The sequence below is a fragment of the Lutjanus erythropterus genome, unplaced genomic scaffold, assembly GCF_056507025.1.
Source record: "Lutjanus erythropterus isolate fLutEry1 unplaced genomic scaffold, fLutEry1.hap2 Scaffold_158, whole genome shotgun sequence".
Lineage (NCBI taxonomy): Eukaryota > Metazoa > Chordata > Actinopteri > Lutjaniformes > Lutjanidae > Lutjanus > Lutjanus erythropterus.
In genome coordinates this window covers 33,434-177,612 of record NW_028146635.1, presented here as the reverse complement: position 1 = coordinate 177,612, position 144,179 = coordinate 33,434, and the positions used below count along the sequence as shown (strand labels likewise).

The 144,179-nt window shown below is 38.8% G+C and overlaps 1 protein-coding gene across 1 annotated transcript; it reads right to left on the bottom strand.

Moving 5' to 3' along the window:
• Positions 1–96,952: 96,952 nt before the first annotated feature.
• Positions 96,953–99,141, bottom strand: LOC146304286 (zinc finger BED domain-containing protein 4-like). Its single transcript, XM_084714227.1, has 2 exons — positions 97,723–99,141; positions 96,953–97,460 (listed from the first exon to the last, which is right to left on the bottom strand). Exons 1-2 carry the CDS (start codon positions 99,054–99,056, stop codon positions 96,953–96,955), a joined length of 1,842 nt encoding a protein of 613 aa, XP_084570353.1. The 5' UTR covers positions 99,057–99,141.
• Between the last annotated feature and the right edge of the window lie 45,038 nt (positions 99,142–144,179).

Here is a 144,179-nt window from a genome sequence, read left to right as displayed (position 1 = left end):
GGGATTTTCCAACAGCCAATTACAATACAGGGGGATTTTCCAACAGCCAATCACAATGCAGGGGGATTTTACAACAACCAATCACAGTGCAGTGGGATTTTCCAACAGCCAATCACAATGCAGGGGGATTTTACATCAACCAATCACATTACAGTGGGATTTTCAAACAGCCAATCAGAATGCAGGGGGATTTTGCAACAGCCAATCAGAATACAGAGGGACTTTCAAACAGCCAATCAGAATACAGGGGGATTTTCCAGTAACCAATCAGAATAAAGAGGTATTTCTCAACAGCCAATCACATTACAGAGTGATTTTACAACAGCCAATCAGAATACAGGGGGGTTTTCCAATAGCCAATCAGAATACAGGAGGATTTTACAACAGCCAATCACAAAACAGGGTGATTTTCAAACAGCCAATCAGAATACAGGGGAATTTTACAACAGCCAATCACAATGCAGTGGGATTTTCCAACAGCCAATCACAGCACAGGAGGATTTTCCAACAGCCAATCAGAATACAGGGGAATTTTACAACAGCCAATCACAATACAGGGGGATTTTAAAACAGCCAATCACAGCACAGATGTCTTTCATGACAGCCAATCACAATACAGGGTTATTTTCAAACAGCCAATCAGAATATAGGGGGATTTTCTAGCAACCAATCAGAATAAAGAGGTATTTCTCAACAGCCAGTCACATTACAGTGGGATTTTACAACAGCCAATCACAATACAGGGGGAATTTCCAGTAACCAATCAGAATAAAGAGGTACTTCTCAACAGCCAATCACATTACAGTGGTATTTTACAACAGCCAATCACAATACAGGGGCAATTTCCAGTAACCAATCAGAATAAAGAGGTACTTCTCAACAGTCAATCACATTACAGTGGTATTTTACAACAGCCAATCACAATACAGGGGGATTTTCCAGCAACCAATCAGAATAAAGAGGTATTTCTCAACAGCCAATCACATTACAGTGGGATTTTACAACACCCAATCACAATACAGGGTGATTTTACGATAGCCAATCACAGCACAGATGTTTTTCACGACAGCCAATCACAATACGGGGTCATTTTCAAACAACCAATCAGAATGCAGGGGTTTTTGCAACGGCCAATCAGAATACAGGGGGATTTTGCAACAGCCAATCACAATACTGGGGATTTTCCAGCAACCAATCAGAATGAAGAGGTACTTCTCAACAGCCAAAAACATTACAGGGGGATTTTACAACAGCCAATCACAATACAGGGTGATTTTACAATAGCCAATCACAGCACAGATGTTTTTCATGACATCCAATCACAATACAAGGTCATTTTCAAACAGCCAATCTGAATAAAGGGGGATTTTGCAACAGCTAATCACAGCACAGATGTTCTTCATGACAGCCAATCATAACAGAGGGGTATTTTCAAACAAACACTCACAACACAGGGAGATTTTACAATATATACAATTTTACAATATATGATTATCAAAGTTCATAGACTGTTTAATGTGTATGTTATTTAGGAGGTGTGTCAAAAAGTAACAGGACTTAGTGTGCTGTGTGAGCTATGAGTCGGGTAGGGATTAGCGGGTTGTGTCAGTTTGTGACAGATTTTTCCTCAGCCGGACCAGAAACTTCAGGTTGGTCCATTGCTCGGTGCCCATCACTTGACGGCCTGAAATTAAAGAAAAAAGGTCATATATTTGTATACAATATAATTGATATGAGTATGCAGTTATCAGTATGACTATTTCTATTATTGTACATGATGGGATATTAGAATGTCAGTATCAATATATAAAAATGCACAGTAACAAAAATCAAGTAGGGCAAGAACATCCTCTGAATTAAAATTGAATTCAAATATAAAAAATAATTCAGAGGATTATCTTCTGCCTCCTCAAACCTAATGTACCCCAGTGTGGGGGCTGGATTTGTTTTTAGAGTGGCAGTGTGAAAATATTTTAAATGTATGGCAAACAGGTTCTGGTAAGGATGGAATGTAAGGTTTATGCCACAGGTATCCTAAATTAACAGCATTGGGAAATACCCAAATCATTTTTTTATGTTTCTGTAATGGTTAATACACCAGTATGTAGAGGGAATTTAACCAAAATATTTCTAATGCTAAAATGTAATTATTATTGTTATCCATGAATTTTCAAATTTACTGTTTACAAAAAAACCCCAGAAAACATAGTAAAGCACATTATTATTTCTTGATTAAGATGTCAAATTATAGTTATTTACTTGCATTCCTGAACAGAAAAAAATGTTTTAGTGGTTGAATGCTATGCTTGATTAATTTCTGACTTCTCAGAGAAGCCCAGTGAGCCAGCTCAAATTTGGGTACAAAAAGGTGAATTCAGTTTGAAATTCCTCATTCCTGTTCACAATGGTAAAACGTCGAGAGTGCAGTGAAAATCAAAGAGTACACATTAAAACACTTCATGATGCTGGATGATCTCTGAGACAAATAGGGAAAGACATGGACTCAATTGCTTATGTGCTCAAAAAGTTACATTCAGTCACCCAAAAATGTATCTGTTTCACAAATGAATCACCATAGTTCACGTTCATGTAATTTATGTTTGGAGCAGACAAATCCACATTATCCTGTTTATTTATTTATTTATTTTTTTTTGTTTGACTTTTGCTGTTACAAATACCCATTTTTGGTAAACTGAAGAATAACGACACAAAAACAAAAAACACAACAAAAAATTAGAAGATAGTTGTGTCCTCAACTTATTTCCACGATCCAATACAAAAGTATCAGAACTGATCAATATTAGTATGCTCATAATAATATAATTGATTTCAATGCATTGCTGTTTCTTATTAAATTCTCTCACCCCTGTTTTTTCTTTTTCTCACAAGATAATCAAAATTAATTAGTACAGAGGAATTCTCTACTCTTCTACGCATGCTTTTTGGAGTCTTACTTCACACAATATAATTATTACCCAGTAATGATTTTTCCATACACTATTGTGGATTTAGTAAACACTGAGTCGTACTTTGCACAATACGACAATTAACCAGTGATAATTTTTCCCATACAGTATTGTGGTCTTAGTAAACTCTTTTAAGTTGGACTCGTCAGTGCACCTCCAGGTTTCTACTAAACCTTGGTTAAAAACTGTCGGGACTCTTTCCCATCTCAACTCTTACATCTTGACATCTTTAGTAACCTGGTTTTTCCCCGTTTTTTATTTTTCTAAAAATCAATTAAATAAATTTTCAGATTCTCACCAATCAGAATTGTTGAATCGCAGCGCTGAGTGAGTCTGGTCTCGGGTCTAAGGCCCTCCTTCTCACCCGTCTTTGTGGGGAGGTTGAGGTTGAAGGAAATATCTCCTCAGGGTGTGCACTACCACCGTCGACCCTGAGTCCAGAAACCCTCACACAGGCGATCCCACTTCTGACACCAAATTGTAAATTGAAAATCTGAAAATTAAGACCATGACCCCATGACCAAGATTGTCTTTCTGGTGTTTTAATCGAGCTTTGCAAAGGATCAGTACACAGTCACACACAAAGTGAAAAAGGAACTGATAATGAGTCAAGAATGTAAATCTGTTTTACAGGGTTAGGAGATGAAGGAGGTTGGGTCAGGATGGACCTGAAGTGCTTATCGGGAGAGTCGGGATGTGATTGTGTTATCAGAAGTTGTTCTTCCAAAGAGAGAACAACTGTGTGTTCAAGGACCAGTAACCAGTTAGTGCCTGACAGAACATCAGAAATAACTAAGAGGAACAACAGTGACCAGTTTGGTGAATAATTTTCCCACCACAGTGATTACACAGCGTTGACTAATTTCTCTATCATCCCTGGACACATCAAGACCATAAATACTGGGCAACAGGTCCCACTTGTTACAACACAGACATTCTTCCTCTGTGGGCATAGAGTCACAGCATTCACAGGAGCACAACCAGTCTTCACAGATTCACAGACATGCAGCAGCTGCTTCACCCTCGTCTGCCCGTTGCCCCTCTCTCTCTATCCTCATCCGCTCTTTCTTTGTAGGAACTCAAACTCCTCATCCGTATACTCGGGCTCAAATAAGTACTGGCAGCCACTGAAATCAAAGGTCTCATCTACATTCTCCAAATCAGGTAAATATTTAGCCATGACACTTCAATCGGCCTAGTGAACTCTCACCTGTACTATGGGACAACCAACTGACTTTTACAAGTCATGGCTCCTCTGTTTTTTTCTGGTAACAAGCAAAGATCCCGTGAGATTTTGTTACACACAGCCCGGAGCAAGTGAAGGGTAAGACAGACGCTTCGCATGCTGTTGACAGAGATAAAACTGGCGATCTGAGCAGGTCTGTGGTGAAAAAAAGCACTTTCAATGCAACGGGGCGCATTTGTCCAATGTATACTGTTGTACTTATTTTGCAGCTGCCAGCTGCATCTGCCTCCCTCAATACTGGAATACTGGAAAAGTTGTCCTTTAATACTCACTTGTAATTACACCATATCTAGATGGAGACTTCTAGATATGGTGAAATTTACTGACCATTCTATGGCCATTATCACTAAAGGCTAAAACACACCGGGCCACGCTGCATCACTCTCGTCCAAGACACTGTGCTTGGAATATAGCTCGACCTCAGCATCTCTGACCCCCCATCTTTGCCCTCAAGCTAGCGTGTGTTGTCAGACTGAGCTCCTGTCTGTGCAGGAGAGCAGAGACAGTGGTCTGAAGAAGTGTGTGTGTTAAAGTGATAGTTCACCCAAAAATGAAATTTCACTCATGCCATTTACACCATGTTTTTAGCCTAAATGTCATCTGTAGCCTCTCAGCCCGGAACTGTGCACACACCTGAAGCAGGTACACAAGCTCTTGCCCAAGTGGTGTAGCTGCAGCAAAGAAATGATGTTCCTCTTCTACATCAGTCCTTGGACATTTTCTTCTTGGTTGAGAGTTTGCAAAGTCAACTGTACGCATAACAAGTAACTATTTCTGAGAAGATCTCGCTCTGTCTGAGTTGCTTCCAGGTAGCATGTAAACACAGGTATGAAAGTATCGCAAGACCTTGTATATCTCATGTTGCGCCGCTTGGGCAAGAGCTTCTGTACCCACTTTAGGCGTGTGCAAGCAACTCCGGTCTGAGAGGTTACAGTTGACATTTAGTCTAAAAATATGGCGTCTTTTTGGGTCAAATTTTAAGGTTGCAGCTTACAGACACTTGGGTTACACCACACAAAGAGTATGGAGACATTTTGTGGGGTTTTTTGTGTTCTTTTTCTACATTTTAAAACTGGTCACCATTCACTACAATTGTACTAAGTTTGGCCGCAACACTGTTTTCCACTGAAGCTCCAGGAGTGTTTTGTGAACTGGAGATCTTCACCCATCCTCACATCAGCACAGGGATGAGTAGATATCAGGAGAAATTTAATTTGTGGGTAAACTATCACCTTAGGCTCTCAATACTTTCTAACCTCTAAATGAATGACTGTGGATTCAAGTTTAGTTTCTCACCTGTGATGCTGTTTATACTTTTAGGTCACTGCTTTATTTTACCATTTCTTTATATTCGCTTAAGAAGTAATGGCAATGCTTCAATTTGTGTTCAACATTGTAGAGAAAGGCTATGTAGCAGTAGGTTTGGGCCAAAAATACACATATGTGTAAAGCCATTGATGGAATTGTACTTTTGGAATTGGTTCTTAAGTGGGTTAACAGGGTGTCAAGGCCCATCCCTTATCTTGGGGCTCTCGAGTTGCTTACCTGGTAGTGCACATGCCCCATATGCAACACTAAAGTCCTTACTGCATAGCCCCTGGTGCATAGCCCCCTCTTCTGTGCTTTGTTCTTGCTACATGCCACAGCTTGTCCTGTTATTGAAAAAAAAGAAAATTATCATATTACATATGTGAGAGTGCTGTTTGTGGACTACAGTTCAGGGTGTAACACCATAGGGCCCTTCAGGCTCATCAGCAAGTTAAAGAATCTGGGCCTGAACAGGTGATGGGTACCTCCCTCACCCGCTATGTGGTGTGTGTGCGTGAGTGTGTGTACATGTGTGCATCTTTGTAGGGGTAAAACTATATGAGTTAGTGGTCCTCATTGCATGTTTGCATTCACTCTGCTTCATGTGGATGTGAACCACAGAAATACAATGTGAGCTTAATGCTGATGTAGGTAAGTTCAAAGCCACTCGATAACATCAATCACACGTGCACTCCGTGTAATGCATACATGTGTATCAAGGACCCAGGTGCAGAGAAAACAAAAACCAAGTCGAGAAAAGTTTGAGTCTGTGACTTCAGACGCATTAAATTTGCACATGGGAATCAATAGTGGAATTGGAAATCTCAATTCTTAATGATTCTGGAGTAATCGTAATTTTGGAACTGGTTCTAAAGTAAAACCAGGTCTTGATGCCCATCCCTAATAGCTACTGCTATATTTTGTAAGCTACTTTTACAGTATGGCTTACAATTTATTCAAAAGATATTATCTTAACCCTTGTGCATTCCTTAATAAGTACAGCACATATTAGGGATGCACCAATCGACCAGAACCGGCCGGTTTTCAGCATGACCTGCCCTGACCGGTGACCGGCCGGTCAGCGTCACATATCTGATTCTGTGCCCGTCATTGTCACACACGAGTTCTGCACGATGGTCACGTCATGTGCGCAGCAGACAAACTGACCGCTGATAACAGCTACATACACAGAGACAGTCAGAGAGACAGAGAGAGAGAGAGAGAGAGAGAGAGAGAGAGACAGAGAGAGAGAGAGAGAGAGACTTTGTGTGTGTGTAAACTCATGGACTCTCAGACTTTGTGTTTTTCTGTTTTTCTTGCACCTGTGTCCTTCATGCAGCTGTCTGTTTACATGAATGAGATGAATGAGTGAATGTTTGACTGTGGATTATTGAGGGACTTTGAACTTTACTACAAGTAAAGCTCAAAGCTCACATTTAATTTCTCTAAGTCCACATTCACATCAAGTATAGTTTACAGCAGACATACAAAAACAACTTTGAAGACTGCAGGATGAGAGCCAAAAAAACCCCCAAACATGCTTTTATGCTCCAATGGCAATGGGATCAAAAATCGCAGTTTTGCCACTAGTCAAGGGGACAAAAATATCTTCTGGATGTAAATTGGGGAGCATTTTCATTACACAGTTTATTTTAGAGATATCATAGCATATGAAGTTTAAGTGTCTAAATTAACACAAAAATACACAACATGACCAAAGTGTATGCAATATGCTTTAACACAGCCAAAATGATGGAAAAATTATAATCCAAAAGGACAAAAATGTCCATGGGTGTTATTGAGGGTTAAATAGTGTTCATAATTACACCATGTCTTAATAGGGGCTAGGGCTGAACAAATTTTAAGAAATATCTAGTTGCAATTATTTTGATTGATTTTGCTATTGCAATAGGATTTGTAATATTGGAGGAAAGGATATTTTTTACATTTTTTACAATTATTATTAATTGTTCAGCCCTAATAGAGACTAAATTCTATCTGTCCTATTTTTTTGGATCAACCAATCACACCTTTTAAAAGAATAAGTCATACCCAGCAACAGCGTCAACCACACCTCCTCACCAAGATAAAAATTTCTGTCCCTCCTCCTTTTTTTTCATTTTTTAGAATGTTTGTGAGTACCGCTCCAGATATTCAGAGGAGAGATACATGGCTTTCACTGAGATGTTGCAAAGGTCAGACTTTAAATAGAGTGGAATTGGCCATGGACACTGCAATCGACACAATTCTAATCATACAGTTGGTCTAATAATGTTGGTTGGTTAATGGTTTAATAATTTGTGTATCAATTACTTTGTGGCTGATCAGGTTAATTATCAGCTAATTATTGTCAGTTTCTAACTGCAGTATGCAATAAATGGTTGCCCTTTGTGTGTGTTTACCTGTCACTCACTACTGAAGGTACACAACACAACAAAAAGAACTGATACTTTTATACTAGTGAAACATAAAATTAGCTTTTAAATTGTCTGATTGACTGCATTTATTCATTGGTTTGATTAATGGTTTACAGTCTAATAATGGGTGTTTGTGTTGGTTATTTACAGTAGCTCATCTAGCTAATTATCAGCTAAAACTGTTTCATCTATATACAGTGTAATTACCACCTACTGTTTGTGCACTTTTGTGCCCTACAATGTGGCCAGAAAGCCCCAATAAATTTGAATTCATCATAGGCCAAAGTGACTTCTCCTAAAAATGACCTCATTCTAGGCCTGAGTATATGTTGCCAATAGCCTGTTCTGACAAAGAAAGAACCAGTATTTTTATAGTCACACTTAAGCTACATCACATGGAAGCAGCTTACCTTAATGGTGATAACACACTTGCCACTCTGTATTTTACACGCAGCAGTAAACTCCTGGAACATAAGTATGCACACAAAGTGTTAAAGTAAAAAACACGGTGACACAAAACATTGCGTGGCAAAAACATAATATAGGACAAGCAAATGTATAATTCCTCTGGGATGAAAAAAAAGAAACGTTCCAAAAACACAGAAATAACCTGATAGTTTAGTCTCACTGGCAAATTTGGCATGAATGCAACAAGTTGTGGCAAAGGACAAGCCCATCGTTACTTTGTGATCATCTCATGAAATCTTTGAATTGATACAGCTAAGTACGTAGTAATTTGTGTGTTACTGTATCTTCTGTTTGTTCTGTTTTGTCACGTGCTTCTGTCTTTTATGTGATACAGAACAGGATTTAGCTGTAAACCAGTTTTAAATGAATCAGGGCTGTTTAATTTGAACTGTAAACAGTAAAGGTGAACAGTAGAGTACAGATGGACGTTACTATGCTCAATGAAATAATGAAATATAGCAATATGTGGATTGTATAATTTGTCGTGTGATTACTGCTGTTCTCTCAAGGAGACTTTAAAAAGTTTTACATGGCTCATGTATCAAAATAAATGTTTTTATTCTTCAGTGCTTGTTGTCAAGGTTTATTGCACGAATGCAATAATATGTTTTCCTTTCTTCGTTAAGGACATGTTTTCATTATGAAGACTTGTTCAGTCAGTCTGTCAAAATATGTATCCCCCATTATGTGGGGACACACATTCTGTCAGGCTGTATTTTCAGTCTGCCAAAATATGTATCCCCTGTCTACAAAGCCAGTCTTTACCATATCATCAAGTGGTTTTATTTTACAGTTTCTTACCCAGCAAAAAATAGAAAAAATTATACGTCACATGAAAATAAATATCAGTCTAATTTAATTACATACAGCATTCTGAAAAGAACAAATGATCAACATAACATTACATTCTCAAATTATTAACTAGGTAGACACAAAAAATGAATGCTCTATCCTGTCTAGATTACAGTCAATTGTCTACTCATATACAGCATGCTAGCCACGTTCATAGCCACACCTCACTGTGTCACAAACTCACTCACAAACTGTTAAAAACACGGCCAATTATCACTGAAACACATGGCGGACTTTCACCCAACATGTACACATGAACCAGTGAACAGGATGGGTGGTTTTAGTGCTAACGTTTAGACATAATGTAGGATACTGATCCAATGCTTACCTTGCGGAGCAAGCGAAAATAAACTTTGAAAAACATGGCGTCCTACATGGAGCAAATCCCAACACTACGGTGCCCTGGAAGGGATAAACAGAGCGAATCACCAGATCAACTGCAGAACAGGCAGCGCAACAGTACCACCCTGTGACGTAAATAGGCAACTGCCCAACATCAAGTAACTGTCTGACAAAAGGAATTGAGAACCGTAACACCAGTAATAGCATTTTAATTATTTTCAGTGTGATAAAATAAGATCAACAAAATATTTAAAAAGTATCAATGCCATTTTTTATGATTGAACAACACAGGGCTACACACACATACAGCATATATACACAAATATAAAGAAATATAATCGAAGGAGTATTTTCACAAATGTCTGACATTTCATATATGATTAACCAAATCATTTCAGCTCTTAGTGTGAGGGCCTGTACTTAAATTCTGTCATGATATAACACTTTAGAAATACCAATTTGAAGTAGTTAGATTCAGAAAAAGTATTCCATCCATCCACAACCGCTTGTCCTGACAGGTGGTGGTGGTGGTGGGGTCCACCTGACAAATATCACTTTGTATTCACTTTATTTGTGTTTTGGTCTGCACCAAATTTCTGCTGTTTGGTGCTAGGTAGGAAGTGTACAGTGAATTTATCACAGCCTTTTCACTGAAAACTGAATAGCTGCCTGCTGTTGCTAGAACCTGGGTTGATGACACTGAGGGTGAGATCTGAGTTTGCCATCTAGAAAATCAGAACAATCAGTTAAAAGAAGGTTAAAAAGTGTTGATTAATTAAGTGGTGATAATTTTTTACTTTGTAATAATTCACTAATATGGATTACTGCACTTTTAACAAACGAGAAATTGTTATGTAAGCGGCAGTTTTTTAAAGAGTGATTATATATATATATATACACACAGCTTATAAAATTTTATAAATTTTATTCTTTTTCTATTTTTACCTGTTATAATGAAGGAAAACCCCAAACAGAAGTTTAGTGTGCATGTGTAGGCCTACTTTAAAATGAATTAAACACTGAACTATGCGTGCCTATTTGTGTAAAATTAATAAAATAAAAACTAGCCCACTTTAATATAAATAAAACATAGTGAAGTCCATTTCAGTGTGCTGTCATAGTTTTCTGTTTTTGTTTTCCTCAGCCACGTATAGCAATCAGCACCAAAGCACCTGAACATACAAACAAAACTACATCAGCTCCGGGTCTAAAATAAATGTTTTTCTGAAAAGCAATAACCTATTAAATGCTAGTGTTCTCACCTATTTAATGTGACTTGATTTTCATCTGTGAGGCGGGAGCGATATTTGGAATTTATGAAGTTCATGCTTCATGCTCACATAAGTATGTTGAGCCAAAGATGGACAGGACTTCAAATGGTTTTTCATGTTCATATAAGTGTCAGGAATGGCATTTCATGTTTCAAAAACAAGTTTGTCGGGTTTGGGGGGGGTTTCAATATCACTCCATTAGTGCTCTTTAGCGAGAACGGCCTTCTGACAGATGACTTTTTCAAGATCCGCTGTCAGGCTTTTGAACTTGGACACCCATAAGTCTTTATCCGCTATGTCGGCCAGTTCAATTTCAAGATCGGGCTGAATTACTCTTGCGAATGCAGAAATGTTCAGCAGGGATGGGTCCATGTCCAGGGGTGTGACAGGGAAGGACAGAGTGTTTTTTTCCCTTTCTGAACTCGCTGAATCTTTCCCCAAATGCTGTTTGAGCACACAGTGCTTCTGGGTGCAAGATGCAGTGAAACGTCAGCAGCTTTCGATCCAGTGACTTCTGAAGTAAATTCACAAAGCCCTTCTGTGCTCCTCTCATACTACTGTCAGTTGCCACTGACACCAGGTGAGTGGTTTTTTTTTCCTTTGGCTTTTAGGCAACTCACAACAGCCTCACAAATGTCCTCCCCCCATGTTTGGCCTTTTAGCGTTATAAGTTCAATCAGTTCTTCCTGCAACCCATCAGAGTTTACACATCTGCATAACAGTGCTGTTACATCACTTGACTCATCACAGGCAATTGAATATGCTTGAGCTGAATTGATGTCATTAATTTGCTTACTGGTGATGTTTGATGCCATTTTAATGGCCCTGTCCTTGACGGTCTTTGCAGAGAGAGGCACTTCTTTAATTTTCTGAACAATTTCCTGTTTTGTACTTTTCAGCAAATGCTTGCTCTGAAAATGTCTTTCAACGTTACATTTTTTTTGGTTTGCTAATTTCTCGCCACATATCAAGCACACAGGTAAGCCAGCATCGCTGGCAGTTAAGGCAAAGGAATATGTCCACGCAGAATTAAACTCTCTATTTTCCTCTGAGACTTTTCTTTTTTTGGATTTATTCATGGTTGGCTTACCGAGGGCGGGGATCGCACACTCAAGAAGCCCCCTGCAGGTAAAGGCGTGGATAGACGTGGATGTGATGCATATTTTAGTTGACAGATTATTAAAACTTTTTAAAATTAGTATCACCTCAAACTCCAAGATAACTGTGCAACAAAATAAATAAAAATGAAATAAATCAAAGTTAAATTAAGAAATAACTGTTATTCATTTTCTTTCTTTTCTTTTTTTTCTGTCAAAGCCAGAGGGAGCCACTACAAGGAGGCTGAAGAGCTGCTTGCAGCTCCAGAGCCATGGGTTGCCGACCCCTCCCTTAGGCCTTCTTGAAGGTCAGTGATATCTTGCTGGTGACTAAGCCATCGAGACCAACGCTGTTGCTCGGTGGCTGACTTGATAGTACTGACTTGTTTAAGGCAGACTTTCGTGGTGTAGTGGAGGATCTGCATGTCCGGGACTGAAATTGCGCTCATCCCGGTGTCTGTTAGAAAAGAATTTTCAGACACTTGAATTTTCTTCATTAAAGTTTCTCCTAACAGCACAGCACAGGACAGCAGACAGAGCTGTGTTAGTAGACAGAAAAAATAAAACTGGAGACTCATGATCCTTATCCATTAGTACAGCTCTTAATATTAAACACAAACTTAATTATAACTTACCCAAACAATAGTAACAGTAACAGTAACTGCAGTAAAGTTTTAGTACAGAAAACTCTTGTTCAGCTATTATTGTGCGGTGTTTGCTGCCCTCAAGTGGAGTTTATATATGGCACGTATATGACACGTATGGCATGGTTTGTATATAGTACAAACATGTCATGAGCTAACTGCGGCCTCCCCCTTATTCCAGCAAAATCCTTTTCCATTTTGCTGCATTTTTGGTGTCTGGCAAAGTTTTGGCTGAACTGAAGTCCCAGCTCTAATTGTCACGGTTCGCCACTGAGGTGCAATTCAGGGATAAAGATACTTTCCTCAAATGTCTTTTCTTTGGTGCTTCTATGAACAGGTGCTATGAAAAAAAATTACAAAAAAAAGGAAAAAGAAATACCAGCTTTTTGGCTGGTTGTTTATTATTTATTATTATTATTGTTGTTGTTGTTGTTGTTGTTGTTGTTGTTATTATTTAATATTTATTCACTGTAAACCTGAGTAAGTTAGGCAAGTACTAGAGTAAAGCTAACTTTTTTTTGAGCCAATAAACTCAAAAGTTCAGGGTTATCAGTGCTTAAAATTTTGGAATAAGTGTTAGATGTACTCTTTGATTACAGTGAAAATTAAAATTGATTAAGCAAACAGATATTTTCAACACATGTAACTCTAAATTTTCGTTCACCTTGCTCACTGCAAGAGCTGAATAATTTTCAGTATGAAAACTAGGTGTGTCACAGTAAAATGCAGAAAAAGCAACAACAAAAAAAAAAAACAGATCAATTAAGTTTAGTTTCTTTTCATTTACGCTGAACAGAGAGCAGTGCAATTTACTGGGAGGAGCTCAGACTGAGGATACACTGGTGTATCCCTTGATTGGGCAGTTTTGGCGATTTTCATCTTGTGTCATCAAGACCCACAAACTGAGACTTTCCTGCAGGCGACAGCATGTTCATTAATCTGCTGCCTGCAGCACTCATGGATCAGTGGACTGTACTAGCGGGTCTTAGCCCCCAGAAAAATTACGGCTATGGCTCCGTCCTTTGTCCGGTTGCCACCGTGGGTCCCCTGCACAACTTGACCTCTGTTCACTGGCCTCGTTTCTGGCTTGAGACAACGTATGAACCCCAAGGCATTAAAGCTATGGGAAAGGGGAGAGGGATGAAGGTGGGCCCTCTTATTCTACCCATTGGCCTGACCATGAAGCTCGTTGAAGGCTCCCTAAGGCGCACAGTCTTTTACTTTTGGTGCCGGTAACAAGAAGCAGTTTGCACGAGCCTCACAAACCTACCATGGTGCCTCCTCTCTCCTAGAGAATCCTTAGGGAATTTACCAGATTTAGTTTTCTAAAACTTGGAATCAACTTAGCTCTTAAATCAAAAATTGTTTAAATGATGTTAGTTTAAGTTCGAGTCACTCAATTTCTTAAATATTAAACTTGCATTACTTATTTGTTCCAGATTTACACCTAAACAGTGGTGGACAGTAACAAAGTACATTTACTTGAGTACTGTACTTAAGTACATTTTTGAGTATCTGTACTTTACTTGAGTATTTGTTTTTTTGGAAACGTATTACTTTCATTCCACTACATTTCAAAAACAAATATTGTACTTTTGACTCCACTACATTTCTAGGAAGGTTGTTGTTACTTTTCGACTGAGCTTTGAAGTCAGCTGTTGGTGTTTTTCTTTTCTAAAATGCAGTTGGTCAGATGCTGTGCTCTCCTCACAAAAGAAAACCAATCACAGTAGCTCCTCTGGATTGATGTAAAAGTGGAAATACATCATCCAGGACCCATAACCCAGAACAAGCAAGTTGTCCCTCTGTCATTCAAACAAAAAGCAGTAATGGTGACAGCAGGAGAAAGACAAAATGAAATCTCAAGATGTTATTATAATTATTAATTGTTCCAGGTAGCTTTTAAAGTTGGATTGTTTTAATCGGGGTGAAAAATACCACATAATTCATGTATATATACTGCCTCTGAAGACAGAAAGAAATCTCAGTTATTTAAGAGACTTGGAGAACTCCTTACAGTTAGCTTCAATCTAATTTTATGTGGTGATTTTAATACAGTTACATCAGAACATGACAACAGCTGTCCTTTTTGGTTTTGATTGTATTTCTATGCTGAAGTGTTTATAGGTGTTTCTATAGGCTTTGTGCAGCAGAGTGGTTCTACAAGCAGGTCAGTGCATCATTAGATGGTTTCAGAGAGTTACAAGCTTCTGTAAATGCATCATGAAAACAATACAGCATGTATTGATATTAGAAAATGTACTTTGTAATTTGTACTTTTAAATACTTAAGTATTTTTATAAACGTGTACTTCTGAATACTTAAGTATTTTTAAAACCAAGTACTCTAGTACTTTAACTCAAGTAAAATTTTGACTGAGCAACTTTCACTTGTAGTTGAGTAATATTTGACCAGGAGTATCTATACTTTGACTCAAGTACTGGGGTTGAGTACTTTGTCCACCACTGGAATTGAGGGCCCGCATCCAGACAACTGCATTGAGATACAGGACACTCAGCAAACACCACACCGCAGTCAAAAGTATTCTGGCTATCATATGGCAGGACCAGTCAAGAGACACTGCAGAATTGAGGGCCCACATCCACAGCATCAGATTAAATCAGATTAAAATATCTGTCTGAAACAGACCGATGCTCGGCTCCTCCATGAAATGTTTGTCACTTCACTGCATTTTTCTGAACCCTGCAATGTGTTTTGGCCTTTGGGAAAAAAGTATATAGTTTTTTTTTAAGGCTGCCTCAAGGGTTAAAGGGATATTTTTCAAGTGTTTAAAGTGTAATTCAAATGTAACTTTATTAAATCAAATACATTAACCTAAATGACAAATATGCCCAGAAACCCTCAGAGGCACTGCATTTGGCATAAAAATACATGCTCAAATAATTACATGACAAAGTCCATCAGGCACAGATGAGCACTGACCTGCTCAATTTAACATTAAGGCCAAAATGCACTAGAAACTTCAATAGTTAAGTCAATTGAAGCTTCTATGGCGCACTGCACTGTAGCGATACTAATTTCAAACAAGGTAAACTTCCAGCTCTCCTCACAGATCAACGATAAAGAAGGGCACTACTTAATGGTCAAAGGTTTAATTGACCACAAACAAGTGACATTATTGAATGTTTATAGACCACCAGGAAATAATAAACAGCAGATCAAAAAAAGTTTTTAATCTTATATCTACGAAAGTGTCAGGTGTGTTGGTATGTGGGGGAGACTGGAATATCCAACTTTATCCCTCTATGGACTCCTCAAACAAAACAAAACAAAAAAATAATAAGACGGTATGGTACATGTGTGGAGGGAGCTACACCCACTTGATAGATGCTTTACTTTTTTTTTCTCATGCTCATTCTGTATATTCAAGAATTGATTATTTTTTATGTTTAATTCAGATCACCACAGGATTACCAAATGTAACACTGGGGTAAGGGATATCTCTGATCATGCAGGGGTATATTTAACACTGCATTTTGACAGCAAGCCCAAAGACACATTGTGGAGATTTAACACTAATCTTTTGAATGATCCTCAATGTCAGAAATACATAAAGGGAGAATTTCAAGAATACACTACACATAATGATAATGGCACAGTGTCTCCCAGTACACTGTGGGACGCTGCAAAATCTGTTATTAGAGGTAAACTTATCATGTGGTCAGCTCAGAAGAAGAAGGAAAAAGAGAAACAAGGATTTGACTGAAAACTTGAAGTCTTTGGAGAATAAACATATGGAATATAATGACATTGATGTTCTAAACCAGATTCAGGATATAAAACAGACTTTAAACAAAGTATATGAAAATCAAATAGAGAAGAGAGCTAAATTAATTAAACAAATTTTTTATGAGAATGGTTCTAAATAAAAAAAAAACTACTTGCTTGGAGAATACGCAAACAGCAGGCCGAGAGATTTATACATAAAGTGAGACCCGCAAACCAATAAGATGTATCATACACTGGATGACATACAAATTTCCTTTGAAAAATACTACACAAAATTATATTATTTTGCTCAGCCTCAGGCAGCTGAGTCAACGGCCATATCAAATTTTCTAATGTCTTTAGACTCACCATCTGTAGGAACAGAGCAGAATAAAATAATAACTCAGGAGATAATAGAAGAAGAAATAAACAAGGCTATATCAAGATTAAAAACGAATAAAATGCCAGGTGCAGATGGCTACCCATCGGAATGGTATAAAACCTTTAGAGAGATTACAATACCAGTTCTTGAGGAATGTTTTAATTATGTTCTTCGAGGGGGGGAGACTCCATCGTCCTGGACACAAGCAGTAATTTTAGTCATTCCTAACACGGGTAAAGATAGGACAGAGTCTAGTTCTTACAGACCCATATCTGTTTTAAATATGGACTACAGATTATTTGCATTAATACTCACAAAACGAATGGAAAATATAATCCTGGATTTGATAGATACAAACCAAACCATTTGGTTTTAACAGCCAGGTAGTTGGATGCCTGAAATCTTTACCTTCATTGCTCTCCCACAGCCAGAATTAAAATAAACGGGAATTTATCTAAAACAGTGTCTCTTGAGAGGGGATGTCGTCAGGGATGCCCCCTCAGCCCTACACTTTTCACCCTCTTTATTGAGCCACTAGCACAGGGAATCAGAGAAGATAATGACATAACAGGCATATTGATTGGAGATACACAACACAAGACCTGTCTGTACGCAGATGACATTCTTGTGACGCTTACCAACCCTAATGAAAGCTTGCCTAAATTACTGTCTCTTCTTAAAGTATTTGGTTCATACTCCGGGTACAAATTGAACTTACAGAAAACCCAAACTCTTACTTTTAACTATGAACCACAAGAAAAAGTTTACAGATTATGTCATTTTAAAATGGAAGGGTGACATAATTAAATACCTGGGAGTACAAATACCTAGAGATCTAACTGCCATCTATGAACATAACTATACTCATATAACAGCGGATATTAAGGCCGATTTAAATCGCTGGTCATTATTACCAATGAACATGTATAATCGAATAGACGTTATAAAGATAAATATATTACCCAGGCTGCTCTACCTTTTTCAGTCATTGCCTGTTGATGTCCCTCCCAAGCAATTCAGTGAGTGGAGCTGAATGATTTCATCCTTCATTTGGGGAAAGCAAAGACCTAGGATTCAATTTCAGACATTACAATTGCCCAAGGACAGAAGAGGAAGGGCTTCACTCTGCTTAGAAGATTATTACAAAGCAGCACAGTTAACGTTTTCTGGTTTGCTGGTGTGATCCTACATATGATGCGAAATGGAAAGACATAGAACAAACTCAAACAAACATACCTCTTCAATCTGTACTTGGGGAAAAATCCCTTCAGAAGAAATATTTAGACAAATTATCTAAATGGACTGCAGTCCCCTTAAACATTTGGCATAAAGAATTTAAAGACCTGAACTTCGAGAGGAATGCACGAATATTACGCTGGCAACACCGCCTAAATTTGACAACAGATTGAAACCCTGGACAAATGCAGTCTTTCAAAAACATATAACGTAGAGAAATGCAATTTCTTTAAGTACTGTCAGGATGTATTTCTGTGACTGGTGTGGTATGTTTTACACTCCGACATGACTTGTATGGTGACAGATATATGGCTGGCAGGGTGCCAGAAAGTCTGGTGGACAAGACTCTGTCCATTGTTGGCATATTTGCATGGTCCAAAAATAAACCGGTTATGTCTAGTCAGACAACCCTATAAAAGCTGTAACTGTTGGAGTGTTCTTGGTTCATTCCTTCTTACTCTGTATGCTGTATGATGTGGAAGAACCCAAGCTCGTACTGAACATTTTTTTTGGGTACACCTGTGTCATCTCTTCTTTCTTCTTATTCCCACAATAATCATCACTGTAACAGGTACCTTCAACTGAGACATTATTTTGACACAAATATTAAAACTATTGGAGAGAAGGGACTGAGATTGATTAAGATATTCACTGATGCATACAAAGGTAACTCTAATAGGAAATTGATCTCAAAGACTTACTCATCTTTACAACTGGACAGGGGTTTTTCCACTCTGTATGTTAAATCAAGGTGGGAGAAAGAAGCTAACATAACACTGACTGAAGATGACTGGTTAAATATTTGTAGGACAATGTCTACAACTTCAAGTTCAGATTTATGGAGGGAATACACCTGGACACCTATAACTCCAAAGGTTAAAAAATCACAAAGTCACAACCCCGAACAAGGTCGGTGCTGGAGAATGTGTGGTAAAATGTCTGCTGGTCATTTTCACATTTTTTGGGAGTGCCCTAAAATCTTTTCTTACTGGACAGATGTGGTGACAGAGATCAGATCTATAATCAGCTCAGAGCTTGATTTTAATTTCAGTGTTATATATTTGGGAAATGTATCAACTGTCCTGAAAAAACAGGACAGATACCTGTTACAAATACTACTAGCAGGTAGTAAAAAAAAGCAATAACCAGAAAATGGTTGAGCATAGAACCTCCTACAATCCTTGAGTGGATAGAAATAATTAATGCCATTTATACTATGGAACGATTGACCTTTTCCCTGAGACATGCTACCAAGAAATGTGAAAAATACTGGAAAAAATGTCCTATTTGTCCTATTTGAAACTGTAGTGATTTCTTTATACGTGTTTGGTTGGAGAAACAATGTAATGTATTTTTCCTTTGCACAAACAGAGTAGACTTTTAAGTTAAGAAAGAATGGGAGATATCTCACTTTGAAGGAAACACTGACGACTAGCATTAAATGGAGCCAAGGATCATAAAAACTTTTTGGACCTCAAATAACACTCATGGACATAAAGGACTTTTTCGAGAATGAATGTAACGCAGGTTCATTCAATCCTCATTCTGTATGTTTAGCATTTCTCTACACCTGTGATGACCTTGTCTGTTTTAAGTTCTGTTTTTGTTTAAAAGAAAATAATAAAAATAAAGTTTAAAAAAAAAATTGTCTTGTTAAAAGGAATTTACATTAAAGCATTAACGTGTTAACTTTGACAGCCCTATTAAATATACATTCATCGCATAGTTTGTGTTTTGCAGCTACACCCTACCTCAGAAATGTTGTGTTTTTTATCTGACAAATAATTACAAGAATATTTTTTAGTCATAATTTGTCTGCAATCTCATTATGTTAAAAGAAAAATCGGATTATTAAGCCAGTATCAGAAATTGTATCGAATCTTGAGTTGAATGTATTGTTACATCCCTAGTCACCATTAGGGATGTTCCTGGTGACTAATTTCCCTGTCGATTAAGGCAAAATTGAATTTAGACTAATCGACTGGTCTAACACTAAGAAAACACTCAGAAAGCTGCTAAAATGTAGTAGAATTTATTGATTTATAATGTTAAACACTGTCCGAAAAAAATACTGTGTTTATTAAGAGCCATTTGAAGATGTTAATGTTAATGTACAATTCAATTTTCCAAAAATGTTTTTGTATACTGCCGTATACAGGTCTTACAAAGAAAGAAAATTTGAATTAGCAAAGGTCAGACTTTAAATAGAATGGAATTGGCCATGGACACTGCAATCTATACAATTCTAATCATACAGTTGGTCTAATAATGTTGGTTGGTTAATGGTTTAATAATTTGTGTATCAATTACTTTGTGGCTGATCAGGTTAATTATCAGCTAATTATTGTCAGTTTCTAACTGTAGTATGCAATAAATGGTTGCCCTTTGTGTGTGTTTATCTGTCACTCACTACTGAAAGTACACAACACAATAAAAACCCGATATTTTTATAATAGTGAAATATAAAATGAGCTTTTACGTTGTCTGATTGACTGCATTTGTTTATTGGTTTGAATAATGGTTTACAGTCTAATGATGTGTGTTTGTATTGATTACTTACAGGAGCTCATCTGGCTAATTATCAGCTGAAACTGTTTCTGTTTCCTTTCTTCATACAGTGTAATTATTACCTATTGTTTGTGCACTATTGTGCCATACAGTTTGTCCAGAAAGCTCAAATAAATGCGAATTCATCATAGGCCAAAGTGACTTCTCCTAAAAATGACTTCATTCCAGGCCTGAGCATACATTGCCAATAGTCAGGTCTGACAAAGAAAGAACCAATACTTACCTTAATAGTGACAACGCACTTGCCACTCTGTATTTTACATCCAGCAGCAAAGTCCTGTAACACAAGTATACACACTGAGTGTTAAAGTGAAAAACATGGTGACACAAAACACTGCATGCCAAAAACATAATATAGGACAAGCAATTTTATAATTCCTTTGGAATAAAAAAAAAAACATTCAAAAAACACAGAGAAATAACCACTGGCAAAGGACGAACCCATCGTTACTTTGTGATCATCTCATGAAATCTTTGAATTGATTCAACAAAGTACGTAGTAATTTCTGTGGTACTGGATCTTTTGTTTGTTCTGTTTTGTTATATGATTTTGTCTTTTATGTGATGCAGAACAGAAATTAGCTGTAATCCAGTTTTAAGTGAGTCAGAGCTGTTTAATTCTGATTTTATTACGTTATTTTTAATCTTTTCCTGCAAAATAATAAATGAAATAAAAGTGAAAATTGTTGTGTGTTATTGTAAGTTTTAATGCTTTCACAACTATTTGTGCAGCATCATGCATGATGTACATAAGATAAGTACAACATTGACTTTGATGCATTATTACTTTTTGTGCACCATCACATTTGAACTTTTTCTCCCTTTCATACTGTTGGTGGATGAAATTTCCCCATTGACTTCCATTATAACCACATGTTTTGATCGCACAGCCATTACAGTATAAAAAGATGCATTCTGGTCTGTAGGGAAGAGGTCAAATTAGTCATTTTTAATTGTTGACCACCTCATGACACAATTTACCCACTATAGGCCTATGAATGAAATGCTGGTCATAAAGCAAGTATGAAAAAAATTCTAAATGCTTCAGTAATACTAGTTTTCATTTTCCCTGAAAAAACAAAACTCAGAAAACCAAATGCATATTGAGGGTGCATGGTTGGTTTTCTGTTTCATTTTGTTGGTGTCGGTGACAGTGCTTATAAAATTGGCATTTAAAATCTTAAAATTCTAAAAATATTTAAATATTTAGTAGTTTTGACCAGAAGTGAGGCTAATTAACATATTTATGCAAAAAAGAGTTTATTCCAAATAGATTTTCCTTTTCTAACCACCCAGCGTTCATTGAATATAATTTACTCTACTAAATTGCCTTACTTGGCAGTTATCTCCCTGGATGCCCAACAGGCATTTGATCAAATTGAATGGAAGTACATGTTTGCTACTATTCTTGCCCCAAATCCTCCGTTTTGACAGGTCTCCCCCTTTCTCACTGCACCATGAAACCAGGCAGGGTTGCTGCCTCTCCCCAATGCTCTTTGCGCTGACTCTCGAGCCTCTGGTTGCGGCACATCTCATTGTACCATTGGTCTGTACGCAGATGATATAATCTTGTCTCTAAACCCAGAAAGCTGCCCAAAGCTGTTTATTATATCAAAAAGGGAAGACAGGGATGTTCTTAGATCTTTTAGTGTTAACTGGGGAAAAAGTTTGTTCATGCCCTTCTCTCATGGTCTCGACGCTGGCTTTCTTGGTAATCTACCCTTCAGACTTTCCACTGAACACCTTGTGTATCTCGGGATTAATATCACTACACTGCAAATGCTAACATACAAATTAATCAAAATATGATAAGTGAACCAAACTCAGTTTTCATCAACCTGTTATGAACACTAATTTTAAATAAGTAAGTAGTAATTTGGGGTTGGAAAACATGCTTAACTTGATTTATCCCAGTTAAGTCAAATTAGAAAGAATAATTTATTGTACCCAGTGTGCTTTGGGCGTTTTATTGGACATGCTCAGACCTGCCTCATCTACTCCGCGCAACCAGAACTTTCCTACACATGTCCACGTCAACCGCATGGTCAACCAGGAGCTCCCTTCAACACCTTAACCTAGCCTACTTGTGTTTAGCACATTGATTTGGTAAGTAAATATTTTACTCTTTTGTAAACCGTCGCGTTGTCTTGTTGTAGTGTAGTGCTGTGTGCTTGCCAGGGAGGAGTAAACAAAATCAAATTCAAATATCACCACTAGCACAGTAACATTACCATTTTTTTAAACAAATGTAGACTACAGTTTATGTAGTGTGGGAGAGAAGGTCGGCCGTTTGGCGTTGTTGTGGGTGTGGCGGAGCTTCGGTACCGGGACCACGGTGTTCCGACCCGCACAGGGAAGTTAGTTTCAGCCGGTTCACACCGGACGCCGAAGCGTGCAAAGCGGCTCGCCCTCAAAAATCGCGCGCTAGCCGCAGCCTTCCAGTTCACACCAGATGCTCATTTCTCTGCGCTGGTCGACAAGGCCTCTGCCCCTCAGCTGTGTATGTGTAGCCTGTGTCGGTGTGTGTGTGTGTGTGTCTGTCGGTGTAGGCTATGTGTACCCTGAACGTATATAGGTCATCTATATACACCTAAGGTGTGTCGGTGTGTGTGTGGGTACCCTTTGTGTATATATGTGTGTCGATGTGTGTGTGTTTTCATCTCTGTCGCGTTCTGTTTAGATAAATAAACACAAATAGGCAACAAACGCACATGGAGAGGGCTATGGTATTTGTCAATCTCTGTGTTTTATTTTGAAAATTGATTTAATTTAGAAAATTGACTGGATTCTCTCGTTGTTTCATGTGTGACTTCCTGCCAAGATTGACGCGATCGCTCGCGGCTCGCGCCCAAAACAGACCATACGCCGAAACGATCGCTGCAGAGCGCGAGCGATCCCGGCGCCACTGATGTGAACTACACCTAAGGATCCACACAGATTTAATTTATTTTGACAATGTAACGAGAGTCGGGGTCCTTATCTCTGTATTTTCTAAAGGATTTCTCCTTTGCCACTGAATTTAAAGCTCAATATAGGAATACAGTTAACAAGAGTGATATTATAACAACCTGGTGTGTTGATTTATGTGTCTATATTTTGAAATTGTTGCCTTAATTGTGTGTTTTTTCACTGTCCTCCATTCAGGCTGAAGCAGATGGTCAACTGTCCACACTTACTCCGCTCTCAGCAATTAAAGGTATTTACCTAATGCTTCATACAATACAATAATAATTCAATATTTGTATTAGTTCCATGGGTTTGGGTAACAGAAATACATTAATGTTACTACAGTGGGATAATGATAAAACCAATTCCATTGTTAAACGGATCAAGTTAATTTATTCCAATTTTGGACTTAAAATAAATCATTGTACATGGCAGTTTGTGACTGTTCATCGCACACTTCGACTTGACTGTTAAAAAATAATTAATTGTACATCTTTATTTATGACTGTTTAAAAAAATAATTCAAAGCACATTTTTGGTTTGTGACTAAAAAATTCATTGTATATTTCAATTTCACTATTTAAAAAAATCTTTCATTTCATTTAAAAATAATTTATTGCACATTTTAGTTTGTCAATGTTAAAATGATTCATTGCAGATTTTAATTTGTGTTTAAAACAATTAATTGTACATTTTAATTTGTGACTATTAAGGAAAAAAATTTAACTTTTTTTTAAAAATAAGTGCTTAATGCTGAAATTATCATGTCTTTTCAGGTCAACCAGAGCAGTGCTCCCTAATGCAGTGGACTTGTAAGTACTGCACATTTTTTGCTGAAAAGAGAGGCTACTTGCTTAAGCATTACCGCTTAAAACATGGATTTCACACTCGGACATCCCCACTCCCATGCCTTCATAAGGAATGCCTCTGCACATTTAAATCTTTTAATGCACTCAAAGTACACCTTTCAACATGGCACACTCAAAAGGATGCAGGCAAAAGTGGAGAAACTGCATTTCACTGTCAGTTGTGCGACTTTGTGGAGCCTTGCACAGAAGCAGACTTCTTTACCCATTTGCGAAGACATCTTAAGCTGAGGCAAATGGTTGCCTGCCCATATCAGGACTGTAACTTTCAGAGTAGTGTTTATTCTACCTTTACTGCACACAAAAGCAAAGAGCATCAGATGCACAACAAGACACCATTAAAACAGGAAATTGTTTCAAAAAATGTAGTTGAAGAACTTCCAAAAAATACGAGTGTTCAGCTAGAGGAGAGTGAACCTGAAGTTGATGATATTGACTGTGAAGTTGCTGAGCAAAATGAAGATGTGGAGGACTTAGAGAATCAGTTGGAACGCAATGTAGCTGCTCTTTTCCTGAAAATGTTATCAATTCTTAACATCTCTGAAACTGCCCTGCAAGAGGTCATAGATCAGATCAACCAAATTTATTTGTTATCACAGCCATTGCTACATTCTTCTATTCGAAAAATTCTACATACGCATTGTGCAAATGTTGATAATGCTTTAGTGAATGAGATAGCTCAAGTGGTCATTGAGAATAATGTATTCCTCAAATTCACTTCTGATGAGGGATCGTTGTCAACTGCTAACAGGCGAAAATCATACATTTCAAGGGAATTCTCTTTGGTTATGCCAGTTGAATTTGTCCTAGAAAACAAGCAGAATGTTGTGTATGTCCCCATACTAAAAATGCTGCAAACATTACTGAGCAATAGAGAAATTCTGGAAAAGACCATGTCACATGAGGCAACTTTGTCAGAGAAATACCAATCTTACAGAGATGGTGCCCGCTTCAAAGACAGTGCTTTCTTGAATGAGGAAGAATTCAGGATCGCTCTCCGACTGTATATTGATGATTTTGAGGTGGCTAACCCCTTGGGAACCTCCAGAAAAAAGCACAAACAAACTGCCATCTACTGGACACTTGGCAATTTACACCCTAAATATCGCTCGTCTCTTCATTCCATTCAGCTTGCTCTGCTTTGCAAGGCCAATGACATCAAAGACCAGGGTTATGCCAAAATTCTTCACCCTCTTATTCAGGACCTTGTTTTTCTTGAGCAACAAGGCATATATGTTGAACAGTTGGGAGCCATTGTTAAGGGCACAGTGTTATTTGTTGCAGCAGACAATCTGGCTGCCCACTCTTTGGGAGGGTTCTTTGAAAGCTTCAGAGTTACCCAAGTTTGTCGATTCTGTATGGCCAAGCGGGAGGAAATGCAGGACAAAGAAGTACAGACAGGCTTATTTCAACAAAGAACAAAAGAAAACCATGACAAACATGTGCAAGAGGTGTCACAGGATTCAACCAAGGCTCAACAATACGGTGTGAAAGGAAGCTGTCCACTTACTGAAAGCTTGCAACATTTTTTTATGTCGTTGATGGCTACCCTCCAGACATTCTACATGATCTTCTGGAGGGTATTGTTCCAGTAGAGTTGGCTCTGTGCTTAAAGGCACTGATATCGAAGGGAACTATCTCCCTCGAGGCCCTGAATGATGCTATTAAACAGTTCCCATACACATTTGCAGACAGAGCAAATCAACCCCAACTCATTCCAAAGACCTTCTCCTCAAAGTCAACAATTGGAGGAAATGGTCACGAAAATTGGACTCTTCTCCAACTTCTACCATTATTAATTGGTCAACACATTCCAGACGGTGATGAAACCTGGGAGGTTTTAATGACCTTAAAAGATGTGGTGGAATTGGCAATGCCCACAAGCTTTACAGAAGAGTCTTTGTGCTTTCTTGATAGCAAAATCTCTGACCATAGACACTTGTTTCAGAAGGTTTTCCCGGGTGAAAAGCTACGACCAAAGGACCACTACGTTGAGCATTACCCTCAGCTCATTCAAACCTTTGGTCCTCTATCTGATGTGTGGACAATGCGTTTTGAGGGGAAACACAAGTTCTTCAAGAAAGTTGTGCATCACTCTCACAACTTTAAAAACATTCCCCTGACTTTAGCAAACAGACATCAGAAAATGATGGCCTTCCATCTAGCTGCCACAACTTTTTTTAAGCCATCTATTGAAATTCACAAAGTGAAGTCTGTGATGGTTTCCTCATTTCCAGAAAATGTGCAGAACTGGCTCAATCAAAGAAACAACCAGCTGAACACAGTCTTTGTAGCTTCCTCTGTCATCATTGATGGCATCAAGTACAGTTCTGACATGGTCATTTCTGTTGGATCTTGCGCAGGGCTCCCAGAGTTCAGACAAATCTCAAAGATTGTTGTTATAAACACAGATGTAGCATTTGTCTGCAGACTGATGACCTCATGGTACGATGAGCATCTTAGAGTGTATGACCTCTGCAGCAGCCATTTGCCCATCTTCTCAGTCACCCAGTTGTCAGATTTGAATGATGTGTTTCCTCTGTCACTTTACAGAGTTCATGGCAAACAGCTTGTTACACTCAAATGGTACATATTATGCCAAGTGGATTAAACACTGAGATGTTGCATGTCTCAAGATGATCTCATTTTTTCACAGGAGGTGACATTGAGATTGACCAAAGATTGATGCTCTGAGTTGTCGTTGATGAAGATGATATAAGGAAGCTGACCCTAAATGATAGACCGGATTCCATTGAAGAACTAAAAACACAGCTGCGGGATAAGCTGTCACTGCAGTACGACTTCAAACTCCAGTTCAATTTCTCAGTGGATGTAGAGTACAGGCTGAGACAGGCAGACCTTTCATTCATGAAAGACCGTCTCCCAATTACTCCATCACAAGACATGAAACATGACATACTTGAGAAGCTCGCCAAAACAATGTACAGTTTCAAGGCATACCCGAACGATGACGACTTCAGCAGTGTCGCAAAATCACTGATAAGTAAGCACCCCAGTCTCACTGAACCTGGTCCCCAGCCAGGGTGGTATGGCTGGAAAAATAGCATAAAATTCAAGATGGCAAACTATCGTACAAAGCTACGAAAAGCAGGATGTGATGATGTAATGATAAATGGGGGTAAAAGAAGTAAACTTAATCCAGATGGAGAATCATCCAGCAAGAATGTCAAGCGACCAAAAAGAGGTGAAGCCAATTATTTGCCTAATTTACCTGACGGACATGATGAAAGAAGCCTTGAAAATGCCAGGAAGATTGTCATCGAGGAAATGAAGAAAAAAAAACCCAATGCCACTCTAGTCTCGCAAATGATGGACCAAACATTCCCACTGTGCAGAAGGGAGATAGTGACACAGGAGCCTGCTGTGCAGAGCACGGTTGAACGTTGGCCAGCACTTTTCACTGAGAGACAGGTAAGCTACTTGTTCGTTTTGGCCTGCCTTCCCCCATTAAGTTTCCAGCAGATTAAATGTCAGTCAGAACATATCAATGCTGTGAGGTGGAATATTAAAACACATCATCCTCAAAAAATTACTCTTGTACTATATACAAATCAGTAAAATGTTTTCAATGTCAGTATGTGTACTGTTATTTGTTTAATAATATAAGTAGTAATGTATTATTCACCATAGTTTCATATGTTAAGCTCTTTAATTTTCTACAGAATTAATTGAATGACAGTCAGTTTAATGTTGCTATCCCTCTCCCTCCTTCCACTCTCCATTTTTTCAGGTCTTTGCTGAGTTTAATCGCGTCGCCAGTAGGAACCTTGAAGGAGACTTCTATGAAGCCCTAGACCAACACACCCCACGCTTCATTGAGCTTTTCAAGTCCAAAAAAGGAACTACAGGACAAAAACTGACAGACTTGATGCAGCACATCAACTGCCTGGTAAGGATTTTGTAATAACGGGTGGTGGCAATGCACCTTAGGCCTGTTTCACATACCATTCACACTGCCTTCCTCTCTGCTGTGTTGCTGCATGCTGCTGTGGAGAGCAAGCGAGACAGATGTACCCTTGGTGACCGTACCAGTGATGTGTACCCATAAATACACTAACTAAATCACTTCAACAATTAAATCATGTTTTTTAAAATCCTTTCACAACACCTATACCAGTTGTTGTGGACTACTCATCTCAACATGTTTTTGTTCAATTTCAACAGGTTTTTATGTGTCTCTCAGTCTGTCATTCTTCGTAACAAGAAAGTCCAACAGTATGGTAGTTTGCACATTTCAAGTGAGTGCTCAATGAAAATGAAATGTTGAGTTTGTATAAAAACAAAGAAAATGTTTACAGGGAAATTGGGATGTGTAAAATTAGGTATTTAAATGTTACCAATTATACTAATAAAACTTAAAGCCCTGTCTCTATTATGAGGCTATGAACTATTAGAGAAAATATAGAAAAGTATATCAACACATACCCCCCACCCCACCCCTCAAAATGCTACGAAGTTCTTAACTTGTATCTATTCTCTCTCTGTATTTTTAGTCGCCAGATGTGACAGCACTTCGCTCTGTTGTCCTCAGAGGCCTTCCTATTGTGCTTGGTGATGACTCCAGTGAGGTCTACAAGACTTGCTTTGTAAGTAACATATTGAAAGAAGAAAGAAACATATTGATCTCAAGTTACTGACAAATCATATTTGATACGTTTGATAGTGTTGTCAAATATTTAAAATTACTGCTGTCAAAATTATCGCGTTAGCGGGCGATAATTAATGTTTAGAATTAATGCCGTTAAAAATTTTCACGCATTTGACGCATGCGCAGAATGACCCGCCCCATACATCCCATAATACCACTCAGAAGTGCAGTGACGCGCAGTGAGCAGAGCGGATGCATGCGTGCGGTGAATGTAAACATGGAGGAAGAGCAGGTTGGCCCTCTGGATGGGGAATTTCAGTTTAAAAAGAATACAGATGGAACAATAAATAAGCAGATAGTAATTTGCAGCGACTGGCCAGAGCACATGTGGCCACATCTGGCCCGCGATTCAATTATATACGGCCCGCGAGATAATTTCACGTGTCTATTATGAATGGCCCGTCGGTAAATAGCACTCCCACCACTCATACTACAAGTCCCACAATGCACTGCGTCAGCTGCCGCGCAACTCGAGAAATTAATCAGCTCGCAGTCACGAAGACGCGAGCTTCTGTCAAACGACAATGTAAACAGGTTTGTCTGTTTCGGCAACTGACTCAGTGCAAAGAAACACAAGTATATGAGGAGGGAGATGAGCTGCAGCTCCACCTGAAACCAGGTAAAAATAAAAATAAGACTGACCCACAGCAGAGAGAGGGAGAGGGAGAGAGATAAAAAAAAAACTTTTTATGATCATGAATCATAATATTAATGTACACTTATGTGGTGTGCGATTTTTTCTTTTTTACTCCAAGTCTGATTTGTGTACTTTTAAATACTTAATTGCTGCATTATTGTAAGTCATGATGAAGAGGACAGACTCTGTCTTGTCAGTGTGCAGTTTAACCTTTTCCTAAAATACTGCTGGTTCTGTGGTGTTACATTTTAAATCTGAAGCCTGCAGTGCACCATAGAAGCTACAGTTGACTTTTCTGTTGAAGTTCTCAGTGTGTTTTGGCCTTAATGTTAAATTGAGCAGGTCAATATGTTCATCTGTACCTGATGGACTGAATGGGTTTGTAATATTATTATATGAGCAGACTTTTATGCCAAATGCAGTGCGATTGAGGGGTTGCATGATTAAAGTGTGCGATATCTTGTGTGCAGACAAAAAGCAAGCATTTTCAAATGTAACCCCCACCTGGATATGTGAGTTGAAATATTCTGAGCTGAAATATTCTCGTTTTCCTTTGTTATTGTTGAAGAAAAAAAAAATATTTTAAATCTTATTTATTTTATTGAGGAAAAAGTTGTTGCAGTCTGGCTGTTCAAATTCATATTTCTGAATTAAACATAGTCAGTTTTAGACAGTTTAATAAATGTTAATCCTGTTTGGCCCGCAACTTAGACTGTGTTTTAAACTTTGGCCCCTTCTGTGATTGAGTTTGACACCCCTGGGCTAGAGGATGAGTAGAGAAGAGGGCCACATTTAAATGTACACACACACACACACACACACACACACACACACACACAGAGAGAGACACAGCAGAAGAAACATTTGATTTATATGGTGAAGCTCAAAGCAGGTAGATTTAGCCTGATGTTCTGGTTTTGAATTTTTAATTAGAAAAAAAAAGAGTGGCCCTGTTGTGCTAGTTTGAAGAGGGGGAAAAATACTGTCCTGTTACTGAAAGAAAGAAAGAAAGAAAGAAAGAAAAAGTCTTGTTGATTTTGAAGAGAAAAAAAGAATACTGTCTAAGAAATAAATAATGTTCTTGAACAATATTAATGCCATTCAGTGTGGATTTATGGTTGTAATGAACAAATACAGTATGTTGCTGTACAGTATATATCCGCCTTGTGTCATTTCTTTCCATTCTAACAATAATTTACAGAAAAATATGACATATTTTGGGGATAATTTGAATTGCGATTAATTACGATTAATTAATTTTTAAGCTGTAATTAACTCGATTAAAATTTTTAATCGTTTGACAGCCCTATTTAAAATACACTTATTTTCAGTTGATCAGAATCAGGTGGATTCTAATCTCACTCATAAATGATCAGAATCCCTAAATTAGTACATAATGTAATTAAATTAAGGATGTGAATTCCCCAATCTCACACTTCCAGTCTACAGAATTTCCCAAAAGAAGACCAGATTCAAAAGGTAGTTGTGTGTGCTTCTTTTGCAGGATACAGCGAAGGAAGAAGCACTTGCCTCAGTGACAGTTGGGGTGCTGACCGTGGTCAACGAAGATGCTCAGCAGCAGGGTCTAAATGCAGTGCACCTCCAGCCCATTTCCACTGCCATCATACTTGAGGGAAGTACTGTCATGGACAATGTTAGAGACTTTCCCCAGGCAGTCTGCCTCATGTTTGGACTTATGTATGCTCTTCACTTAGATTACCCAAAATGCATGGCGAACACACTCAGATTCATTCAAGCAGTCATGCTTGGATTGGGAAGCAAAACACTCCCTCCAAAACTGCTTAGTTTGAAAAACAAACTACTGGGGTAGGCAAGTTGATACAGTGCAAAAACCTTTTCCCCTCTTTAAAATAGAGTCCCAGATGTCCCAGCATTACCTGTATAAAAGAAAATTGACTTAAATTTACCCAAACCCATTTGGTGTGAGCAACTTAACAAAAAGATTATATTTCATTCTCAATAGGAGACACGGAAATATCAGCAATATTAGTATGTCCACACTGCACAGGCTTCACTTACAGCTCCTGCAAGATAATAATCCCAATAATTTAAAATGCCTATGTAGTGTTGACACACCAATATTATTGTTTTAGTAATATCAATAGTTTCCTGTGTCTCATACCAAGAAAGAATTGTAACCTTTTTTTAAATAAATGTATGTGCTTTTTAAATGTATGTGCTTTTGTACAAGTAATGCCAACACATCCAGGACTCTTATTTTGAAGAGAGGAAGAACAGGAAATATTTGTTGTTAATGTGCATTCGTCATGTTTCAGGTTGTTACTTTGGTCTTCAAAAAGTATAGGCACCCAAGATAACCCTAAGCTACAGAACTAAAAATGATTAGTTCAGAAAGATTCTCTGAAAGGGTTTAGTTCTTAATAATAATATTCTCTCTTGCAATTATTTCAGGAACATAATTTTTTTTTATATGTTGTGCATTTTTGTTGAGAGGCTATTTCTTTGATATTTTTCTTGTCTAAAACTGGAACATGTTCCCAGGTAGTTCAATTGTTTGAGCTAATGTTTATTCAAAAAATGTAGTGGAGACTCAAAACTGACTTGTTCGGCTGAGAAGTTGTCGTTTTCGATTATACTGCCTCGTATGTTGACATCTGTTGGCTGTTGCAGCAAAGCACACCTGGATTGAATAGTTTGATGAATAAAAATTCATAAAAGAATGTTAAGTAGGTTTGTAATCAAACTATTGATTGTTCACTTTTATACTGAGCATTAACAAAACACTCTTCAGCCTGTCAAGAGCCAATGTCTTCTGTTAAATGCATTGAGCATTTTAAAATAAATTTTAATTCCACTGAGTTAATCCATTAAGTGTTCTCCCTTCATTGTGTGTGTTTTTTTTTAATGAAATTAACATGTGCTGTTGTAATTCTTTTAGGTCAAGAAACTTTTAGCACAGAGCCAGGGATACCTTTATGAACCTGAATAAACAGATGCCGAACTTCATCAGACGGAGTTGGAACGGGCAGAGAGAGAGGAAGGACAGAGAAGTGGTCCAAGCTGAAGTTGGACCCACAGCTGTAGCCATGAGAGACAGTTGTGGGTCCAACTTCAGCTTGGATCACCTCTCTCTCTCTCTCTCTCTCTCTCTCTCCCTCTCTCTCAGACAAAATAGTGCCAAGCGATTGTGAGGTCAGACTTTTTCATGGACAATGGTTTTGTGATGCCAATGTTTCACTCTTGAACGCATATTGTTTTGAGAAGCTAAACGCTTTATTTTTATGACCTCAGCCAACTAGCTGAACTAGCCTCGTCAACACCAAAACCAGGCCCATGTGTTTACTTTTTACACTAATTCTTCCCTCGCTCCTTGAGCTGAACCTGAGTACAGTGGCCAAGTGTGGCTCTCACAAAGTTAGATTACATTAAGTTGACCTGAATATGATGGATGAGCAACACTAAAGCGAATTAAGCTATCACTTGAGTACTGGAAGCTCACAATAAATAAGTTACTGTAATCTAATTCATTCAAGTTAATTTGAGTACTCCATACTAAAAATAAACAAGTTACTCTAATCATATTATTTAAGATAATTTGAGTACTGCAAACTCAAAATAAGCAAGTTACTATAATCCAATTATTTAGAATAATTTGAGTACTGCAAACTGAAAATAAGCAAGTTACTATAATCCAATTATTTAGGATAATTTGAGTACTGCAAACTCAAAATAAGCAAGTTACTATAATCCAATTATTTAGAATAATTTGAGAACTGCAAACTCTAAATAAACAAGTTACTATAATCCACTTATTTAGGTTAATTTAAGTACTGCACAGTCATAATAATTAAGTAAATCCAATGTAATTTATCTAAGTCAACATAAATTACTTTTTGTGAGGCAGCAAGTTTGCATATTTTTTTTAAGTAAAGATTTGTTTAAGTAAGGAAATTTCTCTCTCTTTCTTTAATCGGATGCGTTAATATTATTAAGATGCTAGTACTCCCCAAATTTATTTCTCTCTTTCAACATGTCCCGATTTTTCTTACATCTTCGTTCTTTAAAATATGCCCTTCATTTGGGTTAACGAAGGTGGCCAGGGCTTTCTTGTCTTCCAACATTATTACTGGGCCTGCAATGCCAGATCATGGGTTTTCTCATCATTCTGCTGCTAGACAGGAGAGCAGTACCTGTCTCAGATGGCCTGAGATTGAGTCTTGTAATGCAGTCTTACTCACTGGAGCCTCTTTAATGGCCTTTTTATTTTCGAAGCCAAATCCAATTATCAAATGGCTAAAGGACGACTTTATTTTGCGTAACTCATTTAAGATCCTAAAACAAATCAAAGGTGTGCTGAGCCTCCCAGATTTGTCCATCTATGCTTCTATATGTCAGAACCCCTTTTAAGCCAGGCCAGATGGATGTTGTTTTTTCACACTGGTCAGATAAGGGACTGTCCACTATTAAGGATCTCTATATTAACAACTATCTTGCTTCTTTTGCGTAACTTCAGGTGAAATTTAATCTGCCTCCTGGTCACTTCTTTCGCTATTTGCAAATTAGAAATTTTGTCAGACAGTCACTCCCTCACTTTGATATGATCCCCAAATAACACATTTTTTATGAGCTTACAACTAAAACCCCTACCTCCAAACATTTAATTTCACAATTTGTAGGTCTTTTCTCATCGGCAACCTCCTCTCTCCACATTAAAGAGGCATGGATTAAGGACACTGTTGTAGACATTTCAAACAAGTTATGGGCAAAAGGGCTGGGCAGGATTAAATCATGTTCTATCAATGTTAGACTTCAACTCATTCAGTTTAAAGTCATTCATTCTGTCTCTTCTACTTGTGATAAGTGTAAGTCAGGTGATGGTACTCTAGGCCATCTTTTCTGGTCTTGTCCAAAACTCACATCTTTCTGGTATGACTATATAGCAGACAAGATGAGGTTTTGCTCTTGAGGAGAGGAATATTATATTAGGAAGTGTTGAGTATAGAGAAAAAGATGCTTTTTTTTTTTTATTAATCTAATATTACTACTGTGTAAATTCCATATTCATGAATGTAAACTTACAAACCTGTCTTGTTTTTATTTCTGCCAGCAAAAAATAAAAACTGCTCTCTTTACCCATTTTTCTTTTTTGGTTTAAACCCCCCCCCAAAAAAAAAAAAAAAAAAAAAAAGCACTCACTTAAAGGCATACTCCCTCTTGTGGCATGGTTTGGCAACAACTCAGGGTTTCATGTGTGTAATGTCTGAGTATACCTATGCATTACTGGTAGAAAATTAATAATTGATTTTTCAGGGAGTAAAGCAATACGTTTTTGAGTTAACGGGATATTACAACCTTAAAACATTAATTCTGTATTTGCTTTTGACTAAAATCCAATGAATACTATGTCCTACTGGCTTTATTTTTTAATATACGGTTACTTTCACGTTTTGCATAAATGATTTGCAGCAGCATTTCTCATCTTTCCTATAAAACCCAAACTTATTCTACACTTGAGTCTTATGAAAGTTTGGTGATGCAACGCGGTACAATGTCAATTCTGTCACTGTTTTCAGCACCGTCTGTTATGAGCAAATGAAGAGGAGACACAGGAGAGGGAGGAGGGAGGGCTTGTTTTTGTGAGTGAAAAAGCACAGAGCCACAAGTCTGACCCACAGAGACGTCATGTCACTGTGAGAACAGGTAACACAGAGCATCAGTTCCTCCTTAATTTTAATTTAGCAATTATTTATTTAAGTATCTGTCAAACCCATTTTGAGGTCCTGACCCAAGGTTGGGAACCACTGCTGTAAGGAGTACATACCAAATTCTGAACTGAAAAGAAAAGATCTGAAACTGAAACAGAAAGATCCGAAAGTGAAAAAAAGATTTGAAACTATAAAAAATAAGATTCGAATCTGAAAAGATAAAATTTGTAACTGAAAGAAATAGGATCTCAAATATCTAAATATATGAAAGTGAAAAATAAAAATAATTTATTCAAAATAATTACCAGAGTGAATCATAATTATATTTAACCTGAAAAAAACTTTTTGAACACTTATTTTGAATACACTGATGTATTTTTCAAAATTCAAGATCAAAACAGTTTCAAATTTTATTTTTCAAGTTCAAAACATTTGGCCCCAATATAGCTCCATAGGTTTAAAGCTAAAACCCAAAAAGGGCACACTTTGAAGCATATATTCCCTCCTGTAGTATTGAGGAGCAACATTCTTCTCTTCATAAGCTCGATTCTCCTGGCTCTTATTTTGATAGAACTAATTTAACTTCCAGGTCAGATGTTTGCCTTTCAACGGTTTTCAAGTCAACAAGTAAGAAATAAGATAACACCAGTATAATTTACAATAATTATTTGGATTTGTTTTTGTTTTTATTTCTGCCAGTAAAAATAGAAAATTAGCTCCCTTTACCAATTTTTCTTTGTTGGCTTAAAAGCACTAACTTGAGGGTATACTACCTCTTGTGGCAGAAATAGGCAACAATTTGGGGTTTCATCTGTACATTGTGTGAGTATACCTATGAATTACTGGTTAAAAATTACATATTTATTTTTCAAGGAGGAATCTGGTGTCCAATGACTGTTCAGTTATCTCTGTGCAAGCAGCTACAGTCTGAGAGGCTACACTTGACATTTAGGCTAAAAACATGGTGTAAATGGCATCTTTTTGGGTCAAATTTTAATGTCGCGACTTACGGACACTTGGATTACACCACATGAGCAGTATGAGACATTTTGTGGGGGGTTTTGTGTGTATTCTTTTAACATTTTAAAATTGGTCACTTCAATTGTACTGGATTTGGCTGCAACACTGTTTTCCACAGAAACCCCGGGAGTGTTTTGTGAACTGGAGATCTTCACTCAGTGAATTTTCATTTTTGGGGGAACTACTGCTTTAGGACATTACAACCTTCAAATATTAATTTTGTATTTGCCTTTAACCAATATCCAATGAATATTTATTATATTTATATATATATATATATATATATATATATATATATATATATATATACATATATATATATTTTATTTTCATAAAGTTACTTTAACTTCTGTGTCAAGTCTTCCCGTCAGTCATATCACAATGGAAAACAATACATGTATGTTTTAGCAAACAGGACATTGCAACCTTCAAACATTAATTCTGTGTTTGCCTTCAACTACAGTGAAATTACATTAAATAAACAAGATATCAATATATATAATATATATATCGCTTGTGTCAGTTAGGCAAAGCATCACTAAAGGCACAAATATTATAAGTTAAAGGCAAGATATTAGTTAAAAGCAAATACAGAAATAGTATTTGAAGGTTGTGTTGTCCCATTTACTCAGGGACTTATTGTTTTATGTTCAGATGTAACAGAGATAGCTAAACAGTCACTGGGCACCAGTTTCCTCTCTGAAAAATAAATGTGTAATTTTTAGCCAGCAATTCATAGGTATACTCACACATTGTACAGATGAAACCCTGAGTTATTGCCTGTTTTTGCCACAAGAGGGAGTATACCCTCAAGTTAGTGCTTTGAACCAGAAAACAAAAATGGATAAAGAGAGCTAATTTTCTTTTTTTTTTGCCAGCAGACATAAAAACAAGAGTAAAAATCTAAATAATGATACTAAAAAAAGGGATCAGTTTCAGTGTAATTTTATTTCTTACTTGTTGACTTGAAAACAGCAGAAAGGCAGACAGTTGACCCGGAAGTTAAATAAGCTCTATCAAAATAAGAGCCAGGAGAATTGAACTCAGGCATAGCATATATGAAGACATGAGTGTTGCCCCTTCATACCATAGTAGGGAATATATCCTATAAATAATAAACCAAAATGTGAAATTGCTCATCTTTAAATCCAAAATAATTTTATAGATTACATCCTAACCAACCATCCTAAGCAATCTATGAACTTTGATAAATATAAAGGCAAAGGGCTGAGTTTCTTCAGTTTTCAGGACACATTATAGAGACAAAGTATTATTTTTTGAACTATGAAGGTAAACACAGAGTTAATGTTTGGAGATTACAAACACATGTATTAAAGATATTTACATCATATCGAAACAAAATACTCGCTTATGCTGGTTTATACTGGTTTATGCGTGTTGGACTAGTAGTAAGAATTTTCATATAAATTATTTCAGATTCAGATTCAGATTTAATTAGAATGTAATCTTTCAAGTAATTTAGATGTAAAAATGACCTTTTTTCAATTTTGGTTTAAAATATAGAAAGGGCACACTTAAGGGTATATTTCATAAACGTGTCATAAACGGACAACAACTCTTTGTCTTCATATGTGCTTAATTTATGTGCTATGAGTTATATTTTCCTGGCTCAGACAAATAGACAGTATATAGAATGTTGCATATATATAAGTTCTTGCTGCTCACACAAATTAAACAGGATTTTGAGCGGTGCTCCCTACTAAATCTTTCTGTAGCTGCCATAATCAATGCAATTAAAATGAATGTTTTCCCGCACTTTTTATAGTTATTCCAATGTATTCCAATATTTCTTCCTCTTTCATTTTTCCATAAAGTGGACAGTCTTATTCTCGGTTTTGTTTGGAATAAGAAGTCTCCAAGGTTACGTCGACAAGTTTTACAGAGGCCCAAAGCTCAGGGCGGAATGGTGTTACCAAACTTTCTGTACTATTATTAGGCAACAAACATAAGAAATTTGAACTATTGGGTCAAATATGGGGATATTGAGGGCCCTCCGTCATGGTTGATTTTGGAGTCAAATTCTGTTCACCCGGTATCATTGAAACCCTTCCTGTACTCACCCTTGTATTCTTCTATTTCTTGTTATACTGACTGTTATACTATGATAGTGTCCTCCAGTATTAAAATATGGATTCAATTTAGACATCATCTTGGCCTGCAAACACTTTATACTGGGGCTCCACTACAAATATATATATTATACATACATCCATACATCCATACATCCATACATCCATCTTCCAAACATGCAACAGAGCTGTGATAAGGGGATGAAACAGCAATACATTCCTCCATGACTGTTAGACAGAAGGCTGTACTCAGTACCTTGCTCACACCGAGAGAGGTATCAGGAGCACACACACAAGCATGCATAGAGCTCTGCCTCTTCACCTTCTTCTTCCCTCAAACTCTGATTATACCATTTTCTTTGTAGTTTTACTTGAAATATTGTTGTCATGTATGAATGCAAGATACAAGAAAGGATTGCTGCAGAAACATGCCAATTTAAGTTTGTCCCACAACCATTACTTAGCACTTGAATGAATAAGATAGCCCAACTAGAGAACATTACATGTCCTGTTCAAGAAAATGGCACTAACACTGAAATGTTCTGTAGTGATGGTGTAAATAGTCTCATGCTTGCACGGTTGTTTTTCTTTCCATTTAGACAGTTCCACTTGTTTCAAAGTTTAAAACTAGGGTTGCAACTAACGCTTATTTCCACTGTTGATTAATGCTGATTATATCTTCTCAATTAATCAAGTAGTTGTTTTGTCTGTGAAATGCCAGAAAATGGTGAAAAAAAAAGGGTTTTGTTTAGTGTCTCCCGAAGTGCACAATTATGGTGTCAAATGTTTTATTTTGTCCACAACCCAAAGATATTTAGTAAACTGTAATAAAGGGTTAAAGAAACCACAACAACAACTCTCACATTTGAGAAAGTGCATCAGAGAATTTTGACTTTTTTTCTCTTAAAAAATTACTCAAAGCAATTAACAGATTATCAAAATAGTTGGCAGTTTGTTGGCAATATCAAGATTCTCTTGGACTGAACTAATATATTATCTTTCCTCATCTCGTTGTGATGGCCCACTAGCAGATGTAGACATAAAATATTTTTATATTGTGGTGGATTTATTGGACCATGATGCTGTATTCGCTGTGTAAAGATTTATTTCATCACAACTTACAATTTACAATTTAATTTAGCAGACATTTTTATCTAAAGTCACGTACATCTGAGAGCTGATACAACACACAAGCAAGGATCTAGTCATGAGAGAACAACACGAATAAGTCCCATGAAGCAAAGTTCAAGTCTGACTGAGAGACTCTGACAATCGTTCCACCAGAATGGAAGAGTCTAGCAAGTGACCTTGAACTCTGTTGTGGTGGTCGAATCTGGTGTCTTTCATTTTAGATTATTAGAACATGATGTTGGTCTAAAACGTGGAAAAAAATACAATTGTATTTACCAGAAAATGTAAGTGGTTGTAAGTCACCATTTACGTTTCACTTTCAAAGAAACTGCCCATAAAAATTGTACAGATTTGATATTTGATTAGAACTTTAAAGCGGTGAAGAAATTTTCAGCAAATGCTGCTCTAGATGTGCTTTTATTTTACAGAAATGTCTACTTAAGGATTAACAGAAGTGTCCATGAACGGCCCAGGGGATATACTGTAAATCTACAGAATTTTCCATTTTAGGGTTGAAAGAAATGTCCACAAACCTAACAGAATATGTACTGATAATTATTTGCCAGGACATCATTCATTACTCTACAGATTGTTTTCTTACAGTGTAGCTGAGTTAACTAGAATAAATTAAAAATAAGTTAAAAAATAAATCTGTAATTTTTACCCAGTAAATACATAAATAACCTGAGGCACAGCACATCTTAAGACAGAAGTTGTTGTCCCTTTATGCCACAAGAGGGAGTATATGTTTAATGAGCTCAAGGAATTACATACATCACACACCTTATGATGTGGTGCTATAAAAGAAAGGCTGGGCAGAAATGTATAAAAACACTGCAAACTCTGGCTTTTTTGCAGAATACCAACCATGAAAAGAAAAAAAAATAAGAATTCTTTATTCAAGGGTCAGACAGATACAGCTACCATTTCCTGCCACCTACAAAGTTTTAGAGGAATTGATTTTTTTTTTAATTCGTATAGATATTCTGGGGCAGTGGTTCTCAAACAGGGGTCTGTGGCACAAGTGGAGTGGTGAAAAGTTTTTAGACTCATTAATTTAAAAAAAATATGTAAATATATAAAATAAAATATCTAGCCTATAGTTTTATTCATAATTCAACAAATGATATATGTTTAATCTTAGCAGTGCCTTTAGCTATAATGAAATGAAACAGAATAAGCAATGCCTGAACATATCAGAAAATAGAGATAACACAATTAAAGTGACAATAAAGTCATTTCTGGTTTTGGTTTAACTTCTATTTCAATTGCTGATTTGAGGACATGGACCAAAAAAGCAAGTGGATTTTTCATTGTTATTATTTTTGTTTGTTTGTTTGGTTGTTTGTTTGATATATCGATATATAATGATATATTGTATATTTGTTTATCCTAATTATCAAAGTTAAATACAGTTTGGGAGGGATGATACATAGACCCCTCTTCAAGATCAAGATCTAGTCACTCACCTGGTAGAACACATGCTTTATTTGCAAAGGCAGACTCCTTGCTGCAGAGGGTTTCATTCCAGCCCTTGGACATGTGCTGCATGTCATCTGTTCTCTCTCTGCCACCTGTCCTATGACATTCTTCAGTCTGCCCTGCATGTCATCTGTTCTCTCTCTGCCACCTTTCCTATCACATTCTTCAGTCTGCCCTGTTATTAAAGCCAAAAAAATCAAGCTGTAATGTTATTCAATACATAAGACATGATTTTTAATGTCTGTAATGTGGAAACTAGCTTCTAACCCCTGAGTGGAAAATGAAGTGCTTTATACCAGCTTATCTCACTGTTAGGAGATATATTTTAAATTTTGCATGTCTAGAATAGATTTGAAAAGAATCTCAAGTCAATCTATGTTCGGATTCCTCATTAGCTCAACTGTAATTACGCATGTTACATATGCAAACACTGCATCCTTACTGCAGCGGCCCTGGTTTGATTCCAGTCAGAGTAGGGAGGAGGCTTAAGTGTTTCTTAAGCAGAGGAGAACATGACAAAGAACTGATGAGTGACAGTGAGTTAGTAAAACGCTATGGATTGGACTGTGCGGGGATAACATTTGTGGTCGATCTCATGAGAGACGTGCTCATGTAACAATAATAATGATCAACTTTTTTTTTATGTACCACTTTTTTAATGTTACCAAGTACTTTACAAGATAAAATAAAACTAGACAAGGCTGATAAATCTTCCTTAACAACAATAACAATAACACTATGATGCCAGGAATGAAAGTGATCATAACAGGGAGACTTTGGTCTGTTACAACTTTCCATCAGCAGAGTGATCACACAATTACAGTGCTTTCACAGTCTTACATGGTGATACAGTTGATTTCATTTCCACTGGATGCCCACATCTGCCAGGCTCACAAAATGGCATTCATGGACACAGGAAGTACAATTAGGCTTACAAAGTATTCAGTTCTTAAAGGATAACTTCAGTATTTTTCAGCCTGGGTCTAATTTCCCCATGTGTATGTGTGTGTATGATTGATGGGGACAACTCATTTTGAAATTGGTCCAGTATTGAGGGATGCAGATGCAGCCAGCAGTCACGAAACAAGTTACAACAGTATATATGGGGGTAAATGCCTCCTATAAAAGTTCATGCATTGAAAGTGCTTTTTTTCCACCACAGACCAGCTCAGATCACCAGTGTAAACTCTGTTAACAGCATGCAAAGCACATCTCTTAACCTTCACTTGCTCCAGGCTGTGTGTGACAAAATCTCATGGGATCTGAGTGTGTTGCCAGAAGAAAACAAAGGAACCATGACTGAGAGCCGGTCAGAGTGGAGTTGGTTGTCCCTGAGTGCAGTTGAGAGTTTCACTTTATCGATTAAAAACAAAAAAAAAAACAACAACAAAAAAAAAAAGATGCTGAAGTTGTGGCTAATTGTGCTACAAATTGATGCTAACATTCCTGTCCAGACACTGCATCTTGCAGACCATCGGGTCTGCAGTGTCCCAAGATCACTACTGCCAGCCCAAGAAGAGAATACATCCGATTTTAACTCATATGCTACAAGTGTTTAAAGCAAAGTTAAAAGTGTTTGGTGTAAATCATCCCCGCTATGGAATAATGGTGACCTTTTATCTAGGGGGATGTTGAGAATTTATTTTGAGGGAATATATTATTTGTAAGGATTAATAAGTATAAGGATATAATAAATATAAGTTACTGTTAATATTCATAAACAGTTAGAATGTAGTTTAATAAGGGACTGCATTTTTTCAGTTCATTTGATTTAGACTTAGATGTAATGGACTTCAGTACCCAGGATGCTCTAGGAAAAAGTGTGGACGCGACGTGATGACATCATTGTTGTTGTTGCTAGGCAGCCATGCTGTGCCTCTCGTGTAGCGCACCCTAAATGTATGTTTCCTTTTTTTTTTATTCACTAAAGAACGTCTAATTTGAATCAAGAGTCTCGCTTCGTCATTTTTTAGTAATAAGTTGAATCTGCAACATTTTTTGGTGCCGAAACCCGGGAAGCAGGAGACTATGGCTGACGAAGATAGAGACCACGAGGAGCGACTGGACAGTGGGGAACACCGTACTGAAAGGTTAAAAAGAAAGCGTCGGACAATACGGAGTTCCACCACGAGACTGCTGAATCAGATTGATGTTGAATTATCAAAGGAAGACCCGGACATTGGCCGTGTGCGAGAGATGCTGGCCGTGTTGTCAGCAAAGGAGGACAGCTTGCATGAGCTTGACCGCGTAGTGGAGGAAAACACTTCGCTGGAAGACGTGGAGGCGGAGGTCGAACTCGGGGAGGAATACAGAGACCGCATCATCGGCATGAAGACGCGGGCTCACCGAGTGATCAGAGCACATGAGACTGTGAGCAATGACAACCCCCGGCCCGCTCGGCTAAGTGATGCTAGCACAAACGCCGCCGGCTCACAGCACAGCAACCCGACTGTGAGACTGCTGAAACTGATGATCGAGAAATTCAATGGAGATGTAAGTTTATGGCAGGAGTTTTGGAACCAGTTTGAGACTGCTATTCATAGCAATGATGCCCTTTGCAAAAGAGAGAAGTTTACCTACCTGAAAACCTACCTCACTGGAACAGCTGCAAGGGCAGTAGCAGGACTCACACTGACAGACAGTAACTATGATGCTGCAGTTGATATACTCCAAAGCAGATTTGGAAGGAAGGATCTCATTGTAAACGAAAGCTACTGAATCTCACTCCTGTGAAGAAAGCATCTGATGTCAGTGCATTGAGGCAGTTATATGATGACTGTGAAATTCAGATCAGAAGCCTAGAGTCGCTGGGAGTGGTATCAGACACCTATGGAGGTATGTTATGCCCAATACTGCTCCAGATGATGCCAGAGGAAATGGCTCTTGAGTACAGCCGTCAGAGGGGGGATGATAATGAGTGGAAGGTGCCTAATGTGCTCAAGTTCCTGCAGAAGGAGGTTCAGAGCCGAGAGAGAGCGTTGCAGATGATGAGATCATATAACCAGAGAGGGAACCATTCTACTAACAAAACATGCAGCCAATCATACTCAGCCAGTGACATGAAACTAAAGAAACCAAGCATGACATCCACAGCTGCACTACACACTGCCAGCCAGAAGACACAAAACTGCCTGTTCTGTGATAGTACTGAACACAAATCTGAAAACTGTCCAGACCACCAGGTGTCAGCACGTAAAGAAAGGCTAAAGAAGCTTGGCAGGTGCTATGTGTGTTTGGGACCCAAACACATCGCAAGGTTCTGCAGGTTAAAGGGCATGTCATGTGCCACATGTGGAGGCAGACATCATGCAGCCATTTGTGAGAAAAATGAGGCACCCCCACCTGCTGTTTCTGCCAACATGGACACTGTTATTTCTTCTGTAATTCCCCAAGCAGAAAAGGGCAAGCCTGATAATGAGAACACTGTGTTGCTGCAAACCGTCAAGGCATGGGTTGTAGGGCCCACAAGCAGGAAGATGGTCCGCTGCTTGCTAGATGGAGGCAGCCAGGGGAGTTTTGTGCATGAGAATGTGGTGAAGGCACTGCAGCTACCTGTCGTCAAACAAGGAACAATCACCCTTCACACATTTGGCTCCTCTGCTCCAACGACGGTGAAGCGCAATATAGTGAAGCTCAGCTTGGAGAATGTCTGGGATAAACAGCAGAGCATTGAAATAGAAGCAGTTGTGACCCCTAAAGTGTGTACAGCATTGATGAAAGTCCCTGGTGAACATATTCAGAGGGAGATGAAAAGGAGGGGTCTCCAACTCGCAGACTTCACTGGAGATGACAAACCTGAACTTTCTGTGCTAATTGGCTCAGACTACTACTGGCAGATAGTATCCGGCCGAGTAGAAAGACTGACAGAGAGCCTGGTGGCACTAGAAAGCACCTTCGGATGGGCAGTACAGGGCCCAGTAGCAGTGTCCAGCATGACAGAGACAACATGTATGCACCTTCAGCTCAGTGAGAATGTGCAGCTTGACAAACAGCTGCATGCATTCTGGGAGCTTGAGTCTCTGGGCATCACAAGTGAGAAGTCTGAGAGCCCAGAGGATGCAGAAGCATTGCAGCGGTTTGAGGAAACCTCCATATTCAAGGATGGGCGTTACCAAGTGGAGATGCCATGGCGACAGAACCATCCTCCACTTCGAGACAATTATCGCATTGCAAAAAGGAGGCTGGAGAGCTTGAAAGGGAAACTAAGGAAGGATGTCACGCTCTACAGCAGATACAATGAAGTAGTGGAGGACTACTTAAAACAAGGAATGGCTGAGGATGTGCCAATGGAGCATACATCACCACCAAGCAGTGAGACATATTACTTACCTCATCACGCTGTACTGAGGGAGGACAAAGTGACAACAAAACTGCGGGTTGTGTTTGATGCTTCATCCCACGAAGATGGAAGTCCCTCCCTAAATGATTGTCTCTTAACAGGTCCTAACCTGAATCCAGATCTGTTGAGTGTTTTGATCAAGTTCAGACTACATGAAATTGCATACATGGCAGACATCAAGAAAGCATTTCTGCAGATCTCACTCTCACAAAGAGACCGGGATGCTGTAAGATTTCTGTGGTTCACAGGCCCACCCACAGAGGACAAGGATGAGAAGCTGCGCATACTCAGAATGACAAGAGTGGTGTTTGGAGCTTCATCAAGCCCATTCCTACTGGCAGCTACCATAAGGAAGCATTTGAGACAATTGAGTTAGAACACCCACAAGTGGTGGAAATCATTAGCTCCTCCTTGTATGTGGATGACTTTATTTCAAGTGCAAGTGAGGTGACAGAGGCCCATGCAGTGACAACTACAGCTAAGAACATTATGTCTGCCGCAGGCATGGAGTTATGTAAATGGATGACAAACTCTCCTGAGCTCAAAGAAAAATGGCAGGAAAGCTTGATGGATTGCACTGCACAACCAGAAACATGCGGGTCAGTGCTGAAGGTTTTGGGCTTGGTGTGGAGACCAGTCACTGATGATTTTGTGTTCGACCTCAGCAGGCTGCTTGATATTCTGAAAGAAAGACAGAATACAAAACAAAGTGTTCTGCAGTCTTCTGCTCGCATTTTTGACCCTCTGGGATTCTTGACCCCCTTCACCATCAGAATAAAGTGCTTGTTCCAGGAGATGTGGGAGAGAGGGCTCCCTCAATTGCACCAGCTGTCAATCCCACGGTGGTACAAAACACACATGCATCAGAATGGTCATGATTTAAAAAACATGTATTCTGTGACTCAAGTGAAAGGGCTTACAGTTGCAGTTGCTTATCTGCAGGGAGAAACAAAGGATGGAGAAGTGACCATAAGCTTGGTTGCATCCAAGTCCAGAGTGGCTCCACTCAAAAGATGACACTGCCACGTCTGGAGCTGATAGAAGCTGTAATAGCGGCCAGGCTGGGGAGCACCCTCATGAAAGCACTGCAACTAGACAAGACACAGCTCAGACTATGGACAGACTCAATGATAGTGCTACACTGGATTCACAGTTCTGCTCACAAGTGGAAACAGTTTGTCGCAAACAGAGTGACGGACATCCAGTCCTTAACTGACCCACAGTCATGGTCCCACTGCAAAGGGAAAATGAACCCAGCTGACCTTCCCACCAGAGGCCTAACAGTGCAGGAGCTAAAGCAGAGCGTATTGTGGTGGAATGGACCTTGTGTTCTGATGTCACCTGATCAGTTGGAAAGCAATCAGGACGATGTTCAAGAAGACGAGGCAAACTCTGAACTCAGATCAAAATACCAGATTGCTGTACAGGTTGTTAATCAAGACACAGATTTCTTAAAACCTGTGTTATGTCTAGAGAAGTACAGTAAACTAAAAACAGTGCTCAGAGTGACGGCCTGGGTGAAGAGGTTTATTACCAACACCCGCTCAAGCACAAAATTAAGGGGTGAACTGACAGCAGAAGAGCTGAATGAAGCAGGGAAGCATTGGATAAAGGTGATTCAGATCCAACGTTTCAGCTCAGAAATTGATCTGCTGAAGGCAGGAAAATGCCCCGACACTGACTCCAGAATAAGAGAGCTAAAACCATTTCTGGATGAAGATGAGTTGCTCAGTGTGGGAGGAAGGCTCCAGCATTCTGACCTTTCTTACAGAGAAAAGCACCCATGGATTCTGCCCAACGACCACAGATATACAGAAATGTTGGTGCAGTATCAACATGAGAACATAATGCATGCAGGGGTACGAGACACTTTAGTGCGAACTAGAGAGAAATATTGGATTTTGAGGGCACGGCAGGTAGTCAAGAGAGTTGTGTCAAGATGTGTACTTTGTAAAAAATTCAAGGCAAGGGCGGGACAACAGACTACTGCACCACTGCCAAGGGACAAAATAACAGAGTCACCACCATTTGAGATCACAGGTGTAGACTTCACAGGGCCACTCTATGTGAAGTCACAGAGCTCCATGACAAAGTCATACATAGCACTGTTCACTTGTGCTGTAACCAGAGCAGTGCACTTAGAGCTGGTCTCAGATCTATCCACTGAGAATTTTCTGCTAGCTCAGATAGCTAAGATTCATCTCAAGAAGAGGATTATGCAAGGTGATCTACTCAGATAACGCCAAGACTTTCAAGAGAGCTGATCAGGATTTGAAGGAGCTCTGGAAAGGCATCAAAGACCCTCAGCTACAGGAGTTCTTCTCAGAGAAGGGCATCACCTGGCGGTTCATCGCTGAAAGAGCAGCCTGGTGGGGCGGATTCTGGGAAAGGCTTGTAAGGTCAGTCAAAATTATTCTCAGAAAGGTGCTTGGCAGAGCTAAACTCAACTTTGAAGAAATGTGTACCATTCTAACTGAAGCTGAGGCCATAATAAACTCAAGGCCACTTACTTACGTGCACAATGATGTGGATGAGCCACAGCCACTGTCACCTGCACACTTCCTGGTGGGTCAGAGACTGACCTCCCTGCCCCCTAAGCCATTTCCAGCTGACATTAACCATCCAACAGGAAGCAAGGAGGAGATGACACGTAGGTGGCGATACAGACAGAGACTTATGACCAACTTCTGGAACAGATGGCGGAGAGAATATTTGCTGGATTTGAAGTCAGCACATCGCTGTGACACCCCACAGCCTTCTCTGCTGAAGGTGGGGGATGTTGCGCTCATCGGAGAGGATAACACACCAAGGCAGAGCTGGAGGCTAGGAAGAATTGAGGAACTGTTTCCAGGTCGTGATGGCCTCGTGAGGTCATGTGCAGTTCGCACAAGTTCAGGGACTGTTCTGCGGAGACCTATCCATCCTTTGGAAATTTAGATAAACTATAGTTTATCGGGGGGGAGGATGTTGAGAATTTATTTTGAGGGAATATATTATTTGTAAGGATTAATAAATTAAAATATAAGTTACTGTTAATATTCATAAACAGTTAGAATGTAGTTTAATAAGGGACTGCATTTTTTCAGTTCATTTGATTTAGACTTAGATGTAATGGACTTCAGTACCCAGGATGCTCTAGGAAAAAGTGTGGACGCGACGTGATGACATCATTGTTGTTGTTGCTAGGCAGCCATGCTGTGCCTCTCGTGTAGCGCACGCTAAATGTATGTTTCCTTTTTTTTTTATTCACTAAAGAACGTCTAATTTGAATCAAGAGTCTCGCTTCGTCATTTTTTAGTAATAAGTTGAATCTGCAACAGGGGAAACCTTTTACTAACAAAGCCTGGGAAGATAAAGGTATTACAACAAGATATTAATGGGGCAAGCACAATCCTTAAGTTCCATACAATATTGACAAACATTCTCTTTTAGGGTCAGTTTGTTAAGCCTATAAAGTTCAGTGGGAATCAGCCTTACAAGAACATCCTATTTTAAGTTGGATACAGTGTGCTCCAGATGAATAGTGGCTTATATATATGACAAATTAAACTTGCTTGGCTTGGGGGAGAGACATAGCTGAGGTGGAACAAGAACTGAAATGGGTTGTAATTTGGAATAACGTTGCTGATGCCTCCTAAAACCCAAACCATCAGTATATATACATTTGAAATTTTGTCGTAGAGCATACCTTAAAGGGGACCTATTATATTCATTTTCGGGCCTTTGTATTTGATTTCTGGACTCCTATAGAGCAGCTACACACGATCGCCCGCACAGAAAGCTTTGTAGATCTTCGGGACGCTGTGCCTCTCGCTGCATCTCTTCCTTGTATTTTCTACGTACCGCGAAAACGGTCTGTGTAATTTACTCCACCCCCCTGGCCCTGCTCCATATACGCCTCCCGCCGAGCCCACTCCATTGTGATTTGTCGCACTCCCGAGGACTTCCGAAGGGCTGGCGAGCGCTGCCGAGCCCGGCTACTGGCTAATCCAGCTTCGTACTGGCCCATGTTGACAAAACAGTCCCCTGTGACGTACCGTAGACAGACAAACACGGAGGTATTTTTCTTTTGCTGGCCGGGAAAAAGCAAATCTAATCCACTTCTGCCTGGTGCTTGCCTCTTTAGGAAAGCTAAACAAAGGTAACTTTCCCTCACACCCGAACAAACATTTTCTGGGAGCCATTGCTCAACGTGCTAACACTGTGAAATCGTTGTAGACAGCAGAGCAGCGCACAGCGATGTAACTTCCGAAGCAGAGCGGGGGAGCGGGCAGGCCTAGAGCATATGCCTGGGTATGACCATATAAGTAAGTCTGGCACGCATTAACATCAGTGTTACTACACTGTTAAAAAAGACAGTAAAACACAGCATGCAGAGCCATCCAAAACAGCTTGCAGGGCTCACTTCCAAATGCATGAACCTCATTATTTGACGCTTTGGAATCGTTTAACACGAGTATCCGACATTGTGACAACATTTATAGGTCAAAAAAGAGGAAAAGCATAATAGTTCCCCTTTAAACCGAGAATTAGGCATCAAATAGGACTAGCCCCTGACCCATACTGTTCTTTCTGTTCCCACAGAACTGTTGGCTCCTTTATTCATGTTGTATGAAAATGTCCAGGGATTCTAGATTTCTGGGCAAAAGTTGTTAATACCCTGGCAGGACTAATTGGGGTGGTATTACCAATGCTGTACATCCTGCTGTACATCTTCTAAATGACGATTCCTGTCTCTTATTTCTCTTTTTCTAATTCTAACAACATCTTGAGATTTAATTTAGTCTTTCTCCTGCCGTCATCATTACTGAGTTTTGTTGGAATGAAAGAGGGAGTGCTTGCTAGGGCTTGTTACAGAGTGCCTGGATGACGCATTTCTGCTTTTGCATCAATCCCAGTTAAGAGTGGGTACTGTACTTGGTTTCCTTCTGTGAGGAACACAGCATGGGGCCAGTCGCATTTTAGAAAAGAAGAAACAACAACAGCTGACTTCAAAGTAATGACAACCTTTCTAGAAATGTGGTACAATCATACAAGAGTACAATATTTGTTTCCAGAAAAACAAATACTCAAGTAAAGTACAGTACTCAAGTAAATGTACTTTCTTACTGTCCACCCCTGCATATTTGGAGTGGATGATTTTGTACTGTAAATACTTACAGTGTGCAAGATTTATGCAGGCTCTGCTAGTGTCTCTAAAGACTGGAACAGTTTGTAGACTGCTCAGCAGTGCAGTCAAGAGTACAATTATTGAAAAGTCATTCATCGGTAGATGTGTTCTGAACATGTGCCTCCTTGAACCTGCTGTAAGTGCCAGTGGGGGACAGGTACTTGCTTCTGATAGCAGTGATGATCCAGCTTGGCAGCACTCTTCTGTTACCACAAACAAGACGTTCTCCTCTGACAGCCCACTCCAGCACCACATGATAGGCTGCAAGTCTGTCCTGGCTGGATGAAAGGAAAGGGTTAAGATGATTTAGAAATGTCTGAGGGCAAACTAATGCATGCAACAGAAAAGGTGCATCTGTCAAACAATTCTAGGTACAGATATTACATGCATGAAGACATATTATTTATACTTACTCAATGGATAGTTGACCATTTGGTCCCTGTGGTTTTGGTTGCCTCCTCCAATTTATTTTGGGCACATGAAAGAAGGTATCCAGCACTGCTCTGCTGGTCAGAGGGCGGAAATCCTGTAAGGTGGTGTGGTGGAAAATCTGAAAATTAAGACAGACCCCATGACCAAGATTGTCTTTGTGGTGTTTTAATCGAGCTTTGCAAAGGATCAGTACACAGTCACACTCAAAGTGTAAAAGGAACTGATAATCAAGTCAAGAATGTAAATCTGTCTTACAGGGTTAGGAGATGAAGGAGGTTGGGTCAGGATGGACCTGAAGTGCTTATCGGGAGAGTCGGGATGTGATTGTGTTATCAGAAGTTGTTCTTCCAAAGGGAAAACAGCTGTGTGTTCAAGGACCAGTAACCAGTTAGTGCCTGACAGAACATGAGAAATAACTAAGAGGAACAACAGTGACCAGTTTGGTGAATAATTTTCCCACCACAGTGGTTACACAGCGTTGGGTAGTTTCTCTATCATCCCTGGACACATCAAGACCATAAATACTGGGCAACAGGTCCCACTCGTTACAACACAGACATTCTTCCTCTGTGGGCATAGAGTCACAGCATTCAAGGAGCACAATCAGTCTTCACAGATTCACAGACATGCAGCAGCTGCTTCATCCTCGTCTGCCCGTTGCCCCTTTCTCTCTATCCTCATCCGCTCTTTGTTTGTAGGAACTCAAACTCCTCATCCGTATACTCGGGCTCAAATAAATACTGGCAGCCACTGAAATCAAAGATCTCATCTACATTCTCCAAATCAGGTAAATATTTAGCCATGACACTTCAATCGGCCTAGTAAACTCTCACCTGTACTATGGGACAACCAACTGACTTTTACAAGTCATGGCTCTCTGTTTCTCTCTGTTTTTTTCCAGTAACAAGCAAAGATCCCGTGAGATTTTGTCACACACAGCCCGGAGCAAGTGAAGGGTAAGACAGACGCTTCGCATGCTGTTGACAGAGATAAAACAGGCGATCTGAGCGGGTCTGTGGTGAAAAAAGCACTTTCAATGCAACAGGACGCATCTGTCCAATGTATACTGTTGTACTTATTTTGCAGCTGCCAGCTGCATCTGCCTCCCTCAACACTGGAAACAATTTCAAAACGAGCTGTCTCCATTAAGGCCAAGGTTTAAAATTTCCAAAGTTGTCCTTTAATACTCACTCGTAATTACACCATATCTAGATGGAGACAACATTCTATGAAATTTACTGACCATTCTATGGCCATTATCACTAAAGGCTAAAACACACCGTGCCACACTGCATTACCCTCGTCCAAGACAGTGTGCTTGGAATATATCTCGACCTCAGCATCTCTGAACCCCATCTTTGCCCTCAAGCTAGCGTGTGTTGTCAGACTGAGCTCCTGTCTGTGCAGGAGAGCAGAGACAGTGGTCTGAAGAAGTGCGTGTGTGTTAAAGTGATAGTTCACCCAAAAATGAAATTTCACTCATGCCATTTACACCATGTTTTTAGCCTAAATGTCATCTGTAGCCTCTCAGACCGGATCTGTGTGCACACGCCTGAAGCAGGTACACAAGCTCTCGCCCAAGTGGTGTAGCTGCAGCAAAGAAATGATGTTCCTCTTCTATATCAGTCCTCGAACATTTTCTTCTTGGTTGAAAGTTTGCAAAGTCAACTGTACGCATAACAAGTCACTATTTCTGAGAAGATCTCGCTCTGTCTGAGTTGCTTCCAGGTAGCATGTAAACACAGGTGTGAAAGTATCGCAAGACCTTGTATATCTCGTGTTGCGCCGCTTGGGCAAGAGCTTGTGTACCCACTTCAGGCGTGTGCAAGCAACTCCGGTCTGAGAGGTTACAGTTGACATTTAGTCTAAAAATATGGCGTCTTTTTGGGTCAAATTTTAATGTCTCAGCTCACGGACACTTGGGTTACACCACACAAAGAGTATGGAGACATTTTGTGGGGTTTTTTGTGTTCTTTTTTACATCTTAAAACTGGTCACCATTCACTACAATTGGCCGCAACGCTGTTTTCCACTGAAGCTCCAGTGTTTTGTGAACTGGAGATCTTCACCCATCCTCACATCAGCACAGGGATGAGTAGATATCGAGAGAAATTTAATTTGTGGGTAAACTATCACCTTAGGCTCTCAGTACTTTCTAACCTCTAAATGAATGACTGGATTAACGTTTAGTTTCTCTCCTGTGATGCTGTTTATACGTTTAGGTCACTGCTTTATTTTACCATTTCTTAATATTCGCTTAAGAAGTAATGGCAATTCTTCAATTTGTGTTCAACATTGTAGAGAAAGGCTATGTAGCAGTAGGTTTGGGCCAAAAATACAATCATGTGATATTGGAACTATTGATATGTCAGATCATTCACCGATAGATTTATAATTAACTAGAGATGAACCGATCGACCGTGTGACTGGCCCTGACCGGTGACCGGCCGGTCAGCGTCACATATCCGATTCTGTACCCGTCATTGTCACACACGTGTTCTGCACGATGGTCACATCATGCGCGCAGCAGACAAACTGACCATGATGTCAATGCAGCGCTGATAACAGCTACACACTCTGATACATGTCTGCTTGAAGCTGGTGTCAGCGACAGATTCCAACAACAAGATAAAGAGAAGACAGAAAGTCTACAATGAGACAGAGCAGCTGACAATGTCGCAAAACAGCCGTAAACTATGTAGCTCTTCAGGCTAATGTTAGCCAGCAGCAGACTGCTGTTCACAGAGGGACAGTTAAAATCTCACCTCCTGTTCTGGCTGAAGAATAAACAACCTGTGTTGATGTGTCTCCTCAAACATTTTCTCATCCAGACTCCTTTAACTTCTGCTTCTGTTTTTCTCACGGCAAAGTTTTACGGCAGCAAACTGTTGCATCACATCCGTCTCCGGTTTGTTTACATCTGCTTCCACAGGAGATCACGTGAAATCTCGTCCCGCGAAATCCCGCGAGAATCCATGATATCGCGGGTTTTCGTGAGTCATCCCATTCAGCTGATTCATAATCTTAATGTAAAACTATAATAAGGCCTGGCTGTAACCTGGAGGACTTTGGAGAAAATGTAAATAGCATTTAATGAATATTTAATAGTCAGTGTCATATTATGAACATCTAATTTAATTTTTACAAGAAAAGTTGCAAAAATGTTTGTGAATGCTGTCAATTCCAGTTCTTAGAAAGACTGAAAATCGGAATCGGTCAAAATTGGAATCGACAGGTCAGACCCTTATAAAAACCGGAGATCGGAATCGGCTAAGAAAATTGCAATTGGTGCATCTCTATAATTAACATCAGTAATAATCCAAAATCCACACTGTGGAAATTAAATTCAAACATATTAAATAACCCCCAGGTAAAAGAAGAAATGGAAAAGGAAATAGAAACCTATTTCAAAGAAAACAGTAATGGAGAGGTGTCCCCACCTATTGTGTGGGATACATATAAAGCAGTATTAAGGGGGAAAATAATTTCCCGTTCCTCATCACTAAAGAAACTCAAACAAGAGAGGCTCAACAATTTGTACAGTAAACTTAAGGAATTACAAAAAAACCCATAAGAGTAGAGCAGAATCAGATAAGGCAGTAGCAATTAAGAAACTGCAAAATGAGATAGATGAGATATATTCTGACGAAATAAAAAAAAAAAAAGGATATTTCTGAAACAGGCTTATTATGAGGCAGGAAGTAAAGCTATGAAACTACTGGCATACAAATTAAGGAAACAGCAGGCAGACAATACTATTAATAAATAATGTCTATAAACAAATGTCCTAAAACAAAGAAAATACAGTATAAAATGGAGGAGATTCAAAGTAGGTTTGAGGAGTACTATAAAGAATTATATTCACAACCAAGACTAGATGGAAAAATTAAATAAATATTTTCCTTAAACTTCTGAATCTACCTCTAGTTACACAGGAACAAAATAAAGCACCGGTTACTGAAATTACTGATAAAGAAGTTAAGGCAGCAATAACAAGACTTAAACCGCATAAAAGCCCAGGCTCGGATGGCTTTACGACTGAATGGTATAAAACTTTTAGCGAACAGATAACTCCAAGCTTGCGACAGACTTGCAATTGGGCACTCAAAAAGGGAGAGATCCCCCCTTCATCGAGGGAAGCCGTAATCTCAACAATACCAAAAGATGGTAAAGATAAATTAGATTGTAAACAATATCAACCCATTTCAGTATTAAACGTGGACTATAAAATTTACATCTCAATATTAGCTAGAAGAAGAGAAAAAATCCTATCATCCCTTATCCACCTGGACCAGACAGGATTTATCCATTAGAGACAAACTAATGATAGCCTAAGGAGAACACTGCACATTATGTGGCATATTCATCAAAATAAGATGGAAGCAATGCTTATAGGATTAGACGCAGAGAAGGCATTCGATTCAGTCAGATGGACCTTCCTGTATAAAGTTTTGGAGAAGTTTGGCTTCCACAAAACCTTTATTTGAACTCTCCAAGCAATATACAATAATCCCACAGCAAGAGTTAAAATCAATGGCAGCATCTCAAAATCATTTACACCGGAACGTTCCTGCAGGCAGGGCTGCCCCTGTTCCCCTCTCCTCTTTGCTCTCTTTATTAGAGCCTCTCAGCCAGTATATTAGACAAAATGAAGAAATCAGGGGTATGCATATAGCGGGAGGGGAACATAAATTATCGTTATTTGCGGATGACGTATTGATCTTTTTAACCCGGCCTCTAGTATCACTACCAACTTTGATGTCATCTTTGAAGAGATTTGGTCAGTTGTCAGGATATAAACTAAATATCCAAAAAACCCAAATTTTGAATCTCAACTATGATCCACCAAATCACCTCCTAGAAAAGTATGATTTGAAGTGCGATAAGAAGTCAATGAAGTATTTAGGGGTTAATCTTACTCAGGATATCACAAAATTATTTGAAGCCAATTACATCCCTATAAAGTCTAAAATTAAATGTGATATTTTTAGGCGGAATCACCTACCATTCCTCAGTTTATCCTCCAGGAGTCAAGATGGTTATTTTGCCTCGCCTGTTATACCTTTTCCAATCCCTGCCAATAAATATAACTAAACAGCAATTCATTGAATGGGACAAATTAATTTCCTGGTACATCTGGATGGGTAAGAAACCAAGAGTAAAATACAAAGTACTGCAATTATCTAAAGAGAATGGAGGTCTAGCATTACCAGACTTAAAAGACTACTATTATGCAGCTCACTTAAGGCCCTTGGTGTGTCTTTGTAATTCACAGTTCAGAGCAAGGTGGAAGGAAATAGAAGTTGGGAAATCTACTGGATCATCAACACAAGCTATGATTGTCGACAGTAGATTGATGGACACCTTTACAGATAAAAACAATCCTTGGATACAAGTGGCTCTTAACACCTGGCAGAGGGTAGTTAAAAAATATAACCTGAAGGGTGTGGAGAAATTAAGATGGTGCGCATATGATACTGACTTCATCCCAAACGAGACGGATACCAGATTTAAAATATGGATGGGTAAAGGGCTAACATCATATTGCTGATGTATCCATAACAAAACACTGAAAAGCTTTAGACACTTAAAAAAGATTATGGATTGGAGGATCAGGATTTTTTCAGATATCTAAAAGTGAGACCGAGTGAATGGAATTATAGCTGAGGGCTTGGAGAAAGTAGACAATGATATATTGAATATTTTTGTGTCAATTTACAAATCAGGAAATGGATGCAAAATAATATCCAGATTATATAAAAGTAGGGCTACACGATATTGGAAAAAACTGACATTGCAATTTTTTTTTTTAACCCTGCGATATATATTGCGATATGAAAAAATACAGGAATTTTCACCAGATGACTTGAATAGCACTTTATGTTATGCTGCACTGCTGCCATCTTGTGGACAATTAACCTGCACTGATCTTGTGACTCACTCCATATACGGGGGCGTGGTCTGTTTTGGCAAACTGATTAAGAAAGATTGTGATTGGTGGATCGCTGCACGCAGTGTGTGTCAGGTACCCTTGAAATTAAATGAACACGTTTAGTTCATTTGCCTCCTACATCGCAATGTGACTATTGCGCACACACATTGCAATGACGATGCTCAAACGATATATTGTGCAGCTCTATATAAAAGCTTTCAGGACTCCTCAAAGACAACCACCCAACATGTAAAAAATCAATGAGAAAGAGAGGGAGGAATGGTCATATCTGAAGATGAGTGGGGGGATATATGCAAATCACAGTGGATAACTACATCATCACACTGTTGGAGGGAATTTGGATGGAAAAATATCATGAGATTTTCATTACTCCTGCCCAGAAGAGATATCAAGGTGTTGGAATGAATTGTTGGGGGCTATGTGGAACAGATGTAGGTAATCATTATCATTTATTTTGGGATTGCCCCAAAATTACATTCTATTGGAGGGAAATTCATAAATGTTTGGAAACAGTAATTCAGATCACTATTCCATTTGATGCTTTGACAATGTATATGGGCACTGTAACACTGAATCTTCAAACTAAAACAGACAAATATTTAATGAGAATATTACTTATTGGAGGCAAAAAAAGCTGTGACGAGGAAGTGGTTACAACCAGATGCTCCAACATTAGAGGACTGGTTAAAAATTATTCAGGAAATTTACACAATGGAGAGACTAACCTTTACTATAAAAATGCAAAGAGAAAAATTTAGGACATTGTGGTCAAAATGGATTGGATACATTAATTCACAGAGACCTGACCTACTTTAAAGGAAATTGCCATTTTCAATGAACTATGAGGAGCAGACTTTCATAGATAAATGAATGTGTGTGACATTGTTTGTTCAAATGTTTATAGTTGCTGACACTAAAATGTGAGGGAGAAAAATAGACAAGCTTATTTTGACTTTGACTACTGATGGACTAAATGTGGTTTTAATGCTGCCGTTTATTCTAACATGAAAACTGCACATTAAACAGTAAAACTCCATACAGCAGATTTAAACATGATGAAGTCTGTCTGACACTGTCCTATGATGACAGAGACGTGGAGATCACTTAAGTTTCTGACCAAACCAACGTAAAATGAGTGCAACTGATTTAAGATTGTCTGTGATAAATGATGATGAATTTTCTAATCAGTGATCTGAGCTGCAATATCACAGAGACAAAACAGATAACAGTAAAAAGTATTCAAAGTATCTGTAGTTGCTTCATCATTATTTTACTGTGTGGATTATATACGATGTCAATTTAAAGTGTTAATATGATCTGGAGCAAACGGGAAAAATGACTCTGCATCACCAAACGGAGGTTACCATCATGACAGCGCGATGTATACCGTTTGTGCTGCTGTTACATTTTTACATTAGATGAATTCGTTCGGTGATATTACAAACATACAGCTAAGCAGTTTTTCATTGTTAACCTCCTCCCTCAGTTTAAAAGCTATATCGCTCATAAACAACCTTGTTAGGACAATAGTTAGTTAAAGAAAGGCACTTTTTACAGACGATTTAATCATAAACTCTGAACATAACCTGTTCCCGACCAGGTTATGAGCTTAGCATAAGTTACCATGGTGATCTAGCCAGGTTAAAAGAGAGCCACATTCGTGAGGGGTGTACTACGAAGCGAGATTAATGGGTTAGCGAGCTATGTTGAGTCTAAAGCCAGGATTTTCAGTGTCACGAAAGTGGCTCTCTTTTAACCTGGCTAGATCACCATGGTAACTTATACTAAACTCATAACCTGGTCAGGAGTAGGTTATGTTCAGAGTTTCAGATTAAATCGTCTGTAAAAAGCACTGCTCTTTCACTTATAATTGTCCTAACAAAGCAATATAGCTTTTAAACTGAGGAAAGACAATAAAAATGAAAAGTTGTTGAGCTGTATGTTCGTAATATCACAGAACGAAGCAGCACAAATGGTATACATCGCGCTGTCATGATGGTAACCTCCGTTTGGTGATGCAGAGTCATTTTTCCCGTTTGCTCCAGATCATATTAACACTTTAAATTGACATGGCATATAATCCACATACTAAAATAATGATGAAACAACTACAGACACTTTGAATACTTTTTACTATTATCTGTTTTGTCTTGGTGATATTGCAGCTCAGATTACTGATTAGAAAATTCATCATCATTTATCACAGACAATCTTAAATCAGTTACACTCATTTTACGTTGGTTTGGTCAAAAACTTAAGTGATCTCCACGTCTCTGTCATCATAGGACAGTGTCAGACAGATTTCATCATGTTTAAATCTGCTGTATGGAGTTTAATTGTTTAATGTGCAGTTTTCATGTTAGAATAAACAGCAGCATTAAGACCGCATTTAGTCGATCGGTAATTTTCTGACAGCATACTTCTTCTCCTGCTTTATTTGCAGCAACAATGTTGCTTTTTGCCGTAATGTATTTTGTATATTTTCCACAGCTCATAATTATAACAACTTGATCATTTTGACTTAAGTGGCTTGCGATTGCTTCATTTCATGCGGAAGAAGAGTCAAATGATGCAACAAACGCCCCTTTTATGTGAGCGGGCACTGAGTCTGAAGACGAAAGCCTGGATTAACAAAGTGAGTTGATAACCACCATCGTGATACCCATTATCTCTGATTGCGGTTTTAGGCTTTGTCGATCCAGATCATGCAAAGAAAGCCTGGCTGTGTTGAGCTTGCTTCGTAGTATACCCCTCATGTCTCCCCACACATCATCCAGACTTGTTTAGGTCTCTTCTTTTGTTTTTTCCTCACTGCTAAGCAGTACTACAGCAAACTGTTGCACCAAGTCAGCCTCTGTTTTGTTTACATCTGCCTACCCATGACTTCACAAGAGATTGTGCTTCCTCTGGTACATTAACTTAATAAGACTAAGGCTAAGAGTGACCCAGAGCACTTTTGGAGAAAATGTAAAAGTTATTTCATAGCCAGTGTTTTATTATGAATGTATGTGTGAATGTACAATTTAATTTTCCATAGTTACAAAAACATTTCTATATACTGTCGGTCTTACAAAGACAGAAAAGCAGAATTTGCAAAGGTCAGACTTTAAATAGAATGGAATTGGCCATGGACATCGCAATCTATACAATTCTAAGCATACAGTTGTTTGACATTGACTGTTAGATACTGGTTGGTTAATGGTTTAATAATTTGTGTATCAATTACTTTGTAGCTGATCAGGTTAATTGCCAGCTAATTATAGTCAGGTTCTAACTGCAGTATGCAATAAATGGTTGTCCTTTGCGTGTGTTGACCTGTCACTCACTGCTGAAAGTACAGAACACAATTTAAAAGAAATTATATTTTATAATAAAGAGATATTAAATGAGCTTTTAGGTTGTCTGATATACTGCATTTATTTATTGGTTTGATTAATGGTTTACAGTAGCTCATCTGTCTTATTATCAGCTAAGCCTGTTTTATCTTCTCATTCTAATAATAGTCTAATTATCACCTACTGTTTGTGCACTTTTGTGCCCTACAATTTGGCCAGAAAGCCCCAATAAATTTGAATTCATCATAGGCCAAAGTGACTTCTCCTAAAAATGACTTCAAAAAAAAAAAAAAATGACAGAAAGAACCAGTATTTTTATACTCATACTTAAGCTATATCACATGGAAGCAGCTTACCTTAATGGTGATAACACACTTGCCACTCTGCATTTTACACGCAGCAGCAAACTCCTGGAACATAAGTATGCACAGTGAGTGTTATAGTCAAAAACATGGTGACACAAAACATTGTGTGGCAAAAACATAATATAGGGTGAGCACTTGTATAATTCCTCTGGGATTAAACAAAACAAAAAAAAAAATTCAAAAACCACAGAGAAATAACTTGATGCTTTAGTCCCACTGACACGAATTTGGCACGAATGTAACGAGTTCTGGCAAAGGACAAACCCATCGTTACTTTGTGATGACGTCATGAAATCTTTGAATTGATACAGAAAAGTATAGTATAGTATAGTATAGTATAGTAATTTGAATGTATATTTTGTTGGCTCTGTTTTGTCATGTGAGCTTGTCTTTTATGTGATACAGAACAGGAATTAACTGTAAAGCAGAGTTAGGTGAGTCAGGGCTGTTTAATTTGAACTGATTTTATTACTTCATTTTCAATTTGTTCCTGCACAATAATAAATGAAATAAAAGTGAACAATGTTATGTTATTGTTTTTTATGCCTTCACAAAGGAATAAAAATATTTGTGCAGCATTGCGCATAATTTATATAAGATGAGATAAGTACTTTAACTTTTAACTTTTTTAAGCCAATCATGCAATAAACTAATCAGAAATTAAAAGCAGGTGCGGCACCAGCGCAAGCAGTGGTAGCATGACGAGGAAGAGAAGGAAACAAGGATGTTTTGATACCAGCCCGAGTCTCTTGCAAAACGCATTTTCATCCAGTGAGTCATTAAATCAACATTATTACTCCCTTACTCGAATTGAGAATTGTAACACCGATACCTCCGTCCCCTCACTTTCTTCACTTCGGATCCACATACACTAATATCAGGCATGCCCTTGTCCATAATTTCTGGGTGTTAACTGGGTATCACGGACACTTACCCTCCCTGCGCCTCAACTTTAGACTTTGAGATTCACTGACAAACAGGGTGAAATAATGTGTGAAAAGAGGAACGTAGCGTTGAGCCTCAGCACAATTTATAATGAGAACTACTAAGCAGGGTTAGTGTTATGGTTAAATTAGCTAACGTTAGCTACCATCCAGCCTAAAATGCCACAGTTGCCCTTGAACTGTCAAAATAATTTCTCTTCAAATAGCAAACTGTTACTAGCTGACATGACTCTACATTAATGTTAGCTAGCTAACAATATACCAATCACCAGCACAAAGACTTATTTATCATTTAACTAATTTTAAACTTACTTCACTTTATTGTGCGGAGTTTTCCACCTCGAGTTTCTGGTCGGTCGGTCAGTCCCCTGATTTAATTACTGCCTGTTGTCGTCAACCCGGTATGCTACATTCAGAGGGCCGCGGAAATGGGAACGCTACAATTTATGAATATAACACAAGGCAGCTAGAAGATCAAACAACAAATACTGTCAGTCTAAAGACCCTGCTCAGTATTTTAAAATACGCAAATTTACTTAAATAAAAAGAGAAAACGGTATCTCTATGAAGAAAGAAGAAAAGAAGTAAAGAAGTTTAATATTAAGGATTTTCTAATTCAAAAGTAGGACTTCATAGTTCCTACTTCGGTTTCTTGTCCCAAGAGGAAATTTGTCTTCCCCTGCCTTTTCTGTCTCTTTGTCATGACAAAAATTGCATTTTAATTATTTTCAGTGCGATGTCATAATATATCAATGTCAGGTTTTTTTTTGTTTTGTTTTGTTTTTTATCATTCATCAAAACAGGGTTGGGCAACAAAATGAGACTTCATCCATGCTACATCCACATACAACAAATATAAACATATGACCTGATGAGTATTTTCTCAAATGTCTGACAACTCATATGATATGATTATTCATTCATTTTCTGTAACCGTTTATTCTGGAAGGGTCATGGGGGCTGGAGCCTATCCCAGCTGACATTGGGCGAGAGGTGGGGTACACCACAGACAACATAGAGACAGACGCACACTCACACCTACAGAAAACTTAGAGTCACCAATTGCTTGTACTTAAATTCTGTCATGATATAACACTTTGCAAATACCAATCTGAAGCAGAGGGTCATCAGAAAGTAATTTCAGTGTTATTTCTGAATGGTATCATCGTGGGACAAGTCCTTAAAAATAACTACTGTGAATGGCAACAGGTGTCCTGTCCAATAAAGGCTAAAAGCCCTCCCCCCCAAAAAAAAAGTCAAACTAGAATGTCGTGGGTAAAGTGTCTGTTCATGGAACATCCAGTGCTGAAGGTGCAGAATGGTGTGACCAGATCTCTGTGCCTGTGAGATCTCTGTCTGGTCTCACAATGGACTCTGCTTGACAGGAAGTTGAAGTGATTGGGGATATGCTTGATCTTTTGGTAGACTGTGTGCGTCTTGACCAAACTGCACATGCCCATTGCTGTCTCCAGTTAGATGGATGATGTCTACTGTTGGCTCTGAAATCAAAGACAGGTGAATTGGCAGTTGCAGGAACTATTAAATATAAAGCCTAAATTAAAAAAAAAAAAAAAGTGTGAACTTTTAATTGAATATTAACAGAGATATTTATGCTGAATGAGTGCAATGACTGCAAGCAGGGGGAAACTTCTGACGAAGCTCTGTCACAAGTGATCTTGTTAGATGTTGTTATGTTATTGAATTATTGATTTTTTGACCACTTTAGGGGAAAGAAAACAGGCTTTACAGCTTTAACAGAACATTGGCCTATCACCACTTTATAAAGTTGTAAGTGAAGCTGTAAGTGGTGAACATGAGCAAACAGTTGCCCATTTACAGAGAAACTTAAGCATTCATTTGAAGTCAGATTTGTGTCCACCTGACAAAGATCAATATTCACTTTATTTCTGTTCAGGTCTGGACCAGATTTTCTGCTATTTGGTGCTGGGTAGGTACTGTACAGTGAATTTACCACAGACTGAACAGCTGCCTGCTGTTGCTGGAACCTGGGTTGATGATGTTGAGAGTGAGATCTGAATTTTCCATCTAGAAAATCAGAACAAATGATTAAAAGAAGGTTAAAACGTGTTGGTGATGATTCTTTGTGATAATTGACTAATATGGATGAATGCACTTTTACCAAACAAGAAATTGTTGTGTAAGCAGCAGTTTTTTAAAGAGTGATAAAAAATGCTGGGCACACAAGCTGCATAAAGTAGACCGTCTTCATAGAGGATTTTGGACACTACTTGAATAATGCTGCAACTACCTTGCTCACCAAAATGACCCTGTGTGTAAATAAGACAGCTCTGGAAATTTGGATTTGTTTGGAGAAGATATTTTTTTTTCTACTTACTTGGAAATAGCCTATTTCGCCCAGCTTCCCAGGTAGGGATATATTTGACACATTTTACTAGTTCATCAACATGTGGATGGAAAACTAAATTTGCTCACTTCATTTTTTTCTACCAAGATTATTTTGTTTTTCCTGATGTGATGGATGAAGGTAACATGATGTAGGTGACAGAAGGCTGCAGCCTGTGTGTTTGTTTAGAACAGTGACAAGTGAATTGACCAATGACATTTTGATTTACAGTGAGTGGGACCAAAATCATCCCCTTAGGCCTTCTTGAAGGTCAGTGCCTTCTTGCTGATGACTAAGCAGTGGAGACCAATGCTGTCGCTAGGTGGCTGACTTGATAGTGCTGACTTTTTTAAGGCAGACTTCCATGGTGTTGTGGAGGATCTGCATTTCAGGGACTGAAATTGCCCTCGTCTCCGAGTCTGTTAGAAAACAATTTTCAGACACTTGAATCTTCTTTATTAAAACTTCTTCCAACAGCACAGCACAGCACAGCAGACAGAGCTGTGTTGGTAGACAGAAATAATAGAACTGGAGATCAATGACCCTTATTACAGCTCTTAATATCAAACACAAACTTCATTATAACTTAACCAAACAATAGTAACAGAGTAAATGGTAGTCATCTACTATTTAATACAGATTTTAATACAGCTATCAAGGTAACTGCTGCCTGCCTTTTATTCCACCAAAATCCTTTTTTTTTTTGGTGTGTCTAGCAAAGTTTTGGCTAAACTGAAGTCCCAGTTCTAATCATCATGGTACGCCACTGATACAAGTTTTCATACTAAGAATTTTTCTGATCTCTCTTCTTCCTCCCTTCAACTTGTTATATGCTTTGTTGAGCTCAGTGCTTCCATTCACTTCTCAAGATTGTTTTGGCTATAATAGTTCATCTTTGCTCTGGACAGTTCTATAAGCACATACTCTATTAAAAAGTGATAGTTCAGCCAAACATGAAAATTCACTCAATCAATCTACTCACCCCTGTGCTGATGTGATGATGGGTGAGGACCTCCAGTTCACAAAACACTCCGGGGTTTCAGCAGAAAACAGCCTTGCAGCCAAATCCAGTACAACTGAAGTGAAAATTTTAAAATGTAAAAAAAAAAGAACAAAAACCACAAGATGTCTTCATACTGCTTGTGTGGTGTAATCCAAGTGTCTGTAAGATGGGACATTAAAATTTGACCCAAAAAGACACCCTTTACATCATGTTTTTAGCCTAAATCTCAGCTGTAACCTCTCACAACAGAGCTACATGCACACGCCTGAAGTGGGTACATAAGCTCTCGCCTAAGCTGCACGACACGAGATATATGAGATCTTGCAATACCTTCACATCTGTGTTTACATGCTACCTGGAAGTGACTCAGACAACAGAGAGAGATCTGCTCAGAAATAGTGACTTGTTATGCATACAGTTGACTTCACAAACTTTCAACAAAGAAGAAAATGTACAAGGCCTTCGACATAGAGGAGGAACATCATTTTGTTGCTGCAGCCATGGACTACAGAGCGAGAGCAACATAAAAACCTGGTGGTGTAGTGTACAAAATCCTTTCCAGATTGAGAAAGGTCCAACTTATGTTTCAGGTGTACATGTGGCTCTGGTCTGAGAAGCTACAGTTGACATTTAGGGTAAAAACATGGCGTAAATGGCATCCTTTTGGGTCAGATTTTAATGTTGCAGCTTATGGACACTTGGATTACACCACACAAGCAGTATGGAGACATTTTTTGTGTTTTGTTGTGTTTTATTTTATTTATTTATTTAATTTCAAAACTGGTCACCAGTCACTTCAATGAATTCGGCTGTTTTCCACTGAAACCCCAGGAGTGTTTTGTGAACTGGAGATCTTCACTCATCCTCACATCAGCAAATTGCTCAATAGATATTGAATGAAATTTCATTTTTGGGTGAACTATCACTTTAAAGAATGGTACAACTGATGGATTGATTATTTATTAGAAAATAACTATCTTACAGCAACCAACATTTTAGCAGCCATGGCTGCCAAAGATAACAACCGCTTCTGAGTTAAGGGTCAGATGAGTGATCATTAAGCAACTCTGAATTTTCGTTCACCTTACTCACTGCAAGAGCTGAATAATGTTCAGTATGAAAAGTAGGTGTGTCACAGTAAAATGCAGACAAAGCAACAACAACAATGACATCAAAAATCCAAAGTTTAGTTTCTTTTCATTTACTTTGAGCAGAGAGTAGTGCAATTTACTGGGAGGTGCTCAGACCGAGGATACACTGGTGTATCCCTTAATTGGGCAGTTTTGGCAATTTTCATCCTGCGTCATCAAGACCCACAAAGGGACTGACAGAAGTTTCTGCAGCACTTGCACCTGCATGTTGTGAATAATGACACAAGCAAGTAGAAAGTGTGGTGTGTGTATTATTGTGCAGATGACCATAATGCAAGCCAATAAATAGCCTAAGTAAACAAATAACACTGATCAGTTGCCTATATTAATTAGAAGATGGAAAAAGGAATATTAAATGATGATTGAAATCAGCATCAGAAAGAATACTACCAATAATCAGCCATTTCAATTTACAGATCTAACTGAATGCTGTTAGGTATCGAAATCTTTCTTAGATTTGTTTCTGTGAACATTCGTACCAGTCAGTTTGACCGCTGATACAGCTGTTATCAGCTCGTCATCAGCTCGTCATCAGTAACTGACGCCGCTTCAGACTAATGCCAAAAAAGGAACCAAGGATTTTTCATCTTACAGCTCTGTCTTCTCTGTCCTCACATCTCTGTCATGACCTCGCTAGGTGGAGCAAAGATGTGAGGAGAGGGAGCAAGTGGAGGAGATGAATTTACAGAATGAAAAGCATCCAGTGTCCTTGTTTTGCTGCACCGTCTTCTTTGGCTTTTCTTTGTTTTAAATGGCAGTTGGCAAACAGCATTTTGGTGATTTAATGCCACCCGCTGGATTGGAGTGTTACTTCACTTGACAGAATGACAATAGTGTGACTGAATCGGTCAGAAAAACAGATGTATTTGTTGTATTCATCATTCACATGCTGTGTACCGAACTGTGACGCCAGTACCATGATTTTGATGATGATCAGGAGTCAGACGAGTCCCAGTTTTCAAGGAGCAGTAAGTAATTCTGGAGGAAGACATTTGATTGTTAAGTCTCAGGGGCACCGCCGGGGGGGGGGTTAGGACGATTCTAAGGGCCCGGGCCTAACAGGGGGCCCTTTGAGGGCTATCAATATTATTTTAATAGTATTATCTATGTAATCTTTGAGGGGGCCCAAGATTTCTGGCAGTGCCCCTGTTAAGTCTCATTCCTTGGTCATCAAATACGGATACTTTGGGTTGATGCCTTGAGCTGAAACAAGAAGCCCAAGAAACCAAGACAACTCCACATCTTCACACTCCAGTGACTCAAACATGCAGAATCAACTTTCTGTGAAACAGCTCAGGGACCTCTGGCCCACTCTTCATATGCAGTCTGAGGTAATATGGTTAATCTCTCTCACCTGTTTTTCCTTTCTCAGTAATGTATGTCACATTATGCATAGTTTTATCTAATTTAATTAATCTTGAAATCATTGGTTTTACTGTGAATTTATTTATTTTGACTTTATAGATTTGTTTGCAATGAGATATTGAGTTTATGTAGTGACTTTTATGTTGTAATCATTACTAATACTGCTTTACAAACATTTAGCCATAATAAGAAAATGCTGTTCTAATCCTGTTCTGATTTTATTATTCTTTTTTAAATAAAACAATAATTTATCTTAGTGATTCACAAACCTAGAACTTAATGTACTTCTTCTTTTCTGAAATGTAGCTGTATGTATGCAGCGTTCTAATGGTCACAAGAACCTGCCCTTGAACACCGAGTTTGATTGCCACACCCCTCAACTGATGATCTTATTCAGACAAAGGGCTTCCAAAACTAGACAAAAACAAGATTTCAGGTGCTATGGCTGATATATTCAAGTGCACGACCAGCAGGTGATTATGCATTTCACAGGTTAAATTTTTGGAATGTTTAATTTGATGGTTCAAATGAACTTTAATTCCACAATTGCTCCACTGCATAGTCCACGTTTTTGCATGTCCATGCTCTGTCTCTGATTGCACCAGATAAATCAGCACAAGATGTGTGGACTTATTTTCTGATGCTGTAGTGGCCAGTTGGTTGGAACGGTTTGGCATTGGGCTTGATGAATAAATTTGTCACAGAATTTACACTATTTTTATCCTCTTAGGAACTTCATGACATCAAACACAAGGTGTACTGCTGTTCTCCTTGGCCTTCCTGTGTATCATGTGGTAAGTTTCAGTGAAGAAAAACCAGGCCCATTCTTTATTAATTCATTCATATTTTCATTTCTTTCTTTTTTTTTTATAATTCAGGTTTTTATTTGAGTTTTTACTTGGTAAATGACAATCGTACAGTGCTCTTTAACATTAAAGAACAGGGCTCTTATACATAAACATAAATGAAAGTATCAATGATATTACAAGGTGTGGAAGTTCCTAGAAAGAAAAACAAAAAAAAATAAAAATAAAATAAAATAAATATCACAGGGAAGGAAATCAGCTGTCGTCCTGCTGACTGACAGTAAAAGTAATGTAGGACCAAAATGGTTCCCATTCTGGCGCTGTGGTACCATCTCTATTATTCAACTTATAAAACATACATTCATATGAAGCAGTCTTTATCATCATATTTACCCATTCTTTAAACGGTAAGGCTTTCAGAGTTTTCCAGTGTTTAAAGGGGACCTACTATACTCAATTTCGGGCCTTTGTATTTGATTTTGGACTCCTATAGAGCAGCTACACACGATCGCCCGCACAGAAAGCTTTGTAGATCTTCAGGACGCTGTGTCTCTCGCTGCATCTCTTCCTTGTATTTTCTGCATCCCGCGAAAACGGTCTGTGTACTTTACTCCACCCCCCGGCCCTCCTGCATGTACGCCTTCCGCTGAGCCCACTCTGCTGTGATTGGTCACACTCCCGAGGACTTCCGAAGGGCTGACAAGCGCTGCCGAGCTCGGCTACCGACTAACCCAGCTTCGTATTGGCCCATGTTGACAAAACAGTCCCCTGTGAAGTGCCATAGACAGACAAACACGGAGGTATTTTTCCATTGCTGGCCGGGAAAAAGCAACTCTATCCACTTCTGCCTGGTGCTCGCCTCTTTAGGAAAGCTAAACAAAGTTAACTTTCACTCACACCCGAACAATCATTTTTGGAAGCCATTGCTCAACATACTAACACTGAAATCATTGTAGACAGCAGGGGGCTGTGCTACGAAGGAAGCTCAACACAGCCAGGCATTCTCTGCATGACAAAGCCTAAAACTGCAATCAGAGATAACGGGTATCATGATGGTGGTTATCAACTCACTTTGTTAATCCAGGCTTTCGTCTTCAGACTCTGTGCGCGTTCATATAAAAGGGGCGTTTGTTGTGTCATTTGACTCTTCTTCCACATGAAATGAAGCGATCGCGAGCCTTACTTAAGTCAAAATCATCAAGTTGTTATAATTATGAGCTGTGGAAAATATACAAAATACATTACGGCAAAAGCAACATTGTTGCTGCAAATAAAGCAGGAGAAGAAGAATGATGTCAGAAAATAACTGATGGACTAAATGCGGTCTTAATGCTGCCGTTTATTCTAACATGAAAACCGCACATTAAACAATAAAACTCCATACAGCAGATTTAAACATGATTAAGTCTGTCTGACACTGTCCTATGATGACAGAGACGTGGACATCACTGAAGTTTATGACCAAACCAACGTATAATGAGTGTAACTGATTTAAGATTGGCTGTGATAAATGATGATGAATTTTCTAATCAGTGATCTGAGCTGCAAAATCACAGAGACAAAACAGATAACAGTAAAAAGTATTCAAAGTGTCTGTAGTTGCTTCATCATTATTTTAGTGTGTGGATTATATACGATGTCAATTTAAAGTGTTAATATGATCTGGAGCAAACGGGAAAAATGACTCTGCATCACCAAACAGAGGTTACCATCATGACAGCGCGATGCAGACAGTTTGTGCTGCTGTTACATTTTTACATTACATGGATTCGTTCGGTGATATTACGAGCATACAGCTCAGTAATTTTTCAATGTTAACGTCCTCCCTCAGTTTAAAAGCTAAGGACAAAAATTTGTTAAAGAATAGCGCGTTTTACAGACGATTTAATTTGAAACTCTGAACATAACCTGCTTGCGACCAGGTTATGAGTTTAGTAGTTACCATGGTTACCAGGTTAAAAGAGAGCCACATTCGTCACACTGAAAATCCTGGCTTTAGACTCAACATAGCTCGCTAACACATTAATCTCACTTAATAGTTCACCACTCAGAGCAGCGATATAATTTACGAAGCAGAGCGGGGGAGCGGGCAGGCCTAGAGCACATGCCGGGGTATGACCATATAAGTAAGTCTGGCACGACGTCAATGTTACTACACCGTTAAAAAAAGACAGTAAAACAGAGCATGCAGAGCCATCCAAAACAGCTTGCGGGGCTCGCTTCCAAATGCATGAACCTCATTATTTGACGCTTTGGAATCGTTTAACACAAGTATCCAACATTGTGACAACATTTATAGGTCAGAAAAGAGGAAAAAGCATAATAGGTCCCCTTTAAGAATAATCTTAGCTGCCACTGAGACCCCAACCATGATAACAGAGAATTTTTCTTTTGATATATTATCTATCTGTCCTTTGTCACCCAGTAAACACAGTGTAGGACAAAGTGGCACAAGTCTTTCTAACCAATCACTTAGAATACGTACGACAACCATCCAGAAGTGCTTGATAATTGGACATTCCCACAAACAATGTATCAGAGTACCGTTATCATTTTGACACTTCCAGCACAATGAGTTGTTCATGAGGCCTAATCTATTCAGTCTCACAGGAGTCCAATAATATCTTTGTACAATCTTATATTGTGTACATTTGCCTTTACATTCCCTTAAAAATTTCCCACATTGTGAGATTATTTCCCTCCATTCCTCATTCCCAAGAACAACCCCAAAGTCATTTTCCCATAAAACCTTCAAATTGTTTAGATCAGTACTGAGTGTAGAGTTCATTCTTCTGTAAAATATCGAGGCTCTGTGATGGTGTGATGGCAAAACCAAATACTCTAAAATATGGTTTTCTTCAGTTTGCCAGTCTAGTGACATAACACAGTGCCTTGTCTGAACATATTTCCAAAAATGTTCCTTTCCATTTAGGTTATATTTACTCAATACATCAATATAAGACATAAACACTTTACCATCATACAAATTATCCAGCGTACATATCCCATGGTTGTGCCAACTCTTTCAGTAGACCAGTGTTTTACCAATACAGATTGCAGGATTTTGCCACAAAGACGAATATGGCTGTTTAGAATGAGATAATTTAATCATATTGTGTATCTTCATCCAAACTTCCTTGGAATGCAACATAATAGGGTTAGAGATTCTACCTGAATTTTGAGAGAGGAGCTCTATGGGTGTAAAGGGAAAGGATAAAGATTTTTCTATAATGGGCCAGTCTAACTTGCATTGTCCAGTCCAATGTAGGGCAAGTTTCACCATCTCAAAAGAGATATAGTACAATCTTGGGTCAGAGCATAGCCAGAGCGTTGAGCCGATCTTGTGACATAGTGTTTCTAAGGAAAGTTTTTATCCTCTTTAATGTAGGAAAGCACCACTCAGACTCTGATGTTGTCATTGGTGTTGTGATGATGATGTTGAGAAGACTTACAGTTTCAGTGAATGTTTCTCCAAGGTCGTTTTCCATCAAAACCTGATAGAGAGCCAGTGCACCTTTGCAACTCCGGAACTCCTCATTCTCGTAGATCAGGGACAGTTCTGTTTTAAGTCTGGCCTTGTCCAATGAGGGATAGGCTTCCACCGTGGTTTTCAGTGCTGAATCTGGGAACTTTCTGCTGTGTTGTTGGAACAAGTCTCCTTGCAAGACAGTGGCACTGATGAGGTGCTTGGTGAAAGAAAACCTCTCCTTGGCATGGCTCATGATGGTGTCACATACCTATGTGATAACATACAATTATAAAAAAGGTAAAGAATTAGGTCTTCACGTCTCACTACAATCAATGTTCTGAATAGCTAGCCTATATTGTGTAATAAACCAAAATGGTTAACTGTAATTATTCATAGATATCATATGACAATAAACATTTGAGTCTGGACTACTATATCAAGTGGTGAGCATCTTCATTAGATTTTTTTGATGATGTCTTTGTTTCTCTCTGTTCCTCTGTGTCTCTGTGTGTCTGTTCCTCTGTGTGTCTCTGTGGGCCCTATCTTAGCCTGGCGCAAGTGCCATTTTTGCTATGTGCATAAGATAGCAAACGCGCTTGCGCTGGGTCTGTGCCGCTGTGGGTGTGAGGTCTACCATGAAGGCAAAAGGAAGGCGTGGCTGGGCACGTTTGCTATCTTGTGCTCAGGGTAAAACGTGATTGTGCCTTAGGGTCGTGTCTTGTGCTGATCAAAAGCGTAAGTGGAAGGCGGGAGGCGCAATGGATTTAATTTATTCAAGGTGTGTCCAAATCCAACTTTGCTGTCTTGTGCCAGGGGTGGGAGTGATATTTCGCCCTGCCCCGCCCTTTGCGCCACCAGTGCAAAGCAGGATAGACCTATCAGACGTGCCCAAGTGCCCTCATTAATTCACAGGGGAGTTTAGGCCGAACTTGCAATAAACCAATCAGAAAGTCAGCTCTCATCACCTTTCAAGAGGCAGGTGCGCCAGCAGCGCAAGCGGAGGCAGCATGACGGCAGATTTACCAGGAGGAAACAAAGAGAAAAGATTTTCAAAGCAAGGAGACAGATCTCCTGGTTCCAGAAGAGAATGCGCAAGAGCACGCAATATATGGAGACAGCAGGACGTCTCCAAAACAGCTTCACGCCGAAATAGTTTATATACAATAATACAATAAATATGAACTGCAAATGTCATGCAGATATGTAACTGGTTATGTTTTAACCTGAAGCACCTTGAAACTGTGTTGTAATTCATAATTAATTATTAGCATCATCATCATTATTAATTTTACTGGCTGAGGAGCGGGGAGAGAGATGGTGTAGTAGAGAGGGGAGGCGAACAGATCCAGAGGCTGCGAAGCTTCCCGGCTCCACCTGGCACACCTGAGCCAGGTGGAGGAGCAGTTAAGCGGTGGTCTGTGCTCCTCCTTCTTCTCCTCTCCCACCTAATCCTCATCTCCTCCTCTCATCCTCCCTCCTCTGTCCCGCTGCGAAACAAGTTGTTCTGTTCTGAAGTTTGGAGTGTGCAAAATTACGCACGGATCTATCCAACCAGCTATGACAGAAGCACACATAACTTTTTTCTCCCAGGTTGGGCTGGACTCCTATGGTCAAACATAGTGTCTGTATATTTTGTATGTTATAGATCATAATTGTTCAATCATTGTTTTTCTGGATCATAACAAACAGGCAGACACACACTACAGCTGCTCCAGCTGTCATGCTGACTCATCCGATAAAGACAATCTTTAGGCTTTATAATTATAATTCTTTTCCTCATTAGTGAGTTCATCTTAAAAGAAGAAAAGTGTTCTGTGATTGTAGAGACGTGTACACTTCAGCCAAGCGTGAGACACACGTGAAAGCTTTTAACTTCAATATTTACTTTTTATTGCTGATAGAAAATATGTTTGAATAACACTTAACTAATCGACACTCAAGTGGGAGGAAGAGAATGATCATAAATGAAGGTGTTTTGTGATTGTGAAGACGTGTGTGTGTTTCGGCCAAGCCCGCCAGGTGCTATCTTGTGCTGAAAAACCACAGACTTTGCGCTTCGACCAGGTTTTGGCTGGTCTAAAGCGCAAGCGCGTTTTACTCCAATGTGCTCAGCACAAGATAGCAAACACGCCGGGCCACGCCTTCATGTTTAGACCTCACACCCACAGCGGCACAGACCCAGCGCAAGCGCGTTTGCTATCTTACCCACATGGCAAAAATGGCACTTGCGCTGGCGTAAGATAGCAAAATCACTTGCGCTGGCGGCGCAATGGCTCCACAATCACCAAACACCTTAATTTACATTAGTCTTTATTCTCCACAGGAGTGTCGATTAGTGAAGTGTCCTTTGAACATATCCACCAGCAATAAAGTGTGAATATTGAAGTTAATAGTGCAGGTATGTGTGTGTCTTGCCCTTGGCTGAGGTGCACACCCTCATCTCCACAATCACCAAACACCTTTCATTTATGTTAAAAAGTCGTGCATTCGTGTGTGTGTCTTTGAAGTTAATCACACTACTAAGTACAACAGTACTATTATTATAATTATAAAGCCCAATAAATCTCAGCAGACCTGCAAACAGGATCACAGCTGTCTGATAGTCTTTATCAGATGAGTCAGCATGACAGGTGGAGCAGCTGTAGTGTTTATGTCTGCGTGTTTGTTATGATCCAGAAATACAATGTTTAAACAATTATGATCTATAACATAGAAAATATACAAGACACTATATTTGACCGCACAAGTCCGGCCCAACCTGAGAGAAAATGTTATGTGTGCTTCTATCATAGCTAGTTGGATATATCTGCGTAATTTTGTGCACTTCAAATTAGGAAACTCTCTCTGATTATTTCACAGTGGGTCAGAGGAGCGAGGATGGGAGGAGGAGATGATGATTAGGTGGGAGAGGAGAAGAAGAAGGAGCACAGACAGCCGCGTATCTGTGCCTTCAACTGGCTCAGGTGGGCCAGTGGAACCAGGAAGCTTTGCAGCTAGATTGGATCGGTTCGCCTCCCCTCTCTACTGCACCATCTCTCTCCCCCGATCCTCAGCCAGCAAAGTTAATAATGATGATGATTATAACAACTAATTATGAAATATAACATACTTTCAACGTGCTTCAGGTTAAAATATAACCAGTTACATATCTGCATGACATTTGCGGTTCATTTGTTGTAAAGTTTCTTGCAGGCGTTACTGTAAACTATTTCGGCGTGAAGCTGTTTTGGAGACGTCCTGCTATCTTCATATATCACGTTTTCACTTCTCTTACCAGGAGATCTGTCTCCTCACTTTAAAAATCTTTTCTCTTTGTTTCTTCCTGGTAAATCCGCCGTCATGCTGCCTCCGCTTGCGCTGCTGGCGCAACTGCCTCTTGAAAGGTGATGAGAGCTGACTTTCTGATTGGTTTATTGCATGTTCGGCCTAAACTCGCCTGTGAATTAATGAGGGCACTTGGGCACGTCTGATAGGTCTATCCCGCTTTGCGCTGGTGGCGCAAAGGGCGGGGCAGGGCAAAATATCACTCCCGCCCCTGGCACAAGACAACAAGGTTGGATTTGGACACACCTTGAATAAATTAAATCCACTGCACCTCCCACCTTCCACTTACGCTTTCAATCAGCACAAGACACGACCCTAAGGCACGAGCTCAAGATAGGGCCCTGTGTTTCTCTGTGTCTCTGTGTGTGTAAGCAAGTGCTGACCTCCAGTGCCAAATGGTGCTGCGTGTCTTCTCCCAATGTTCTCCGTTTCTTTGTGGGTGGCTCCTGAACAGGTCCCCTGTACTCCTCATCCTCAGCCAGATTAGGAACAGCTTCCCTGATCCAATACACAAGTTTTATGAATCAGTTGTGAAAACCAATTAGGGATATATTAACCAAACCCAGCAATTATATTTCATCTAAATTTCACATTAATTAATTATTTGAATAAGATGACATATAAGCATTTAAGGCTACACATAATTTATGCAGAGAATTAACAATTAGGCTAGGCTACATAATAATGCATTTAACATACCTGATAGCCTGCATGCAATTCATGAATGTCTGGGTGATTCCTGCGATGTAGACAGCATCGATGTTCCTCTTCTGGAGCTGATTATACAGCATGTCCACATGTGGCATGATCTTATGGAACAAGGCTAGGGAAAAACACAAAGCTTCATCTTCCAGCATTCTCAAATAGCCTCCAGCCTCTCTCTTCGTAGGGCTATCAAACACTTCACTGTTCCAGATGGTCTGAAAACACTTCACCAGATCATTCTTGTGCTCATAGACTGTGTTGACTGCACCACTGTTGAAGTTCCAACGTGTTGACGATGCACTTGGAAGTCGGTGCGCCACCATCTCATCTAGCACTGCAGTTCTCTTGCTCGCTTTTGAGAAAAAAGAAGCAAATCCCCCCATGTCAGTAAAAAAGTGAATGATCTGAGGGATGTGGGAAGTTGCCTGCTGCATTACCAGCTTTAACTGATGGGCATGACAGTGAATGTAGTGAGCGTTTGCATAGATGTCCTGCACCTTTCGCTGCACTCCTCCAGTGGCACCCCTCATTACCGCAGCCCCATCATATGCCTGGGCCATCAACTTTTTTTCTTGTCTCTCGGGAAGGATGCTGTGCAGCCTCTCCAATAAGGCACTGGCTATTGAATCCGCATAGCTGTTGGGTAGCTTGATGATTTCATAGAACCGCTCCTGTATATTGTTGCGTCCATCAATGTACCTTAGTACCAGGACTAGCTGACAGTGTGTGGAAATGTCGGTAGTTTCATCAGCCTGGATTGCTAAAAACTCAGCTGTCTTTACTTCATCTATGATCTGTTCTCTCAGAACTGCCAGCATACAGTCCAGGAGCTTGTTCTGAACTGTCTTCGAGGTGCCTTTAAATACGGTCGCATTTTCAAGGTGCTCCCTCAAGTCCCAATCAATGGATGCCATTAAGTTGACTAAACCTCTGAATATCCCGGTGTTGTCTTAGGAATCCCTTTCATCATGTCCCCGCATTGCTAATTCAAAAGCACCACAAAATTTTACATTTATTTTGGATAAAATATTACGGTTTTTATCTACCTCTTCATTGTGCCTTCTTACAGCGATGCGGTCCCCATTATCTAGCTGTGTTGCTATGCTAATCTTTCCGAGCACAGCTAGCTTTACCCCCCCTTGACCTCTCATGCTTCTTGATCCGTTCAGAGAGGTGCTTTAAGTCAGTTAGTCCAGTCTTTGTCCAAGTTGAATCACATTTGTCACTTCTGAAGAGGATACAGGGGAAACAGAAAAGTGCATTGGCTGCTCCACAACCTGCCAGCCACGTCTTACGGTTCAACCAGCTCAGACAAAAACTTTGTACAATTTATCTTTCTCCTTGGTTTGCTGGGAAATGTTCATTTCAGGTTTGTCGGGTCCCAGCTCCTTAACGAGAAGTTTTTCCTCCGTCGTCCGTCTCGCAAAAGGGTACATTAATAATTTCACCGAATTTGGTGGAAGCTGTGCTTCAACTCCAGTTGTCACTGCCATCGCCATCGCCATCGCCATCATCTCTCTTCCTCGTCACCATAGTTTTTTTTCTCCCGCTGTAGGACAGAGTCTGGGAGTCGCACTACAAAAAAAACCTATCACTGGCTCCTCACGTAGCTCTAGCAATCATAAACCTTCACACATTTTACGTAGCAGTTGCGGCTACATTTCCAGCGCCCCACCGGCATTAAATTTGGTGACATTGATAGGCCGGATTGGCTACTTAGCTGCAGGTCAGGGGCACTTTGCCGAGCGCCCCGTGAGAGAATGATACACTGTAGGTCAGTCTAATCAGAGGCATGCAACAAATTGTGATCACACCAAAATCTAATTAAAGGCCCTGTCAACCATAATATCCACTCAAAAAAAAAAAAAAAAAAGTGGCTGTTGACAGTATTACACTAGTCTTTATCACTTGATTAAAGACAGGTGTAATCATTCCCACAAAACAAAACAAAAATTCAGGTATGAAATTCAAAACAAAGTTTGAGCTCATTAAATCTGTCACCAGGAAGTGCATGATTACTCAAGCTCAGTGTGAAAAAGACACATTTGAAACATTTGGATGGAGAAGGTCACAAAGCTAGCTCGTCAAAACTGCAGTTTGTCCAACAACAAGTGACATTTTTGGGTCATGTGATGACATGTGAGGGCAAATCCCTCTCCCAAAAAAGAGTAAAAGCATTTTAAAACATTTTCAAACTCAATCATAAAGAAACACGTTATGCCTTTTGTGTTCCTGTTGCAGGCCCTTCATTCCCACTGGTGTTTTCACTGGTGTCCTCAAGGCCCCCCTGAGTGCAATCGCACCTGGGTGAGGCCTAGAAGCACATAGTAAAGTGACATGGACTGCTGATGCAGGGTAAACATTTGTTGACTTAAAACTTGTCCTTCGGAAGACTCTGACGACTCCAACTCTTGGGTTACCAGATCCAAACCGACCTTTCGCTCAGACTGTAGACAAAGAGTGTTGAGTGTTACTCCAGGACCACGGAGACAGACAGAGACCTGTAGCCTACTTTTCAGCTAAACTACAGGAATTCCTACTTTTAAAGGTGACTGTAAACTAATTCTGCTCTCGTATGTCTCCGCCAGTCCCACCAATCTTACGTTGTTTCTTTTGCAATGATTCTCCAGGATTTGCACACGGTCCCATAGCATATCCACCTTTTTCCCCATGGTACCGGTGTTTGTCACAAGGCCCTCAGTCGTGTCCTCCAGCTGGGAGATTCGCTCCTCCGCCTCCTCCACTCGTACCTGTAGCCCGCTGACAGAGTTTTTCAGCTCGGTGGTGGTTTCTTTGATGGTCACTACATCAGCAGCTACTTCCGTCAGTTTAGTACTCAGTTTGGTTATTTCAGCAAAGATTTTTTCCATACTTATTTTCTGTTCTGCAGCTTCGTCGGGAGACTTGTCCTCATTAGCAGCTAGCTTGTTCTGAGTAGCTATGTGGCCCATATCCTTAAAATATTTCGACGTTGTCGCCATTTCTCACCGCCAAAAATGTAGTCAAAGTACTAAGAACTTTTCTGGGATAAAGTCTATCAATATTTAGCTCAAGGTAGGCAGATAAATATGGATTAAACAATTAAATTAGTTGCGAGTGGTCTGAGCCCTCCTACAGTGCTGCCATCCTGCTCAGCATACCCACGTGACTCCTCATTTTCATTTAGTTCTAGGGATAACCTAATCAGCATTTCTGTAAATGTGCCAGTATTAGACAGACAGTTAGCTGGCTAAATTTCAACTGCAGGTGAGAAGTTTTGAAACCTATGAAGTGTATTTTTTGGCCACTTGGGCTGTGTTGATTATATATATGACAGCCACCCCAAACTAGAGCTGTAACATTAATTGGTTAATAGATAATTAATCAACTATCAAATTAATCACCAATAATTCTGATAATTGATTAATCACTTTGAGTAATTTTTTAAAGAAAAAAAGTCTCAATAGTCTGTTTTTAGTGTGAATATATTCAAATGTTTTCTGTTTTTTTTTAGTCCTCTGTGACAGTAAACTGAATATATCTAGTTTGTGGACAAAAGAAGACATTTGAGGACGTCATCTTGGGCTTCAAGAAACGCTGATCAAGTGATTTTCACACTTTTTTTTGACATTTTATAGTCCAACCAACTGATTGATTAATCAATACATTAATTCTGAAATAATAAATTATGAAATATTAAAAATAATTGTTAGTAGCAGCACCACCCCAAACAAATGAAATAAATGTCATTAGTCCAGTAGTGGCACACTTAAAAGTTATCTTACCTTCTCTGCAATCAAGAGCACTAAACAGTAGAATGAAAACAGATCTATCGGACTTGTGTATACAGCATTTTTATGACAATCAACCATAATCAAAATTCTTTGCTCACCTTAGTTTCCATTGTTTTCACTGGATGCGATTAGTGCATTGTCTTTCTGAGCCACAGCCAGATCTTGGGGTGAATCACTGGGACTCTGGTTCACTACCAGCCTATAAGGATCTGTCACTGCAGAAGGTGATGTGGTGATCAACCTCACCAGATTGTTGATGCATCCCAAAAAGACTGACCAACACTTTTAAATTCACTTAGAGCTGCAAATTAGAGCTGCAAACCACGGCTGCAGACTCAAGAATGACTCGACGACACAATTTTAGAATTCAAGATCTAAACAAGATTAGTGGATTCTGAAAAGGAATAGTGAACTTTAGTGGCTCACTCAGTTACAGCATGGTCTGCGACATGAATATGTTGTTGTCCATGTTGACAACTGTTTAGCTCATCTTGTTCAGATTGCTAATGTAGTCTACAGGCTTTCAGTACACATTGTATTTGAACTTGTTTATGTAATAAATTTGCATTGAACCATTGTAAAAAAGATATGTAGTGTTCATAACCTGTTATGTGACAATTTTAAAGATCTTGTTTTTAAAGGTACACTTGTAGTTTTGGGAAAGAATTTTGAATCAAAAAAGAATATTCACGGATACATACATGACTGACTGAATTAATAATTAATTACAGAATAAACAAATTGTCCTCAAAGAGCATAATTTTCATATTGTTTCTTTTTTTTGCAGGGACCCAACTTTCTGGCTTCAGACAGTGTTTTAGGGACCTCATTTTCCTCTTAGGATCCCTTATTTATTCAGTTATGAAAATATATCAATATTTGTGTTTGTATTATTACTTTTCTGAGTTTGAATTTCTTTTCCAAAACTGCATAATGTGCCTTTATAGTTGCTAGGTTTACACTAAATGGTCAGAAGTATGCCACACAGTACCTTCATAACTGTTAAAAGGATGGTTCCTGTTATTCGAAGTGTGTTTGTATAGGGTACTTATCCATAGTCAGTGTATTGCCCACAGTAGATGTTAGTTGCCTGCTTCTGGTTTGGAGAAGCAGCAGGAGTACCGATGCAGATGAGCTAAACAGTATACTGCTTTAGACAGGGTTAGCAGCAAAATATTTTAACCACTTGAAAGTGTTCTTCCCAACAAAAAAGTATTTAACTTTATGCAATATTTCAAATATTTTCACTGCTTTACCTTCCTGTCAGCCAGCCTTTCCAACAGGATCTCACCTTTATACAAGCCAAATATCATATCTCCAAAGCCACCCGAGTCTTAGCAGAAGCACTACTTACTTAATACATGGTTGGTTTGGAGAGCGCGATATTTGGCTTATATAACAGCAGTATACCATGAGAAAAGGCTGCCTGGTAGAAAGGTGAAGCTGAGAAAATATTCAAAATATAATGTACATTTAAACTGATACAAATTTTTGTAAGTGGTTAAAATATGTTATATGTTGTTGCTGACCCTTTCCTCAACAGTGCATTGCTACGCTTCTGTGCTGGTATGCGTCTTTGCTTCTACAAAATTGGAGGCGTGTCAACATCCATCGACTGCAGGTAAGTCAGTGTCACATACAACCTAGGTTCTGTATAAACACCTGAAAAATGTTAGAAATTAGTTTTAATACAAATATGAAATATTGTAGTTAAAGGTATAGTTTTTGCACACTTTCCTGATATTGTTAGTTACATGACGTTGATAGATACTTTATTTTAAACCAGATTTCCAGAGGCTTTGAGTTGCTACACAGTTTACAGATGGCCAAATGTGTTTCTCTGCAATTATAATGTTCTTTTAGGATAAAAAAAGAAATAAAAAATTACTGAAACTGACTGCCTCACTTTTTTGAGTACATTTCTCAGCACTCTTCCTTTATACATAAATAATATTGTATGACACAGAAAAACATCTTCTTTTTTAAGTTTTAAGTTAGTGTTTTTGAGTTACGGATAGTTAAGAGGGCTTACTGAACATGAAATGATGGGTTTTCATTAGGCCTGTCACAGTACGTAACAGCCAATGAAATACAAGTAATTTTTCCAACAACCAATCAAAGCACAGATGTGTTTTTTTGACAGCCAATCAGAATATAGGGAGATTTTACAACAGCCAATCACAATACAGGGGGATTTTCCAGCAACCAATCAGAATAAAGAGGTATTTCTCAACAGCCAATCACATTACAGTGGGATTTTACAACAGCCAATCACAATAAAGGGGGATTTTCCAGCAACCAATCGGAATAAAGAGGTATTTCTCAACAGCCAATCACATTACAGTGGGATTTTATAACAGCCAATCACAATACAGGGGGATTTTCCAGCAACCAATCAGAATAAAGAGGTATTTCTCAACAGCCAATCACATTACAGTGGGATTTTCCAACAGCCACTTACAATACAGGGGGATTTTACTAGACTTGCACTGATTAATCGGCAATGCTCGGAATCGGGCCGGTTTTCACGTGACTGGCCTTGACCGGTGACTAGCCGGTCAGCGTCACAAATCCGGTTCTGGGCCCGTCATTGTTACACACATGTTCTGCACGATGGTCACGTCATGCGCACAGCAGACAAACTGACCGTGACGTCAACACAGCACTGATAACAGCTACACACTCAGACACACGTCTGCATGAAGCTGGTGTCAGCGACAGATTCCAAGAACAGGATAAAGAGAAGACAGACAGTCTACAACGAGACAGAGCAGCTGACAATGTCGCAAAACAGCCGTAAACTCTCTCGCACTTCAGGCTAATGCTAGCAAGCTAGCAGCAGACTGCTGTTCACAGAGGGACAGTTAAAATCTCACCTCCTGTTCTGGCTGAAGAATAAACAACCTGTGTTGATGTGTCTCCTCAAACATTTTCTCATCCAGACTCGTTTAACTTCTGTGTTTGTTTTTCTCACGGCAAAGTTTTACTTCAAACTGTTGCACCGCGTTAGTCTCTGGTTTGTTTACATTCGCTTCCACAAAAGATCACGTGAAATCGCGTACCACGAAATCCCGCGAGATGATCTCGCGAGATCACATTCACCCAATTCAGAATCTTAATATAAAATTATAATAAGGCCTGGTTGTAATCTGGATGATTTTGGAGAAAGTATTAAATGAATATTTAATAGTCAGTGTCTTATTATGAACATATTTACAAGAAAAGTTGCAAAAATGTTTGTGAAAATGGAAATCGGAATCGGCTAAGAAAGTTGAAATCGGTGCAAGTCTAGATTTTACAACATCCAATCACAGCACAGATGTTTTTCATGACAGCCAGTCACAATACGGAGTCATTTTCAAACAACCAATCAGAATAAAGAGGTAATTCTCAACAGCCAATCACATTACAGTGGGATTTTCCAACAGCCAATCAGAATACAGGGGGATTTTCCAATAGCCAATCAGAATAGAGGGGGATTTTAAAACAGCCAATCAGAATAAAAGGGGGTTTTACAACAGCCAATCACAATGCAGGGGGATTTTACAACAGCCAATCACAGCAAAGGGTGATTTTCCAGCAGCCAATCAGAATGCAGGGGGATTTTACAACATCCAATCACAGCACAGATGTTTTTCATGACAGCCAGTCACAATATGGGGTCATTTTCAAACAACCAATCAGAATGCAGGGGTTTTTTGCAACAGCCAATCAGAATATAGGGGCATTTTACAACAGCCAATCACAGTGCAGTGGGATTTTCCAACAGCCAATCACAATGCAGGGGGATTTTACAACAACCAATCACAGTGCAGTGGGATTTTCCAACAGCCAATCACAATGCAGGGGGATTTTACAACAGCCAATCACATTACAGTGGGTTTTAAAACAGCCAATCAGAATGCAGGGGGATTTTGCAACAGCCAATCAGAATACAGAGGGATTTTCAAACAGCCAATCAGAAAACAGGGGGATTTTCCAGTAACCAATCAGAATAAAGAGGTATTTCTCAACAGCCAATCACATTACAGAGTGATTTTACAACAGCCAATCAGAATACAGGGGGGTTTTCCAATAGCCTATCAGAATACAGGAGGATTTTACAACAGCCAATCACAAAACAGGGTGATTTTCAAACAGCCAATCAGAATACAGGGGAATTTTACAACAGCCAGTCACAATGCAGTGGGATTTTACAACATCCAATCACAGCACAGGGTGATTTTCCAACAGCCAATCAGAATGCAGGGGGATTTTACAACAGCCAATCACAATACAGGGGAATTTTACAATAGCCAATCAGAATAAAGGGGAATTTTACAACAGCCAATTACAATGCAGGGGGATTTTAAAACAGCCAATCACAGCACGGCTGTTTTTCATGACAGCCAATCACAATACAGGGTTATTTTCAAACAACCAATCAGAATATAGGGGGATTTTCTAGCAACCAATCAGAATAAAGAGGTATTTCTCAACAGCCAATCACATTACAGTGAGATTGTGCAACAGCCAATCACAATACAGGGGGAATTTCCAGTAACCAATCAGAATAAAGAGGTACTTCTCAACAGCCAATCACATTACAGTGGGATTTTACAACAGCCAATCACAGCACAGATGTTTTTCATGACAGCCAGTCACAATACGGAGTCATTTTCAAACAACCAATTAGAATGCAGGGTTGTTTTGCAACGGCCAATCAGAATATAGGGAGATTTTACAACAGCCAATCACAATACAGGGGGATTTTCCAGCAACCAATCAGAATAAAGAGGAATTTCTCAACAGCCAATCACATTACAGTGGGATTTTCCAACAGCCAATCAGAAAACAGGGGGATTTTACAACAGCCAATCACAAAACAGGGTGATTTTCAAACAGCCAATCAGAATACAGGGGAATTTTACAACAGCCAATCACAATGCAGTGGGATTTTACAACAGCCAATCACAGCAAAGGGTGATTTTCCAACAGCCAATCAGAATGCAGGGAGATTTTACAACATCCAATCACAGCACAGATGTTTTTCATGACAGCCAGTGACAATATGGGGTCATTTTCAAACAACCAATCAGAATGCAGGGGATTTTTGCAACAGCCAATCAGAATATAGGGGCATTTTACAACAGCCAGTTACAATACAGGGGGATTTTCCAACAGCCAATTAGAATACAGGGGGATTTTCCAGCAACCAATCAGAATAAGGAGGTACTTCTCAACAGCTAATCACATTAAAGTGGGATTTTCCAACAGCCAATTACAATACAGGGGGATTTTCCAACAGCCAATCACAATGCAGGGGGATTTTACAACAACCAATCACAGTGCAGTGGGATTTTCCAACAGCCAATCACAATGCAGGGGGATTTTACAACAACCAATCACATTACAGTGGGATTTTCAAACAGCCAATCAGAATGCAGGGGGATTTTGCAACAGCCAATCAGAATACAGAGGGACTTTCAAACAGCCAATCAGAATACAGGGGGATTTTCCAGTAACCAATCAGAATGCAGGGGTTTTTTGCAACAGCCAATCAGAATATAGGGGCATTTTCCAACAGCCAATCACAGTGCAGTGGGATTTTCCAACAGCCAATCACATTACAGTGGGATTTTCCAACAGCCAATCAGAATACAGGGGGATTTTCCAATAGCCAATCAGAATACAGGGGGATTTTACAACAGCAATCACAAAACAGGGTGATTTTCAAACAGCCAATCAGAATACAGGGGAATTTTACAACAGCCAATCACAATGCAGTGGGATTTTACAACAGCCAATCACAGCAAAGGGTGATTTTCCAACAGCCAATCAGAATGCAGGGGGATTTTACAACATCAAATCACAGCACAGATGTTTTTCATGACAGCCAGTCACAATATGGGGTCATTTTCAAACAACCAATCAGAATGCAGGGGTTTCTTGCAACAGCCAATCAGAATATAGGGGCATTTTACAACAGCCAGTTACAATACAGGGGGATTTTCCAACAGCCAATTAGAATACAGGGGGATTTTCCAGCAACCAATCAGAATAAAGAGGTACTTCTCAACAGCTAATCACATTGAAGTGGGATTTTCCAACAGCCAATTACAATACAGGGGGATTTTACAACAGCCAATCAGAATACAGGTGGATTTTACAACAGCCAATCACAGTGCAGTGGGATTTTCTAACAGCCAATCACAATGCAGGGGGATTTTACAACAACCAATCACAGTGCAGTGGGATTTTCCAACAGCCAATCACAATTCCGGGAGGATTTTACAACAACCAATCACATTACATTGGGATTTTCAAACAGCCAATCAGAATGCAGGGGGATTTTGCAACAGTCAATCAGAATACAGAGGGATTTTCAAACAGCCAATCAGAATACAGGGGGATTTTCCAGTAACCAATCAGAATAAAGAGGTATTTCTCAACAGCCAATCACATTACAGAGTGATTTTACAACAGCCAATCAGAATACAGGGGGGGTTTCCAATAGCCTATCAGAATACAGGAGGATTTTACAACAGCCAATCACAAAACAGGGTGATTTTCAAACAGCCAATCAGAATACAGGGGAATTTTACAACAGCCAATCACAATGCAGTGGGATTTTACAACATCCAATCACAGCACAGGGTGATTTTCCAACAGGCAATCAGAATGCAGGGGGATTTTACAACAGCCAATCACAATACAGGGGGATTTTACAATAGCCAATCAGAATAAAGGGGAATTTTACAACAGCCAATCACAATGCAGGGGGATTTTAAAACAGCCAATCACAGCACGGCTGTTTTTCATGACAGCCAATCACAATACAGGGTTATTTTCAAACAACCAATCAGAATATAGGGGGATTTTCTAGCAACCAATCAGAATAAAGAGGTATTTCTCAACAGCCAATCACATTACAGTGGGATTTTGCAACAGCCAATCACAATACAGGGGGAATTTCCAGTAACCAATCAGAATAAAGAGGTACTTCTCAACAGCCAATCACATTACAGTGGGATTTTACAACAGCCAATCACAATACAGGGGGATTTTCCAGCAACCAATCAGAATAAAGAGGTATTTCTCAACAGCCAATCACATTACAGTGCGATTTTACAACACCCAATCACAATACAGGGTGATTTTACAATAGCCAATCACAGCACAGATGTTTTTCATGACATCCAATCACAATACAAGGTCATTTTCAAACAGCCAATCTGAATAAAGGGGGATTTTGCAACAGCTAATCACAGCACAGATGTTCTTCATGACAGCCAATCACAACAGAGGGGTATTTTCAAACAAACACACAACACAGGGAGATTTTAGAATATATAAAATTTTACAATATATGATTATCAAAGTTCATAGATTGTTTAATGTGTATGTTATTTAGGAGGTGTGTCAAAAAGTAACAGGACGTAGTGTGCTGTGTGAGCTATGAGTCGGGTAGGGATTAGCGGGTTGTGTCAGTTTGTGACAGATTTTTCCTCAGCCGGACCAGAAACTTCAGGTTGGTTCATTGCTCTGTGCCCATCACTTGACGGCCTGAAACTAAAGAAAAAAGGTCATATATTTGTATACAATATAATTGATATGAGTATGCAGTTATCAGTATGACTATTTCTATCATTGTATATGATGGAATATTAGAATGTCAGTATCAATATATAAAAATGCACAGTAACAAAAATCAAGTAGGGCAAGAACATCCTCTGAATTAAAATTGAATTCAAATATAAAAAATAATTCAGAGGATTATCTTCTGCCTCCTCAAACCTAATGTACCCCAGTGTGGGGGCTGGATTTGTTTTTAGAGTGGCAGTGTGAAAATATTTTAAATGTATGGCAAACAGGTTCTGGTAAGGATGGAATGTAAGGTTTATGCCACAGGTATCCTAAATTAACAGCATTGGGAAATACCCAAATCATTTTTTTATGTTTCTGTAATGGTTAATACACCAGTATGTAGAGGGAATTTAACCAAAATATTTCTAATGCTAAAATGTAATTATTATTGTTATCCATGAATTTTCAAATTTACTGTTTACAAAAAAACCCAGAAAACATAGTAAAGCACATTATTATTTCTTGATTAAGATGTCAAATTATAGTTATTTACTTGCATTCCTGAACAGAAAACAATGTTTTAGTGGTTGAATGCTATGCTTGATTAATTTCTGACTTCTCAGAGAAGCCCAGTGAGCCAGCTCAAATTTGGGTACAAAAAGGTGAATTCAGTTTGAAATTCCTCATTCCTGTTCACAATGGTAAAACGTCGAGAGTGCAGTGAAAATCAAAGAGTACACATTAAAACACTTCATGATGCTGGATGATCTCTGAGACAAATAGGGAAAGACATGGAGTCAATTGCTTCTGTGCTCAAAAAGTTACATTCAGTCACCCAAAAATTTATCTGTTTCACAAATGAATCACCATAGTTCACGTTCATGTAATTTATGTTTGGAGCAGACAAATCCACATTATCCTGTTTATTTATTTATTTATTTTTTGGTTTGATTTTTGCTGTTACAAATACCCATTTTTGGTAAACTGAAGAATAACGACAAAAAATTAGAAGATAGTTGTGTCCTCAACTTATTTCCACGATCCAATACAAAAGTATCAGAACTGATCAATATTAGTATGCTCAAAATAATATAATTGATTTCAATGCATTGCTGTTTCTTATTAAATTCTCTCACCCCTTTTTTTTCTTTTTCTCACAAGATAATCAAAATTAATTAGTACAGAGGAATTCTCTACTCTTCTACGCATGCTTTTTGGAGTCTTACTTCACACAATATAATTATTACCCAGTAATGATTTTTCCATACACTATTGTGGTTTTAGTAAACACTGAGTCTTACTTTGCACAATACGACAATTAACCAGTGATAATTTTTCCCATACAGTATTGTGGTCTTAGTAAACTCTTTTAAGTTGGACTCGTCAGTGCACCTCCAGGTTTCTACTAAACCTTGGTTAAAAACTGTCGGGACTCTTTCCCATCTCAACTCTTATATCTTGACATCTTTAGTAACCTGATTTTTCCCCCTTTTTTATTTTTCTAAAAATCAATTAAATAAATTTTCAGATTCTCACCAATCAGAATTGTTGAATCGCAGCGCTGAGTGAGTCTGGTCTCGGGTCTAAGGCCCTCCTTCTCACCAGTCTTTGTGGGGAGGTTGAGGTTGAAGGGAATATCTCCTCAGGGTGTGCACTACCACCGTCGACCCTGAGTCCAGAAACCCTCACACAAGCGATCCCACTTCTGACACCAAATTGTAAATTGAAAATTTGAAAATTAAGACCATGACCCCATGACCAAGATTGTCTTTCTGGTGTTTTAATCGAGCTTTGCAAAGGATCAGTACACAGTCACACTCAAAGTGTAAAAGGAACTGATAATCAAGTCAAGAATGTAAATCTGTCTTACAGGGTTAGGAGATGAAGGAGGTTGGGTCAGGATGGACCTGAACTGCTTATCGGGAGAGTCAGGATGTGATTGTGTTATCAGAAGTTGTTCTTCCAAAGGGAAAACAGCTGTGTGTACAAGGACGAGTAACCAGTTAGTGCCTGACAGAACATGCGAAATAACTAAGAGGAACAACAGTGACCAGTTTGGTGAATCATTTTCCCACCACAGTGGTTACACAGCGTTGGGTAATTTCTCTATCATCCCTGGACACATCAAGTCCATAAATACTGGGCAACAGGTCCCACTCGTTACAACGCAGACATTCTTCCTCTGTGGGCATAGAGTCACAGCATTCACAGGAGCACAACCAATCTTCACAGATTCACAGACATGCAACAGCTGCTTCACCCTCATCTGCCCGTTGCCCCTCTCTCTCTATCCTCATCCGCTCTTTCTTTGTAGGAACTCAAACTCCTCATCCGTATACTCGGGCTTAAATAAGTACTGGCAGCCACTGAAATCAAAGGTCTCATCTACATTCTCCAAATCAGGTAAATATTTAGCCATGACACTTCAATCGGCCTAGTAAACTCTCACCTGTACTATGGGACAACCAACTGACTTTTACAAGTCATGGCTCCTCAGTTTTCTTCCAGTAACAAGCAAAGATCCCGTGAGATTTTGTCACACACAGTCCGGAGCAAGTGAAGGGTAAGACAGACGCTTCGCATGCTGTTGACAGAGATAAAACTGGCAATCTGAGCGGGTCTGTGGTGAAAAAAAGCACTTTCAATGCAAGAACTTGTACGGGACACATTTGTCCAATGTATACTGTTGTACTTATTTCGCAGCTGCCAGCTGCATCTGCTTTCCTCAATACTGGACCAATTTCAAAACGAGCTGTCTCAATCAAGGCCAAGGTTGAAAATTTCCAAAGTTGTCCTTTAATACTCAATCATAATTACACCATGTCTTGATGGAGACTACATTCTATGAAATTTTCTGACCATTCTATGGCCATTATCACTAAAGGCTAAAACACACCGGGCCATGCTGCATCACTCTCGTCCAAGACAGTGTGCTTGGAATATATCTCGACCTCAGCATCTCTGACCCTCCATCTTTGCCATCAAGCTAGCGTGTGTTGTGAGACTGAGCTCCTGTCTGTGCAGGAGAGCAGAGGCAGTGGTCTGAAGAAGTGTCTGTGTGTTAAAGTGATAGTTCACCCAAAAATGAAATTCCACTCATGCCATTTACACCATGTTTTTAGCCTAAACAGGGCTGTACAGTGCGACAATTTTCGACGTAATTTGGTAATAAAAATCATTCTGTGCGAAGAGAAATACGTGTCCACTCGCACAAGTGTGAAGGAGTTGCGCTGGTATCATGTCTAAAAAAAAATAGTAGGGAAAACAAGGCTATAGGCCACATACGGCCTGCGAGATAATTTCACGTGTCTGTTATGAATGGCCCATCGGTAAATAGCACTCCCACCACTCATACTACAAATCCCACAACGCACTGCGTCAGCTGCCGCGCAACTCGAGAAATAAATCAGCTCGCAGTCGCGAAGACGCAGGTCAATATGTTCATCTGTACCTGATGGGCTGATGGGTTTGTAATATTATTATATGAGCATATTTTTATGCCAAATGCAGTGCCATTGAGGGTTTGCATGATTAAAGTGTGCGATATCTTGTGTGCAGACAAAAAGCAAGCATTTTCAAATGTAACCCCCACCTGGATATGTGAGCTGAAATATTCTGAGCTGAAATATTCTCGTTTTCTTTTGTTATTGTTGAAGAAAAAAAATATTTTAAATCCTATTTATTTTATTGAGGAAAAAGTTGTTGCAGTCTGGCTGTTCAAATTCATATTTCTGAATAAAACATAGTCAGTTTTAGACAGTTTAATAAATGTTAATCCTGTTTGGCCCGCGACTTAGACTGTGTTTTAAATTTTGGCCCTTTCTGTGTTTGAGTTTGACACCCCTGCTATAGGCCGTCTCTTGTCCTATACGTCAGTTGTTGTAGCAATGCTTCACGGGAGTTGTAGTTCTAAGTGTGTACGGTCCTTCTCAATCCGAATACAAAAGAACTACATTTCCGGGTAAACAAACCAAAAAAGCACTGTTTTGTAAATATTGTGTGGCGGCAGGTGAACTGATGGCAGGGAATACGCCATACATCACAGGGAGTACAATCTTTAAACGTGACAACGTTTATAAACACAGTATTACAAAGCGACACATCACCTGTAGAGATGCTCACCTCGCCTCAAGTCAAGTTGTTTTGTAACATATTGTTCTGTTTTGAGTGTTCAATTTGAATGTTCAAGTACGTAAAATAAATGAGAATTGAAAGATCTGCTGCTGATTTAAAAATAATTTCAGTGGAAACGTGGAAAAAAAGTGGAAATAGTGTTACTGCAGTATTTTATCACTAAGAAATAACAAGATTTGTATGCATAGGCCTATGATGAGTAAATGGCAGATTTTAGTGTTGAACAGTAAAAATGACTAATTTTACTATTTTTCTCAAAGATGAAACCCTAACATTACAGAATGCATGATTATAATCAGCAACTTTGAGATAAAAAAAAATGTGGTTTGAATGGGAGTTAATTGTCCTTAACGTCTAAATCTGATGCTACACAAAAAGTAATAATGCATCAAAGTCAATATTTTGGTTAATCCTTGACATATCCAAGACTGATAAAAAAAATGCCCCAGCCACCCAACATTTGTTGTATGGAAAATATCTAAATTTCTTTGCTTTTTTTCATAAATAATAACAGTGATATCGAGTAATCAAACAGGCATTTAAAGGGTTAAACTTCTCAAAATGATTGAATGTTTAGTTTTGGGGGCAGGACTGAAGTTGTTTGAGAGATTTATGCAGAAAAAAGTAGAAAAATATGAATCTGTACTTTTTTTAATGTAGTTTTTATGGAGGTGGACATTTTTGTCCTTAACAACCAATTAGGATGGAAATTAAGACGAAGCCAGGGGGTTAACATTTGATCAGTATCGAATTTAGCCAATAAACACGTTAACTAACTGTCCAACTGTGTGTGCTACTAAATTTTTCTTTGTGCTATTAAAATTTTTAACTTGCTAGCACCAGTGCTACCACCTAAAAAAGTAAGTGTACAGCCCTGCTAAATGTCATCTGTAGCCTTTCAGGTCCAAATGCTCTGTAGTCATGGTAATGGGGTCCTTTGATGAGAGGGTCCTGCAAGGACAAATGGACCACGCTCATTCCAGCCCAGGTGCCCCACTCCCAAAGCAAAACAGCTACGAAGATCTAGAGAGGGACAGCAGAGAGGAGGGAGGGAGGGGGATCGTGTGTGAAGTGCCGACTGATAGAAAACTTTTTTGATGATAAATCCTGATGGTACTGAACAGTTATCTGATTAAAATATCTGTCTGAAACAGACAGATGCTCGGCTACGCTATGAAATGTTTGTCACTTCACTGCATTATTCTGAAGCCTGCAGTGTGTTTTGGCCTTTGGGAAAAAAGTGTATAGTTTTTTTTAAGGCTGCCTCAAGGGTTAAAGGGATATTTTTCAAGTGTTTAAAGTGTAATTCAAATGAAACTTTATTCAATCAAATACATTAACCTAAATGACAAATATGCCCAGAAACCCTCAGAGGCACTGCATTTGGCATAAAAATACATGCTCAAATAATTACATGACAAACCCAAGTCCATCAGGCACAGATGAGCATACTGACCTGCTCAATTTAACATTAAGGCCAAAACGCACTAAAAACTTCAATAGTTAAGTCAATTGAAGCTTCTAATAGCGCACTGCACTGTAGCGATACTAATTTCAAACAAGGTAAACTTCCAGCTCTCCTCACAGATCAACGATAAAGAAGGGCACTACTTAATGGTCAAAGGTTTAATTGACCACAAACAAGTTACATTATTGAATGTTTATAGACCACCAGGAAATAATAAACAGCTGATCAAAAAAGTTTTTAATCTTAGATCTGGTGTGTGATATAGTGTCAGGTGTGTTGGTATGTGGGGGAGACTGGAATATCCAACTTTATCCCTCCATGGACTCCTCAAACAAAACAAAACAAAAAAATAATAAGACCTGAAGCAGTATACATCAAAAAATTGCTTAAATAATTTGGTATGGTACATGTGTGGAGGGAGCTACACCCACTTGATAGATGCTTTACTTTTTTTTTCTCATGCTCATTCTGTATATTCAAGAATTGATTATTTTTTTATGTTTAATTCAGATCACCACAGGATTACCAAATGTAACATTGGGGTAAGGGGCATCTCTGATCATGCAGGGGTATATTTAACACTGCATTTTGACAGCAAGCCCAAAGACACATTGTGGAGATTTAACACTAATCTTTTGAATGATCCTCAATGTCAGAAATACAAAAAGGGAGAATTTCAAGAATACATGACCCATAATGACAATGGCACAGTGTCTCCCAGTACACTGTGGGACGCTGCAAAAGCTGTTATAAGAGGTAAACTTATCATGTGGTCAGCTCAGAAGAAGAAGGAAAAAGAGAAACAAGGATTTGACTGAAAACTTAAAGTCTTTGGAGAATAAACACCCATTGGAATGGTATTAAACCTTTAGAGAGATTATAATACCAGTTCTTAAGGACTGTTTTAATTATGTTCTTCGAGGGGGGGAGACTCCATCGTCCTGGACACAAGCAGTAATTTTAGTAATTCCTAACACGGGTAAAGATAAGTCTAGTTCTTACAGACCCATATCTGTTTTAAATATGGAGGAAAATATAATCCTGGATTTGACAGATACAGACCAAACTGGTTTTGTAAAAAACAGGCAGACCCAGGACAATGTGAGGCGGGCTTCCACCTCATTGAGTATATGAGAAACAGTGGATAGAGAATCTATTGCCGAGAAAGCTTTTGATTCTGTTCGATGGGAATATTTATACTTGGTTCTTAGACGATTTGGTTTTAACAGCCAGGTAGTTGGATGCCTGAAATCTTTACCTTCATTGCTCTCCCACAGCCAGAATTAAAATAAATGGGAATTTATCTAAAACAGCGTCTCTTGAGAGGGGATGTCGTCAGGGATGCCCCCTCAGCCCTACACTTTTCGCCCTCTTTATTGAGCCACTAGCACAGGAAATCGGAGAAGATAATGACGTAACAGGCATATTGATTGGAGATACACAACACAAGACCTGTCTGTACGCAGATGACATTCTTGTGACGCTTACCAACCCTAATGAAAGCTTGCCTAAATTACTGTCTCTTCTTAAAGTATTTGGTTCATACTCCGGGTACAAATTGAACTTACAGAAAACCCAAACTTTTTACTATGAACCACAAGAAAAAGTTTACAGATTATGTCATTTTAAATGGAAGGGTGACATAATTAAATACCTGGGAGTACAAATACCTAGAGATCTAACTGCCATCTATGAACATAACTATACTCATATAACAGCGGATATTAAGGCCGATTTAAATCGCTGGTCATTATTACCAATGAACACGTATAATTGAATAGACGTTATAAAGATGAATATATTACCCAGGCTGCTCTACCTTTTTCAGTCATTGCCTGTTGATGTCCCTCCCAAGCAATTCAGTGAGTGGAACAGAATGATTTCAACCTTCATTTGGGGAAAGCAAAGACCCAGGATTCGATTTCAAACATTACAATTACCCAAGGACAGAGGAGGAAGGGCTTCAGCCTGCTTAGAAGATTATTACAAAGCAGCACAGTTACGTTTTCTGTGTGATCCTACATATGATGCGCAACGGAAAGACATAGAACAAACTCAAACAAACATACCTCTTCAATCTATATTTGGGGAAAAATCCCTTCAGAAGAAATATTTAGACAAATTATCTAAATGGACTGTAGTCCCCTTAAACATTTGGCATAAAGAATTTAAAGACCTGAACTTCGAGAGGAATAAACGAATATTACACTGGGTGGCGTATGACACAGAATTCACACCGGCTAAATTTGAAAACAGATTTAAACTCTGGACAAATGCAGGCATGACCTCATACTGTATGATATCCTCCAATAGAGGCTTAGATACCTTTCAACAACTTTCAAAAACATATAACGTAGTAAAGAAAAGCAATAACCAGAAAATGGTTGAGCATAGAACCTCCTAAAACCTTTGAGTGGATAGAAATAGTTAATGACATTTATACTATGGAACGATTGACCTTTTCCCTGAAAAAAATGGAAGTCCTATTTGAAACTGTAGTGATTTCTTTATACATGTTTGGTTGGAGAAACAATGTAATGTATTTTTCCTATGCACAAACAGAGCAGACTTTTAAGTTAAGAAAGAATGGGAGACATCTCACTTTGAAGGAAACACTGAGGACTAGCATTAAATGGAGCCAAGGATCATAAAAACTTTTTGGACCTCAAATAACACTCATGGACATAAAGGACTTTTTCGACAATGAATGTAAACCGGGTTCATTCAATCCTCATTCTGTATGTTTAGCATTTCTCTACACCTGTGATGACCCTGTCTGTTTTAAGTTCTGTTTTTGTTTAAAAGAAAATAATAAAAATAAAGTTTAAAAAAAAAAAAGTGTTGTTAAAAAGGAATTCACATTAAAGCATTAACGCGTTAACTTTGACGGCCCTATTAAATATACATTCATCGCATAGTTTGTGTTTTGCAGCTACACCCTACCTCAGAAATGTTGTGTTTTTTGTCTGACAATTAATTACAGGAATATTTTTTAGTCATAATTTGTCTGCAATCTCATTATGTGAAATAAAAAAAATAGTATCATTAAGCCAGTATCAGAAATTGTATCGAATCGTGAGTTGAATGTATTGTTACATCCCTAGTCACCATTAGGGATGTTCCTGGTGACTAATTTCCCTGTCGATTAAGGCAAAATTGAATTTAGACTAATCGACTGGTCTAACACTAAGAAAACACTCAGAAAGCTGCTAAAATGTAGTAGAATTTATTGATTTATGATGTTAAACACTGTCCGAAAAAAATACTGTGTTTATTAAGAGCCATTTGAAGACGTTAATCACAGTCTACAATCGCAAAATCGTACTTTAAATGCCGCTGAAATGCGCGTTATTTTGCGCTGTGCAATACAAGCCTCACACATTGCTGTACAAAACATGACAACAACTCACTAAACGCTTCACCTTTTCAGACCAGAGGGTCACAGTGTCTGCGTGTAAAGGACCCAGAGCTAATGTTAGCTGCCAGCCTGACACACAATGTGGCTAATGTTAGTAATGCTAGCAGCAGCAGTTTGGCTTGCAGATTTATGTCCGTGTAAGTTCTTAATGTGGGCACATTTCTCCAGTCGAGTGAATACATATCAGCTTATTCTGTCACAGTTTTACATTCATCTGTCCGACTTTGCAACTCTGGATGTTTATATCAGCAAACATCTCCAAACATCATCCAGACTTCTTCAGGTTTCTTCTTTTGTTTTTTTTTTCTCACTGCTAAGTAGACTTGCACCGATTACAATTTTCTGGGCCGATACCGATTTCCGATTTGCAGAGTGTTTGGATGGCCGATACCGATTTTGGCCGATACCGATTTGATTTTTTCTAAACCACTTTACAGCACACAAGATATTGCAAACTTTCCTTTATTGGAACATTTTAACCAAGATATGACCAGCTTTTCAATAATCATGTCAAACAAACTGTGACAGGTTAAGAATCATTTTCCTTCTTGTTCACAACTTAAGGTGCAGTATTAAAATAAAGTAAAAAATGCATAATAAATAAAAAAAATCTACAAAGTGCAGAACTATGAACTTTGAACTATGAAAACAGGTGCGTTTATTAGCAGTGTAGGCCTAGAATAAATAACTTAAAACTAAAATAAACAGGCCTATTTGGCATTAAGATATTTGACAGTCAACACACGGAATTAACTTGGAATGGTAAGAAACGTGAGTGCCCATATTGTTGTTATGGTCACACTCATGACTAGGCTATTTGTACATTAATGGCAGGTTTTTTTTGGCAAACAGAAGCATTTGTATTTTATCACCCGATAGCCTGCTCCTCCTGTCATCTGTCACACGTCCGGCCAAGCTAAATAAGCGCTCACTGTCAACGCTGGTGCATGGTGCAGAGAGGTAAGCTCGGGAAAGTGGCACCAGAGAAGGGAAACGTTCTTTGTTAATCCTCCAGTAGGCCAATGGATTCTCTCCTCTGCCAATGGGTGCCTCTGACAGGTAGCTCTGTATCTGCACAGACAAGGGGCTGGCCAGATGTTGTTCCATCTCAGTAGTCTCCCTCAGGATTTCGTCATGAAGTGAAAGCAGCAAACTGCATGGCCTTTTGGCTGCGGATGCTTCCCCTGGGTGAGGTCCAGAGGCCGTGGATGACTCAGTGGCAGGTTCCACGGCTGTGGATCTGGTCTCCTTCTGCAGTGCAGTCTGAAGGTCCTGTTGCACTTGATCTTTCAGCTCACTTGAGAAGTAACGATTCTTGTACCTTTGGCACAAAGCAATAAATAAACCATAAAGTAATCATATCAAAATGAATCAACTATAACGATTTTTGAGACATTAACAGGTTATGTAGGCCTAAAGGTGAAATCCATTCATTAATTTATCTAAAGCATACATGAATAAATTGGCTATATCTAAATAAATTTGCTGAATAAATAGGATAAGTAAATAAGAAAATAAATAAATGAATGAATGAATGAATGAATGAATAAATAAAAAAATAAATAAATAAATAACCAACCAACCTCGGGTCAAGAACTGTGGCCAAGGTGTAAAGAGTCTCCTTCTCGATGTTTTGAAACCTTCTCTCTACTGCCTCCAACAAGGTGGTTTTTGTTGTGCCCACTCCATGGTCCGTATCTGCGCTTCTCTCCAAAAGTCGTTTAAGAACAGTGATTGACGGGATGACGTCTGCAGCTGTTGCGGCCGATGAGCTTATTTCCCTAGTAAGCTCCTCGAAGGGGGCGAGGAGAGTGAGAACATTCTGAATCAAATCCCACTGGTGCGCTGTCAGAGTGGCCGGTACGTCATGCTCCGCAGCGTATGCCCCAAGCGCAAGTCTCTGCTCAGTCAGCGATTCCAGCATATAGAAGGTACTGTTCCATCTTGTGTTGACATCTTGCTGCAGGCGTTTCCTTGGTTGACCTAGCTGTGCTTGGATATCATACAGTCGGGAGTAGGCCAGTGGTGAGTGTTTAAAGTGTCCGACAATTTTTCTCCCAGTTGCAACTGCGCCAGCGACGCTTCGTTGGGAAAACACACCATCGTTAAGTGCCAGCTGTAACGTGTGCGCCATGCAGGACAAGCTCGGCAGATCTGCATCTTTCATGGCTTTGATCATGTTTTTCCCGTTGTCTCTGATCACAACATGAACCCTCGCCTTATCAATTTCCCAATGCTGTAACATTCCCTCCAATGCTGTGGCCAGGTTTGCGGCAGTGTGAGACCCCGACATCTCTTGGCACTGAAGCATTACTTGATGTAATTCAAAATTCTCATCCACCCACTGTGCCGTAAGACTAAGCATGGACATAAGACTTACATTTGATGTCCAGAGGTCAGTTGTAAAACTGATCTGTGTGTTTCTACAGGCATGCAAGGTGCTGCGAATGTGGCGTGACACATCCTCAAACATTTCTTGCAGCGCAACATCTGAGAAATACCGGCGACTTGGGATATCATATCTTGGGGACAGACAGTGAATGAGATTTCGGAACCCCATGTTTTCAACTTCGTTGAATGGCTGGTCGTCCAAAGCAATGAATTCCATTATCTTTTTTGTAATTACTTTTGACCTTTCTTTGCTTAGAAAAGAAAACATGGGTTGCTGGCTTGTGGATGGCTCACTGTCACTACTTGTTTTAGCTGCGTGGCGTTTACCCTTGTCCTGGCTCTTGCTAGCCTCCTCAAACTTAGCAGACTCTGCAAGGTGGTGTTGTTTTAGGTGTCGGATGAGATTAGTCGTACCAAACGTTTTCGGTGTTGTTCCTCCACGCCCTATTTTAGCCTTGCAGGTGTTGCATACTGCAAACTTGTTATCCTCCTCACACACTTTAAAAAAATTCCATACGGCTGACATGGTGTAGGTCACTAAAGCCGTGAGTTGCACATGTGCGTGTTTGTGCGCTGCTGATGTTATTGACCTGGGCAGGCTGATGTAAGGGCTGACGTATCCCACGAGGCATTGTGGGGGTGTGGGGGTGCATGCACTGCTAAACACTTTGCAACGCGTTAGCATATAGCCGGAAAGAAGAAGCAATGCAAATGCTTAGTGTGTGTTTTTTTTTTTTTTTTGCTGCCGCGGCGCGGTGGGAAATTGACCGGCGCTTTAGACCGGCGAATTTTAGATTGACCGGCCAGTCGCAGGTCATAGCCAATCACGTGAAAACCGGCCCGGTTCCGAGCACTGTAACTGCACTGCAAGTCTACTGCTAAGCATTACTACAGCAAACTGTTGCATGAAGTCAGCCTCTGTTTTGTTTACATCTGCCTACCATCACAAGAGATTGCGGTTCCTCTGGTATATAAACTTGATAAGACTGAGGCTAAGAGTGACCCGGAGCACTTTTGAAGAAAATGTAAAAGATTTCATTGCCAGTGATTTATTATGAATGTACAATTCAATTTTCCAAAAATGTTTTTGTATACTGCCGATTACAGGTCTTACAAAGAAAGAAAATTTGAATTAGCAAAGGTCAGACTTTAAATAGAATGGAATTGGCCATGGACACTGCAATCTATACAATTCTAATCATACAGTTGGTCTAATAATGTTGGTTGGTTAATGGTTTAATAATTTGTGTATCAATTACTTTGTGGCTGATCAGGTTAATTATCAGCTAATTATTGTCAGTTTCTAACTGCAGTATGCAATAAATGGTTGCCCTTTGTGTGTGTTTACCTGTCACTCACTACTGAAAGTACACAACACAATAAAAACCCGATATTTTTATAATAGTGAAATATAAAATGAGTTTTTACGTTGTCTGATTGACTGCATTTATTTAGTGGTTTGATTAATGGTTTAAGGTTACGGGCTGTTTCCCAGAGTTGGGACAACCTTAAGGGAGACCTTGAAATACAACTTACGATGCACGTAGCGCTACGAAGGCTCTGGGAAACGGGGCCCAGGTCTGACAAAGAAAGAACCAATACTTTTATAGTCATACTCCTATTACGCTATACCACATGGAAGCAGCTTACCTTAATAGTGATAACGCACTTGCCACTCTGTATTTTACACCCAGCAGCAAAGTCTTGTAACACCAGTATACACACTGAGTGTTAAAGTGAAAAACATGGTGACACAAAACACTGCATGCCAAAAACATAATATAGGACAAGCAATTGTATAATTCCTCTGGAATAAAAAAAAAAAAAAAAACATTCAAAAAACACAGAGAAATAACCACTGGCAAAGGACAATCCCATCGTTACTTTGTGATCATCTCATGAAATCTTTGAATTGATACAACAAAGTACGTAGTAATTTCTGGGGTAGTGGATCTTTTGTTTGCTCCGTTTTGTTATATGATTTTGTCTTTTATGTGATGCAGAACAGGAATTAGCTGTAAACCAGTTTTAAGTGAGTCAGAGCTGTTTAATTCTAACTGATTTTATTACATTATTTCTAATCTTTTCCTGCAAATAATAAATGAAATAAAAGTGAAAAATGTTTCTCATTTATCTCATTTACACATGAGACTCATAATAAGATATAAACATCACTGTAAAGTCTCCCTCTCTGTCTCTACTGTTACTATATTTAGTAAAACTATCAGGATTTTTTGGCAACTAACAGCACTCTACAAACATAGCATTAATTGAATCAAAATGTAAAGACTGACACATTGCATTGTCTTGTATTGCGTCGTATCGTATTGTATCGTATTGTATCAGAATTGAATCGTTTCGAACCAAATCGTTGGCCGCTTAAAGATTTATAAAATATATCGTATTGTTGAACATGTATTGAGATACGTATCGAATTGTCTCAGTCAGTGAGATTCACACCCCTAGGCCTGATGCTATCAGCTAGTGTTTGTGAATCGTACTCCTTACAGCAGTGGTTCCCAGGCTTCTTTGGCTCGTGATCAAATATCGGCAATATATGGTTAAAACATATATTATAATGCTCTCTCTTAACCCACCATATTTAATTGAGCGGCTGAGGTTGTGTTTTTAACATTATAAAGATTAATTTAATTTTAATTTAGCAATTATTTATTTAAGTATCTGTCAAACCCATTTTGAGGTCCTGACCCAAGGTTGGGAACCACTGCTGTAAGGAGTACATACCAAATTCTGAAACTGAAAAGAAAAGATCTGAAACTGAAACAGAAAGATCCGAAAGTGAAAAAAAGATTTGAAACTATAAAAAATAATATTCGAATCTGAAAAGATAAAATTTGTAACAGAAAGAAATAGGATCTCAAATATCAAAATAATTACCAGAGTGAATCATAATTATACTTAACCTGAAAATTTTTATTGAGGGGCAACACTCTTCTCTTCATAAGCTCATAAGCTCGATTCTCCTGGCTCTTATTTTGATAGAACTAATTTAACTTCCAGGTCAGATGTCTGCCTTTCAACGGTTTTCAAGTCAACAAGTAAGAAATAAGATAACACCAGTATAATTTACAATAATTATTTGGATTTCTCTCTTGTTTTTATTTCTGCCAGTAAAAATAGAAAATTAGCTCCCTTGACCAATTTTTCTTTGCTGGCTTAAAAGCACTAACTTGAGGGTATACTCCCTCTTGTGGCATAAATAGGCAACAATTTGGGGTTTCATCTGTACATTGTGTGAGTATACCTATGAATTACTGGTTAAAAATTACATATTTATTTTTCAAGGAGGAATCTGACTGTTCAGTTATCTCTGTGCAAGCAGCTACAGTCTGAGAGGCTACACTTGACATTTAGGCTAAAAACATGGTGTAAATGGCGTCTTTTTGGGTCAAATTTTAATGTCGCAACTTACGGACACTTGGATTACACCACATGAGCAGTATGAGACATTTTGTGGGGGTTTTTGTGTGTATTCTTTTAACATTTTAAAATTGGTCACTGTTCACTTCAATTGTACTGGATTTGGCTGCAACACTGTTTTCCACAGAAACCCCGGGAGTGTTTTGTGAACTGGAGATCTTCACTCAGTGAATTTTCATTTTTGGGGGAACTACTGCTTTAGGACATTACAACCTTCAAATATTAATGTTGTATTTGCCTTTAAACAATATCCAATGAATATTTATTATATTGATATATATTTTTTATTTTCATAAAGTTACTTTAACTTCTGTGTCAAGTCTTCCTGTCAGTCATATCAAAATGGAAAACAATACATGTATGTTTTAGCAAACAGGACATTGCAACCTTCAAACATTAATTCTGTGTTTGCCTTCAACTACAATGAAATTACATTAAATAAACAATATATCAATATATATAATATATATGGCTTGTGTCAGTTAGGCAATGAAGGAAAGCATCACTAAAGGCACAAATATTATAAGTTAAAGGCAAGATATTAGTTAAAAGCAAATACAGAAATAGTATTTGAAGATTGTGTTGTCCCATTTACTCAGGGACTTATTGTTTTATGTTCAGATGTAACAGAGATAGCTAAACAGTCACTGGGCACTAGTTTCCTCTCTGAAAAATAAATGTGTAATTTTTAGCCAGCAATTCATAGGTATACTCACACATTGAACAGATGAAACCCTGAGTTATTGCCTGTTTTTGCCACAAGAGGGAGTATACCCTCAAGTTAGTGCTTTGAACCAGAAAACAAAAATGGGTAAAGAGAGCTAATTTTCTTTTTTTTTTGCCAGCAGACATAAAAACAAGAGTAAAAATCTAAATAATGATACTAAAAAAAGGGATCAGTTTCGGTGTAATTTTATTTCTTACTTGTTGACTTGAAAACAGCAGAAAGGCAGACAGTTGACCCGGAAGTTAAATAAGCTCTATCAAAATAAGAGCCAGGAGAATCAAACTCAGGCATAGCATATATGAAGACATGAGTGTTGCCCCTTCATACCATAGTAGGGAATATATCCTATAAATAATAAACCAAAATGTGAAATTGCTCATCTTTAAATCCAAAATAATTTTATAGATTACATCCTAACCAACCATTCTAAGCAATCTATGAACTTTGATAAATATAAAGGCAAAGGGCTGAGTTTCTTCAGTTTTCAGGACACATTATAAGAGACAAAATACTATTTTTTGAACTATGAAGGTAAACACAGAGTAAATGTTTGGAGATTACAAACACATGTATTAAAGATATTTACATCATATCGAAACAAAATACTCGCTTATGCTGGTTTATAATGGTTTATGCGTGTTGGACTAGTAGTAAGAATTTTCATATAAATTATTTCAGATTCATCGATTCTTTAACTAGAATGTAATCTTTCAAGTATTTTAGATGTAAAAATGACCTTTTTTTAATTTTGGTTTAAAATATAGAAAGGGCACACTTAAGGGTATATTTCATAAACGTGTCATAAACAGACAACAACTCTTTGTCTTCATATGTGCTTAATTTATGTGCTATGAGTTATATTTTCCTGGCTCAGACAAATAGACAGTATATAGAATGTTGCATATATATAAGTTCTTGCTGCTCACACAAATTAAACAGGATTTTGAGCGGTGCTCCCTACTAAATCTTTCTGTAGCTGCCAGAGTCAATGCAATTAAAATGAATGTTTTCCCGCACTTTTTATAGTTATTCCAATGTATTCCAATATTTCTTCCTCTTTCATTTTTACATAAAGTGGACAGTCTTATTCTCGGTTTTGTTTGGAATAAGAAGTCTCCAAGGTTACGTAGACAAGTTTTACAGAGGCCCAAAGCTCAGGGCGGAATGGTGTTACCAAACTTCCTGTACTATTATTGGGCAACAAACATATGAAATTTGAACTACTGGGTCAAATATGGGGATACTGAGGTCCCTCCGTCATGGTTGATTTTGGAGTCAAATTCTGTTCACCCGGTATCACTAAAAGCCTTCCTGTACTCACCCTTGTATTCTTCTATTTCTTGTTATACTGACTGTTATACTATGATAGTGTCCTCCAGTATTAAAATATGGATTCAATTTAGACATCATCTTGGCCTGCAAACACTTTATACTGGGGCTCCACTAGAAATATATATATATACATATACATATATATATATATATATATATTGTGGTGGATTTATTGGACCATGATGCTGTATTCGCTGTGTAAAGATTTATTTCATCACAACTTACAATTTACAATTTAATTTAGCAGACATTTTTATCTAAAGTCACGTACATCTGAGAGCTGATACAACACACAAGCAAGGATCTAGTCATGAGAGAACAACACGAATAAGTCCCATGAAGCAAAGTTCAAGTCTGACTGAGAGACTCTGACAATCGTTCCACCAGAATGGAAGAGTCTAGCAAGTGACCTTGAACTCTGTTGTGGTGGTCGAATCTGGTGTCTTTCATTTTAGATTATTAGAACATGATGTTGGTCTAAACCGTGGAAGAAAATACAATTGTATTTACCAGAAAATGTAAGTGGTTGTAAGTCACCATTTACGTTTCACTTTCAAAGAAACTGCCCATAAAAATTGTACAGATTTGATATTTGATTAGAACTTTAAAGCGGTGAAGAAATTTTCAGCAAATGCTGCTCTAGATGTGCTTTAATTTTACAGAAATGTCTACTTAAGGATTAACAGAAGTGTCCATTTCTTCTCTAAAAGATAAATCTGTAATTTTTACCCAGTAAATATATAAATAACCTGAGGCACAGCACATCTTAAGACAGAAGTTGTTGTCCCTTTATGCCACAAGAGGGAGTATATGTTTAATGAGCTCAAGGAATTACATACATCACACACCTTATGCTGTGGTGCTATAAAAGAAAGGCTGGGCAGAAATGTATAAAAACACTGCAAACTCTGGATTTTTTGCAGAATACCAACCATGTAAAGGAAAAAAAATAAGAATTCTTTATTCAAGGGTCAGACAGATACAGCTACCATTTCCTGCCACCTACAAAGTTTTATAGGAATGGATTTTTTTTTAATTCGTATAGATATTCTGGGGCAGTGGTTCTCAAACAGGGGTCTGTGGCACAAGTGGATTGGTGAAAAGTTTTTAGACTCATTAATTAAAAAAGAATATCTAAATAAATATCTAGCCTATAGTTTTATTCATAATTCCAACAAATAATATATGTTAAATCTTAGCAGTGCCTTTAGCTATAATGAAATGAGACAGAATAAGCAATGCCTGAAGTGACAATAAAGTCATTTCTGGTTTTGGTTTAACTTCTATTCCAATTGCTGATTTGAGGACATGGACCAAAAAAGCAAGTGGATTTTTCATTGTTATTATTTTTTGTTTGTTTCTTTGTTTGTTTGTTTGTTTGATATATCGATATATAATGATATATTGTATATTTGTTTATCCTAATTATCAAAGTTAAATACAGTTTGGGAGGAATGATACATAGACCCCTCTTCAAGATCAAGATCCAGTCGCTCACCTGGTAGAACACATGCCTTATTTGCAAAGGCGGACTCCTTGTGCAGAGTGTTTCATTCCAGCCCTTGGACATGTGCTGCATGTCATCTGTTCTCTCTCTGCCACCTGTCCTATGACATTCTTCAGTCTGCCCTGTTATTGAAGCCAAAAAAAATCAAGCTGTAATGTTATTCAATACATAAGACATGATTTTTAATGTCTGTAATGTGGAAACTAGCTTCTAACCCCTGAGTGGAAAATGAAGTGCTTTTTACCAGCTTATCTCACTGTTAGGAGATATATTTTAAATTATGTTCGGATTCCTCATTAGCTCAACTGTAATTACGCATGTTCCATATGCAAAAACTGCATCCTTACTGCAGCGGCCCTGGTTTGATTCCAGTCAGAGTAGGGAGGAGGCTTAAGTGTTTCTTAAGCAGAGGAGAACATGACAAAGAATTGATGAGAGACAGTGAGTTAGTAAAACACTATGGATTGGACTGTGCGGGGATAACATTTGTGGTCGATCTCATGAGAGATGTGCTCATGTAACAATAATAATGATCAACTTTTTTTTATGTACCACTTTTTTTAATGTTACCAAGTACTTTACAAGATAAAATAAAACTAGACAAGGCTGATAAATCTTCCATAACAACAATGCCAGAAATGAAAGTGATCATAACAGGGAGACTTTGGTCAACTTTCCATCAGCAGAGTGATAACACAATTACAGTACTTTCACAGTCTTACATGGTGATACAGTTGATTTCATTTCCACTGGATGCCCACATCTGCCAGGCTCACAAAATGGCATTCATGGACACAGGAAGTACAATTAGGCTTACAAAGTATTCAGTTCTTAAAGGATAACTTCAGTATTTTTCAACCTGGGTCCAATTTCCCCATGTGTATGTGTGTGCATGATTGATGGGGACAACTCATTTTGAAATTGGTCCAGTATTGAGGGATGCAGATGCAGCCAGCAGTCGCGAAACAAGTTGCAACAATATATATGGGGGCAAATGCCTCCTGTAAAACTTCATGCATTGAAAGTGCTTTTTTTTCACCACAGACCAGCTCAGATCACCAGTGTAAACTCTGTTAACTCTGTTAACAGCATGCAAAGCACATCTCTTAACCTTCACTTGCTCCAGGCTGTGTGTGACAAAATCTCATGGGATCTTAGTGTGTTGCCAGAAGAAAACAAAGGAACCATGACTGAGAGCCGGTCAGAGTGGAGTTGGTTGTCCCTGAGTGCAGTTGAGAGTTTCACTATATCGATTACAAAAGAAAAAAAAAAAAAAAAAAAAAGATGCTGAAGTTGTGGCTAATTGTGCTACAAATTGATGCTAACATTCCTGTCCAGACACTGCATCTTGCAGACCATCGGGTCTGCAGTGTACACTTTTCCCAAGATCACTACTGCCAGCCCAAGAAGAGAATACATCCGATTTTAACTCATATGCTACAAGTCTTTAAAGTGGCAGAAAAATTCCTCAAAGTTAAAAGTGTTTGGTGTAAATCATCCCCACTATGGAATAATGGTCACCTTTTATCTAGGGGGAAACCTTTTACTAACAAAGCCTGGGAAGATAAAGGTATTACAACAAGATATTAATGGGGCAAGCACAATCCTTAAATTCCATACAATATTGACAAACATTCTCTTTTAGGGTAAGTTTGTAAAGCCTATAAAGTTCAGTGGGAATCAGCCTTACAAGAACATCCTATTGTAAGTTGGATACAGTGTGCTCCAGATGAATAGTGGCTTATATATATGACAAATTAATCTTACTTGGCTTGGGGGAGAGACATAGCTGAGGTGGAACAAAAACTGAAATGGGTTGTAATTTGGAATAACGTTCCTGATGCCTCCTAAAACCCAAACCATCAGTATATATACATTTGAAATTTTGTCGTAGAGCATACCTTAAAGGGGACCTATTATATACTCCACCCCCCCGGCCCTGCTCCATGTACGCCTCCCGCCGAGCCCACTCCACTGTGATTTGTCGCACTCCCGAGGACTTCCGAAGGGCTGGCGAGCGCTGCCGAGCCCGGCTACCGGCTAATCCAGCTTCATACTGGCCCATGTTGACAAAACAGTCCCCTGTGACATACTGTAGACAGAGAAAAAACACGGAGGTATTTTTCTTTTGCTGGCCGGGAAAAAACAACTCTATTCACTTCTGCCTGGTGCTTGCCTCTTTAGGAAAGCTAAACAAAGGTAATTTTCCCTCACACCCGAACAAACATTTTCTAGGAGCCATTGCTCAACGTGCTAACACTGTGAAATCGTTGTAGACAGCAGAGCAGCGCACAGCGATGTAACTTCCGAAGCAGAGCGGGGGAGCGGGCAGGCCTAGAGCATATGCCGGGGTATGACCATATAAGTAAGTCTGGCATGCATTAACATCAATGTTACTAGATCGTTAAAAAAGACAGTAAAACACAGCGTGCAGAGCCATCCAAAACAGCTTGCAGGGCTCACTTCCAAATGCATGAACCTCATTATCTGACGCTTTGGAATCGTTTAACATGAGTATCCGACATTGTGACAACATTTATAGGTCAAAAAAGAGGAAAAGCATAATAGTTCCCCTTTAAACCGAGAATTAGGCATCAAATAGGACTAGCCCCTGACCCATACTGTTCTTTCTGTTCCCACAGAACTGTTGGCTCCTTTATTCATGTTGTATGAAAATGTGCAGGGATTCTAGATTTCTGGGCAAAAGTTGTTAATACACTGGCAGGACTAATTGGGGTGGTATTACCAATGCTGTACATCCTGCTGTACATCTTCTAAATGACGATTCCTGTCTCTCCCTCACGGCTAAAGCACGCAAAATCTGGCTGGCGGGCCTAACTGCAGCCAAGAAGATTGTAGTCCAGTGCTGGAAACTTCCTCACAATATCTCAAATATTAATTGGCTCTGGAGCTTTTTGGACATTCCTTACCTGAACTACCATCAGCAAGGATTATTGATGCAGGACCAAACACAATTTTAATGTGGATGGATCTGATATCTGACTTGAAAGACTTTCTGTCTAAATAGGACTGCTCTGATCTATCCTGTTGGTTGCTAGAGGGGAGCTGGGGTAGGGGGCAAGAAGGGATAGGGAAAGAGGTTGAGGGCTGGGGGTACATAAACCTAAAATGTAAAATGGCAATTTGCTGGACTGGCTTTTAGCCTATTTGTTATTGTTCCAATAAAAAATGAATGATAAAAAAACCTTAAGTATCCAAAAGTACACATTACAAAGTTCATTTCTATATACACTGCTTATTGTTTGAACCTTGAAACTCTCTGAAACCACCACAATGGTGCTCTGACTTACTTGTAGAACCATGATGAAACACTATAAAAACTTCAGCATAGAAATGCAATCAAAAACAAAAAGGACAGCTACTGTCATTTTTTCTGATGTAACTGTTAAAATCACAGCATAAAATCAGATTGAAGCCAAGGAAGTTCTCCAAGTCTGTTATATAACTGAGATTTCTTTCTGGCTTCAGGGGCAGTATAATTGTGTGGTATTTTTCACCCAAATAAAAACAATCCAACATTAAAAGCCTACCTGAAATTATTTCTCTTTTTCTAATTCTAACAACATCTTGAGATTTAATTTTGTCTTTCTCCTGCCGTCATTATTACTGAGTTTTGTTGGAATGAAAGAGGGAGTGCTTGCTTGGGCTTGTTACAGAGTGCCTGGATGACGCATTTCTGCTTTTGCATCAATCCCAGTTAAGAGTGGGTACTGTACTTGGTTTCCTTCTGTGAGGAACACAGCATGGGGCCAGTTGCATTTTAGAAAAGAAGAAACAACAACAGCTGACTTCAAAGTAATGACAACCTTTCTAGAAATGTGGTACAATCGTACAAGAGTACGATATTTGTTTCCAGAAAAACAAATACTCAAATAAAGTACAGTACTCAAGTAAATGTACTTTCTTACTGTCCGCCCCTGCATATATGGAGTGGATGATTTTGTACTGTAAATACTTACAGTGTGCAAGATTTATGCAGGCTCTGCTAGTGTCTCTAAAGACTGGAACGGTTTGTAGACTGCAAAGCAGTGCAGTCAAGAGTACAATTATTGAAAAGTCATTCATCGGTAGATGTGTTCTGAACATGTGCCTCCTTGAACCTGCTGTAAGTGCCAGTGGGTAATGGGTACTTGCTTCTGATAGCAGTGATGATCCAGCTTGGCAGCACTCTTCTGTTACCATAAACAAGACATTCTCCTCTGACAGCCCACTCCAGCACCACATGATAGGCTGCAAGTCTGTACTGGCTGGACGAAAGGAAAGGGTTAAGATGATTTAGAAATGTCTGAGGGCAAACTAATGCATGCAACAGAAAAGGCGCATCTGTCAAATAATTCTAGGTACAGATATTACATGCATGAAGACATATTATTTATACTTACTCAATGGATAGTTGACCATTTGGTCGATGTGGTTTTGGTTGCCTCCAATTTATTTTGGGCACATGAAAGAAGGTATCCAGCACTGCCCTGCTGGTCAGAGGGCGGAAATCCTGTAAGGTGGTGTGGTGGAAAATCTGAAAATGAAGACAGACACCAATGACCAAGATTGTCTTTCTGGTGTTTTAATCAAGCTTTGCAAAGGATCAGTACACAGTCACACTCAAAGTGAAAAAGGAACTGATAATGAGTCAAGAATGTAAATCTGTTTTACAGGGTTAGGAGATGAAGGAGGTTGGGTCAGGATGGACCTGAAGTGCTTATCGGGAGAGTCGGGATGTGATTGTGTTATCAGAAGTTGTTCTTCCAAAGAGAGAACTGTGTGTTCAAGGACGAGTAACCAGTTAGTGCCTGACAGAACATCAGAAATAACTAAGAGGAACAACAGTGACCAGTTTGGTGAATAATTTTCCCACCACAGTGGTTACACAGCGTTGACTAATTTCTCTATCATCCCTGGACACATCAAGACCATAAATACTGGGCAACAGGTCCCACTTGTTACAACACAGACATTCTTCCTCTGTGGGCATAGAGTACAGCATTCACAGGAGCACAACCAGTCTTCACAGATTCACAGACATGCAACAGCTGCTTCATCCTCGTCTGCCCGTTGCCCCTCTCTCTCTATCCTCATCCGCTCTTTCTTTGTAGGAACTCAAACTCCTCATCCGTATACTCGGGCTCAAGTAAGTACTGGCAGCCACTGAAATCAAAGGTATAATAATATAATAATATAATAATATTTAGCCATGACACTTCAATCGGCCTAGTAAACTCTCACCTGTACTATGGGACAACCAACTGACTTTTACAAGTCATGGCTCCTCTGTTTTTTTCCAGTAACAAGCAAAGATCCCGTGAGATTTTGTTACACACAGACCGGAGCAAGTGAAGGGTAAGACAGACGCTTCGCATGCTGTTGACAGAGATAAAACTGGCGATCTGAGCAGGTCTGTGGTGAAAAAAAGCACTTTCAATGCAACTTTGCATTTGTCCAATGTATACTGTTGTACTTATTTTGCAGCTGCCAGCTGTATCTGCCTCCCTCAATACTGGAATACTGGAAAAGTTGTCCTTTAATACTCACTTGTAATTACACCATATCTAGATGGAGACAACATTCTATGAAATTTACTGACCATTCTATGGCCATTATCACTAAAGGCTAAAACACACCGGGCCACGCTGCATCACTCTCGTCCAAGACACTGTGCTTGGAATATATCTCGACCTCAGCATCTCTGACCCCCCATCTTTGCCCTCAAGCTAGCGTGTGTTGTCAGACTGAGCTCCTGTCTGTGCAGGAGAGCAGAGACAGTGGTCTGAAGAAGTGTGTGTGTTAAAGTGATAGTTCACCCAAAAATGAAATTTCACTCATGCCATTTACACCATGTTTTTAGCCTAAATGTCATCTGTAGCCTCTCAGCCCGGAACTGTGCACACACCTGAAGCAGGTACACAAGCTCTTGCCCAAGTGGTGTAGCTGCAGCAAAGAAATGATGTTCCTCTTCTATATCAGTCCTTGGACATTTTCTTCTTGGTTGAGAGTTTGCAAAGTCAACTGTACGCATAACAAGTAACTATTTCTGAGAAGATCTCGCTCTGTCTGAGTTGCTTCCAGGTAGCATGTAAACACAGGTATGAAAGTATCGCAAGACCTTGTATATCTCATGTTGCGCCGCTTGGGCAAGAGCTTGTGTACCCACTTTAGGCATGTGCAAGCAACTCCGGTCTGAGAGGTTACAGTTGACATTTAGTCTAAAAATATGGCGTCTTTTTGGGTCAAATTTTAAGGTTGCAGCTTACGGACACTTGGGTTACACCACACAAAGAGTATGGAGACATTTTGTGGGGTTTTTTGTGTTCTTTTTCTACATTTTAAAACTGGTCACCATTCACTACAACTGCACTAAGTTTGGCCGCAAAACTGTTTTCCACTGAAGCTCCAGGAGTGTTTTGTGAACTGGAGATCTTCACCCATCCTCACATCAGCACAGGGATGAGTAGATATCAGGAGAAATTTAATTTGTGGGTAAACTATCACCTTAGGCTCTCAATACTTTCTAACCTCTAAATGAATGACTGTGGATTCAAGTTTAGTTTCTCACCTGTGATGCTGTTTATACTTTTAGGTCACTGCTTTATTTTACCATTTCTTTATATTCGCTTAAGAAGTAATGGCAATGCTTCAATTTGTGTTCAACATTGTAGAGAAAGGCTATGTAGCAGTAGGTTTGGGCCAAAAATACACGCATATGTGTAAAGCCATTGATGGAATTGTACTTTTGGAATTGGTTCTTAAGTGGGTTAACAGGGTGTCAAGGCCCATCCCTTATCTTGGGGCTCTCGAGTTGCTTACCTGGTAGTGCACATGCCCCATATGCAACACTAAAGTCCTTACTGCATAGCCCCTGGTGCATAGCCCCCTCTTCTGTGCTTTGTTCTTGCTACATGCCACAGCTTGTCCTGTTATTGAAAAAAAAGAAAATTATCATATTACATATGTGAGAGTGCTGTTTGTGGACTACAGTTCAGGGTGTAACACCATAGGGCCCTTCAGGCTCATCAGCAAGTTAAAGAATCTGGGCCTGAACAGGTGATGGGTAACTCCCCCACCCACTATGTGGTGTGTGTGCGTGAGTGTGTGTACATGTGTGCATCTTTGTAGGGGTAAAACTATATGAGTTAGTGGTCCTCATTGCATGTTTGCATTCACTCTGCTTCATGTGGATGTGAACCACAGAAATACAATGTGAGCTTAATGCTGATGTAGGTAAGTTCAAAGCCACTCGATAACATCAATCACACGTGCACTCCGTGTAATGCATACATGTGTATCAAGGACCCAGGTGCAGAGAAAACAAAAACCAAGTCGGGAAAAGTTTGAGTCTGTGACTTCAGACGCATTTAATTTGCACATGGGAATCAATAGTGGAATTGGAAATCTCAATTCTTAATGATTCTGGAGTAATCGTAATTTTGGAACTGGTTCTAAAGTAAAACCGGGTCTTGATGCCCATCCCTAATAGCTACTGCTATATTTTGTAAGCTACTTTTACAGTATGGCTTACAATTTATTCAAAAGATATTATCTTAACCCTTGTGCATTCCTTAATAAGTACAGCACATATTAGGGATGCACCGATCGACCAGAACCAGCCAGAGACTTTGTGTGTGTGTAAACTCATGGACTCTCAGACTTTGTGTTTTTCTGTTTTTCTTGCACCTGTGTCCTTCATGCAGCTGTCTGTTTACATGAATGAGATGAATGAGTGAATGTTTGACTGTGGATTATTGAGGGACTTTGAACTTTACTACAAGTAAAGCTCAAAGCTCACATTTAATTTCTCTAAGTCCACATTCACATCAAGTATAGTTTACAGCAGACATACAAAAACAACTTTGAAGACTGCAGGATGAGAGCCAAAAAAAAAACCCAAACATGCTTTTATGCTCCAATGACAATGGGATCAAAAATCGCAGTTTTGCCACTAGTCAAGGGGACAAAAATATCTTCTGGATGTAAATTGGGGAGCATTTTCATTACACAGTTTATTTTAGAGATATCATAGCATATGAAGTTTAAGTGTCTAAATTAACACAAAAATACACAACATGACCAAAGTGTATGCAATATGCATTAACACAGCCAAAATGATGGAAAAATTAAAATCCAAAAGGACAAAAATGTCCATGGGTGTTATTGAGGGTTAAATAGTGTTCATAATTACACCATGTCTTAATAGGGGCTAGGGCTGAACAAATTTTAAGAAATATCTAGTTGCAATTATTTTGATTGATTTTGCTATTGCAATAGGATTTGTAATATTGGAGGAAAGGATATTTTTTACATTATTCTCAGTTGAAAAACACATTAAAATGATTATGGTGTGTTATTTTCAGGGATCTGCACTAAACTAGAGAATGATGTGTTGGCCAGTACACCTCTGCAGCACCACAATATTTATTTAAAATGGTATTTTGACCTTAATTTTGCCTTTAAAAAATGTTGTGCATCCTGTGATTTGAAAATTGCAGCAGAACATATTGAAATTGTGACAAAATTTTGATTAATTGTTCAGCCCTAATAGAGACTAAATTCTATCTGTCCTATTTTTTGGATCAACCAATCACACCTTTTAAAAGAATAAGTCATACCCAGCAACAGCGTCAACCACACCTCCTCACCAAGATAAAAATTTCTGTCCCTCCTCCTTTTTTTTTCATTTTTTAGAATGTTTGTGAGTACCGCTCCAGATATTCAGAGGAGAGATACATGGCTTTCACTGAGATGTTGCAAAGGTCAGACTTTAAATAGAGTGGAATTGGCCATGGACACTGCAATCGACACAATTCTAATCATACAGTTGGTCTAATCATGTTGGTTGGTTAATGGTTTAATAATTTGTGTATCAATTACTTTGTGGCTGATCAGGTTAATTATCAGCTAATTATTGTCAGTTTCTAACTGCAGTATGCAATAAATGGTTGCCCTTTGTGTGTGTTTACCTGTCACTTTTATACTAGTGAAACATAAAATTAGCTTTTAAATTGTCTGATTGACTGCATTTATTCATTGGTTTGATTAATGGTTTACAGTCTAATAATGGGTGTTTGTGTTGGTTATTTACAGTAGCTCATCTAGCTAATTATCAGCTAAAACTGTTTCATCTATATACAGTGTAATTACCACCTACTGTTTGTGCACTTTTGTGCCCTACAATGTGGCCAGAAAGCCCCAATAAATTTGAATTCATCATAGGCCAAAGTGACTTCTCCTAAAAATGACCTCATTCTAGGCCTGAGTATATGTTGCCAATAGCCTGTTCTGACAAAGAAAGAACCAATATTTTTATAGTCATACTTAAGCTACATCACATGGAAGCAGCTTGCCTTAATGGTGATAACACACTTGCCACTCTGTATTTTACACGCAGCAGCAAACTCCTGGAACATAAGTATGCACACAAAGTGTTAAAGTGAAAAACACGGTGACACAAAACATTGCGTGGCAAAAACATAATATAGGACAAGCAAATGTATAATTCCTCTGGGATGAAAAAAAAGAAACATTCCAAAAACACAGAAATAACCTGATAGTTTAGTCTCACTGGCAAATTTGGCATGAATGCAACGAGTTGTGGCAAAGGACAAGCCCATCGTTACTTTGTGATCATCTCATGAAATCTTTGAATTGATACAGCAAAGTACGTAGTAATTTGTGTGTTACTGTATCTTCTGTTTGTTCTGTTTTGTCACGTGCTTCTGTCTTTTATGTGATACAGAACAGGAATTAGCTGTAAACCAGTTTTAAATGAGTCAGGGCTGTTTAATTTGAACTGTAAACAGTAAAGGTGAACAGTAGAGTACAGTAAAGATGGACATTACTATGCTCAATGAAATAATGAAATATAGCAATATGTGGATTGTATAATTTGTCGTGTGATTACTGCTGTTCTGTCAAGGAGACTTTAAAAAGTTTTACATGGCTCATGTATCAAAATAAATGTTTTTATTCTTCAGTGCTTGTTGTCAAGGTTTATTGCACGAATGCAATAATATGTTTTCCTTTCTTCGTTAAGGACATGTTTTCATTATAAAGACTTGTTCAGTCAGTCTGTCAAAATATGTATCCCCCATTATGTGGGGACACACATTCTGTCAGGCTGTATTTTCAGTCTGCCAAAATATGTATCCCCTGTCTACAAAGCCAGTCTTTACCATATCATCAAGTGGTTTTATTTTACAATTTCTTACCCAGCAAAAAATAGAAAAAATTATACGTCACATGAAAATAAATATCAGTCTAATTTAATTACATACAGCATTCTGAAAAGAACAAATGACCAACATAACATTACATTCTCAAATTAATAACTAGGTAGACACAAAAAATTAATGCTCCATCCTGTCTAGATTACAGTCAATTGTCTACTCATATACAGCATGCTAGCCACGTTCATAGCCACACCTCACTGTGTCACAAACTCACTCACAAACTGTTAAAAACACGGCCAATTATCACTGAAACACATGGCGGACTTTCACCCAATATGTACACATGAACCAGTGAACAGGATGGGTGGTTTTAGTGCTAACGTTTAGACATAATGTAGGATACTGATCCAATGCTTACCTTGCGGAGCAAGCGAAAATAAACTTTGAAAAACATGGCGTCCTACACGGAGCAAATCCCAACACTACGGTGCCCTGGAAGGGATAAACAGAGCGATCCACCAGATCAACTGCAGAACAGGCAGCGCAACAGTACCACCCTGTGACGTAAATAGGCAACTGCCCAACATCAAGTCACTGTCTGACAAAAGGAATTGAGAACCGTAACACCAGTAATAGCATTTTAATTATTTTCAGTGTGATAAAATAAGATCAACAAAATATTAAAAAAGTATCAATTCCATTTTTTATGATTGAACAACACAGGGCTACACACACATACAGCATATATACACAAATATAAAGAAATATAATCGAAGGAGTATTTTCACAAATGTCTGACATTTCATATATGATTAACCAAATCATTTCAGCTCTTAGTGTGAGGGCCTGTACTTAAATTCTGTCATGATATAACACTTTAGAAATACCAATTTGAAGTAGTTAGATTCAGAAAAAGTATTCCATCCATCCACAACCGCTTGTCCTGACAGGTGGTGGTGGTGGTGGGGTCCACCTGACAAATATCACTTTGTATTCACTTTATTTGTGTTTTGGTCTGCACCAAATTTCTGCTGTTTGGTGCTAGGTAGGTAGTGTACAGTGAATTTATCACAGCCTTTTCACTGAAAACTGAATAGCTGCCTGCTGTTGCTAGAACCTGGGTTGATAACACTGAGGGTGAGATCTGAGTTTGCCATCTAGATAATTAGAACAATCAGTTAAAAGAAGGTTAAAAAGTGTTGATTAATTAAGTGGTGATAATTTTTTACTTTGTAATAATTCACTAATATGGATTACTGCACTTTTAAAAAAAACGAGAAATTGTTGTGTAAGCGGCAGTTTTTTAAAGAGTGATTATATATATATATATAGATATAGATATAGATATACACATACACAGCTTATAAAATTTTATAAATTTTATTCTTTTTCTATTTTTACCTGTTATAATGAAGGAAAACCCCAAACAGAAGTTTAGTGTGCATGTGTAGGCCTACTTTGAAATGAATTAAACACTGAACTATGCGTGCCTATTTGTGTAAAATTAATAAAATAAAAACTAGCCCACTTTAATATAAATAAAACATAGTGAAGTCCATTTCAGTGTGCTGTCATCCTTTTCTGTTTTTGTTTTCCTCAGCCACGTACAGCAATCAGCACCAAAGCACCTGAACATACAAACAAAACTACATCAGCTCCGGGTCTAAAATAAATGTTTTTCTGAAAAGCAATAACCTATTAAATGCTAGTGTTCTCACCTATTTAATGTGACTTGATTTTCATCTGTGAGGCGGGAGCGATATTTGGAATTTATGAAGTTCATGCTTCATGCTCACATAAGTATGTTGAGCCAAAGATGGACAGGACTTCAAATGGTTTTTCATGTTCATATAAGTGTCGGGAATGGCATTTCATGTTTCAAAAACAAGTTTGTCGGGTTTGGGGGGGGTTTCAATATCACTCCATTAGTGCTCTTTAGCGAGAACGGCCTTCTGACAGATGACTTTTTCAAGATCCGCTGTCAGGCTTTTGAACTTGGACACCCATAAGTCTTTATCCGATATGTCGGCCAGTTCAATTTCAAGATCGGGCTGAATTACTCTTGTGAATGCAGAAATGTTCAGCAGGGATGGGTCCATGTCCAGGGGTGTGACAGGGAAGGACAGAGTGTTTTTTTCCCTTTCTGAACTCACTGAATCTTTCCCCAAATGCTGTTTGAGCACACAGTGCTTCTGGGTGCAAGATGCAGTGAAACGTCAGCAGCTTTCAATCCAGTGACTTCTGAAGTAAATTCACAAAGCCCTTCTGTGCTCCTCTCATACTACTGTCAGTTGCCACTGACACCAGGTGAGTGGGTTTTTTTTCCTTTGGCTTTTAGGCAACTCACAACAGCCTCACAAATGTCCTCCCCCCGTGTTTGGCCTTTTAGCGATATAAGTTCAATCAGTTCTTCCTGCAACCCATCAGAGTTTACACATCTGCATAACAGTGCTGTTACATCACTTGACTCATCACAGGCAATTGAATATGCTTGAGCTGAATTGATGTCATTAATTTGCTTACTGGTGATGTTTGATGCCATTTTAATGGCCCTGTCCTTGACGGTCTTTGCAAAGAGAGGCACTTCTGTAATTTTCTGAACAATTTCCTGTTTTGTACTTTTCAGCAAATGCTTGCTCTGAAAATGTCTTTCAACGTTACATTTTTTTTGGTTTGCTAATTTCTCGCCACATATCAAGCACACAGGTAAGCCAGCATCGCTGGCAGTTAAGGCAAAGGAATATGTCCACGCAGAATTAAACTCTCTATTTTCCTCTGAGACTTTTCTTTTTTTGGATTTATTCATGGTTGGCTTACCGAGGGCGGGGATCGCACACTCAAGAAGCCCCCTGCAGGTAAAGGCGTGGATAGACGTGGATGTGATGCATATTTTAGTTGACAGATTATTAAAACTTTTTAAAATTAGTATCACCTCAAACTCCAAGATAACTGTGCAACAAAATAAATAAAAATGAAATAAATCAAAGTTAAATTAAGAAATTACTGTTATTAATTTTCTTTCTTTTCTTTTTTTTCTGTCAAAGCCAGAGGGAGCCACTACAAGGAGGCTGAAGAGCCGCTTGCAGCTCCAGAGCCATGGGTTGCCGACCCCTGCCTTAGGCCTTCTTGAAGGTCAGTGATATCTTGCTGGTGACTAAGCCATCGAGACCAACGCTGTTGCTCGGTGGCTGACTTGATAGTACTGACTTGTTTAAGGCAGACTTTCGTGGTGTAGTGGAGGATCTGCATGTCCGGGACTGAAATTGCGCTCATCCCGGTGTCTGTTAGAAAAGAATTTTCAGACACTTGAATTTTCTTCATTAAAGTTTCTCCTAACAGCACAGCACAGGACAGCAGACAGAGCTGTGTTAGTAGACAGAAAAAATAAAACTGGAGACTCATGATCCTTATCCATTAGTACAGCTCTTAATATTAAACACAAACTTAATTATAACTTACCCAAACAATAGTAACAGTAACAGTAACTGCAGTAAAGTTTTAGTACAGAAAACTCTTGTTCAGCTATTATTGTGTGGTGTTTGCTGCCCTCAAGTGGAGTTTATATATGGCACGTATATGACACGTATGGCATGGTTTGTATATAGTACAAACATGTCATGAGCTAACTGCGGCCTCCCCCTTATTCCAGCAAAATCCTTTTCCATTTTGCTGCATTTTTGGTGTCTGGCAAAGTTTTGGCTGAACTGAAGTCCCAGCTCTAATTGTCACGGTTCGCCACTGAGGTGCAATTCAGGGATAAAGATACTTTCCTCAAATGTCTTTTCTTTGGTGCTTCTATGAACAGGTGCTATAAAAAAAATTACAAAAAAAAAGGAAAAAGAAATACCAGCTTTTTGGCTGGTTGTTTATTATTTATTATTATTATTATTATTGTTGTTGTTGTTGTTGTTGTTGTTGTTATTTAATATTTATTCACTGTAAACCTGAGTAAGTTAGGCAAGTACTAGAGTAAAGCTAACTTTTTTTTGAGCCAATAAACTCAAAAGTTCAGGGTTATCAGTGCTTAAAATTTTGGAATAAGTGTTAGATGTACTCTTTGATTACAGTGAAAATTGAAATTGATTAAGCAAACAGATATTTTCAACACATGCAACTCTAAATTTTCGTTCACCTTGCTCACTGCAAGAGCTGAATAATTTTCAGTATGAAAACTAGGTGTGTCACAGTAAAATGCAGAAAAAGCAACAACAACAAAATAAAACATATCAATTAAGTTTAGTTTCTTTTCATTTACGCTGAACAGAGAGCAGTGCAATTTACTGGGAGGAGCTCAGACTGAGGATACACTGGTGTATCCCTTGATTGGGCAGTTTTGGCGATTTTCATCTTGTGTCATCAAGACCCACAAACTGAGACTTTCCTGCAGGCGACAGCATGTTCATTAATCTGCTGCCTGCAGCACTCATGGATCAGTGGACTGTACTAGCGGGTCCTTAGCCCCCAGAAAAATTATGGCTATGGCTCTGTCCTTTGTCCGGTTGCCACCGTGGGTCCCCTGCACAACTTGACCTCTGTTCACTGGCCTCGTTTCTGGCTTGAGACAACGTATGAACCCCAAGGCATTAAAGCTATGGGAAAGGGGAGAGGTATGAAGGTGGGCCCTCTTATTCTACCCATTGGCCTGACCATGAAGCTCGTTGAAGGCTCCCTAAGGCACACAGTCTTTTACTTTTGGCGCCGGTTACAAGAAGCAGTGTGCACGAGCCTCACAAACCTACCATGGTGCCTCCTCTCTCCTAGAGAATCCTTAGGGAATTTACCAGATTTAGTTTTCTAAAACTTGGAATCAACTTAGCTCTTAAATCAAAAATTTTTTAAATGATGTTAGTTTAAGTTCGAGTCACTCAATTTCTTAAATATTAAACTCGCATTACTTATTTGTTGTTGTGGTGGACAGTTACAAAGTACATTTACTTGAGTACTGTACTTAATTACATTTTTGAGTATCTGTACTTTACTTGAGTATTTGTTTTTTTGGAAACGTATTACTTTCACTCCACTACATTTCAAAAACAAATATCGTACTTTTGACTCCACTACATTTCTAGGAAGGTTGTTGTTACTTTTCGACTGAGCTTTGAAGTCAGCTGTTGGTGTTTTTCTTTTCTAAAATGCAGTTGGTCACATGCTGTGTTCCTCACAAAAGAAAACCAATCACAGTAGCTCCTCTGGATTGATGTAAAAGTGGAAATACATCATCCAGGACCCATAACCCAGAACAAGCAAGTTGTCCCTCTGTCATTCAAACAAAAAGCAGTAATGGTGACAGCAGAGTTTTTATCGGGGTGAAAAATACCACATAATTCATGTATATATACTGCCTCTGAAGACAGAAAGAAATCTCAGTTATTTAACAGACTTGGAGAACTCCTTACAGTTAGCTTCAATCTAATTTTATGTGGTGATTTTAATACAGTTACATCAGAACATGACAACAGCTGTCCTTTTTGGTTTTGATTGTATTTCTATGCTGAAGTGTTTATAGGTGTTTCTATAGGCTTTGTGTAGCAGAGTGGTTCTACAAGCAGGTCAGTGCATCATTAGATGGTTTCAGAGAGTTACAAGCTTCTGTAAATGCATCATGAAAACAATACAGCATGTATTGATATTAGAAAATGTACTTTGTAATTTGTACTTTTAAATACTTAAGTATTTTTATAAATGTGTACTTCTGAATACTTAAGTATTTTTTAAAACCAAGTACTCTAGTACTTTAACTCAAGTAAAATTTTGACTGAGCAACTTTCACTTGTAGTTGAGTAATATTTGACCAGGAGTATCTATACTTTGCCTCAAGTACTGGGGTTGAGTACTTTGTCCACCACTGGAATTGAGGGCCCGCATCCAGACAACTGCATTGAGATACAGGACACTCAGCAAACACCAGACCGCAGTCAAAAGTATTCTGGCTATCATATGGCAGGACCAGTCAAGAGACACTGCAGAATTGAGGGCCCACATCCACAGCATCAGATTAAATCAGATTAAAATATCTGTCTGAAAAAGACCGTCACTTCACTGCATTTTTCTGAACCCTGCAATGTGTTTTGGCCTTTGGGAAAAAAGTGTGTAGTTTTTTTTAAGGCTGCCTCAAGGGTTAAAGGGATATTTTTCAAGTGTTTAAAGTGTAATTCAAATGTAACTTTATTAAATCAAATACATTAACCTAAATGACAAATATGCCCAGAAACCCTCAGAGGCACTGCATTTGGCATAAAAATACATGCTCAAATAATTAAATGACAAAGTCCATCAGGCACAGATGAGCACTGACCTGCTCAATTTAACATTAAGGCCAAAATGCACTAGAAACTTCAATAGTTAAGTCAATTGAAGCTTCTATGGCGCACTGCACTGTAGCGATACTAATTTCAAACAAGGTAAACTTCCAGCTCTCCTCACAGATCAACGATAAAGAAGGGCACTACTTAATGGTCAAAGATTTAATTGACCACAAACAAGTGACATTATTGAATGTTTATAGACCACCAGGAAATAATAAACAGCAGATCAAAAAAAGTTTTTAATCTTATATCTACGAAAGTGTCAGGTGTGTTGGTATGTGGGGGAGACTGGAATATCCAACTTTATCCCTCTATGGACTCCTCAAACAAAACAAAACAAAAAAATAATAAGACGGTATGGTACATGTGTGGAGGGAGCGACACCCACTTGATAGATGCTTTACTTTTTTTTTCTCATGCTCATTCTGTATATTCAAGAATTGATTATTTTTTATGTTTAATTCAGATCACCACAGGATTACCAAATGTAACATTGGGGTAAGGGATATCTCTGATCATGCAGGGGTATATTTAACACTGCATTTTGACAGCAAGCCCAAAGACACATTGTGGAGATTTAACACTAATCTTTTGAATGATCCTCAATGTCAGAAATACAGAAAGGGAGAATGTCAAGAATGCACTACACATAATGATAATGGCACAGTGTCTCCCAGTACACAGAATAAAATAATAACTCAAGAGATAATAGAAGAAGAAATAAACAAGGCTATATCAAGATTAAAAACGAATAAAATGCCAGGTGCAGATGGCTACCCATCGGAATGGTATAAAACCTTTAGAGAGATTACAATACCAGTTCTTAAGGAATGTTTTAATTATGTTCTTCGAGGGGGGGAGACTCCATCGTCCTGGACACAAGCAGTAATTTTTGTAATTCCTAACACGGGTAAAGATAGGACAGAGTCTAGTTCTTACAGACCCATATCTGTTTTAAATATGGACTACAGATTATTTGCATTAATACTCACAAAACGAATGGAAAATATAATCCTGGATTTGATAGATACAAACCAAACTGGTTGGTTCTTAGACGATTTGGTTTTAACAGCCAGGTAGTTGGATGCCTGAAATCCTTACCTTCATTGCTCTCCCACAGCCAGAATTAAAATAAACGGGAATTTATCTAAAACAGTGTCTCTTGAGAGGGGATGTCGTCAGGGATGCCCCCTCAGCCCTACACTTTTCGCCCTCTTTATTGAGCCACTAGCACAGGCAATCAGAGAAGATAATGACGTAACAGGCATATTGATTGGAGATACACAACACAAGACCTGTCTGTAAGCAGATGACATTCTTGTGACGCTTACCAACCCTAATGAAAGCTTGCCTAAATTACTGTCTCTTCTTAAAGTATTTGGTTCATACTCCGGGTACAAATTGAACTTACAGAAAACCCAAACTCTTACTTTTAACTATGAACCACAAGAAAAAGTTTACAGATTATGTCATTTTAAATGGAAGGGTGACATAATTAAATACCTGGGAGTACAAATACCTAGAGATCTAACTGCCGTCTATGAACATAACTATACTCATATAACAGCGGATATTAAGGCCGATTTAAATCGCTGGTCATTATTACCAATGAACATGTATAATCGAATAGACGTTATAAAGATAAATATATTACCCAGGCTGCTCTACCTTTTTCAGTCATTGCCTGTTGATGTCCCTCCCAAGCAATTCAGTGAGTGGAGCTGAATGATTTCATCCTTCATTTGGGGAAAGCAAAGACCTAGGATTCGATTTCAGACATTACAATTGCCCAAGGACAGAAGAGGAAGGGCTTCACTCTGCTTAGAAGATTATTACAAAGCAGCACAGTTAACGTTTTCTGGTTTGCTGGTGTGATCCTACATATGATGCGAAATGGAAAGACATAGAACAAACTCAAACAAACATACCTCTTCAATCTGTACTTGGGGAAAAATCCCTTCAGAAGAAATATTTAGACAAATTATCTAAATGGACTGCAGTCCCCTTAAACATTTGGCATAAAGAATTTAAAGACCTGAACTTCGAGAGGAATGCACGAATATTACGCTGGCAACACCGCCTAAATTTGACAACAGATTGAAACTCTGGACAAATGCAGTCTTTCAAAAACATATAACGCAGAGAAATGCAATTTCTTTAAGTACTGTCAGGATGTATTTCTGTGACCGGTGTGGTATGTTTTACACTCCGACATGACGTGTATGGTGACAGATATATGGATGGCAGGGTGCCAGAAAGTCTGGTGGACAAGACTCTGTCCATTGTTGGCATATTTGCATGGTACAAAAATAAACTGGTTATGTCTAGTCAGACAACCCTATATAAGCTGTAACTGTTGGAGTGTTCTTGGTTCATTCCTTCTTACTCTGTATGCTGTATGATGTGGAAGAACCCGAGCTCGTATTGAACATTTTTTTTGGGTACACCTGTGTCATCTCTTCTTTCTTCTTATTCCCACAATAATCATCACTGTAACAGGTACCTTCAACTGAGACATTATTTTGACACAAATATTAAAACTATTGGAGAGAAGGGACTGAGATTGATTAAGATATTCACTGATGCATACAAAGGTAACTCTAATAGGAAATTGATCTCAAAGACTTACTCATCTTTACAACTGGACAGGGGTTTTTCCACTCTGTATGTTAAATCAAGGTGGGAGAAAGAAGCTAACATAACACTGACTGAAGATGACTGGTTAAATATTTGTAGGACAATGTCTACAACTTCAAGTTCAGATTTATGGAGGGAATACACCTAGACACCTATAACTCCAAAGGTTAAAAAATCACAAAGTCACAACCCCGAACAAGGTCGGTGCTGGAGAATGTGTGGTAAAATGTCTGCTGGTCATTTTCACATTTTTTGGGAGTGCCCTAAAATCTTTTCTTACTAGACAGATGTGGTGACAGAGATCAGATCTATAATCAGCTCAGAGCTTGATTTTAATTTCAATGTTATATATTTGGGAAATGTATCAACTGTCCTGAAAAAACAGGACATATACCTGTTACAAATACTACTAGCAGGTAGTAATAAAAAGCAATAACCAGAAAATGGTTGAGCATAGAACCTCCTACAATCCTTGAGTGGATAGAAATAATTAATGCCATTTATACTATGGAACGATTGACCTTTTCCCTGAGACATGCTACCAAGAAATGTGAAAAATACTGGAAAAAATGTCCGATTTGTCCTATTTGAAACTGTAGTGATTTCTTTATACATGTTTGGTTGGAGAAACAATGTAATGTATTTTTCCTTTGCACAAACAGAGTAGACTTTTAAGTTAAGAAAGAATGGGAGACATCTCACTTTGAAGGAAACACTGACGACTAGCATTAAATGGAGCCAAGGGTCATAAAAACTTTTTGGACCTCAAATAACACTCATGGACATAAAGGACATACAGTTTGTCCAGAAAGCTCAAATAAATGCGAATTCATCATAGGCCAAAGTGACTTCTCCTAAAAATGACTTCATTCCAGGCCTGAGCATACATTGCCAATAGCCAGGTCTGACAAAGAAAGAACCAATACTTACCTTAATAGTGACAACGCACTTGCCACTCTGTATTTTACATCCAGCAGCAAAGTCCTGTAACACAAGTATACACACTGAGTGTTAAAGTGTTAAACATGGTGACACAAAACACTGCATGCCAAAAACATAATATAGGACAAGCAATTTTATAATTCCTTTGGAATAAAAAAAAAACATTCAAAAAACACAGAGAAATAACCACTGGCAAAGGACGAACCCATCGTTACTTTGTGATCATCTCATGAAATCTTTGAATTGATTCAACAAAGTACGTAGTAATTTCTGTGGTACTGGATCTTTTGTTTGTTCTGTTTTGTTATATGATTTTGTCTTTTATGTGATGCAGAACAGAAATTAGCTGTAAACCAGTTTTAAGTGAGTCAGAGCTGTTTAATTCTGATTTTATTACGTTATTTTTAATCTTTTCCTGCAAAATAATAAATGAAATAAAAGTGAAAAATGTGTGTTATTGTAAGTTTTAATGCTTTCACAAAGTAATAAAACTATTTGTGCAGCATCATGCATGATGTACATAAGATAAGTACAACATTGACTTTGATGCATTATTAGTTTTTGTGCACCATCAGATTTGAACTTTTTCTCCCTTTCATACTGTTGGTGGATGAAATTTCCCCATTGACTTCCATTTAAACTCAGAAAACCAAATGCATATTGAGGGTGCATGGTTGGTTTTCTGTTTCATTTTGTTTTTTTAAAAATATTTAAATATTTAGTAGTTTTGACCAGAAGTGAGGCTAATTAACATATTTATGCAAAAAAAGTTGAAAAATATTTATCTGATATATTTTTACAGCGGTTTTTGTTAGTGGCTGTTTTCAGCCACCAACAGTAATTCCAACGGTACTGAAACAGAGTTTATTCCAGATAGATTTTCCTTTTCTAACCACCCAGCGTTCATTGAATATAATTTACTCTACTAAGTTGCCTTACTTGGCAGTTATCTCCCTGGATTCCCAACAGGCATTTGATCAAATTGAATGGAAGTACATGTTTGCTACTATTCTTGCCCCAAATCCTCCGTTTTGACTAATCATGACAGGTCTCCCCCTTTCTCACTGCACCATGAAACCAGGCAGGGTTGCTGCCTCTCCCCAATGCTCTTTGCGCTGACTCTCGAGCCTCTGGTTGCGGCACATCTCATTGTACCATTGGTCTGTACGCAGATGATATAATCTTGTCTCTAAACCCAGAAAGCTGCCCAAAGCTGTTTATTATATCAAAAAGGGGAGACAGGGATGTTCTTAGATCTTTTAGTGTTAACTGGGGAAAAAGTTTGTTCATGCCCTTCTCTCATGGTCTCGACGCTGGCTTTCTTGGTAATCTACCCTTCAGACTTTCCACTAAACACCTTGTGTATCTCGGGATTAATATCACTACACTGCAAATGCTAACATACAAATTAATTAAATATGATAAGTGAACCAAACTCAGTTTTCATCAACCTGTTATGAACACTAATTTTAAATAAGTAAGTAGTAATTTGGGGTTGGAAAACATGCTTAACTTGATTTATCCCAGTTAAGTCAAATTAGAAAGAATAATTTATTGTACCCAGTGTGCTTTGGGCGTTTTATTGGACATGCTCAGACCTGCCTCATCTACTTCGCGCAACCAGAACTTTCCTACACATGTCCACGTCAACCGCATGGTCAACCAGGAGCTCCCTTCAACACCTTAACCTAGCCTACTTGTGTTTAGCACATTGATTTGGTAAGTAAATATTTTACTCTTTTGTAAACCGTTGCGTTGTCTTGTTGTAGTGTAGCGCTGTGTGCTTGCCAGGGAGGAGTAAACAAAATCAAATTCAAATATCACCACTAGCACAGTAACGTTACCATTTTTTTAAACAAATGTAGACTACAGTTTATGTAGTGTGAGAGAGAAGGTCAGCCGTTTGGCGTTGTTGTGGGTGTGGCGGAGCTTCGGTACTGGGACCACGGTGTTCCGACCCGCACAGGGAAGTTAGTTTCAGCCGGTTCACACCGGACGCCGAAGCGTGCAAAGCGGCTCGCCCTCGAAAATCGCGCGCTAGCCGCAGCCTTCCAGTTCACACCAGATGCTCATTTCTCTGCACCGGTCGACAAGGCCTCTGCCCCTCAGCTGTGTATGTGTAGCCTGTGTCGTTGTGTGTCCGTGTGTGTGTGTGTGTGTCTGTCTGTCAGTGTAGGCTATGTGTACCCTGAACGTATATAGGTCATCTATATACACCTAAGGTGTGTCGGTGTGTGTGTGGGTACCCTTTGTGTATATATGTGTGTCAATGTGTGTGTGTTTTCATCTCTGTTGCATTCTGTTTAGATAAATAAACACAAATAGGCAACAAACGCACACGGAGAGGGCTATGGTATTTGTCAATCTCGGTGTTTTATTTTGAAAATTGATTTAATTTAGAAAATTGACCGGATTCTCTCGTTGTTTAATGTGTGACTTCCTGCCAAGATTGACACGATCGCTTGCGGCTCGCGGCTCGCGCCCAAAACAGGCCATTCGCCGAAACGATCGCTGCAGAGCGCGAGCGACCCCGGCGCCACTGATGTGAACTACACCTAAGGATCCACACAGATTTAATTTATTTTGACAATGTAACGAGAGTCAGGGTCCTTATCTCTGTATTTTCTAAAGGATTTCTCCTTTGCCACTGAATTTAAAGCTCAATATAGGAATACAGTTAACAAGAGTGATATTATAACAACCTGGTGTGTTGATTTATGTGTCTATATTTTGAAATTGTTGCCTTAATTGTGTGTTTTTTCACTGTCCTCCATTCAGGCTGAAGCAGATGGTCAACTGTCCACACTTACCCCGCTCTCAGCAATTAAAGCTATTTACCTAATGCTTCATACACTGAATAATCATTCAATATTTGTATTAGTTCCATGGGTTTGGGTAACAGAAATACATTAATGTTACTACAGTGGGATTATGATAAAACCAATTCCATTGTTAAACGGATCAAGTTAATTTATTCCAATTTTGGACTGTTTAAAATAAATCATTGTACATGGCAGTTTGTGACTGTTCATCGCACACTTCGACTTGACTGTTAAAAAATAATTAATTGTACATCTTTATTTATGACTGTTTAAAAAAATAATTCAAAGCACATTTTTGGTTTGTGACTAAAAAATTCATTGTATATTTCAATTTCACTATTTAAAAAATCTTTCATTTCATTTAAAAATAATTTATTGCACATTTTAGTTTTTTAATTATCATGTCTTTTCAGGTCAACCAGAGCAGTGCTCCCTAATGCAGTGGACTTGTAAGTACTGCACATTTTTTGCTGCAAAGAGAGGCTACTTGCTTAAGCATTACCGCTTAAAACATGGATTTCACACTCGGACATCCCCACTCCCATGCCTTCATAAGGAATGCCTCTGCACATTTAAATCTTTTAATGCACTCAAAGTACACCTTTCAACATGGAACACTCAAAAGGATGCAGGCAAAAGTGGAGAAACTGCATTTCACTGTCAGTTGTGCGACTTTGTGGAGCCTTGCACAGAAGCAGACTTCTTTACCCATTTGCGAAGACATCTTAAGCTGAGGCAAATGGTTGCCTGCCCATATCAGGACTGTAACTTTCAGAGTAGTGTTTATTCTACCTTTACTGCACACAAAAGCAAAGAGCATCAGATGCACAACAAGACACCATTAAAACAGGAAATTGTTTAAAAAAATGTAGTTGAAGAACTTCCAAAAAATACGAGTGTTCAGCTAGAGGAGAGTGACCCTGAAGTTGATGATATTGACTGTGAAGTTGCTGAGCAAAATGAAGATGTGGAGGACTTAGAGAATCAGTTGGAACGCAATGTAGCTGCTCTTTTCCTGAAAATGTCATCAATTCTTAACATCTCTGAAACTGACCTGCAAGAGGTCATAGATCAGATCAACCAAATTTATTTGTTATCACAGCCATTGCTACTTCTTCTATTCGAAAAATTCTACATACGCATTGTGCAAATGTTGATGATGCTTTAGTGAATGAGATAGCTCAAGTGGTCATTGAGAATAATGTATTCCTCAAATTCACTTCTGATGAGGGATCGTTGTCAACTGCTAACAGGCAAAAATCATACATTTCAAGGGAATTCTCTTTGGTTATGCCAGTTGAATTTGTCCTAGAAAACAAGCAGGATGTTGTGTATGTCCCCATACTAAAAATGCTGCAAACATTACTGAGCAATAGAGAAATTCTGGAAAAGACCATGTCACATGAGGCAACTTTGTCAGAGAAATACCAATCTTACAGAGATGGTGCCTGCTTCAGTGCTTTCTTGAATGAGGAAGAATTCAGGATCGCTCTCCAACTGTATATTGATGATTTTGAGGTGGCTAAAACCTTGGGAACCTCCAGAAAAAAGCACAAACAAACTGCCATCTACTGGACACTTGGCAATTTACACCCAAAATATCGCTCGTCTCTTCATTCCATTCAGCTTGCTCTGCTTTGCAAGGCCAATGACATCAAAGACCAGGGTTATGCCAAAATTCTTCACCCTCTTATTCAGGACCTTGTTTTTCTTGAGCAACAAGGCATATATGTTGAACAGTTGGGAGCCACTGTTAAGGGCACAGTGTTATTTGTTGCAGCAGACAATCTGGCTGCCCACTCTTTGGGAGGGTTCTTTGAAAGCTTCAGAGTTACCCAAGTTTGTCGATTCTGTATGGCCAAGCGGGAGGAAATGCAGGACAAAGAAGTACGGACAGGCTTATTTCAACAAAGAACAAAAGAAAACCATGACAAACATGTGCAAGAGGTGTCACAGGATTCAACCAAGGCTCAACAATACAGTGTGAAAGGAAGCTGTCCACTTACTGAAAGCTTGCAACATTTTCATGTCGTTGATGGTTACCCTCCAGGCATTCTACATGATCTTCTGGAGGATATTGTTCCACTAGAGTTGGCTCTGTGCTTAAAGGCACTGATATCGAAGGGAACTATCTCCCTTGAGGCCCTGAATGATGCTATTAAACAGTTCCCATACACATTTGCAGACAGAGCAAATCAACCCCAACTCATTCCAAAGACCTTCTCCTCAAAGTCAACAATTGGAGGAAATGGTCACGAAAATTGGACTCTTCTCCGACTTCTACCATTATTAATTGGTCAACACATTCCAGACGGTGATGAAACCTGGGAGGTTTTAATGACCTTTGTTGTGCAGGAGCTACATAAGATCATTGGTTATAATTCATAATTAATAATATTAATTATGGATTATTAAAAGAAAATTGATTAATTAATTAATAATTAATTAATTATTACGTAAGCATAATATTCTAATTAGCTTATAACGGGGCACCACCGGGAAAAACCCGGACCAATGATCAGACGTAATTCAGTCTCAGAATATTCAGAAGAAGGAGTAAAGCTCGAGCACTGACCTTGTCAACCAGCTTTTATCACAATATGTACGAAAAACCAGGACAACTTCTCTTTATAGCATAACAGGATTTATTCACACTGATGACATTAATTTACAATCAACATCAACATTGCTGTATAAACCCTATTAACTATAACATGTTACACAAACAAGCATCAAGAAGGGTGTGTGTGTGTGTGTGTGTGTGTGTGTGTGTATGTATGTGTGTGTGTGAGAGAGTGTGGAAGACAGTGTGTGTGTGTGTGTGTGTGTGTGTGAGCAGGTGAGTGTGAGGGAACGAGGTGTGTGTGAGAGAGAGAGGGGGGGGGGGGGGGGGGGTTGAGCCCGAGTGGGGGTAAGACGTGGCAAGATGGCGGCGGTGACGCTGCGGACTACGTCGCGCGAGGGCCACTGACTACACCCGTAATGGAGGCTCGCCAAGAACTCACGTGACTCACAATAAAGGAGGAGAGAAGGTAGCGAGGGAGATTCAAGTTACTCGGCTCCAAGTGTAGGTTAGTAGGAAAGAGGGAGAGAAAGGAGAGCACTCAAGGGTGTCGTCACGCAGGCGGTATTGAGGTGCAGTTACCCGTCTGTGTTACGCAGAGACGCGCTCGGCTCAGCTGGTGAGCGGCGTGAATCTGGACATTGAACCAACACAGCCGAAGTACTGACCAATCCCGAGTGCGAGGCGACACAATAGCGGTCCGATGAGGTCGGATCACAAGCAGACACAAATGAGCGGAAAGGGAATAACAAATGCAGTAACACAGACAATGTCTTTACACATTAAAAATTGCAGCATATAGCCGGACGCGGCGGTCCGTATTCACAAGTCCTTACAGCTGATATAAAGGAAAGCACACACTATCTGATATCTGCCCAGAGCTAAAGCCTCTTACTTTGCAGAAGGTGGAGTGATGTGTTGTTGTTCCTCGTGCGTCCTGGTTGCGGCAGAGGTAATGGGGTTAGCGGCTCCCAGCGGCTAACGGGTCCTCGGCGAGGCGAGGCGATTCCGGCTCGTAGCAGGGAATCACTCGGAAAGAAGGCGTCCTGGTCCTTCTTCTTGAAGCGGACAGTTCTGGTTATCTGCCAGGCTTCGCATCCGCGGGCATCCAGCTCTGCGATCCTCTGCAAGGGGCAGGTCTCTGGCGAGGTGAGCTGATTCCGGCTCGTAGCAGGGAATCACTCAGGGAAAGAAGGTGTACTTATCCTTCTTTTTGAAGCGGGCAGTCCTTGTTATCTGCCAGGCTTCGCATCCGCGGGCATCCGGTCGAGAGGGGCAGTCCGTGGTCTCGTACCGGGCGGCTCTGCGTTCCTCGGCGCACAGGGTGGAGGAGAGGAGAGGAGATCAGCTGGACCAGCGAGTGAAATCCGTAGGCCTAACGCGTCTAATGGTATACTGCAGTAGTAACTCTTGCTAAAGCGTCGCCACGGGGGGGGCGAGTTTCTAACTTTAGGAGCAGTTACTGGTCACTTCCATTGACTATGGGGTCACAGTCGGAAGCGCTGTCTTGGGGTGCGCTTCGCGTTATTATAGTTGTGCGTGACGTCATTGGCCATGGCGGATTTCACCCAATGGGAGCTGTGGGTTCCCTGGGGACCCCTGCTGGTCAGCGGGGGTTCTGCAGGGGTTTGGCTCTGCTGAGTCATCCAAAAAGAGGGGGTTGACTCTGTCCTTTGTTCTCTTGGGAGCCACATGTGGTCTCAGGCTTTTATGGGTACATGCAGGCCCCAAAAGTGAACAAAGAAAGTGTGGGCCTTTTATTGGTAATCCTTGTACGGCACAACACCTTAAAAGATGTGGTGGAATTGGCAATGTCCACAAGCTTTACAGAAGAGTCTTTGTGCTTTCTTGATAGCAAAATCTCTGACCATAGACACTTGTTTCAGGAGGTTTTCCCGGGTGAAAAGCTACAACCAAAGGACCACTACGTTGAGCATTACCCTCAGCTCATTCAAACCTTTGGTCCTCTATCTGATGTGTGGACAATGCGTTTTGAGGGGAAACACAAGTTCTTCAAGAAAGTTGTGCATCACTCTCACAACTTTAAAAACATTCCCCTGACTTTAGCAAACAGACATCAGAAAATGATGGCCTTCCATCTAGCTGCCACAACTTTTTTTAAGCCATCTATTGAAATTCACAAAGTGAAGTCTGTGATGGTTTCCTCATTTCCAGAAAATGTGCAGAACTGGCTCAATCAAAGAAACAACCAGCTGAACACAGTCTTTGTAGCTTCCTCTGTCATCATTGATGGCATCAAGTACAGTTCTGACATGGTCATTTCTGTTGGATCTTGCGCAGGGCTCCCAGAGTTCAGACAAATCTCAAAGATTGTTGTTATAAACACAGATGTAGCATTTGTCTGCAGACTGATGACCTCATGGTATGATGAGCATCTTAGAGTGTATGACCTCTGCAGCAGCCATCTGCCCATCTTCTCAGTCACCCAGTTGTCAGATTTGAATGATGTGTTTCCTCTGTCACTTTACAGAGTTCATGGCAAACAGCTTGTTACACTCAAACGGTACATATTATGCCAAGTGGATTAAACACTGAGATGTTGCATGTCTCAAGATGATCTCATTTTTTCACAGGAGGTGACATCGAGATGGACCAAAGATTGATGCTCCGAGTTGTCATTGATGAAGATGATATAAGGAAGCTGACCCTAAATGATAGACCAGATTCCATTGAAGAACTAAAAACACAGCTGCGGGATAAGCTGTCACTGCAGTACGACTTCAAACTCCAATATGAAGATCCAGATTTCAGTAATGCGCTATGCAATTTGACTGAAGTAACAGATTTGCCTGCAAGAGCTAGGCTGAAAGTAATTCCTCTTGTGACTCTCGAGTTGACCGCCCTGTCTTCACCCACCGAAGAATCAGACTGCAGCACAGTAGACACTGAGATCTTGTCCCGCGCTGAATTGTCACCTTCGCTTAGAAAACAGTGGCCAGAGTTCTTCGACATACCCAATTTCTCAGTGGATGTAGAGTACAGGCTGAGACAGGCAGACCTTTCATTCATGAAAGACCGTCTCCCAATTACTCCATCACAAGACATGAAACATGACATACTTGAGAAGCTCGCCAAAACAATGTACAGTTTCAAGGCGTACCCGAACGATGACGACTTCAGCAGTGTCGCAAAATCACTGATAAGTAAGCACCCCAGTCTCACTGAACCTGGTCCCCAGCCAGGGTGGTATGGCTGGAAAAATAGCATAAAATTCAAGATGGCAAACTATCGTACAAAGCTACGAAAAGCAGGATGTGATGATGTAATGATAAATGGGGGTAAAAGAAGTAAACTTAATCCAGATGGAGAATCATCCAGCAAGAATGTCAAGCGACCAAAAAGAGGTGAAGCCAATTATTTGCCTAATTTACTTGACAGACATGATGAAAGAAGCCTTGAAAATGCCAGGAAGATTGTCATCGAGGAAATGAAGAAAAAAAAACCCAATGCCACTATAGTCTCGCAGATGATGGACCAAACATTCCCACTGTGCAGAAGGGAGATAGTGACACAGGAGCCTGCTGTGCAGAGCACGGTTGAACGTTGGCCAGCACTTTTCACTGAGAGACAGGTAAGCTACTTGTTCGTTTTGGCCTGCCTTCCCCCATTAAGTTTCCAGCAGATTAAATGTCAGTCAGAACATATCAATGCTGTGAGGTGGAATATTAAAACACATCATCCTCAAAAAATTACTCTTGTACTATATACAAATCAGTAAAATGTTTTCAATGTCAGTATGTGTACTAATGTTATTTGTTTAATAATATAAGTAGTAATGTATTATTCACCATAGTTTCATATGTTAAGCTCTTTAATTTTCTACAGTATTAATTGAATGACAGTCAGTTTAATGTTGCTATCCCTCTCCCTCCTTCCACTCTCCATTTTTTCAGGTCTTTGCTGAGTTTAATCGCGTCGCCAGTAGGAACCTTGAAGGAGACTTCTATGAAGCCCTAGACCAACACACCCCACGCTTCATCGAGCTTTTCAAGTCCAAAAAAGGAACTACAGGACAAAAACTGACAGACTTGATGCAGCACATCAACTGCCTGGTAAGGATTTTGTAATTTACACTCCAGTAATAACGGGTGGTGGCAATACACCTTAGGCCTGTTTCACATACCATTCACACTGCCTTCCTCTCTGCTGTGTTGCTGCATGCTGCTGTGGAGAGCAAGCGAGACAGATGTACCCTTGGTGACCGTACCAGTGATGTGTACCCATAAATACACTAACAAAATCACTTCAACAATTAAATCATGTTTTTTAAAATCCTTTCACAACACGTATACCAGTTGTTGTGGACTACTCATCTCAACATGTTTTTGTTCAATTTCAACAGGTTTTTATGTGTCTCTCAGTCTGTCATTCTTCGTAACAAGAAAGTCCAACAGTATGGTAGTTTGCACATTTCAAGTGAGTGCTCAATGAAATGCATGCACAAGGGCATTTTATTTTAAATTTAATTGAAATGTTGAGTTTGTATGAAAACAAAGAAAATGTTTACAGGGAAATTGGGATGTGTAAAATTAGGTATTTAAATGTTACCAATTATACTAATAAAACTTAAAGCCCTGTCTCTATTATGAGGCTATGAACTATTAGAGAAAATATAGAAAAGTATATCAACACATACCCCCCACCCCACCCCTCAAAATGCTACGAAGTTCTTAACTTGTATCTATTCTCTCTCTGTATTTTTAGTCGCCAGATGTGACGGCACTTCGTTGTCCTCAGAGGCCTTCCTATTGTGCTTGGTGATGACTCCAGTGAGGTCTACAAGACTTGCTTTGTAAGTAACATATTGAAAGAAGAAAGAAACATATTGATCTCAAGTTATTGACAAATCATATTTGATACGTTTGATAGTGTTGTCAAATATTTAAAATTACTGCTGTCAAAATTATCGCGTTAGCGGGCGATAATTAATTTTTAGAATTAGTGCCGTTAAAAATTTTCACGTATTTGACGCATGCGCAGAATGACCCGCCCCATACATCCCATAATACCACTCAGAAGTGCAGTGACGCGCAGTGAGCAGAGCGGATGCATGCGTGCGGTGAATGTAAACATGGAGGAAGAGCAGGTTGGCCCTCTGGATGGGGAATTTCAGTTTAAAAAGAATACAGATGGAACAATAAATAAGCAGATAGTAATTTGCAGCGACTGGCTAGAGCACATGTGGCCACATCTGGCCCGCGATTCAATTATATACGGCCCGCGAGATAATTTCACGTGTCTATTATGAATGGCCCGTCGGTAAATAGCACTCCCACCACTCATACTACAAGTCCCACAATGCACTGCGTCAGCTGCCGCGCAACTCGAGAAATTAATCAGCTCGCAGTCACGAAGACGCGAGCTTCTGTCAAACGACAATGTAAACAGGTTTGTCTGTTTAGGCAACTGACTCAGTGCAAAGAAACACAAGTATATGACGAGGGAGATGAGCTGCAGCTCCACCTGAAACCAGGTAAAAATAAAAATAAGACTGACCCACAGCAGAGAGAGGGAGAGGGAGAGAGATAAAAAAAACTTTTTATGATCATGAATCATAATATTAATGTACACTTATGTGGTGCGCGATTTTTTTTTTTTACTCCAAGTCTGATTTGTGTACTTTTAAATACTTAATTGCTGCATTATTGTAAGTCATGATGAAGAGGACAGACTCTGTCTTGTCAGTGTGCAGTTTAACCTTTTCCTAAAATACTGCTGGTTCTGTGGTGTTAAATTTTAAATCTGAAGCCTGCAGTGAAGACAGCATAGAAGCTACAGTTGACTTTTCTGTTGAAGTTCTCAGTGCGTTTTGGCCTTAATGTTAAATTGAGCAGGTCAATATGTTCATCTGTACCTGATGGACTGATGGGTTTGTAATATTATTATATGAGCAGACTTTTATGCCAAATGCAGTGCCATTGAGGGTTTGCATGATTAAAGTGTGCGATATCTTGTGTGCAGACAAAAAGCAAGCATTTTCAAATGTAACCCCCACCTGGATATGTGAGTTGAAATATTCTGAGCTGAAATATTCTCGTTTTCCTTTGTTATTGTTGAAGAAAAAAAATATTTTAAATCTTATTTATTTTATTGAGGAAAAAGTTGTTGCAGTCTGGCTGTTCAAATTCATATTTCTGAATTAAACATAGTCAGTTTTAGACAGTTTAATAAATGTTAATCCTGTTTGGCCCGCGACTTAGACTGTGTTTTAAACTTTGGCCCCTTCTGTGATTGAGTTTGACACCCCTGGGCTAGAGGATGAGTAGAGAAGAGGGCCACATTTAAATGTACACACACACACACACACACACACACACACGCACACACACACACACACACACACACACACACACACACACACACACACACACACACACAGAGACACAGCAGAAGAAACATTTGATTTATATGGTGAAGCTCAAAGCAGGTAGATTTTCTGGTTTTGAATTTTTAATTAGAAAAAAAAGAGTGGCCCTGTTGTGCTAGTTTGAAGAGGGGGAAAAATACTGTCCTGTTACTGAAAGAAAGAAAGAAAGAAAGAAAAAGTCTTGTTGATTTTGAAGAGATAAAAAAAAAAACTGTCTAAGAAATAAATAATGTTCTTGAACAATATTAATGCCATTCATTGTGGATTTATGGTTGTAATGAACAAATACAGTATGTTGCTGTACAGTATATATCCGCCTTGTGTCATTTCTTTCCATTCTAACAATAATTTACAGAAAAGTATGACATATTTTGGGGATAATTTGAATTGCGATTAATTACGATTAATTAATTTTTAAGCTGTAATTAACTCGATTAAAATTTTTAATCGTTTGACAGCCCTATTTAAAATACACTTATTTTCAGTTGATCAGAATCAGGTGGATTCTAATCTCACTCATAAATGATCAGAATCCCTAAATTAGTACATAATGTAATTAAATTAAGGATGTGAATTCCCCAATCTCACACTTCCAGTCTACAGAATTTCCCAAAAGAAGACCAGATTCAAAAGGTAGTTGTGTGTGCTTCTTTTGCAGGATACAGCGAAGGAAGAAGCACTTGCCTCAGTGACAGTTGGGGTGCTGATCGTGGTCAACGAAGATGCTCAGCAGCAGGGTCTAAATGCAGTGCACCTCCAGCCCATTTCCACTGCCATCATACTTGAGGGAAGTACTGTCATGGACAATGTTAGAGACTTTCCCCAGGCAGTCTGCCTCATGTTTGGACTTATGTATGCTCTTCACTTAGATTACCCAAAATGCATGGCGAACACACTCAGATTCATTCAAGCAGTCATGCTTGGATTGGGAAGCAAAACACTCCCTCCAAAACTGCTTAGCTTGAAAAACAAACTACTGGGGTAGGCAAGTTGATACAGTGCAAAAACCTTTTCCCCTCTTCAAAATAGAGTCCCAGATGTCCCAGCATTACCTGTATAAAAGAAAATTGACTTAAATTTACCCAAACCCATTTGGTGTGAGCAACTTAACAAAAAGATTATATTTCATTCTCAATAGGAGACACGGAAATATCAGCAATATTAGTATGTCCACACTGCACAGGCTTCACTTACAGCTCCTGCAAGATAATAATCCCAATAATTTAAAATGCCTATGTAGTGTTGACACACCAATATTATTGTTTTAGTAATATCAATAGTTTCCTGTGTCTCATACCAAGAAAGAATTGTAACCTTTTTTTAAATTAATGTATGTGCTTTTTAAATGTATGTGCTTTTGTACAAGTAATGACAACACATCCAGGACTCTTATTTTGAAGAGAGGAAGAACAGGAAATATTTGTTGTTAATGTGCATTCGTCATGTTTCAGGTTGTTACTTTGGTCTTCAAAAAGTATAGGCACCCAAGATAACCCTAAGCTACAGAACTAAAAATGATTAGTTCAGAAAGATTCTCTGAAAGGGTTTAGTTCTTAATAATAATATTCTCTCTTGCAATTATTTCAGGAACATAATTTTTTTTATATGTTGTGCATTTTTGTTGAGAGGCTATTTCTTTGATATTTTTCTTGTCTAAAACTGGAACATGTTCCCAGGTAGTTCAATTGTTTGAGCTAATGTTTATTCAAAAAATGTAGTGGAGACTCAAAACTGACTTTTTCGGCTGAGAAGTTGTCGTTTTCGATTATACTGCCTCATATGTTGACATCTGTTGGCTGTTGCAGCAAGGCACACCTGGATTGAATAGTTTGATGAATAAAAATTCATAAAAGAATGTTAAGTAGGTTTGTAATCAAACTATTGATTGTTCACTTTTATACTGAGCATTAACAAAACACTCTTCAGCCTGTCAAGAGCCAGTGTCTTCTGTTAAATGCATTGTTGAGCATTTTAAAATAAATTTTAATTCCACTGAGTTAATCCATTAAGTGTTCTCCCTTCATTGTGTGTGTGGGTTTTTTTTTATGAAATTAACATGTGCTGTTGTTCTTTTAGGTCAAGAAACTTTTAGCACAGAGCCAGGGATACCTTTATGAACCTGAATAAACAGATGCCGAACTTCATCAGATGGAGTTGGAACGGGCAGAGAGAGAGGAAGGACAGAGAAGTGGTCCAAGCTGAAGTTGGACCCACAGCTGTAGCCATGAGAGACAGTTGTGGGTCCAACTTCAGCTTGGACCACCTCTCTCTCTCTCTCTCTCTCACTCTCTCTCTCTCTCTCTCTCTCTCTCTCTCTCAGAGAAAATAGTGCCAAGCGATTGTGAGGTCAGACTTTTTTGTGGACAATGGTTTTGTGATGCCAATGTTTCACTCTTGAACGCATATTGTTTTGAGAAGCTAAACGCTTTATTTTTATGACCTCAGCCAACTAGCTGAACTAGCCTCGTCAATACCAAAACCAGGCCCATGTGTTTACTTTTTATACTAATCCGTCCCTCGCTCCTTGAGTTGAACCTGAGTACAGTGGCCAAGTGTGGCTCTCACAAAGTTAGATTACATTAAGTTGACCTGAATATGATGGATGAGCAACACTAAAGCGAATTAAGCTATCACTTGAGTACTGGAAGCTCACAATAAATAAGTTACTGTAATCTAATTCATTCAAGTTAATTTGAGTACTCCATACTAAAAATAAACAAGTTACTCTAATCATATTATTTAAGATAATTTGAGTACTGCAAACTCAAAATAAGCAAGTTACTATAATCCAATTATTTAGGATAATTTGAGTACTGCAAACTCAAAATAAGCAAGTTACTATAATCCAATTATTTAGAATAATTTGAGTACTGCAAACTCTAAATAAACAAGTTACTATAATCCACTTATTTAGGTTAATTTAAGTACTGCACACTCATTATAATTAAGTAAATCCAATGTAATTCATCTAAGTCAACATAAATAACTTTTTGTGAGGCAGCAAGTTAGCATATTTTTTTAAGTAAAGTCAACTTATTATGTTTTACAGTGCAGAAACCCTAAATTTCTTTTTAAACTTATTTTTTTGGATTTGGGGACTAAAACTATGATAGATAAATGGAAATTTCTCTCTCTTTCTTTAATCAGATGCGTTAATATTATTAAGATGCTAGTACTCCCCAAATTTATTTCTCTCTTTCAACATGTCCCGATTTTTCTTACATGTTTGTTCTTTAAAATATGCCCTTCATTTGGGCTAACGAAGGTGGCCAGGGCTTTCTTGTCTTCCAACATTATTACTGGGCCTGCAATGCCAGATCATGGGTTTTCTCATCATTCTGCTGCTAGACAGGAGAGCAGTACCTGTCTCAGATGGCCTGAGATTGAGTCTTGTAATGCAGTCTTACTCACTGGAGCCTCTTTAATGGCCTTTTTATTTTCGAAGCCAAATCCACTTATCAAATGGCTAAAGGATGACTTTATTTTGCATAACTCATTTAAGATCCTAAAACAAATCAAAGGTGTGCTGAGCCTCCCAGATTTGTCCATCTATGCTCCTATATGTCAGAACCCCTTTTAAGCCAGGCCAGATGGATGTTGTTTTTTCACACTGGTCAGATAAGGGACTGTCCACTATTAAGGATCTCTATATTAACAACCATCTTGCTTCTTTTGCGTAACTTCAGGTGAAATTTAATCTGCCTCCTGGTCACTTCTTTCGCTATTTGCAAATTAGAAATTTTGTCAGACAGTCACTCCCTCACTTTGATACGATCCCCAAATAACACATTTTTTATGAGCTTACAACTAAAACCCCTACCTCCAAACATTTAATTTCACAATTTGTAGGTCTTTTCTCATCGGCAACCTCCTCTCTCCACATTAAAGAGGCATGGATTAAGGACACTGTTGTAGACATTTCAAACAAGTTATGGGCAAAAGGGCTGGGCAGGATTAAAGCATGTTCTATCAATGTTAGACTTCAACTCATTCAGTTTAAAGTCATTAATTCTGTCTCTTCTACTTGTAATAAGTGTAAGTCAGGTGATGGTACTCTAGGCCATCTTTTCTGGTCTTGTCCAAAACACATCTTTCTGGTATGACTATATAGTAGACAAGATGAGGTTTTGCTCTTGAGGAGAGGAATATTATATTAGGAAGTGTTGAGTATAGAGAAAAAGATGCTTTTTTTTTTTATTAATCTAATATTACTACTGTGTAAATTCCATATTCATGAATGTAAACTTACAAACCTGTCTTGTTTTTATTTCTGCCAGCAAAAAATAAAAACTGCTCTCTTTACCCATTTTTCTTTTTTGGTTTAAACCACAAAAAAAAAAAAAAGCACTCACTTAAAGGCATACTCCCTCTTGTGGCATGGTTTGGCAACAACTCAGGGTTTTATGTGTGTAATGTCTGAGTATACCTATGCATTACTGGTAGAAAATTAATTATTGATTTTTCAGGGAGTAAAGCAATACGTTTTTGAGTTAACGGGATATTACAACCTTAAAACATTAATTCTGTATTTGCTTTTGACTAAAATCCAATGAATACTATGTCCTACTGGCTTTATTTTTTAATATACGGTTACTTTCACGTTTTGCATAAATGATTTGCAGCAGCATTTCTCATCTTTCTTATAAAACCCAAACTTATTCTACACTTGAGTCTTATGAAAGTTTGGTGATGCAACGCGGTACAATGTCAATTCTGTCACTGTTTTCAGCACCGCCTGTTATGAGCAAATGAAGAGGAGACACAGGAGAGGGAAGAGGGAGGGCTTGTTTTTGTGAGTGAAAAAGCACAGAGCCACAAGTCTGACCCACAGAGACGTCATGTCACTGTGACAACAGGTAACACAGAGCATCAGTTCCTCCTTAATTTTAATTTAGCAATTATTTATTTAAGTATCTGTCAAACCCATTTTGAGGTCCTGACCCAAGGTTGGGAACCACTGCTGTAAGGAGTACATACCAAATTCTGAAACTGAAAAGAAAAGATCTGAAACTGAAACAGAAAGATCCGAAAGTGAAAAAAAGATTTGAAACTATAAAAAATAATATTCGAATCTGAAAAGATAAAATTTGTAACTGAAAGAAATAGGATCTCAAATATCTAAATATATGAAAGTGAAAAATGAAAATAATTTATTCAAAATAATTACCAGAGTGAATCATAATTATATTTAACCTGAAAAAAACTTTTTGAACACTTATTTTGAATACACTGATGTATTTTTCAAAATTCAAGATCAAAACAGTTTCAAATTTTATTTTTCAAGTTCAAAACATTTGGCCCAAATATAGCTCCATAGGTTTAAAGCTAAAACCCAAAAAGGGCACACTTTGAAGCATATATTCCCTCCTGTAGTATTGAGGAGCAACATTCTTCTCTTCATAAGCTCGATTCTCCTGGCTCTTATTTTGATAGAACTAATTTAACTTCCAGGTCAGATGTTTGCCTTTCAACGGTTTTCAAGTCAACAAGTAAGAAATAAGATAACACCAGTATAATTTACAATAATTATTTGGATTTCTCTCTTGTTTTTATTTCTGCCAGTAAAAATAGAAAATTAGCTCCCTTTACCAATTTTTCTTTGTTGGCTTAAAAGCACTAACTTGAGGGTATACTACCTCTTGTGGCAGAAATAGGCAACAATTTGGGGTTTCATCTGTACATTGTGTGAGTATACCTATGAATTACTGGTTAAAAATTACATATTTATTTTTCAAGGAGGAATCTGGTGTCCAATGACTGTTCAGTTATCTCTGTGCAAGCAGCTACAGTCTGAGAGGCTACACTTGACATTTAGGCTAAAAACATGGTGTAAATGGCGTCTTTTTGGGTCAAATTTTAATGTCGCGACTTACGGACACTTGGATTACACCACATGAGCAGTATGAGACATTTTGTGGGGGGTTTTGTGTGTATTCTTTTGACATTTTAAAATTGGTCACTGTTCACTTCAATTGTACTGGATTTGGCTGCAACACTGTTTTCCACAGAAACCCCGGGAGTGTTTTGTGAACTGGAGATCTTCACTCAGTGAATTTTCATTTTTGGGGGAACTACTGCTTTAGGACATTACAACCTTCAAATATTAATTTTGTATTTGCCTTTAACCAATATCCAATGACTATTTATTATATTTATATATATATATATATATATATTTTATTTTCATAAAGTTACTTTAACTTCTGTGTCAAGTCTTCCTGTCAGTCATATCACAATGGAAAACAATACATGTATGTTTTAGCAAACAGGACATTCCAACCTTCAAACATTAATTCTGTGTTTGCCTTCAACTACAGTGAAATTACATTAAATAAACAAGATATCAATATATATAATATATATATGGCTTGTGTCAGTTAGGCAAAGCATCACTAAAGGCACAAATATTATAAGTAAAAGGCAAGATATTAGTTAAAAGCAAATACAGAAATAGTATTTGAAGGTTGTGTTGTCCCATTTACTCAGGGACTTATTGTTTTATGTTCAGATGTAACCGAGATAGCTAAACAGTCACTGGGCACCAGTTTCCTCTCTGAAAAATAAATGTGTAATTTTTAGCCAGCAATTCATAGGTATACTCACACATTGTACAGATGAAACCCTGAGTTATTGCCTGTTTTTGCCACAAGAGGGAGTATACCCTCAAGTTAGTGCTTTGAACCAGAAAACAAAAATGGGTAAAGAGAGCTAATTTTCTTTTTTTTTTTTTTTGCCAGCAGACATAAAAACAAGAGTAAAAATCTAAATAATGATACTAAAAAAAGGGATCAGTTTCAGTGTAAT

Coding starts and splice junctions, on each gene's coding strand:
- LOC146304286 (XM_084714227.1), bottom strand. CDS start 99,056: ATGTCAGCCGTATGGAATTTTTTTAAAGTGTGTGAGGAGGATAACAAG. Junction 97,461..97,722: donor GCCACAGTTCTTGACCCGAG/GTTGGTTGGTTA, acceptor TTTGTGCCAAAG/GTACAAGAATCGTTACTTCT.